Source organism: Lissotriton helveticus, chromosome 1_1, assembly GCF_964261635.1.
Source record: "Lissotriton helveticus chromosome 1_1, aLisHel1.1, whole genome shotgun sequence".
Lineage (NCBI taxonomy): Eukaryota > Metazoa > Chordata > Amphibia > Caudata > Salamandridae > Lissotriton > Lissotriton helveticus.
Genome location: NC_136057.1, coordinates 131720028 through 131846922, shown reverse-complemented (window position 1 = coordinate 131846922; position 126895 = coordinate 131720028). Strand labels below are relative to the sequence as shown.

Here is a 126895-nt window from a genome sequence, read left to right as displayed (position 1 = left end):
ACAGGCCCGGGAGTCCACAAGGAGTTGTTGCAGGCTGGCCATGCAGGGGGTCCGCCTGTTGCAGCAGCAACAATGTTCCGTTGTAGAAGTTAGTAGCTGAGAGCGAGCCAGCATTCATCCATCTTCATGTGAACTTGTGCCATATCTGTTATTTGCTTTTAAAAGACTATCCATACATAGCTACCAAGGTTTCAGATTGCTATGTGTGTCATTTTCCTATTTTCAGTGTAATTATGTGTGACATGTCAATGACTATGAGTGACACTATCTCTGTCACGCAGGTAGGTCGCCCCCCAGCCGCCGCACGGTCCTCCTGTGGCGCTAGTAAGTCCTTTGTGCTCCTGATCTCGTTTTGCCTCGTTGTGTGCCCTGTGCCCCTCTCTCCCCGTTTTCCTCTGTGCCCTGATCTTGTTTTTGCTTCGTTTTCTGTGCCCTGTGCCACTCTCTCCCCGTTTTTCCTCTGTGCCCTGATCTTGTTTTTGCTTCGTTTTCTGTGCCCTGTGCCCCTCTCTCCGTTTTTCCTCTGTGCCCTGATCTTATTTTTGCTTCGTTTTCTGTGCCCTGTGCCCCTCTCTCCCCGGTTTTCCTCTGTGCCCTGATCTTGTTTTTGCTTCATTTTCTGTGCCCTGTGCCCCGCTCCCCGTTTTTCCTCTGTGCCCAGATCTTGTTTTTGCTTCGTTTTCTGTGCCATGTGCCCCCATCCCCCGCCACCCTCCGCACCGCCTTCTCCCGCCGCTGCTTCCCTGCGGCCCGCCCCCCGCTGTCCCCATTCGCCACCCCGCTCCCGCCTCCCAGCTGCACCTCCCTCCCACAGTCCTTCTGATGGAGGCCGCACAGCGCTGAAGGGAGCGACCTCTGACCCTGCCAGCAGGTAGGTCGCCCCCCAGCCGCCGCACGGTCCTCCTGTGGCGCTAGTAAGTCCTTTGGGACACCATTTTTACTCCACTGAAGCGCATAGTTGGGTCGCGCTTACCTGGACACTGCGTGGACTGCACGGGCTTCACTCACGCCTCGCCGCACCCGCTTCGCGGGTGCCGCTTCGCGGGTGCCGCTTCGCGGGTGCCGCTTCGTTAGCCCACTGAGGAGGAGCAGTTTGGGAGACCGTCGGCGGAGGGCTGCAGGGCAGCAGGGCTGCGAGCGTGACAGGGACTCCAATTCCCAGGAGTCCCTGACAGACCGTCGACGACATCCGGTCCGCTCTCCCTGCCGGCCCGCCCCCGCCCACTGGAGTGCATCTTAAAACCCCTTGTTGCCTAGCCCTCACCGGGACACCATTTTTACTCCACTGAAGCGCATAGTTGGGTCGCGCTTACCTGGACACTGCGTGGACTGCACGGGCTTCACTCACGCCTCGCCGCACCCGCTTCGCGGGTGCCGCTTCGTTAGCCCACTGAGGAGGAGCAGTTTGGGAGACCGTCGGCGGTGGGCTGCAGGGCAGCAGGGCTGCGAGCTTGACAGGGACTCCAATTCCCAGGAGTCCCTGACAGACCGTCGACGACATCCGGTCCGCTCTCCCTGCCTGCCCGCCCCCGCCCACTGGAGTGCATCTTAAAACCCCTTGTTGCCTAGCCCTCACCGGGACACCATTTTTACTCCACTGAAGCGCATAGTTGGGTCGCGCTTACCTGGACACTGCGTGGACTGCACGGGCTTCACTCACGCCTCGCCGCACCCGCTTCGTTAGCCCACTGAGGAGGAGCAGTTTGGGAGACCGTCGGCGGAGGGCTGCAGGGCAGCAGGGCTGCGAGCGTGACAGGGACTCCAATTCCCAGGAGTCCCTGACAGACCGTCGACGACATCCGGTCCGCTCTCCCTGCCGGCCCGCCCCCGCCCACTGGAGTGCATCTTAAAACCCCTTGTTGCCTAGCCCTCACCGGGACACCATTTTTACTCCACTGAAGCGCATAGTTGGGTCGCGCTTACCTGGACACTGCGTGGACTGCACGGGCTTCACTCACGCCTCGCCGCACCTGCTTCGCGGGTGCCGCTTCGTTAGCCCACTGAGGAGGAGCAGTTTGGGAGACCGTCGGCGGAGGGCTGCAGGGCAGCAGGGCTGCGAGCGTGACAGGGACTCCAATTCCCAGGAGTCCCTGACAGACCGTCGACGACATCCGGTCCGCTCTCCCTGCCGGCCCGCCCACCGCCCTCTAACCTTCCTATAACTGGGGGCACTTCTCCCGCAGCGCGGGACGCAGCCCGGGAGAAGACCGGGCCGTTTGAGGCCGTTCGAGGACGGCAGAGGACGGCCACGGCCCTTAATCCCTATATTGGTTTTCTGCCACACCCAAGGTAGGCGGAACAATTAACCGCTATTCACTTATTTTAAATACCCCAAGCGCTTGGACTGAAGAAACATTGTATTGCCCGTGAGGACTTTTATGTTAGCATAACCATCCTGTGTAAATAGCGTGTCTAGTTGCCATCTCTTTTACCTGTGCCACTTATTAAACATGTCATTACGTTCAGGCAAAACACGAATAGTCCAAGTTCAGACTCCCAAAGGTGTGGTTTCGGGACCATTGGATGCCTTTATTTCTCGTGCCACAGGAATACTTGAAAAAGAAATTGCCATGGTAGAAAAACGACTCTCACTTGACTTACTTAGTGGAAAACGCTCTTCATTGGGTAGGCTGGCCACGATCCCTAGCCCCGTGGCACCTGCCCATGCAGCTTTTAACTGTATTCACTCAGTTACCACCGAGGCTTTAGTGCATATAGATAGTGAGGGGGTTGATTCTTCTGCACATACACCAGTCAAAGTCGAATATCACCAGGATGATCTTGAGGCAAGTAGAGAAACCGCATCTCAGGTTAGCTTTGAGTCAGATTACACCTCAGAAACGCCCCACTCATCTTCCGAGTCCTCAAAAATGTTCCCCACCAGAGCGATACAAATGGACTCAGTAGGTGCCGATACGGTAACAAGGAAGAGAAAGCACGACACGAGCTATCTTGGGGGGAGAGAACGCAAAATGCCCAAATTAAAAGTAAAAGATACCACCGGCAATCCCCACGGCAATCCCACATCACTAGTTATGGGTAATCTTAATGATAAAAAACAATGTCCCAGTACTTTTCCTAATGTTCTATGTCCCTCCCTTAACTCGCTAGGATGCTCTGACCCATGCCCTACCTGTCAAAATAGCGATGAATCACTGTTGGTTAAAATTGAGGCCCTAATGAAAAATCTTTTATTGCCTGTTCTAGAGCGGACCAGGTTAATGACCTTAAAAATAGACTCGCTGGAGGCAGTAGTAAATACTAACTCAGCCCTACTAGTATCCCTAACCGGCTCGAGCCAAGGGGGGGCTAATCCAACACAATCAGCCCCTAAGCAAATAAATACTTCTACCTCTATTAATAATAAACTCTCTGGGGCAGTAACTAACAGATCAACGAGGGGAGGAAATCTTAAGGTAGCATCAAACAACACACCTGTGGCCTCATCCCAACCCACGCACAAGAAGCAGCCTGCGGCCAAACCTGATAGCCTAAACCCCGCTAGACCCCACTCAACCAGACCACCTTCCCTGGCTCAACGCAGTTTGAATACTTCTCGGCCTCCCCCCCAAGGGCCTTTAGCTAATCAAAACTGTAACACCTTAAATCCTTTGGTAGAAAAACATTGTAGACATACCAAGCCGCGGGCCGACCTCCCTACCGAGGCTGCACTATACACAATAGTTTTGACCGGTGTAGCCCCTCTTCCACCTGGTAAGAGGGAGACTTTTGGCGACCTGCGCAATAAGGTGACCTATTGGCTAAACAAAAACCGACCGTTACCCCCCTCTCAGCCAACTGAAATCTTGTTTGTGAGAAGGGTGGACTGGGTAGGTCATGGCATAAAAGATCTGGAGGGTGACTGCATCTTAATCTCGTTTAAGGATCCCTGGGTGGTGGAAATGATTAGTAGAAAAGCGAGGTTTGCCAGACAGGGGGATGTTCAGACTCTGAGCCTATCATATTTTTATCCACATAGGCAGAGTAGTATCCTAATGGGATCCAGATATGGCCAACCTAACATCAGGAGCTACCCCACCATGAGGACTCCCCAACCCTCGCACTACCCATTTCTTTTCAACCAATTTGGCCCATTATCTGATCTTGAGGCCAATGATTGACTCCAATCTCGGCCCTGCGTAAATGACCACATAGTAAATTCTGGGTCTCTGTCAGCTAGGCCGAGCAACAAGCCCCCACAGCTTGCAATTGTAGAGGAAGAGCGAATGGGGGCCTCAATAATAGCAAGAACTCCCATATTACCTTTAAGGGAAGTAGAAGTCTCCCTGAAGACAGGGAAATATCAGAGCACCTTTGGGCGCACCAAAAATGGGTTGGAAGCTGAGAACAGTCAGGGTACTTTAGTAGTTCAGGACTCGGTGGTACCCCCTGTGGCCCATGCCCCAGAATTACTCACCTTTGTGTCTTGGAATGTTGCGGGGGTTAAAAGTCGTATCCATTCTGACGACTGGCTGGAGTTTATGGATAAATACGATATTATCCTACTCCAGGAAACCTGGGCAACCGAACCAACATTTAGGCAGGGATATATAAACTTTTTTAAACCTGCAATTAGAAGTCCCAAAGGGAGAGCTTCAGGGGGCTTACTGATTTGGGTGAAACAATCCCTGGGATTCTATTCCACAGAAATGACAGTACACGACCCTGACCTCCTTATCATTAAGCTGAGTAAGACTGGTTGTCGGGATATGATCTTGATTAACATATATGCCCGAGGCTTGCCAGGAGGCCGTTCCACCCCCCTGATGGAAACATTGGATTCCATCCTAGTTGATCTAGATAGTGATCATGTCACCCTCCTAGCTGGAGACCTAAACTGCACCTTCGAGCCATTGCTTGACTCAGGGGACAGTTGGGCCTACGCGGAGGATGCAGTATGGGGTATTCCTGAACTGATGCCCATCAAACTAGTAACTGCAACTGAGGCAGCAGTGAATTGGACGGCCCTATGCCTCAATAGGGGCTTTCGGGCTGTAAATGGCCGTGCAAAATCAGACCAGGAAGCGAGCGCTACATTCGATAATGGGTTAAGAAAAAGCCGTATCGATTATATCCTGTTAAAATTAGGAGACTGGCCCCTGCTGGTGGACATGGTAGTTCTCCCCCGCCCAGAAAGTGACCATAACCCCCTGTCCTTAAAACTAAAGATACCAGGCTTAGTGAGATTCGAGAAGTCTGGTACCTCACAGATTGGGGATGCCTTCCTAACCAATGATAGGAAGAGACTAAAATGGTCCAAAATTGTGGAGGATATTACATTAAGGGATAAGGTAAATGTAAAGGTCAGCAACACATATAGTGAGATGTTGGCATTAGAACATCTGGGGGACAATCCAAAAATGGCCAACAACATTATAAACCTCCACAACTGTTGTTTTGCTGACCTCAAATCATTGCTCTCAAAACCACGGCCCCAGACAAACCCTAAAATACCGATCTGTCCCAAGAAATGGTATAACAACAAATGTAGGGAAGCTCATACCCAACTTATTAGGGCAGTTAAGTCCAAAGTTATGATTTCAGTGAAAGAGGCTAGAGTAAACTACAAGAAAACGCAGTGGGAAGCTAAGCGGGAGTGGGAGGACAAGCATTGGTCGGATTTACTGGAGGCTACCACTTCAAATAACCCCATCAAGTTCTGGGAAATAGTTAAGTGGGGGAAGGATCCGGATGCACGCATCCCTGTAAACCATGTGTCCCCTATGGAATGGGTAACATTTTATTCGACCCAGTTTTGTGCCGAGAACCCCAACCCCCCCAGCATCCCGGCGACGGTACCACAGCCACCCCTGCAAACCAAGATCATTACTTTCTCGGAAAAAGAGGTCGAGCTGGCTATAAGTCTTACCATGCGAGGGAAAGCACCGGGCATGGATCTTATACCAGCTGACCTGTTCAAAACCAAGCCCGCTTTGTGGACACCCTACCTCACTAAAGTGGCCAATTCCATAGCCGCTGGTGCAAGTATACCCAAATCTTGGAAGGGGGCTGAGATATTACCTATCTACAAAAAGGGCAGTAGGTCAATTCCTGGTAACTATCGCCCGATTAGCCTCATCGACACAACTCAGAAACTCATTGCACGTATGATCCTAGGTAGGGTCCAGGGATGGATCGAACTAGAGGACATACTATCTCCAATGCAGGCGGGCTTCAGATCGGGAACGAGCACCATTGACCAGGTGTTCAGATTTTGTCTGATCTACTGGAAGGTGGTCCAGCTTGGCGGTGGCACCATCTACGCAGCGTTTCTCGATCTGAAGTGCGCGTTCGATCTAGTCCCGAGGGACAAATTGTGGGGAGTCTTGAGGAGCTTGGGAATGCCCGAGGAGTTACTAGTCTTAATAATTAAATTGCATGAGGACAATTTTGCGAGGATGAGATGGGGAGGCCAGGGGCAAGTGACAGAACACTTTCCAGTAACCCGAGGTGCCCGCCAGGGGTGTGTTCTTGCACCTACCCTTTTTTTACTGTTTATTGACCAAGTGGTCAAATTTTTTAAGGATACCCCAACTGACGCCCCGATGCTAGCAGGACAGCGATTCCCGATGCTCATCTTCGCTGATGACACCCTTCTCCTTTCCCGGACACGCTGCGGCTTACAGCGGGCGTTGGACCGCTTTGAGGAGTTCTGTGTCATCAGCGACCTCAAGGTGAACGTTGGGAAAACCAAGCTTATGGTACTAACAAAGAACCGATCTAATTTCCAAAACACTGGACAGGAAACTCTACCATCAGTTTCGGGTGGGTGCTTTGCCACTGAATGTATTTACGAAAAGCTGGATAACGAGTACTACGGATTATTGTAGATGGTGCCCTGGCCACAAAGAAACAGTAGGACACTTCTTGTTTGCTTGCCCTAGATATTTGGCACCTAGAGCCAAATGGTTAAAGCCACTGTTCCAGCGCCTGCCCATAAGAAAATCTGAAGAGGCCATTTGTGTATTAACAACTAACACCTCTGAGCTTATTTCAGTGTGTCTGGCTAAATACCTGGGGTGGGCCTGGATAATAAGGTCAAAACCTTAGTTTAACCGCTGTATTGACCATGTAAATGCTCCTCCATGATGTATCTCGCACCACAAAAATAGGCTGTCTATCTCTGCTTATGCTATTGAAAACTGTTTGGAATTTAACTGTAAACTCTTAGGTTTTTTATTGTTGTGTTTAATCTTAGTAATCTTTTCTCAGGTTTGTCTTCTATGTTATTTAATACTAGTTCTATGAATCTAAAGATTATGTATTTTTAATTAAGCAATGTTTGTCAATATTTGTCTTTTATGATTTTTTATGAATCGAAATAAAGACTTTAAAACCTGAAGTCCTTTGTGCTCCTGATCTCGTTTTGTGCCCTGTGCCCCTCTCTCCCCGTTTTCCTCTGTGGCCTGATCTTGTTTTTGCTTCGTTTTCTGTGCCCTGTGTCCCCCTCTCCTGCCTCCCTCTGCACCACCTTCTCCCGCCGCTGCTTCCCTGCAGCCCTGCCCCCCGCTGTCCCCATTCGCCACCACGCTCCCGCCTCCCAGCTGCTCCTCCCTCCCACAACCCTTTTTATGGAGGCCGCCGAAGGCGTGCCTAAGGCAAGCCCGTCTGCGCCCGTCCGCGCCTGGACCGCGCCCAGCGCCAGAACCCCTGGCCCCCGCCGCACCCAGAGCCCCCGACTGAGATACGACTCTGCTGCCCTCACCGCACTCAACACCGGACGAACACCCGCCTGCTACCGAGCCACCCCGAAGCGAACCCACGGACCCTTCACCTGCAAGCCTGCAAATACACCTGCCTCCGAACTTGCAGACCGCCCACCGGACCTCGCAACAACAACAACCACCTCAAATGCATCCTCCTCAACACACGCTCCATCCACAAGCACGCCGTCGAACTCTGGGACCTTCTCGACACAACAGCACCAGACGTCGCCTTCCTCACGGAAATCTGGATGAACACCTCCTCGGCCCCCGACATCGCCATAGCCATCCCGGACGGCTACTAAATCACCCGAAAGGACCGCGTCAACCAAACCGGGGGAGGAATCGCCATTGTCTACTGGAACACCATCAATATCACAACCATCACCGAAGACTCACTCTCTGCCGCCGAACACTACACTTCCAGATTCACACCGACCCTTAGAGGAACACTCATCTACAGACCCCCGGGCCCACGCACGCAATTCAGTGAAACCATCGGCGACTTCATCAGCCCGCACGCCCTAGCCTCACCAGAATACATACTCCTAGGAGACCTTAACTTCCACCTGGAGAAAAACAGCGACAACAACACCACCACCCTACTCAACAACCTCAGACTCAAACAACTGGTGAACACCCCAACCCACATCGCTGGCCACACGCTCGACCCCATCTTCTCCGCCAGCAACCACGTCTCCTTCAGCCACTCCTCCGGACTACACTGGACCAACCACGGATGCATCCACTTCACCTTCAAAAAGAATACATCCCACCACCGCACGCAACAAATCCCCCGCAGACACTGGAGCAAAATCACCACAGACCAGCTCCTCTTATCACTGAGCCAGAACCCCCCAACAAACACCGCTGAAACCAACGACACGGCCCACAACCTCGCACAGTGGATCACCAACTTTGCCGACGACCTCGCACCTCTGAAGAGCCCCCAGGCATGACCGGCTACAGGAAAACTCCATGGTTCACAGACGCCCTCAAAGAGTCAAAGAAGTACTGCCGAATCCTCGAAAAAACCTGGCGCCACGAACAAACTACAGAAAACATGACAGCCCTCAAGACCGCCACCCGCAAACACCACCAGCTGATCCGCACCACCAAAAGGACATCATTCAAAGAGCGACTAGACAAAAACATCCACAACAGCAAGGAACTCTTCACCATCGTCAAAGAACTCTCCAACCCCAGCGCCAGCAACAACGACTTCACACCATCGCAAGAACTCTGCAACTCCCTCGCCACGTTCCTCCACCGAAAGATCGCAGATATACACGACGGCTTCGGACCCCAGACTCCGCCTCCAGTCACCGAACCAATGACCCCCACCACCCTCAGTGCCTGGACCCCCATCAGCACTGAAGAAACCATCAACGTCATGAACTCCAGCCACTGCGGCTTCCCCTCGGACCCATGCCCCATCGTATCTTCAACAAAGCCGACACCATCATCGCACCCCATCTCAGGAACGTCATAAACATCTCGTTCGCGTCAGCCACCTTCCCCGAGAGCTGGAAGCACGCAGAAATCAACGCCCTTCTGAAGAAACCCACAGCAGACCCCAAAGACCTCAAGAACTTCCGCCCCATCTCTTCTTCCCTTTCCAGCCAAGGTCATCGACAAGACCGTCAATAAACAGCTGACTGCTTTTTTCGACACAAACAACTCGCTCGACCCTTCCCAGGCCAGTTTTCGAGCCAACCACAGCACCGAGACCGCCCTCATCACAGCCACCGACGACATCAGGACCCTGATAGACAACGGAGAAACAACCGCACTCATCCTCATGGACCTCTCGGCAGCCTTCGACACCGTATGCCATCACACCCTAATAACACGCCTCTTCAACACTGGGATCCAAGGAAAGGCCCTGGACTGGATCACGTTGTTCCTCTCCGACAGAACCCAGAGAGTCCGCCTCCCTCCCTTCCGCTCAGAAGCCACCACAATCATCTGCGGCGTACCCCAAAGATCCTCGCTCAGCCAAACGCTCTTCAATAACTACATGAGCCCCCTCGCCGCCATCGCATGCAAACACAACATCAACATCATCTCCTACGCCGACGACACCCAGCTGATACTCTCCCTCACCAAAGACCAAGCCATCGCCAAAACCAACCTACAGGAAGGAATGAAAGACGTCGCAGAATGGATGCAGCTCAGCCACCTGAAGCTGAACTCAGACAAGACGGAGGTCCTCATCCTCGGACAATCCCCCTCCGCCTGGGATGACTCCTGGTGGCCCTCAGCACTGGGCTCCACACCAATACCTTCGGACCACGCACGCAACCTGGGATTCATCCTGGACTCCACCCTCACGATGACCAAGCAAGTCAACGCCGTCTCGTCATCACGCTTCAACACCCTGCGCATGCTCCGAAAAATATTCCGGTGGATCCCCACCGAAACCAGAAAGACGGTCACCCAGGCCCTCGTCACTAGCCGACTGGACTACGGAAACGCCCTGTATGCAGGTACCACCGCAAAAAAAATACAGAAACGACTACAACGCATACAGAACGCCCCGCATGACTCATCCTCGACATCCCACGTCATAGCCACATATCTGCCCACCTGAGAGACCTGCAGTGGCTCCCCGTCAACAAGAGAATCACATTCAGGCTCCTCACCCACGCACACAAAGCTCTCCACGACATGGGCCCCGAAAACCTCAACAACCGCCTCACATTCTACACTCCTACCCGCTGGCTCCACCAGCCTCGCCCTCGCCATCATCCCACGGATCCGCAGAGCCACAGCCGGAGGAAGATCGTTCTCCTACCTGGCCGCCAAGACATGGAACTCCCTCCCCGCACACCTACGACTGATCCAGGACCATCTCACCTTCAGGAGGCACCTCAGAATCAGGTCTGACGATATGTATGTTTCTGTTCATTGGTCAGCGCATTCTGCCATGTTGTCTGTTAATTTCGACCTTCTCTGAAGCATGCTATAAAACTTGTGCGTCCTTCCACTGTTTGGGTTGTAGGATCTACTTATCCCTGCTCCCTTGATGTCTGCTTACACTTTTAGCCTCACAGGCATACTCTATGTGAACGTATGTCGTTACCGGAGGCTTTTTTTTCTCTTTTTAATACTTCACTCAATATTTTTTTTTAATGATATTTACGTATTTATTTTAAACTTGCCTTGTAACTATGCCCTTAGCAGAGGCACATCCAGACCGCATACTTTAAATACTTTGCTCAACATTCTTTGCTTATTTCTAAATTTCAATTGCACGTACACTTTAAACTCTCCCTGTGAATGTCATTGACTGATGCACATCCTGGACACATACTTTTCTTTCAACCATTTAAATCCAATTTCCATATTATATATTTTTGCCGCCTTGAATGGCAACAGATTTTTACTTTTAAATATCTCTATTTACATAGCTAACTAGACTTATAATGCTACATCTTACCCCAACACCTGTACTACCAACCTGCCATAAGAAAATAAAGAGCTATGACACAGCCAGTGCTTGCCACGTCAGAGCACTTTTTTCCTAACTGTACTATTTAGTTTCATTTTTCGAGAAATCGGTTGATGTTTGCACACATTCGAGACAACAGTGTTGAGGAACAAAAGTGGGTTTCATAAACGGATATGTGGTTTCTTTGGCTGCTATACGCTAACTCACATTTATTTGACAAACTAAATATATTTTCAAAAGCTCACAAAGTATTGCAATATGTGCTCTCACAATCTTTTCATTTCATTATCTTAACTGATCTTACTGCTGCAAAGAACCAGAAATATAAGTAAGGGCATTTGTGAGAGGCCCCTGCGGTGAGCAGACCTGAGCCAGTTTTATGAAACTGAACAGAACTCAACTTGTTGTGGAGACAGTCAGTGACTGCAGAGCTCTGAGCTGTGTCACTTTCACAATTGCTTTAGGGGCTCCGAGCTCTGAAGTTACTTTGTGCAGCTGCCTGCATACAGGGAAATGCAGAGCAGCCTCTCAGCTAAACTAACAGTTACAGGCTTAATGAAGACGTGCGCTTGGCGTCCTGTGCTGCAGGAGACAGTACGGGCTACAAAGCAGGTTGAAGATGTGATCCTTCCTCCTGCCCCAGCAGACAAAAGGTCTCCTGAGACTTCTAGTCCCTTTAACAGGCAGTTCAGTTCAGTTCGATAAAAACTTTATTTGGCTACGTTTTGGCCATAAAAGTACATTTCACCGTAAAGGACACAAACAGATAAAATGTATAACTGCGGTACGAATGTGGTTAAGAGCACAAATAAAATTCATCCATATAATAAAAACATTTCCAAACAGAGCAAAGTCATTGGTATTGTCAACCCATGTTTTTTCTTTTACGTATAGCCCCTGATAAAAAACTTGTGACCCCTTTACAAATAAGTGGGGAGTAGAACACTTGCAGGTAAATCAGTGCTGGTCTTACTTGTGCAAAATAGCAATTTTTTTTTTTTTTAACTTTATTTTTTCAGCAAGATAAACAACATAGTCCCCCCCAGAATTGGCATCAGTAGAGATAAATACAGGTGTACACAGTTCACAGTCCTAGTATGGCTCCAACAGTTGCAGATATAACAGGAGATACAAGAGTCAATTCCTCAGGAAAAATAGCAATTTCTTAAAAGTGGTAGAATATATTTTGCTCGCAGCTCAGTACAAAAGCAACAGAAGAACATAAAGTGCAACAGATCTTGGTCAGAAAGTGTCACATGCACATGGCTGTAAGGTTCCTTGCTTTGAGAAACCTTTAGGTACAGTAAGGAACCAATGGATACAATTAAATCTAAATCTAGATAAAAGAAAACGATGATGCAAATTATTAACAAAATACCAAAAAAGTTCATCTAAAATCCCAGGACTTATAATCATAAAATGTCTGCATGTAGGTTTCTTAAGTTCATTTACTTTCCTATCCAGATTTATCCTAGTTAAGAATTGCGTTTTCTGTTAATTCTGACAGGAGGATACCTGCAAAGATTTTGGCTTTCCATATCTTGCAACATTATTAATCGATAGTTTGTTGTTCCCACTCTTCGCTTGCAATGCTTGGTTAAAAACACTTGTTGGGTAATCTGCCCAGATAGGCACATTTTCTTTATAGAGTGCGGCTGAGATCCCATTGGGACCAGGGGCTCCATCAAATCTCTGTTAACACATAAGCTTATGCTTGGTCTTCAGTTGTATGCAATTCATTTTCCTTATTATCCGTCACTAATATTGTATTATCTGGACCTGGGTTGAACTCCATATCTGGATTGTAATTCAAATGAAGTTGTAAGAACTTAATCCAACCAGATTCAGTTAATATAGAGGATGTTGTTGTCCTACTAACTCTATTCAAGTTGTTAATCATTTTTGAAAATTCTCTTCTATTGTTCTTTTTGCTAATATATAGGGCTTTTGCTCAAAGAGCCTCATTTGCTTATGATTTCTTTTCCCAAATTAGTTTTCTCACATCTGTACTACATTTTCTTTAATTATCCACTATAATCTTGATTGTCTGGCCACTTCTTTACCATTCTTGATATTCTATTATGCTCACTTTTTAGTAGACAACCTTGAAAGGAAAGTTATAAGAGTACCTGTGACATTTTATCTTGTTTTTTTCTTTTTGAGTGTAGTTTGTCATTAATTATTTGTAAAAAGGGTCCACTTTTCAATTGCACGGAGAGTGACATCTTCAAAACAATGTTCAACCATCTCTTCTAGTTTATTGTAGTTATGTCACCTTGAATAATCACATAATTTTCATGTTGTAAACAGTTTAGTTTTAGCTCAATTATATGTTGACTATGGTCACTCCCATTTGCTTCTGCAATCCGGAAAGATTACATCTTCTAAAATAGATTGAGGGATACTACTGAATAATCGATCCCTGATTTATTACCAAATGAATGGTAAGGCCACGCAGGGGGTGAATCTTGTGGGAATCGTCCATTTAGAATCCTTAGACCCAATAATTACAGATCTTTTAATAAGTTCTCTACAATTACCCCTTTTGGTCCCTTAGAGTCTTGAATTGGTGGATGGTTAGGGATCACCCGTAGATAATCTTGTTGTTGTATTAATTCAACTCAAATATATGACCACAGCAAATTCATATTGTAGACACCTGAAATAATAATCTCAGGTTGCATATCTTTATTCAATTGCTGTTGTAATATAGCCATTAAATTACTAGCCAATGTTTTCCTCAAATTAGGATCAGGGTGAATATATATGTTTATTAATAAAAGCAATTTTGCCCTGTTTTTAACTTGACTATTAGACAGTTACAAATATTTAGAACTACTAACTCACTTTCAACTTTTAATTCTACTGAAATAAAGGTTGCCATACCCCGCAGGCCGTACCATATTTATTTACTTTCTTAGCAGGTTTATAATATCCCATAAAGCCTTCTTATTTAAAAGGATAGGAGGCCCAGGTCTCCTGGAGAAGAAGAATTTTAAAATTGCACGATGTTGTAGTCAGATGCTCATTTTGAGACTCTGATTGTGTACCTTTTATATTCCAATTGCATATATTTTGCCTTTCTCTTCAATTAGATACCTCTTCCTGGACACCGTTAGATTGATTTTGTAAATCTTGGTTTGCTCCATGTAGGTCTGCTGTCCCACCCAAATTGTAGTTCCTCCACTACTTCTCTTTTATTTTCCGTAGTGAATATAGAACCTTAGCCAATAGTTTTACCAATAGGATTTTTCAGTACTCAATATACCTGCTTGTTGTCTGACGCTTTACATTGACCCACTAATTTTTGGGGGGAAATAAATGGGCTTCGATAGGAGGGTTGAAGTGGCCATGTGATTTTTATTCCCCAGGTAAGAAAGACAATATATTGTAGGATTAGGTCTACTAAGCCAGTAGAATTCCAGGATACCAATGTCAGCTCTTGGTTATCGACTTCATTGGGTAAAAATTCAATTGCTTCTATATCTTAACTTCTAATTCGTTCAAATGAGGGAATTACCTTACAAAGTTTAAGGATATTAACCCTGTTCAAGACATCATGCTTGCTCCTGGACTGGTATTTTGGTTTAAAAATTAATTGTATCCCTCCTTTATGTATCTCGTTTTTACTTTCGAGTTCTTGATTTGTACCAAATTTGTTTTGCAGATTAGGAAAATGAGTCAATACCAGGTCTTGGGATTTTCCGGTTTGGTTTTCTAACATTTGGTCCCAAGTCCTTAGTATGGTTGGTTGTTGACTCTTAATTAAACTTTCCAACGTCTAATGATTCTTGCTTCCATCAATAACCTGCTTCTGCGGTACCTCGATTTTCCACTTATTTTCCGGTGCGCCCAAATGATCTTGATCAGTCATAGTACCCTTAATATTTGCTCTATTCTTTCCTTTTTGCAATAATTCCAGTTTTGCCATCATTTTATTTCCCTCAACTTCTAACTTGACAATTTGGTATTGTTCTTCAATTTTTTTTTTATTTTATGTCGGTCTATTAGATCATTAATGGCGTTACTTCCCTCTACGATGTTATCTTCAGGCTTTTTTTATTGAACAAAGGGAAAAGTGGTTTCTTACTTCTGTAACTTTATCAGGCTGGTTCTGAGTTGCTTTAATATCTTTGTTTAAATTCTGTAATCTATTTCCTATTACTGCTTTTACAGGAGATAAAGAAATTATACTGGTTTTAACCTTATTCCTCGCTCTCCGTTGTTTTTTTCTCTGTCTTTTTGACATTTGGGACACTGGGGATGTTACGAGAGATGCTGATTTCTCTACTTCCAGCTCCTCCTTCTTTTTGTCCATTAAAACCATGTTATTTTGAGGGATTAAATTGTTTTTTTTCCTGCTACATCCTCAATCGAATAATCTTTATTTCCATTAATTTGTAAATGTCCTCTTGAATCTTGGATTATTGTATTTAATACTTTTGGAATTGTAGCCCATTTATTAATCAACAGTGCACAATTACAATCTGGATATGGTGCTAATGGTTGTGCCTGAGCCCATATTAGTAGGTTCTTTAATCTGGCTAGCTTCTGGTGAATTCCCGCTACTAAAGATGCCGTGACATTGAGAAGATCTATTTCCACCTCCATTTCATTCGATTGGTACTTTAGTGCCTCTAATGTCAGTTGCAAAGTTTTAAAAAGAAGGTCCCAGATTGCCCCGGAGTCCCAATTTCCAGAGGGTAGTGTTCCTGGGACTTGTCTGCTTTCCATAGGGTGCTGTTTAATATTCTCACAAAAGGGGCTTAGTTGTTCTTCCTCTTTTCTATTTAATTGTGCATGTTGCGACCTGCTGTTATGATCATTATTTTGGTAGGGTGTTCTCCAACACTGCAGATTGTCTGATTTCAAAATATAATTGTGCCTATTATCTTGATTTCCATTACCCTGCTTAAGACTCTCCGGTCTCCTTTTTTATTTCATATTGTTCAAAATTATATTAGTATTTATTTGAAGAGATTGTGATAAGGTATTGGTTCCAATTGTTTTATGCGGATCAACTCCTATAACGGGGCTACATTGATATACCTGGTTTGTTTGAGTTAAGGGCATAGGTTCCACTCCAGAGTTTAACATTTTTTATTTTTACTGATGCTTCAATTGGAAGTGGTGCTCCCGATGACAATAACTGTTGAGCAACTCCAGACAATAATTCAGATGAACTTAAGTCCCCAGGCTGCAAATGTGAGGTTAAGGGGACAGTTAACAGTTCCAAATCAGTTATTTGCCCCATTGATTAGCCGATTCTTCCTTTATTGTAGGTATTTGATCCACTTCATATTGGTCAGGCGCACCTAATACTCGATTTGATCTTGTTATTCTTGCCTCATTCAGCGGTTTCATTGGAGTTTGCAGTTTACATACATCTGGTTGTATAGTTAACATGGCTCCCATTAGGTCCTTCATGAAGTCAAACTTATTTGGAGTTTCTTTGGTTTCCCAAATATACGTACCATTGGAGATATTAACAGCTGATTTTCCCCTGCTAGTTTTACTTCCATTTTATTTAGAGATGTTGAGGGTTGGAGTCGTTACTTATCCTTATTCCATTTTTAATAGTCAAATTACGGGATGCTCCCCACAGGTTTCCCATCAACAAAGTGTGGTGTATACAATAGTCAATCTACGTGTGTTCACCATTCTTTAAGACTTACATGAAGACGCTTGGTGGTTTAATATTAGCTACAATATTGACAGCCGCCAGCTGATAATAGATAGGATCTGCAGTCGGCAATAAACAGATAGGATCTCAGGTATGTCACCTAGTTCGTTCCCCTTCACACCGGAGGGGAACCAACCAGGTGACATACCACGCAGAGAACTCCCGCCAAAATAAGGAACACGAGAACCCTCACCCCCCCCAAGACCATGGGGCACAATTTTGCTACCTTATTAATACTACATGACAATGCTTGATCATATGTATTAACGCATGCTTATTAGTTGCAGCGCACTTTCATTTTTCATTTCCTTTGATTACCTGAACGTAGGTCATTTAGGAGTGGCGTACACAGGGCTGGTCCCTGTGTAGTCCTGACGAAGAGCTATGGGGAATACTCGAAACATGTTGACGTATACTAGGGATTCCTAACCCATTATAGCTAGGTTTTTCCAGTATCTTACCCCGTTTTTAAACATACCAACTAGGAGCAAGAATAAAATGATTTCGCCCACTAGCCAGGTATTTTTAACTCACCTCTGTCCACTCCACTACATTTTGCACCACACATAGTCTTCACTAAAGTGCTCCTACGTAATTCTGCAAGACGCACCACGCCTCAGTTCGTAGAGGACTGAGATAGCCCCTATGATGAGGCATGTCACCAAGGGAAAACCCTGGTGAGTGAGGGGAATCAAGAAAGAAAGTTTTTTTTCCTGCTGATTTTCTGACTCGCATTGAGTGAGAATCTCTTCCACCTTTGGCTAGGTTCTTCACCCGGTATCTCGGGTTTTCAGGTTTACCATTGCATTAGGAGGGTGGACCTAGCATATACCTCTACCTCCCCTTTATTTTTCTGATTCAAAGTAGAGAAGAGCCTGCCGTGGGTGTAAAACTGTCAGTAGACTGCAGTGATAGGGGAATTGAGATTGAGAGAGGCTGTTGCACAAAGAAAAGGAGACAGCAACAGAAGAAAAAGTGCCAGGAAAGTAGCAGTGAAACAGAGGAAACAAGAGCTGAGATAGCTGTAATTATGGGACACAGTTGTGCAAAGAAGAAAACGCTGCTCAGAGTTGGTGACCAGGAAAGACAGCAGTAGATAGAAAAATAACTGTATTGAAACTGTATTTATTGAAAGAGACTGCTGTACAGACGAATAATAATAGTATCTTCCCAGCTTAGCAGTTTAAAAATTTCCCCACAACAGTTGTAATGCCTTTGTGATTACAATTCATGCACTGCTTGAAAGATTGCTTGAATTCATTCAAAGAGAGCAGGCAAAGCAGTGAGCCTCGGTTTGTTAACACTGGCGTTCCTTATCTTTTTAAAAACAAAAATAATTCTAAATTGTACTGTAAAGAAATAGGTGCTTTGAATTACTAATGTGGCTTCTCGGAGTAGTGTTGCAGATTTGGCTAACATTTGTTTTGGTATAAAACAATTTAGGACTCCTTCTAGGACCTCCTTTCTGGCAACCCTCTGAATTTGTCAAGCTGAAGCTAGCCCATCCTCTTCTCATTTTTTGACATAATTGGAAATGTACCCCCTTACATCATGACTTATGCACATCGTCACTTTAGTCCAGTGCAGAATCCCATTCCTAGACAAACTTAGCTCTGCAACCCAGATGCCCTAGGGCATAATGTGGTGCTGTCTGCATCAAGCATGGTATTCTCCGTTAAGTGGGAGAAGCAGAGAAATGAGAACAAAGAAGGAATGGGCAGAATGCAGATTCCAAGCATATCAGTTTGTATGTCAATGTTGGGAGAAAATGTGTACCATATAGGGAATCATACATGTATTTGTGAAACACACACTCATCCAAGGGTTTTTGGGCGCTGTATTACAAATGCACAGTACCCAACTCAGTGGTACACATACTCTGGTTACTTTAATTTCCTTAGGGGTCTTATTTTTAATAACAGCTTAGATTTACTTCTGCTCCCATTCAGAAATCCTGGTATTGCTAACTTTCTTTTGAGTATTCGGTTTATGTGATTGGTGTTTACGAAGTGCTGGTAGTAACTACTGCTGCATGCCTGCCAGATAGGAACTGTAATTATTAAGAGCAATTTGGAGAAATCACATATGTGTGTAAAAGAACAGGAGATCAGCTTTCAAAAGTGCACACAAAGAAGAATGCAATATCTTAAATTTTTCAACAAATTCGGTTTATTCAATTTAATTTAACAATGTGGCGTGGCCAGGCGCCTGCGAAGATGGTCGCCTGACTAAGGAGCTCCGCGGAGCCGAGTCCTTACCCCACGCAATCCAGCTGAAATCAGTGTGTGCCTGCACTCCTCATGCAGCGCTGAACCGGCGCTGAGTAGGGGAGCCAATAGACCCGACTCCGGTGCCTCTACCTGTCTCCTGTGTCTGGCTACAATCCTGCCAACTGGGCCCGGGCGCCAGCTGGGAGCACTGGAGCGCAGCGAACGGGCCGGAACATCACGGGAGGCCCCGGCTTGACGGCCTAGATGGGAAGGAGCGGCGCGCATCTGGGCCTACATCGGAGCCCACGCCCCGCCTCTCGGGCGGAAAAGGTAGAGCGCTGGCCTAGGGGGACCGCAGAAACAGCCCAGTACTGACGCTGGCTCCCAGCACCAACGGAGGGTGCTAGCAAGTGGACCGGCGCGGTGTGCACTGGGGGGCACGGTCCGGAGCGTGTGTGGCCCGGCGGTGGGCCTGGGAGTTTGGCGGCGACCTCGGCCAGGGACGAGGTTGGGGAGAGAGTGAAGGGGCCAAGCAGGAGGCGACACCTACGTGCCTGGAGGGGGCCCAATACAGCGCAGGAGCCATTAGGGCGAAAGCAGGGGTGCTTAAGGTGATGAGGCGGGCACAGTGACAACCATGCATAGCAGCTTCTGCAGCCTCTCAGGGCACATGTGGGCCTCTTAGCTGCATGACCTGGTGACATTGGCAGCAGTCAGACATAGTGGCAGGGACCTCGGGGGAGCCCAAAAAGGGTAGGAGGTCGGCTGGGGAGTATTGCTGCAAGTGGACCGCGCATCTCCTAAGGGACTGCTGCCTGGAGGACGGTGCCACGGTCAGAAGCTGAGCGCGACATCAGCCCTGACACAGCGGAGGGCGTCTTGGGTGGAAGACAATCGCCTAGGGCCCAGACCGGTGGTGCGGTGCCCTGCCTGGAAGTCAAGTGGCCTGCATAACAGCACGGGGGGAGAGTGTGAGACCCCTGCAGTGTGCCACGTGCCCAATGGTGGAAATAGAAGGATCTCCCAGACGGGCCTATACGCGCTACGTGACTATGGCGGACTGCGTGAGAGCGTAGACACCATGAGGCCCAAGCAAAATACAACCACACAGTCTAACAAACTGGATAAATATACGGTCCAGATGGGGACACCCCAAGCGGAGGGTGCAACAGGTGACCAGTCCGCCCCGAAAGAACCGTAGCTGGCTTCCATCATGGCGGCCATACAGACACTTGGCACTAACTTAGAGACGAAAATCGACAAGGTCTCCATCGAGGTCAATCTTCTCCGCACTGACCTCAGTAAAACCTCAGAAAAGGCCAAGGTTAATGAAGCTGATATCCGGGAGCTCTAGACATTTGATATTTGATATTTATGGGTATTTGTAGAGCGCAGACTTACGCTCCGGAAGGAGCATCTTGGCGCTGAGTTAGCATGCAGCGAGTACATAAGAGATGGTACATAGTGAGGAGACTAACACTAGATAGCTGCCAATACTGAGATATCTGATTGTTGGTAGACCCATGTCTTTAGGAGTTTTCTGAAAGTGCTCTCCTTGTCAGTTAATCTAAGAGTGACAGGTAGATTGTTCCATGCCCTAGCTGCCAGGACGGTGAAGGTTTTCCCACCCCTGGTTTTGTACTTAAATCTTTGAATGGTAATAAGATTTGTGCCAGAGGATCTCAGACATCGCGAGGGGTTGTAGCGTATGAAGCGCTTTGCAAAGTAATGGGGTCCTGAGTTTTTCATAGTTTTGAAAACAGTGAGGAGAAGTTTAAAAAGAATCCTTTTGTGTAACGGTAGCCAATGGAGAATGTTCAACGCCGTTGAAGCTGATGACCTTCTAGGAAGTCCCAACACCAATCTGGCAGCTGCATGTTGTATGCTCTGCAGCTTTTTAAGGGTGGACTTTTTCACTCCCGCCATTAAACCATTACAGTAATCAAGTCGGGAGAGTATTAAAGCTACCGCGACTGATTTTCGGGCTGCAATGGGGAGGAAGTCAAAGAATTTTTTCAAAGACTTAATGAGTCCGAAACAACGTCCAGCAGTGATCCTGACGTGGTCATCGAAAGAGAGGGATGAATCGAATTGCACGCCCAGGTTCCGTGCTGAATGTACAGCGCTGGGTGGAGCCTCAGATCCTGTGGGCCACCAGTCCTTTGGGCAGAAGGATAGATCTTTACTCAGCGGTATGATTTCGGTCTTGGCACTATTGCATCTTAAATGATTATTGTTAAGCCACTGGAAGACATCGGAAAGACAATTTTGGAAACGCAGATCTGCGCTCGTACACTTTTTGTCGATCATAACGACAAGTTGTGTGTCGTCAGCGTATGACGTGACGAGGATCCCATGGGATTCTATCACAGCAAGGAGGGGGGCCATATAGATGTTAAAAAAGAGAGGACTTAATATGGACCCCTGGGGCACTCCTGATGTTATAGGTTTTTCGCTGGATAGGTAGGGACCCAAGGACACAGTTTGGGACCTATTAGATAGGAAAGATTTAACCCACGCCAAAACTGTGTCTGTCACGCCGATCTCTCGCAGTCGGTTGATCAGGATGACATGCGAGATAGTGTCGAACGCTGCTGTTAGGTCAAGCAGGATGAGGACGGCCTGCCTGCCCTCATCCTGCAGGAACTTGATAGAATCAGCTAGTTCGATCAAAGCTGTTTCTGTGGAGTGACCAGAACGAAATCCCGACTGCTGCGGATGTAGGATGTTACCAGTCTCTACAAAGGATTTCAGCTCTTCATATACAAGCTGTTCCGTGATTTTACCAAGGACAGGTAGTAATGAGATGGGACGCATATTGGTAAGATCAGTAGGGGATTTGTTTCTTCATCAGAGGCTTCACAATAGCTTTCTTCCAGTCATTAGGCACCATCCCGGACTCGAGAGATTCATTGATGATGGTGTTAATATAGGGATTCACTGTATCAATCAAATGGTGCAGGATGCTAGGTGGACAGGAGTCGGTGGGGGCTCCTGATTTACATGCCAGAATTGCCTTACGTGTTTGTTGGATGGAAACAGGTTTGAAACTGGAGAGCAGAAAGTGGTTATCTGCAGCCTTGTAAGAGGTGGTCAAGGGAGGAGGGAAGTCTTTCTGAATATTAACAATTTTGACCACAAAAAAATCAGCGATTTGATTGCACAAGGTTGCAGATGGTGGAATTTCCGGCACACGAGTTTTGGGATGGGTGAAGGACTTAACTATAGTGAAAATAGTTTTTTGTTTTTGATGGGCATCGTTTATGGCTTTAGTGAAATATTCCTTTTTTGCCTTTTTTATGTTGGAGAGGTATAATTTCCTTTGTTGGACATAAAGCGTCCTTGCAGCCTCATCATATGTTTTTCTCCATTTTCTTTCTAGTCTACGACAGAGAAGATGGCTATCGGATAGGGCCTGGGTGAACCAAGGTGCGTTAGATTTTCTTTTATGTTGATTCCCATGTTGATTTTTAGGTGCGGAGTTCTCCAAAACAATTTGGTCAATCCAAGCCTGGAAATTATGGGAGTCGGCAGTTGCGTCTCCAGTTGGTTTCGGGGGTTTAGGTGGAGGTTGAGAGGCCAATTTAATATGTTCCAACACTTTCCTCCAATTAACTGTGAAGGAGGGGCGGGGTGTTTCTTGTTGAGCAAGGTGGAGGCTTGTGTCTTGATGTTAAAAGGAATAAAAGAATGGTCCGTCCAGATTTGAGGTATCGGGAGGGACGTGGTCAGAGTAGTAAGATTAGAACAAATACCGTCAAGGGTATGACCCGCGATATGAGTGGCCGCAGTAACAAGTTGGGACAATCCAAAGATATTTAATGAATGTTGGAAAGAGATGGCATGGGGGTCTACACAAGACTCCAAATGCAAGTTCATGTCTCCTAATAAGGTAAAATTGGGATAGTCCAGTGTAAGTGCTCCCAAGACCTCATCTAGTGACTCAAGAAAAGGGGTGGCATTCCCAGGAGGGCGATATATGAGTCCCCCCGAAAAGGAGGTAGCAGCATTAATTTTAATTGAAAAGCCTATGCCCTCACTTTCTTTGAGGTGGCCTAGATCAAATGTATGGCAGGGGAAGGTTTTTTTAATAGCTAAAGCTACCCCTCCGCCACGCCCACGAGGTCTGTCCCGCCTAAAAATAGTGAAATCAGGGGGAAGGGCAGTAGCCAGGTCGGGATTTGACGAATCGTTGAGCCAAGTTTCGGTAATAAAAAGAGCGTCTAAATCGTGGCCTGATATTAAATCAAGTATGTCTTGGCTATGACAGTTTAGGGATCTAGCATTAATGAGACCTCCCTTAAAATAAGTGGGATTTGTCTTTAAAGGGGAAGGTGAGTCAAGTACTTCAGAGGTTAAAACGGGGGGTACCCAATTGCAGTGTGAACATAGGAAGGGGCTGGAAAGGGGATCAATGGGGGGGCAATCAGCGCAGTGATTGACTGTTTTAGAACGTAGGGCGAGTAAGTTTCTGCTGTCGTACCTGATTATAGGGGCTAGTTGGGCAGCATGCCCTGCGCCCGGCAGCCAGGACATCAACTAGGGGACTGGAACAACACGTCAACGACCTGGTGCACCAACATCGTCAAGTGGCCCTAAGACTGGAGGACCTAGAAGGGAGAGCCCGCAGGAGTAATATCCGCGTGGTAGGCGTACCGGAGGATTCGGAGGGGCCTAGCATGGAACTTTTTCAGGAGGTCCTGATCCTCAACCACCTCAAGCCTAAATGCCTGTCCAACATCTTCACCATAGAACGTGCCCATCGTGCACCTATCCCTAAGCCCAAGCCAGGGGCGCCGCCCAGGAAGCACCCAAGTGAAACATGGCAGCCACTCAGCAAACTTTAGGTGCTTTTAGAGGAGCTCCTGTTGCTCCTCTGAAGTCACAGGGATAGCCAGGTTGGTGGAGGGCACTAAATACGGTGGACGGTAGTCCAACAGGGTAGTGGAAGTTGTTACGCCTGCTCCTCTGGCAGACCGGGACCACCTGTCAAATTATAAAGGTAATGGGAAGTCTTCTAATGTAACCCAAAATAGAAAAATCACTAAAGAAAAACGTGCGGGATTCAGGGTGTGGCAGAAAGAGCACTCTATCAAAAATGCAACACTGCGTTATACCAGTCAAACCAACGGTCTACCCACCAGCCCTGTTACCAAGAATACCAAGCTGCCTGTGCTGATCTCCGCCGGTACAATTTTAGGACGTATGCAACCCAGATGCATAGGGATAAAATGGGCACACTACTGGCATGGTTAGCCAAACAGGACACAGACGTGAAACCCATAACGGAAGTAATTGACCCCCACGGTAATCTAGTACGATCCCAGGACGAGATCCTCCTAGCGTTCCACCGCTACTATGCAGAGGTTTACAGTAGCACAGCTCCGACCAAACAGGCCATACTCGACCGTTTCCTCGACCCCTTGACAATCCCCAAAGTTACGAAGGCAGATAGGACGGCACTAGATACTGATATATAATCCACCAACATCACCCAAGCCCTGCATGCCCTAGCTCGCAACAAGGCACCGGGACTAGACGGGCTCCACCTGGAGTATTACACAAGCAACTCCCCCTAAGGGTCCCTCGACTAGTAGCGATGTTTGCGACGGCACTAGAACAGGGAGAGTTGCAGAGATCCCTCCGGGAATCTATAATCGTGACCTTCCTAAAGCCAAATCGCGACCCGAAACAGATGGCCTCCAATCACCCCATCACGCTCCTCTCCACCGAAAAATATTAGCGGACAGATACACACAAATTATACGACCCCATGTCCACTCAGATCAATGTGGTTTCGTCCCAGGTAGAAACACGTCCCAGAATATACGCCAAATATTCCACGTCCAAGACCCGGTGAGAGACGCACATCCCCGGTCAGCCTGTCTTATCCTAGACCTCGAGAAGGCCTTTGATACCCTCACTTAGCAGTACTTCTTCTCAGTCCTGCAATGAGCAGGACCCGGTCCCATCCTCTTAGCGTACACACAACTCTTATACACCAAACTCACCTTGCCTGTCCGCATAGGGCGGTACATCTCGCTGGAGTTTGCAGTACAGAGAGGCACGAGGCAAGGCTGCCCACTATCGCCTCTACTCTTTGCCTTCGCGGTGGAACCCCTAGCTATACGGTTGCGACAAAGAGGAAAACACTGGGGCATTCCCATAGCAGACACCATACAAAGCGTTTCCATGTATGCCGATGACCTTTTACTATACATACAAGACATCACCGAAGATCTAACACCCATTTGGGTAACACTAACAGAATTCTCAGAAGCCTCCCGGCTAAAGGTGAATTGGAACAAATCCACAGAGTACCCACTGCATCCGAACCCCCCCCCCCCGGACATATGGTTAGGCAACCAGAAGGTCGCCTGGAACGCAGAAGCCCCCCCGCTACCTCGGGATCCGTCTCTACCATTCCCAGACCGATATATTTGAGGGTAATCACAGGAGGCACTAGCCAGCATCAGATCGGCACTCGGATTCTGGAGGAGCCTCTCATTAGCCCCGATCGGCCGGGTGGCTTCAGCTAAAATAATGGTTCTGCGGTTGCTATACCACTTCACGAACTTACCAGTAATCCCACCCAGAATCTTCTTTCGTGACTTAGACTCACTTCTCAGTGCGCTAATCTGGGTATCTAACAGACATAGAATAGCACTGAAGAAACTACAATTACCCACCACACAGGGAGGACTGGGTGCTCCATGCTTTGAATCCTATTTCCTAGCGGCACAACTACAGTGGTTATCCTACTGGACGGCAGGCAGGCACACAGACGAGACGCACACCATGACTGATCGGGTGCCCATTCCGGAACACCACCACCTATTTCTACCTTGCACTAAACCAAGACGTACGCAACCCTTACAAGTAGCAGTGGCACGCAAATGTATGCAAAGAATACACAGCATGTCTCCGGGGACACCCCCATACGGCCCTTTGATCCCGCTAGTCGGGTGGTCCAAACACAAAAACAATTACACAACTAACATGCTTACCACATGGACGGACTGTGGCATTACCGAGATGGAGCCCCTATTGAGGACGTACAGTTCAGACCGTTCCAACGCCTTATGGACGACTACGGTCTCCCCACTGGCCAGTTCCTACTTCACCGCCAACTCCTCGAGAAACCGACCATAGCATGACCTCTCGACAGGAGAAGCAAACACACACCCGGTCATCCACACAGTCGTACATAAGGGAGTATGCCGACACTTAACCACATGGCTCTAAAAAGCCATACGAGAACTCACGAACAAACCCTTAGTGACCTTGCGAACCACTTGGGAGGAAGAAAGTGGACATCCACTACATGAGAAAGAATGGGAGAGAGCTCTGAACTACCCCAAGAAGGTGTCTGGAAATGCACGCTTTAAAAATATACAATTGTACATCATCTATAGAGGGTATCTGACGCCGGCATGCCTTCAAAAATATTATCCAGACACACAGTTCCTTTACCCTAGATGCCAATCACAGCAGATTTTCCTCATATGTTCTGGAGTTGCCCCACAATTCGATCCTATTGGCAAAACATTCATGACTCCCTTAGAGACCTCACAGGGCTTACATACTTGAACACCTGGGAAGCCAGCGCGCTAGGTATTTTACAGAAACTAAAAAGAATACGAAGTGTATCTTCGATTTATTTCACTAGCCGTTTTACTAGCTAAGCAGAGTGTAGCCATGCATTGGCAATCCCCCACAGGTCCCCCGCTTGCGGCATGGGTGGGAGCAATACACAAATGGGCTGTAGTGGGCCCTATTACTACACCACTTTAAGCAATCATCACCTGGTGAGGATCCAGGTGGCAGCACACCCACAGCGACGGACCCACAATCACAAGTTCAAACCACAAATGCACACACCGGATCTCCCCCGGTAGCACAATCATAATGCGGACTGTCAATAGCACACCACGTCACTCTGGACGGCCAGATGCTGGAGCCAGACTGACCTCAATCTCCCCCACATCTCCAACAGCACACAGATGCATCGATTAGTGAGACACATTACGCCCTGATACCACACCTGATGTCTGTACGCAGAAATTCCATGAACCATTCCCCAGTTTCTATATCCGTGTTCTATATGGCAACAACTTAGACATCTTGTCAACATTGGGATCTGGGCTATCGACAAAACTAATTTATAGATAGCGCTATACTATGATATAAGAGACTAACGTGCAGTGCAACTGAATGTATCCTTTTGCTATTTGTCATTGTAAACTATAAATGCCAATAAAAATGTTTTTTTTAAAAAGTACTCAGCATTCTGTAGCCTTTTATGGATTATTAACAAGGAGTGCCACAATACACGCATATTTTTTGTTTTCCAAAATAAATCTGGTATTTATTGGGTAAAAACGACTGACTTAAATTCCCAACACAGGAGTGAAGCCCAGATCTCAGTATTACAGGTAGCACTTCTCTCTCCATTAACGCAGATGCAGAGGTGGTAATATCGCAAGCAAAGAACCGCCTCCCACTCGGAGAGAAGGCACACTGGGGAGAATAGTCCCCTCTGATACCACCTACAACAGACTCCCTGCTGAAAGCAGTCATGCTATCGAGATTTGACCCCTCCATTGTCAAATGAACTAGGCTCCTTGCACAAATTATCTTTATAGTTTAGGGAAGAAATCACATTTAACATCTCTTTCCATACAATCAGCAGTCAAATACCATGAATGCAAATACAATTTTTTATTACGTATTAAAAAACATACATTTGTTAGTAATATGTCAAATCTAGTCATCATTGTGTAGATTTCATAGCATCAGGACTGTTCTTGCTGTTTTATAATTTAGTTCATGTTAACGTTAAAGTAAATTGAATTTGATCCTGGTATACACCTCTGTATTGTGGTTTTTAAAGGCTCTTGGATGTCCATACATAGGTGGTGTTTGGATGTTTGGTTATGTATCATTAATACAGATTTATAAAGTTTGGGGTCTCAAATGTATTATGCCACTAATGTCCGTACAAACCACTTCTTCCTAAATATAATTTGTTCAGATTAGAACTTGTTGCTGTTAACTTTAAAGTAAAGTGATTTGACCCTGGAGCAAATCCCTGTAGTGTGTTATGTATAAGGATGGGTGTGCTGAAAAGCAATCTCGTTGCTGTTCCTCACTGGCTGTGTGGTAGTGGTGATGATGGTTGGGAGCAGGAAGAACTTCCCGGACTCAGCACTTGACCTCGGTGGAAGGCAGTATTATCTTTTGTGATCCTTTACTTCTGAATCCAGATTTATTTTCCAGTGCCATGGTACAAGAAATGTAAAGCAGGGAGTCGATAGTTCTGGACTCTAAGAGCTGGAATTTTTTACTGCTCAAGATTCAATCTTTACCTAACCCTTAAGCTTTCAGAAACCTATTCAGAACTAAACTTGTCAACAGCTCTCTCCGATCAATAATCTTGCCATCATGAACGGATTCTGTCCTTTCACCAATTAGGAGTTGGTTGGGTGATTCTCTGTAAATAAGAAACATCCAAAATATATTCATATACAATTAATCTCACCATAAATCATTTACATAGTCAGTGGTGAGCCAGCAAAATTCCCATGGGTCCAGCTTGATATTGGACACCTCTGGGGATGTGCCGCTATGGTGGGTGCTTTTACATATGCATGATGATGATTCAAATGAGCATCATTTTTTCCCGCATCAGGGCATTGAAGATAAATATTATGCACTGCAAGCATTAACTCTAAGAGTTATAGGTCACATTTTCCTACTTTGTCTTCTTGTGCCTTTGGACATTGTTCTCTAGCAGCTGTCATTGAACCAGTTGTACAAAATGGCCGGACACCAAAACCAGCTACAAATATTCTCCAGTCTGTGCTTGTTAAACTTATTCAAGTGTGTTGTGTTTATAGGTTTAATCACTAATCCCTGTAGTTAGCTGAAAACCCTTTCCACAACTACTTCAAAATCCACTGCAATGGTATGGTTTCTATCCTGTATGTTTTTGCTGATGTCTTCGTAGAATTGATAATAGACTAAAGCTCTTTGCACATTCAGTGCACTTGAATGGCTTTTCCCCTAAATGTGTTTTCTGATGATTTCTTAATGTTGAAGGGTCACTAAAACTACTTCCACATTTAGTGCAGTGGTAGGGTTTTTCACCTGTGTGTGTTTGTTGATGTCTTTGTAGGTCTGATAATTGACTAAAGCACTTCACACACTCACTGCACTTGAATGGCTTTTCTCCAGTGTGTATTCGCTGATGATTCCTAAATTTTGAAGATTCCTTAAAACTACATTCACATTCGCTACAATGGAATGGTTTCTCCCCTGTGTGTGATCGCTGATGTATTTTGAGCTGTGATAAAAGACTGAAGTTCTTCACACATTCACTGGTTTCTCTACTGTGTGTGTTCGCTGATGTCTTTGTAGGTTTGATAATTGACTGAAGCTCTTGACACATTCACTGCAATGGTATGGTTTTTCCCCAGTATGTGCTTTCTGGTGTATTTTGAGGTGTGATAATTGACTGAATCTCTTGACACATTCATTGCAATGGTATGGTTGTTCCCCAGTGTGTGTTCGCTGATGTCTTTTGAGGTGTGATAAATGACTGAAGCTCTTGACACATTCACTGCAATGGTATGGTTTTTCCCCAGTATGTGTTCGCTGATGTAGTTGGAGGTATGATAACCGACAGAAGCTCTTCACACATTCAGTGCAATGGTATGGTTTTTCCCCTGTGTGTGTTCGCTGATGTTTTTGGAGACACGATAACTGACTGAATCTCATCACACATTCACTGCATTGGAATGGCTTTTCTCCTGTGTGTGTTCGGTGATGAATCCTGAGAGATGAAGAATCACTAAAACTACTTCCACATTCATTGCAATGGTATGGTTTTTCCCCAGTGTGTGTTCGCAAATGTTTTTGTAGATTTGATAAGAGACTGAATTTCTTCAAACATTCACTGCAATTGTATGGTTTGTCCCCAGTATGTGTTCGCAAATGTGTTTGTAGATTTGATAACTGACTGAATTTCTTCACACATTCATTGCAATGGTAAGGTTTTTCCCCTGTGTGTGTTCGCTGATGAACTTGGAGTTGTGATAAATGACTGAAGCTCTTTACACATTCAGTGCAATGGTATGGTTTTTCCGCCATGTGTGTCCGCTGATGACCTTTTAGGAGTGCTAATTGACAAAAGTTCTTCACACATTCATTGCAATTGCACGTTGCTTCTCCTGTGTGTGTTTGCTGATGGCTCTTTAGTAGTGATGACAAACTAAAGCTCTTGCTCCTTGTGTATGATTTTTCTTTCTTGGTTAGTGTCTCTGGGTCGAGTTTATATTTGTCTGCATTCCATGACTGTTTCCTGAAGAGCTAACATGGTTGATAAATCACTTGTGTTATTCTCACATTCCCTGTATGTGGGTGGTATTTTGGATGCTTGATTTCACAACGAAATACAAGACACACCTACTACACATTTCATAATTGTGGCAAGTAAAGCTTCTTTGTATGTGGTTATTTCTTTAGATTGCGGAATGGTTTTGCATATTTACAAGTGAATATTAGTCTTCCTTCAGGTCGATGCAAATTGGGACAGTCTTGTAGCTCATAGACCCTCTTTTTCCTTTACCCTGCAGTTGTCTGGCTCCACTCCATTGTGCTTTTCTATTGCTCCTGTGGTTTAGCCAGTAATAGTATACAATATACCTAGCGCACTGAATGGTGGTCTGCCATCGTCACAGGAAACAGAGCAATGATGTATCCACCTCAAACCGATTGAATGATCAAAGCTTGGAGACTTGTTTATACAGGCAGTGGTTAGTTATTGTTGTTGCGTTAATTTTCTAGAGGTCATTTCTTCGTCTTGTGGTGAGGAGGTGCACAGCTGAGACTCTTACATCCACTGAATTGCTCTGGACTGCTTCTTGCAGGATCTATCACTTTATGTTCAGGTTTCTCAGTCTCGGACTGTTTACATATGCATGATGATGATTCAAATGAGCATCATTTTTTCCCGCATCAGGGCATTGAAGATAAATATTATGCACTGCAAGCATTAACTCTAAGAGTTATAGGTCACATTTTCCTACTTTGTCTTCTTGTGCCTTTGGACATTGTTCTCTAGCAGCTGTCATTGAACCAGTTGTACAAAATGGCCGGACACCAAAACCAGCTACAAATATTCTCCAGTCTGTGCTTGTTAAACTTATTCAAGTGTGTTGTGTTTATAGGTTTAATCACTAATCCCTGTAGTTAGCTGAAAACCCTTTCCACAACTACTTCAAAATCCACTGCAATGGTATGGTTTCTATCCTGTATGTTTTTGCTGATGTCTTCGAAGAATTGATAATCGACTAAAGCTCTTTGCACATTCAGTGCACTTGAATGGCTTTTCCCCTAAATGTGTTTTCTGATGATTTCTTAATGTTGAAGGGTCACTAAAACTACTTCCACATTTAGTGCAGTGGTAGGGTTTTTCACCTGTGTGTGTTTGTTGATGTCTTTGTAGGTCTGATAATTGACTAAAGCACTTCACACACTCACTGCACTTGAATGGCTTTTCCCCTAAATGTGTTTTCTGATGATTTCTTAATGTTGAAGGGTCACTAAAACTACTTCCACATTTAGTGCAGTGGTAGGGTTTTTCACCTGTGTGTGTTTGTTGATGTCTTTGTAGGTCTGATAATTGACTAAAGCACTTCACACACTCACTGCACTTGAATGGCTTTTCTCCAGTGTGTATTCGCTGATGATTCCTAAATTTTGAAGATTCCTTAAAACTACATTCACATTCGCTACAATGGAATGGTTTCTCCCCTGTGTGTGATCGCTGATGTATTTTGAGCTGTGATAAAAGACTGAAGTTCTTCACACATTCACTGGTTTCTCTACTGTGTGTGTTCGCTGATGTCTTTGTAGGTTTGATAATTGACTGAAGCTCTTGACACATTCACTGCAATGGTATGGTTTTTCCCCAGTATGTGCTTTCTGGTGTATTTTGAGGTGTGATAATTGACTGAATCTCTTGACACATTCATTGCAATGGTATGGTTGTTCCCCAGTGTGTGTTCGCTGATGTCTTTTGAGGTGTGATAAATGACTGAAGCTCTTGACACATTCACTGCAATGGTATGGTTTTTCCCCAGTATGTGTTCGCTGATGTAGTTGGAGGTATGATAACCGACAGAAGCTCTTCACACATTCAGTGCAATGGTATGGTTTTTCCCCTGTGTGTGTTCGCTGATGTTTTTGGAGACACGATAACTGACTGAATCTCATCACACATTCACTGCATTGGAATGGCTTTTCTCCTGTGTGTGTTCGGTGATGAATCCTGAGAGATGAAGAATCACTAAAACTACTTCCACATTCATTGCAATGGTATGGTTTTTCCCCAGTGTGTGTTCGCAAATGTTTTTGTAGATTTGATAAGAGACTGAATTTCTTCAAACATTCACTGCAATTGTATGGTTTGTCCCCAGTATGTGTTCGCAAATGTGTTTGTAGATTTGATAACTGACTGAATTTCTTCACACATTCATTGCAATGGTAAGGTTTTTCCCCTGTGTGTGTTCGCTGATGAACTTGGAGTTGTGATAAATGACTGAAGCTCTTTACACATTCAGTGCAATGGTATGGTTTTTCCGCCATGTGTGTCCGCTGATGACCTTTTAGGAGTGCTAATTGACAAAAGTTCTTCACACATTCATTGCAATTGCACGTTGCTTCTCCTGTGTGTGTTTGCTGATGGCTCTTTAGTAGTGATGACAAACTAAAGCTCTTGCTCCTTGTGTATGATTTTTCTTTCTTGGTTAGTGTCTCTGGGTCGAGTTTATATTTGTCTGCATTCCATGACTGTTTCCTGAAGAGCTAACATGGTTGATAAATCACTTGTGTTATTCTCACATTCCCTGTATGTGGGTGGTATTTTGGATGCTTGATTTCACAACGAAATACAAGACACACCTACTACACATTTCATAATTGTGGCAAGTAAAGCTTCTTTGTATGTGGTTATTTCTTTAGATTGCGGAATGGTTTTGCATATTTACAAGTGAATATTAGTCTTCCTTCAGGTCGATGCAAATTGGGACAGTCTTGTAGCTCATAGACCCTCTTTTTCCTTTACCCTGCAGTTGTCTGGCTCCACTCCATTGTGCTTTTCTATTGCTCCTGTGGTTTAGCCAGTAATAGTATACAATATACCTAGCGCACTGAATGGTGGTCTGCCATCGTCACAGGAAACAGAGCAATGATGTATCCACCTCAAACCGATTGAATGATCAAAGCTTGGAGACTTGTTTATACAGGCAGTGGTTAGTTATTGTTGTTGCGTTAATTTTCTAGAGGTCATTTCTTCGTCTTGTGGTGAGGAGGTGCACAGCTGAGACTCTTACATCCACTGAATTGCTCTGGACTGCTTCTTGCAGGATCTATCACTTTATGTTCAGGTTTCTCAGTCTCGGACTGTTCAGCTCTTTACCCGAATATTGGAGCTCATTTTTTCCTGATTTTTTTTTTGCAGATTTACACGATTATGGTCATTATTCATAATCATTTGTGCATTCAAGGCTGGATCCTGTTAGATGTAAAGAGATTTATCACTAAACAGAAATGTAAGAGAATGTAAATACACAATATTTAACTATTTGTAAAAGACATCTCTTCTTTACCATTTTTTAAAGTATCCAGAGATATTTCACCATACACAGATATGTAACTAAATGTTCCATTGAACATGCCTCATCTTAATTCAGAAAGGAGGTGATAACTTAGTTAAGAAAGTGCACTCACGGGGCACCCATTTGCTAGAGGTATAGATTTAGGAAGACGAACATTGTCAAGATTTCATTTAAACATGAAAACATTGTGGAAAAAGAGATGGATCAGGATATGCTACAGTCACTTCAGTTTTACGAAGGGTAACTCTTCAGGAAGTATATAACAAAGGAAACTCTTCAAGATGTATGTAATAAAGGTAACACTTCAGGAAGTATATAACAAATGCAACTCCATTCACACTCTTCTTGACAATACTTTCCTGTTCACACTGGATCAGCTAAAGTTCTAACTCCTGTCTTTACTTTGCTGTTTGTTAAGTTATCTTTGCCGCATTCCTAGGGATGGTTCAAGCATTTGTTGGAAGATTGCTGCATTTATAATAGTGATTTCATCACAGCCAGTGATATACCTTCGATATCCCTGCTGCCAAGAAGTGTGTGCATTTTGTCTTTTTCTACCTTACCATGGTACCTGACTTAATGTCTTACGTTTGCTTTAACTCCGCTAAGAAGCTGTCAGACGGACGTGCTGCTCCCGGAAGACATACGACTATTTTGTCATCACTGAATATTTAGTGAAGGCTCCCAACACGTGACTCCAACCGGCTGGTGGATGTCAATCGAGCCCATAGATGAGACTTGTTAGAAATGGGATTTCTGGTTAGCTAGGGCTTGAGCCTTATCTAGGAAATAACTACCACTCTAGTCAGGGCAAGGGAGTTACACGCCAAAGATAACCCCTGCTGGTAGCTTGGAAAGAGCAGTCAGGCTTATTCCGGAGGCCATGTGTAAAGCATTTGCGCAACCCACACAGCAACAACATACTACGCACTACGCACATCACAAAAGGATCTCCACACAAGGTGATATCAAAAATAGCCTTTGTATTATCATAATACACATTAGAATAGTAATCATACAATATACACTGTGCCAATTGGCACTGGGCAATATTTACAGGAGATTATATACACATGACAGGGCCACCTGGACCACTGTCAGAACCATCACTTAGTATAGATAGTAAATGGAGAACATATAATAAGCATAGAACACAACCAGCAATTACTGGCAAACACTGGACTCAGCATCATCCTGCAACATAAATCTTATTATGCACAGAATCACATTAGACGTGAAATATATTCTGCGCCAACCTCATTAGCCTAAACATATTAGACCATAACCTTCTAAGCATAACTCACCTTAGGAAAAAAATATCACAAGCATAAACCACAGTAGAGGAGAACTCAAACATAAATACAGTATGCAAAACCTCATAATCATAAACCACATTTAGAGGCTTAAAAGAGGGTGCATAAATCATACTACATAAATCACATTTCCTAGCACCACATGTATCACATTAGGGCCTGGCGCCCTACAAACCTAACCGTGCCCCTGGCCAACCGGCCTTCTCAAAGGGGCTCAAAATGCCCTATGTCCAAAGTGTCAGGGTGGCTGCCAATGCAGCAGAATCCATGTGAACAATTGCCCAGACCTAAACGTTGCAGCTGTCACTAAGTGCTGCACAGCTGTGAAAGTACGTGGCTTAAAGGCGGGCACTCAGCGGCACAGCTCCTCAGCTGCAGCGGCCCACAACAGCGATAGCAAGGATTTTTGTAGTACTGCAAATGCAGGCAATCAGGGGCACAGCTCCTCAGCTGCAGCTGCCCACAATAGTGGTAGCGATGGTTCTCGTAGGATGGGAAATGCAGGCACTCAGCGGCACAGCACCTCGGCAAGCGGCCCACAATAGCGATAGCAATGATTCTTGTAGGATGGCAAAGGCGGGCACACAGGGGCCACAGCTCCTCAGCTGCAGTGGCCCACAATAGCAATAGCGATGATTCTCGTAGGATGGCAAAGGCGGGCACTCAGCGCCACAGCTCCCTATCTACGGCGGCCCACAATAGCGATAGCGATGACTTTGGTAACACAGGCAAATGCGGGCTCTCAGAGGCAACTGCTCCTCAGCTGCGGCAGCCCAAAATAGCGATAACGATGACTTTGGTAACACAGGCAAAAGCGGGCTCTCAGCCGCCAACAGCTCCCCAGCTGCGGCAGCCCACAATAGCGATAACGATTACTTTCAGTCCGCGTTCACCGCAGTAGAACCAGAGGATCTGGAATTCTCAACAGAGGCCTCACCTGAGAGGAGAATTCCCCTAATGTAGGAATCAGGACGGCTGATGGGTGAAGTCTAATGTCCCTGAGACTTCAGCAGGAGGTAAGCTCAATTCAGGCCCTTGGGTAGTTGCTTCAGCAAGATGGATGAAAGTTTCAAAGTCCTTTCCCTCTAGTTACACGAAGAGAGGTTCGTCTTCGCATCCAGAAGTAACAACCTTCTTCATCCAGAAAAGAAATAAAATATAGCGCTCACAGAGCGCAGGGAGCCATAGCTCCAAAAGCAAAAGTCCTCAGCAATCAAGGGGTAATGCAGGGCCCAGGGAGGCAAGCCCTCATGGCAGTTTCTCCTGGGCAGCAGCTTGCCCCAGCAGGATCAGGAACAGCACATCATTAGAAGAGCACCATGGAACTGAAAAATGTCATGGTGTCACAGCCCCTTTACTTATACCACCAAAAGACTTTGTTTTCAAAAGTCACAAGTCACTGAACCCAGCCAGAACCAGTTTTGTGTGGTCCTGGAGCACTTTGTTTACAAGGCTGCATCCTGCCTTTGAGGAAGAGGGGGTCTGCCATCAGCCGGACAATGGGAGGTGGAGCCATCATTCACCTTGCCAGGCACAGCCCTGCTCAGATCAAAGGGTCATCCCTCCCCATACTCCAACTGCAGATCTCTCTTTTCAACCCCCGTCAGGCTCAGCCTGCTCTGTCCCACCAAAACCAGACATGCAATTCACATCAGGCAGGAAGACACATAGCACAAATAAATGCCAACTTCTAAAAGTGGAATTTTTCACATAGTCCTAATAAATCTGCGCACACCATTGCGCAGCATTTATTCTCACAATTTCATACATACCATGCTTGACCATACTGCTACTCTCATAACAGGAATTACCACGGACACACACTGAGCAGGGAATCCCCCATGCATTTCTATGGGAGGGCAGGCCACTCTCACTCCCACTAAATGTAACAGAGAGTGCACACATTTTACACTGGACCACAGGGCTAAGGTGCCCAGCGGCCTAAAACCACACAGAGAAAAAGTCTGGGAGAAAAGCAAAAAGTTTTGGGGTGGTCCAACACAACCTCCTTCCAGCCAAAACGCAGGGTAGACCAATCACTATCTTGATGGGCTTCCCTGCTTCGCGTGATAGAACACCGACGCAGGCCAGGAATGCAGGGATACCCTCCAGTTCTACGCCACTCTGAACCCACGTAGTTCCCTTTGAAAAAAACACTCTCAGGCCCTACTAGACTACCCCACTGGTACTCCCTAGTTGTCCAGGACCAGACCCTAGGCCATCATGATGTCATTGGTCCTTGCCAAAGCACAGAGGGGGGGGGCAGTACCCCTGGCACATGATAGCCATTCTCCACTCTCCCTATCAGTGTAGTTCTAAACTACCACCGATCTTTCAACCTAGGGTCCGCTCCCTCAGGCTGACCAGAGGTCACAGGCGAAGAGTTTCCTCACCCTACCTCTACTTCTGGGGTTCCGCACTCTCCCAGGAGAAGCACCCACCAGAACACAACTCTCCCACCAGTTCAGGACCTCTCTCCATCAAACGGTCTACCACCTAGGATCCACATTTACCGGCTGCACCGGGATCAGAGGCTTGGACTCCCTCCCTCTGTACCCCCTTCCAGAGCCCTATACCCTCCATTCTGAAGAGCAGGGTCCCTTCACTTAAGATGTGCCCACCTATTCTCAGAGTAGTACTACCACACTCAGCCAGGGACCCTAAAGATCCCGACTAGGCCTGCACCACCCCTCTGGAGTGATACCCCTAGAAGGCAAACCGGACAGGACACTGATTACAGTTGCCCTGCCGTCCAGGTCAGAAAACACCTGCTCCTGGCTCCTCAACCCAGGGATGGTACCCTTTGGTCAGATGCCCGGTGAACCAGGAGTTCATAGGGAGTACACCTACCCCTCCCCCCCAAGGGTGACACATACCTAATATGTCGTGTGACAGTCTGCTTGGTGCAGAGCTCACGACCTCCTGTCCCTCCGACAGTGCGCGAAGATGCCCCAGGACAGAAGGGGCGTCACCATGGCCAATCCTTGGTGACTCAGCCCTACTGGCTGGCCCCTGACCCAATGGTTCTTCCACTGCGGACTCTTTCCCCATAAACCCATCAATCTGGACTTCCGCACCCTCCACTTAGGAGTGGCACTGCCAGACACCAGAACTGATGGAGGCCTGATTACAGACACTCCCAGCTTACCCAACACAGGGAGATCCCCCTCGAAGAACAGTCCGACAGGACAGACTAGGCTCCCTACCTGGTGTTCCCTCTATGAACCATCCAGTACTGGAGACTGAGGTTGAGGCTCGGAATACAGCCCAGTCTCACACCTTCCCCTGCGGGACACGATGTGAGGCCTTGCAACCTCCTCACGTACAAGGTCACCTAGCTGGGCTACTCTGAACCACTTCCACCACTCTGGGTTGGAAGACACTTGCACCATTGTTCTAGTATCCCTCCCCAATATAAACTCCCTATAACCACAGAACTTTCACACTCCGGAGTGTTGGTGCGACTCCGGAAAACAATTACGGGGCCTGTTCGGTCTGACAAAACATTTTGAACAGCTCTTTAACACCATTTACCGTGCTAACCAATCACTCAAACGTCCAGTGCATCACAACATTCATCTACACTCCCCTCCTAAGACTGCTGAGACAGCATCTTACTGCCACTGAATTTCAACATGTCCCCTTCTTAACCGAGAACCAGGTACCATACTCTGGGAACTGGGAATGGGACTTCCTGCTGTGGAAAATTGGCAGAGACTACTGTTAGCATGAGCTGAAACCATTTTGTTTTTAGCATCCATTTTAGTTAAGCCATGTGTTTGACATGTGATTCCCAGTCTTTGCTGTTGCCCGCTCCTCTATTTCGCCTGAGTCATCATCTATAATTAGCTCCTGCAGCACTGAGACTGAGTACTGCACATGCGCAGAGAGGCCTTAGCTGTTAGGATGCATCTGTCATTATTTAAATGTCAGGCTATTTTAACTGATGTCCGCAGCATTGTAGCTGCTCCCTTTCTGTTGATTAAGCAATTCTGATGTATCCTTGTATGTAACCGACTATTTGTGTGTACACTTGTACCGCCTCTTTTTGAGCCGCCATTCTTACTCTGCAGTAAAAGGTGTATATATAAGGCCCATGGTTTTTGTACTCCATGTGCTGCCTCATATTGCCTGAGGGTTCTGTATCGATGTAGTTCCACTCATGAGTCCTAATAAAATACTTTCTTGTAATTACAGCTTCCATGCCAATCTCTACTTTGACAGTGTAAAGACCAGTGCGCAAAAGGGAGAACCCCTGCACCAGGTGGGCTCCTGAAAAGGCTCACCCCCACAAATTGGCGCCCGTTACCTGGGGCTCAATTGGCGACTCGGATGCCAGGCGGAGTGGTCTTGATGGAGGTTAGGAATCTCGCTAAGGATGTACACTGCATGAGGAGGCCCTTGTCTTTGCAGGCTGAAGTGCTTTTCCGATTTTCCCGATTCTACCCTCCAGGTGGTGCCAGTCTTCGACTGGGATCCCTTTTGGCGTTCGTCTTACAGTGACCATTTGGTCGATTAAGAGTTTGGCAATTGGAGGCTGGAAACTTTTGCCTGGTAAAATCACTAAATGTGACGCTTTTTGTTTGGATTTGCCTGGCCAAGATTCTGGTTTGGTTTGTGTATATATAAATTGCAATTTATGTAGGCAAGTAATGTAGAGATTTTTCTCAAATCTTTTGAATTCTTGAACAGTACAATATTCGTGTTAAGTACCACTTCATCATAATATTATATATACTATAATATTTTTGGCATGCCTGTTTCAAGCACGCTTCGAAGGATGTGTTGCTTTCTTGGAGGTACCAATATGGATTTAGAACAAAATCAGCCGGCTCCCCCCGAGGGGACACCAAATAGGGATATGTACATTAAAAATGGTATTTCTTCCACAATGTATATAGTGCACTATGTAATAAATATACTAAGCAGGATCCGGATTTATGATGGCCAATACATGGGTCATTCAATATTAGAAAAATTCAGTATGTGGAATATGGATGAAGGAAGCGCACGAGAGAGTGAGGCAAAAGCAAGTTTTAGCAGACAAATAACAGCGCAAAAACATCTATCTGAAAGCGCAGCAAAGTAAAAATAAAGAAACTAGGGCAATAAAAGAAAAAGAGGATAGGGAGCACAATTTACAGGTAAATAGCCAATACCCTGTTGGGCGTCCTCTCTATCCTCTACTTAATAAACCACAGGATGATTCAATTTTGTTTGATCGATCTCTGCCACCATATACTTTTCCTTCTGCCCCCGAAGATGGTTCTGATGATGAAAATTCTTTCCCAGATCACACAGAGACAGAGTTAGACCCTAAATGACAGGCTCGTTTTTTTTTTACTGCTGACTGTGCAGCCACTCTCAGATCTGCTGCTCGTAAGGCAGCTCGTGGTGATGCCTCTGCTCCAGACATTGTAGCAGATATGCAACAATGGACGAACTCAGAGCAGGTATATTTTACAGAGTCGTTTACTGGAGATGTAATTGCAAATTTTTATTAAACATTCCACAGACTTAGAGCCTGTTGATATAAAACGTCATCATAAACAATTGAGAGATGGTCTTTTTCTCCCTTCCCATGTGGCCGATTTAATTAGACGTGTGGTTAAACTACGAACTGATGCGTTCCGTTTGCGAGAGGAGAAAAAAGGTAGCTGCTGCAGCTGAAAAAACAGCTCAGACACCCATGCCGCAGGAGGAAGTTCCAGGAACAGATAAGGATACTGTATTTCAGGGGAAACCAATGTTTGAAGTTTCGCCTTAATATGTCCCTCCTAGGTGTGCAGGTACAAGTGATAATAAAGATGCAGCAGATGAAACATGATATTTTGTTTACAATTGGGTTTATACTCCTTGGAGTAGAGCGGATGTCATGACGCTTAAAGCTGCCTTGTGCAAAAACAACAGTTGATGGGACAGAATGCTGAACAATGTCATACATTCACCCCAGTACGGAGATCTGGGCCTAAATCCATCATTTATTTGCTCACTATGCCATTCCAGTTTGAACCCAGCCCTTTGCAAATCAGTCTTGACCCGATGCCTCATGGAAACAGTCCAGCCCGAACTGCCAAGCCAGGTCCTCCCTGGACTGGAAACAAGCATTCTAGGACCGGTTTTGAGGTTTCACCCCTCTTCAACCAGGATATCTTGATTCCAGTGGCATGGAGAGCACGGGACCCACGTCTGGGCATAGCTGTACCACTCGGGGTGACAAATGCAAAAACAACAGCTGATGGACAGAATGCAGGAAAATGTCATACATTCACCCCAGTACAGAGATCTGGGCCTGCAGGACACCACCGAAGATGCCCTCAACGGAAAGAAAAAATGCGCACCATCAGCCTCCTGGTGATGCAGCACTGGTATTTGTTGGACTTAATGAGCACAATGGAAGGGTGTGTATGCGCCAAGACAGGTACAGCGTGCTGTACTTTCATCCCCATTAAAGACCTATACAATGGCACACTGTCAATCGCCAGCCAAACACTGCACAACCTACAGCAGGTCATGATTAAAGAAGGAGGTGCCCCAAACATAGAATTGTTCACAGGTTTGTTTACCTGGGCACCAAGGTGGATTGCAGACTTATGCAAAGCCTTGTTACCAGTGGTTGTAATCCTGCTCTTGCTGGGATGCAACCTTCAACTAATATGTGCATGTGTGAAGAAGGCTACCCAGAAAACAGGGGGAATACACCCGATTAGGACAGCCAATGCCAGGGGAAACGCTTGTACCACAAGCCAGACAGAGCAACCGTCCATGCTCAAGACACTCAATTAGATGGGGGAATGTTAGCTTTGGATTAATTTATAGAAAGATCCCGCTCTTAGGAGTCCAGCACACCACAGAGCAACTGTTGCCTGTGGTACCTAAATTCACCATAAACACTTGTTACGGTTTCAGAGTGACACTTTATTCGATCAACATAAAACAGTGGCCCTCTGATCACCCCTAGCACTTCATGTGATGGAGACACAAGGGGCCAGATGTATGACCATGACAATTTGTGACTCGTGAATTGCTCTTGATTGCGAATTGCAATTTGAGAGTTGGAAAATGCCATGTACAACAGTGTCTGAGACACTGTTAGCGATTCCCAATGGGGCCGCAAATTGCATGCCTCATGAATATTAAAGGCACTCACAATTTGCAAACCCATTGGGAATGGCTGGCCCTCCCAGGGATGGTGGCCTGCTGGATTCAGCAGACCTCCATGTCTGGTACTGCTTTTAAATAAAGCAGTTTTTTTTTAAGCAGCCTGTTTTCCTTAAAGGAAAAGGGAATGCATTTCAGAAAAAGAAAAATGAAACGTTTGTGTTTCTTTTTTAAGGGCAGGTGGTGTTCCCTGGGACCCCTAAAAATATTTACCCCTGCATTTGCCAACGGGACCCCTTCCCTTCATTTTTTAAAGGCAGGGAGTGGCCCCTGACACCCTTAAAAAGTATTTTCCCCTGCATTTGCAATGGGGAACCCGTTTGCGAATGGGTTACCACCCTCGTGACGAGGGTGGTACATTACAAGTGTTTTGCGAAAGCAATTGTGGATGCAATACATTCTTACATAGGATAACGAGTAGCTATTAGGAAGGGACGCCCTTGGGTCAGCCCTTCCTAATAGCGAGTTGCAAATCCTATCTAGCGAGTCGCAAAAAAATTACGACTTGCTACATAGGGTTTGTACATGGCCCTATAGTATTTTGCATGCGGAGAACGGGTCGCGTTTGCGCATGCAAAATAGGGACGCCCATCTGGCCCCAGATATGGAACAAGTCTCAACACACCTGGAAGATTGCAGCAGTAAATCTCATATGGCCCCAGGAAGTAATACCTAAAGGTACAAGTCTGATGCACACACTCATAAACAAAATTAAATGCACAGCAGAGAGCCTTCATTCTCACTAAAGACGATGCCAGAGCAGCCGGTCAGTTGCACTCATCAGATTAAGCCCAAACAATGCCTAGCAATAAGCGAGATAATACACACAACACACCCAGCCACCTGGACCACCTCAGAATGTGACTTTCAGTTGCTATTCATGGTCCCTTCTATCAGAGGGGGATCAAACATGTAAAGACAATTTATGACCCACTGTGCCAGTATTTCCTGCCCAAAGGTGGACAAGCTTCACTTTATTGCACCGGGTGCACAGTATAAAGCATGCCATGTACCTAATGCAAAGGGAATTTCAGCACGCAGAGATGTGGCTGCTGTCCATGACCATTATTGTTTAATTAAATTTAAACTGTTCCTGATTACCAAGCCTTGCTGTTCCCCTTTTTGATAATGTGAAACTGCTTCAACACAGCAATGGTTACAATATTCCACATTATCTGCAGTTAAGGAACATCTATATTTCCTTTCTGATGACATGGATTTACAAGATTTCTTGTTGGGTCCTAGGTCACCACATTCTAAAAGATTCATATACACTACTTACAATGAACTGTGGAAGCTGCTGAACGCTTAAGATAAATTGACAGGATTATTTTGGAAAATTCATTGGCTGTTGTGGACAATGGCATGACAGCATGGCCAAATCATATATAATCTTTAAATAATATTCTATCTTATGCATTCTATGTTACACTGAATGACACATCTCTCTTACAGGATGGACAAAGTCAACTGAGAACGATTATGGAATTGAGTGGAAATTGCAGGTTTTAAAATCAAACCGTGTGCCTTAGAAATGTCTAAACACAACAGAATTGTTTTTGTCTTAAAATTTAACACACACACAAAGACTGATGCAAAAAAAACAAGCATTTGCAATGCAATAGGGCTCGCATTAGTAAAGTTAGAGGTATTAGTATTGTAAATAACACATTTTTTATTTATGTTTTTGTTTTGAAAATAGCGAAATTAATAACTTTGTCATTTACAATGCCAATATTGTTAACTTTTGCAAACGTGACACCTATAGCATTTGTAATGCAATATGTGTTGTATTTACATGACTTAGATGTATTAATATTACAAGTACTCTCCACTAAAGTAAGGCAGTCTAGCGCCAAGTGTTGGTATTTTGTGGATGAACATTCAGCAGGCACGCTGAGAAGTGCTGGTAATGTCCCATTTAAGGTATGTAGGAGAGTAGGGTCTGCTATCCTATGGTCACCCCAAATTTTTGCTTTTTGCTTCACTGGTTTTCGACTACTGAGGCTGTGGGCCTGCTGATCAGACCCCCAGCCTGCTGTTCTCTCACTAAATTAATGATACATGTGCTATAGGCACATACCACAATTGGAAATGGACTCCTTGTCAGCCCCTGTATAATGCACTATAGGTGCCCAGGGCATAGGGGCCACCAAGGCCTACCAGGGGCTGCAGCATATCTTTTGCCACCCCTGGCTGGTTCTTAAATTGACACAACTGGCTGATCACTCAGCTGGGGTAAGGTGGTGTAATCACCCCTTACTTAGATATAGTATACCTATATCTAAACCTATATCTGGACACATATAAACCTGTGAGCCACTCCTATGGAAGGCCTCATCAATCCTGGAGGCAGAGTGCGTGGTTTAATGTGAGATGGAGCTCTAGCATGAGCTGAGCCTGTCTGCAGCTGTCGGGAACAACTCCCTAAGCTGTTTCAGGATAATGCCATACCATATACTCTTAAGTGCCTTATAATCCTCGCGGTTATATAGCAACTCTGGTTTGGCTTTATCAAAACATGTCGTGTAAGGTGTCATACGATTTGGAATACTATCCCCTCGCCAGTTCTGGCGACGGGGATAGCATTCCACCCCTCTAGAGGGGTAAGACATGTTCCTTTACTTTAATGCGGTTAATTTCTAAAAGGGCCTTAGATCCACAAATGGATGCCTCTGCCACAGACAAGAGTCTGGACCCCTGCAGCTGACCGAAACTCAGCCAAATGGGGCCTGGACAAAGGGTTTCCTGCCACAGGAGGGTGTCACCACCCTCCAGACAGGAGATAGTGGATTGTAGCAGGGAGGTCTGAAAGAAACCAGACACTGCCTGGGGCGCACAAGGCTGCCCCTTGCATAATCCAGCCAAACCGGTTCTGGGGCACTCCAGCCCTCGTGCCAGGGCGGCCTGGATCAAAGGAAAGGGGTGTATCCACCCCCTTCCTGGGTCCCACCCATAGGGGGGGACCTAGCAGGTAATCACGCCCCCCAGATTCGAATAAGAGTGGGAGCAGTGCCAATGCACTTCAGATTTCCTGGAAGAAACATAAGAAACGAAATTCTGGACCCTTCGACATCCTACTCAACGTGGAAGCCCGAAGAATCTCCCTTGTGGTCAAGGAGTGACCACCCTGCACCAGCAGGCACCATCCAGCCCTCGACGTCTACTTTGTTGCAGTTCCCGCCGGAACTCGAGCAACAGAGATCGACGAGATCAAGCTTGCCTGCCTTCCAACAGCCCGATCCACAGTCCCTGCAGAGCTGAGACCCGTGGAGGCGACCGGAAGTGTGGGGCACGCCATCTTGAATTGACCACGAGACGCTGACCGTGCAGCCCACGAGTGACCCTAGAAGCTGTGCACCGGGGTTTGAGAAGCCCCAACCCTGAGCCACTCTTGCACCGAAGCTCACCCCTCTACACTCATCGAGTGCTGCGTGGGGCCCTTCTGCTACTTTTGGCTCAACGCGTTGGCCCGGTCACTTGCCAGCCGGCTAGTGGCCCCTGTGCCGACGAAAACTTGAAACCGACTTGTGAATCTGGTTGCTCCAGATCTGCACCAGCTCCCCTGAAAAGGAGCCCCCACTCTGACCTTCCTGGTTCGAGTGAGAAGCAATCTCCCGGTTCCGCGTGGATTGCTTTTGCCAAGTGTTGTTTGCTCCAATCTTGAAGCCGACAGCGCCGACGGCGAGAGCCTGCGTGGGACAGATCGTGACCTGCTCCTGGACGTCGTAGATGCCCCAGAGCCCACGTGACAGCGGAGAGAAGCACCTCGACAGCGACCTGATTGCGCCCGACATTGCCTGGTTCCGTCCTGGTTCCACCCTGGTCACTGCTGAGTGACCCAGACTCTGTCCCCTCTGCTTTCAGGTACTTTTCGACTCGAGTCCACCCTTGGACTCCACCGGACACTTTTCTTTCACCCCGCCTGCAGCCCTTTCAGCTTCAAGCACCAAGAGCCTGCGTGACGAAACCCGACTCAACTTCGACCCTGTGCACCCGCTTCCTGTGGGTGAGGTAACTTTGCTCCGCCGGTGTTCCCACACTGGTACACATCTCTAGGGTCTGTGTCTTAAGTTTTGTTCCTCTAGGTTCAGCGGAAGTGTCCTTAAACTTTAACTTTGTAACTTTTACGCACCATTGGTTAACATTGGTGCATGCGTGCGCTTTCCGCACTGCTCCCGAATCCCGTGGGCCTCTACCGACTTCAGCACTGCTTGTCCTGACTGCTCCCAGCGATTCCCTAGGCCCTAGGCCTAACCACTGTTCGATTGGTATCTCTTATACCACTTGTTTAGTATATGGTTTGAGTGGCCACCCGCCCTCATCCATAATTGTGCAACTTTGTATGTTTAAACTGTGCTTTTGATTTAACGCTTGTGCCCCTTTGTTCATAAAGAATACTGGGGATTGTTTTTAGTAATAAACACATATATTTTTATAATATATACTTGTGTGGTGTCCTTTCATTTGATATTACAGGATTGTATGTGGTAAAACAGCTCGCTTAACACGACCTCTTAAGTTAAGCCTTTAGGCTGCTTAGTCCATGCTATCCCTAGGATAGCTTGTCTAACAAGGTTGACTTACAACCTGACACCATAAGGGATTGTTTGGTCTGATAATAGGTGGTTCCAGAATTGGAAACATCACCTATCAGGCCAACTTCTCACATTGGTGAGCAGCGGTGCGGATTTGAGCTTGCTGTTGTTTTACCATTGCAATCTTTTTATCAAATTGAAAGATCACATCAAGTACCTCTAGGTACATATAAATCAAAAGCTTAGCATATTAAGTTCTACTGAACTTAGTAGTTGTAGATTAAAGGGATTAGCACACCCTGACTACAACTCACTAGTAAGGTACAGTAGGAAAACACTTAGTGTAGGTAGGTGCATCACTTACACCACACTAGAGTCATGTCTGACACAGGAAAAGCCTCAGGGTCTACTCCTGTGACAGTTGACCTTACCCAGGCAACTTCCAGCTATGACAAACTAACCCGAAAGGACTTGATTGCCTTGTGCAAATCAAGGGGGTTAAAAAGGGGCAGAAGCCCCACCTGTCCAATCCTGATAGCCATTCTAGAACAGGATGACTTAGAAAGGGCGAAGGGAATTCCCCTAGGGTCAGGAAATGGAGAGAACCCACCTGTAACTGGTACCCCTCAGGAGGAAGAAGGAGAAGAGGGGGATGAGGACTCAGAGGTTGAGGACACAGAAGACCAGGATCAGGAGGGTAGCCAGGTTGGAGTTGCCAGGCTTAGCCAGGCCAACTTAAACCTACTGGGGAATGGAGAGGGCCAGCACCTCCCCAGACCCTATAGCATTCTCCCAGGCAACAGAAGAGTGAGATCCCCCTCAGGGGACTCCCATATTTCTAGTGCCTCCAGAGAATCACAGAGAGGCATGACTGCTTCTCAAAAGCTAGAGCATAGGGCCAGAATGAGGGCTGTCAAACTCCAGATAGAGAGGGAGGAGGTAGCCTTGGCTCAAGCTAGACTTGCCTTGGCAAGAGAGCAGAAATTGAGTGGCTTAGATGCCACTGGTGGCAGCAATATTCCTAAAGAAAAAGACAGGGGCTATGATAATAGAAACCTGACAAAAATTGTGCCCCCCTACAAGGAAGGGGATGACATCCACAAATGGATGACTGCTCTGGAGAGAGCCTGCATGGTACAGCAGGTTCCTCAGGATCAGTGGGCTGCAATTTTATGGTACTCCTTTTCTGAGAAAGGGAGGGACAGGCTCCTCACAGTTAGACCTGAGGATGCCAAAAACTACACTGTCTTGAAGAGTGCTCTTATTGAAGGGTTTGGCCTAACCACTGAGCAATACAGGTTGTTGTTCAGAGACACCCAAAAAGCACAGACTCAAGACTGGACTGATTTCGTTGAGTGTGCCACTAAGGCTTTGGAGGGTTGGTTGCAGGGAAGTAAAGTTTCAGACTATACAGGATTGTACAATCTTATAATGAGAGAACAGATCCTTAATAACTGTACAAACCAGCTGTTGCATCAATACCTTATTGACTCTGATCTGACCTCTCCCCAAGAATTGGGAAAGAAGGCAGACAAATGGGTCAGAACAAGGATTAAGCAGAAACCCCAGAACCAAGGTGGTGACCAGAAGAAAACAGACCAGAAGGGTGGAAATCAGAAAGATAAAGATAAAGAAAAAGACCAGAAGTCTTCAGGCCCCCAAACTAATAGTAAGGAGGGTGGTTCCCAAAATGGAAACAAGAAGAAGAATAATAAAGGTCCAAAGACACCTTGGTGTAATACCTGCAAATCAGTTTCACACTGGGGCAGTGAATGCACTAAGGCAAATCCAGTCTCCACCACTCCAGCTCCTAAAGCAACTGCAACCCCTAGTACAGTAAGCAGTGGTGGAACACAGTCCAAGGGTGTAGCTGGGTTGACCCTGGGTATTGAAGTAGGATCTGGCCTAGTCAGAATCCCTACACAGGCAGTTCTCTTATATGATGTGGACATAGATTTGCCCACTGCAGTAAGTCCCAGTAACCTGGGCAAATATAGGCAGACTCCCTTAATTAATGAGAAACTGGCTCAAGCCTACAGGGACACATGTGCCAGTGTCACAATGGTGACACCTGACTTTGTGGACCCTGGACAGATTGTACTAGGTGAGAGTTACCTAGTGACCAATGCAAGCAACTCCACTACTTCCCATAGTGTGGCAGTTGTGAACTTCTCCTGGGGAGGGGTAGATGGCCTAAAGAAAGTTGTTGTGAGTGCAGACCTACCAGTAGACTGTCTGTTAGGCAATGATCTTGAAAGCTCAGCTTGGTCAGAAGTAGAGTACAGGACTCATGCAGAAATGCTAGGGATTTCAGAGCATGTCCTTGCCATGACAAGGGCTCAGGCTAAGAAGTGCCTTCCTGAACCAGTGGTGGATCTTGGAACAATAGACCAACCACAACCCAAGAGAAGGAGCAAGAGAGGAAAGGCTGAGCCTTCCACCTTGCCCCAGGTTGAGGATCAAGTTTCAGAGGAAACTGATTCTGCAGTCCAAGAGGAGACTGTCTCTGAGGAACTTGAACCTGACCAGGTTGAGTTTCTGGGGACAGGGGGACCCTCAAGGGCAGACCTGAGGCAGGCTCAATTAGATTGCCCTTCCCTTGAACCCCTCAGACAGCAGGCTGCTGCTGAGGCTGCTGGGGATGCCCAAGGTACCCATACTGTGTATTGGGATGATGGACTCCTTTACTCAGAGGCTAGAGACCCCAAGCCTGGCATGACTAGGAGGTTGGTTATACCTCTGCAATTTAGGGGGTTCCTCCTTACCTTGGCCCATGATATTCCCCTTGCAGGACACTTAGGCCAGAACAAGACGTGGGACAGGCTTGTTTCACACTTTCACTGGCCTCATATGTCAGAAAATGTCAAGGAGTTTTGTCGCTCCTGTGTCACTTGCCAAGCCAGTGGTAAGTCAGGTGGCACAACAAAGGCCCCCCTAATACCACTACCTGTGGTGGGGGTCCCCTTTGAAAGAGTTGGAATTGATATTGTGGGTCCCATGGACCCCCAAACAGCATCTGGGAACAGATTTATACTGGTGGTAGTGGATCATGCCACCAGGTATCCAGAGGCTATTCCCCTGAGGACCACCACAGCACCTGTGGTGGCAAAAGCCCTCATTGCAGTTTTCTCAAGAGTGGGCTTCCCAAAGGAGGTGTTATCAGATAGGGGCACCAATTTTATGTCCAGCTATCTGAAAGCAATGTGGAAGGAGTGTGGGGTAAACTACAAGTTTACCACCCCCTACCATCCCCAGTGCAATGGGCTTGTGGAGAGATTTAACAAGACCCTTAAAGGCATGATAAAAGGATTACCAGAGAAGCTCAGGCGGAAATGGGACATTCTTTTACCTTGCCTGCTCTTTGCTTACAGAGAGGTCCCACAGAAGGGGGTTGGCTACAGCCCTTTTGAACTTTTGTTTGGCCACCCTGTGAGGGGTCCATTGTGTTTGGTGAAGGAAGGATGGGAGTTACCTCTCAAAAAGCCTAAGCTAGACATAGTGGACTATGTACTTGGTCTCCGCTCCAGGATGGCTGAATACATGGAAAGAGCATCCAAAAACCTGGAGGCCAGCCAAGAATTACAAAAAGCTTGGCATGACCAAAAGGCTGTACTGGTAGAGTTCCAACCAGGACAGAAGGTGTGGGTACTGGAGCCAGTGGCCCCAGCAGCACTCCAGGACAAATGGAGTGGACCCTATCCTATCATTGAGAAGAAGGGAGAAGTCACTTACTTGGTTGACTTTGGAACACCCAGGAGCCCTCACAGGGTAATCCATGTGAATCGTTTGAAAGCATTTGTGGACAGGGAGGACATGAGCTTGCTCATGGCCACAGATGGGGATCAGGAGGAAGAGAGTGACCCTCTCCCAGACCTGCTTTCTCAGAACCCTGATGATGGGTCAGTTGATGGAGTAGCCTTGGCAGGCAGCCTCACTGACCAGCAACAGGTGGACTGCAGACAAGTTTTGCAGGCCCACAGGCATTTGTTTTCACTCACACCCAGGCAGACTGACTGGTGTACCCATGTGGTGGACACTGGTGACAGTCTGCCTGTGAAGAATAAGATCTACAGGCAACCTGACCATGTCAGGGATTGCATCAAGGCTGAGGTGCAAAAGATGTTAGAGCTTGGAGTGATTGAGCAATCAGAGAGCCCATGGGCCAGCCCAGTAGTCCTTGTGCCAAAACCTCATACCCAAGATGGAAAGAGAGAAATGAGATTTTGTGTGGACTACAGGGGTCTCAATGCTGTCACTAGGACAGATGCTCACCCCATTCCAAGAGCAGATGAGCTCATTGACAGATTGGCTTCTGCCAAGTTTCTGAGCACATTTGATCTGACAGCTGGCTACTGGCAAATCAGACTAGCTGAGGAGTCAAAAGCCAAAACAGCATTCTCTACCCCTAGTGGACATTATCAGTTTGTGGTAATGCCCTTTGGTTTGAAGAATGCACCTGCCACTTTTCAAAGGTTGGTGAACCAAGTCCTTACTGGGTTGGATGACTTTTGTGCAGCATATATAGATGATATTGCTGTCTTTAGCTCCACCTGGGAGGATCACCTGATCCACCTGAAAAAAGTTCTGGAGGCCCTGCAAAAGGCAGGCCTGACTATCAAGGCCACCAAGTGCCAGATAGGGCAGAGTAAGGTTGTATACCTGGGCCACCTAGTAGGTGGAGGTCAGGTTCAGCCACTGGAGAGCAAAATCCAGGCCATACAGGACTGGGCTCCTCCAGTTACCCAGACACAAGTCAGAGCCTTCTTGGGCCTGACTGGGTATTACAGAAAGTTTGTGAAAAACTATGGGTCTATAGTGACACCATTAAATGACTTGACATCCAAGAAGATGCCAAAAAAGGTTCAGTGGACAGTTAGCTGTCAAAAGGCATTTGATGACCTGAAGAAGGCCATGTGCTCTGCACCTATCCTGAAGAGTCCTGACTACTCCAAACAGTTCATTGTACAGACAGATGCTTCTGAGTTGGGGGTGGGAGCTGTGCTCTCACAACTTAATCAAGATGGTCAAGACCAGCCCATTGCTTTCATTAGCAGAAGGCTGACCCCTAGAGAGAAACGTTGGTCAGCCATTGAGAGGGAGGTCTTTGCTGTGGTTTGGGCCGTGAAGAGGTTGAGGTCCTACTTGTTTGGAACTCACTTCCTAGTTCAGACAGACCATAAGCCCCTCTTATGGCTCAATCAGATGAAGGGTGAAAATCCCAAACTGCTCAGGTGGTCCATTTCCCTACAGGGGATGGACTTTACAGTGGAGCACCGCCCAGGGACTGACCATGGTAATGCAGATGGTCTCTCCAGGTACTTCCACTTAGAACATGAAGACTTATCTGGTCAAGGTTAGTTTAATGTCCCTGCGTTTGGGGGGGGGGGGGGTTGTGTAGGAGAGTAGGGTCTGCTATCCTATGGTCACCCCAAATTTTTGCTTTTTGCTTCACTGGTTTTCGACTACTGAGGCTGTGGGCCTGCTGATCAGACCCCCAGCCTGCTGTTCTCTCACTAAATTAATGATACATGTGCTATAGGCACATACCACAATTGGAAATGGACTCCTTGTCAGCCGCTGTATAATGCACTATAGGTGCCCAGGGCATAGGGGCCACCAAGGCCTACCAGGGGCTGCAGCATATCTTTTGCCACCCCTGGCTGGTTCTTAAATTGACACAACTGGCTGATCACTCAGCTGGGGTAAGGTGGTGTAATCACCCCTTACTTAGATATAGTATACCTATATCTAAACCTATATCTGGACACATATAAACCTGTGAGCCACTCCTATGGAAGGCCTCATCAATCCTGGAGGCAGAGTGCGTGGTTTAATGTGAGATGGAGCTCTAGCATGAGCTGAGCCTGTCTGCAGCTGTCGGGAACAACTCCCTAAGCTGTTTCAGGATAATGCCATACCATATACTCGTAAGTGCCTTATAATCCTCGCGGTTATACAGCAACTCTGGTTTGGCTTTATCAAAACATGTCGTGTAAGGTGTCATACGATTTGGAATACTATCCCCTCGCCAGTTCTGGCGACGGGGATAGCATTCCACCCCTCTAGAGGGGTAAGACATGTTCCTTTACTTCAATGCGGTTAATTTCTAAAAGGGCCTTAGATCCACAAATGGATGCCTCTGCCACAGACAAGAGTCTGGACCCCTGCAGCTGACCGAAACTCAGCCAAATGGGGCCTGGACAAAGGGTTTCCTGCCACAGGAGGGTGTCACCACCCTCCAGACAGGAGATAGTGGATTGTAGCAGGGAGGTCTGAAAGAAACCAGACACTGCCTGGGGCGCACAAGGCTGCCCCTTGCATAATCCGGCCAAACCGGTTCTGGGGCACTCCAGCCCTCGTGCCAGGGCGGCCTGGATCAAAGGAAAGGGGTGTATCCACCCCCTTCCTGGGTCCCACCCATAGGGGGGGACCTAGCAGGTAATCACGCCCCCCAGATTCGAATAAGAGTGGGAGCAGTGCCAATGCACTTCAGATTTCCTGGAAGAAACATAAGAAACGAAATTCTGGACCCTTCGACATCCTACTCAACGTGGAAGCCCGAAGAATCTCCCTTGTGGTCAAGGAGTGACCACCCTGCACCAGCAGGCACCATCCAGCCCTCGACGTCTACTTTGTTGCAGTTCCCGCCGGAACTCGAGCAACAGAGATCGACGAGATCAAGCTTGCCTGCCTTCCAACAGCCCGATCCACAGTCCCTGCAGAGCTGAGACCCGTGGAGGCGACCGGAAGTGTGGGGCACGCCATCTTGAATTGACCACGAGACGCTGACCGTGCAGCCCACGAGTGACCCTCGAAGCTGTGCACCGGGGTTTGAGAAGCCCCAACCCTGAGCCACTCTTGCACCGAAGCTCACCCCTCTACACTCATCGAGTGCTGCGTGGGGCCCTTCTGCTACTTTTGGCTCAACGCGTTGGCCCGGTCACTTGCCAGCCGGCTAGTGGCCCCTGTGCCGACGAAAACTTGAAACCGACTTGTGAATCTGGTTGCTCCATATCTGCACCAGCTCCCCTGAAAAGGAGCCCCCACTCTGACCTTCCTGGTTCGAGTGAGAAGCAATCTCCCGGTTCCGCGTGGATTGCTTTTGCCAAGTGTTGTTTGCTCCAATCTTGAAGCCGACAGCGCCGACGGCGAGAGCCTGCGTGGGACAGATCGTGACCTGCTCCTGGACGTCGTAGATGCCCCAGAGCCCACGTGACAGCGGAGAGAAGCACCTCGACAGCGACCTGATTGCGCCCGACATTGCCTGGTTCCGTCCTGGTTCCACCCTGGTCACTGCTGAGTGACCCAGACTCTGTCCCCTCTGCTTTCAGGTACTTTTCGACTCGAGTCCACCCTTGGACTCCACCGGACACTTTTCTTTCACCCCGCCTGCAGCCCTTTCAGCTTCAAGCACCAAGAGCCTGCGTGACGAAACCCGACTCAACTTCGACCCTGTGCACCCGCTTCCTGTGGGTGAGGTAACTTTGCTCCGCCGGTGTTCCCACACTGGTACACATCTCTAGGGTCTGTGTCTTAAGTTTTGTTCCTCTAGGTTCAGCGGAAGTGTCCTTAAACTTTAACTTTGTAACTTTTACGCACCATTGGTTAACATTGGTGCATGCGTGCGCTTTCCGCACTGCTCCCGAATCCCGTGGGCCTCTCCCGACTTCAGCACTGCTTGTCCTGACTGCTCCCAGCGATTCCCTAGGCCCTAGGCCTAACCACTGTTCGATTGGTATCTCTTATACCACTTGTTTAGTATATGGTTTGAGTGGCCACCCGCCCTCATCCATAATTGTGCAACTTTGTATGTTTAAACTGTGCTTTTGATTTAACGCTTGTGCCCCTTTGTTCATAAAGAATACTGGGGATTGTTTTTAGTAATAAACACATATATTTTTATAATATATACTTGTGTGGTGTCCTTTCATTTGATATTACAGGATTGTATGTGGTAAAACAGCTCGCTTAACACGACCTCTTAAGTTAAGCCTTTAGGCTGCTTAGTCCATGCTACCCCTAGGATAGCTTGTCTAACAAGGTTGACTTACAACCTGACACCATAAGGGATTGTTTGGTCTGATAATAGGTGGTTCCAGAATTGGAAACATCACCTATCAGGCCAACTTCTCACAAGGTAGATTGGGCATATTGTACTAAAAATAATTTTCTTTTAAAGGTTGAGCAAACTTGCTTTGAAGTACTCCTAAAACCACATCACATGTGTATGTGGCACTACTCGAGCCTGGTCTGTGGTGTTGAAAGAGAGAAAGAAAGTGAAAGAAAAAAAGAGAGAAAGAAAGAGAGAAAGAGAAAGCAAGAGAACGCAGGGGAAAGCGAGAGAAAGAAAGAAAGTGACAGAAAGAAAGAGAAAGGAGAAAGAAAGAAAAAGAAAGAAAGGAGAAAGAAAGAGAAAAGGAAAGAGAAAGAAAGAAAGAAAGAAAGAGAAAGCAAGAGAGAGAACGAAAAAAGAGAGAAAGAAACAGAGAAAGAGAGAAAGAAAGAGAAAGAGAGGAAGGAAGAAAAAAGGAAGGAAGGAAGGAAGACAGACATTGGTGTGGTAGCTAGTATGTGCTGAGTGATTGAGAACTGAGCTGGTGTCTGGTAAGATGGACACCCACGTGGGCTGCTGGGCCAACTTGTTGTTACAGGCTCAGAGGGACAGCCTCAGCAGACTCCAGGTTTCACTGTGGGCATTTCGAAGTGCCAGGCTGCATTTTAACTCGGGCTAACGTCATTTCAATTGAAAGGCAGACATTCAGGAAGCAGCTCATCTCCTCGCTCTACAAATTACTAAATGACTCTACCAACAAGTCAAAAAAACATTATCGAAGTAAGCGCCGTAAAAGAACAAAATAGAAGTCGACCTGCCCTGGAATTTGAAGCCCTGTTGATGAATTAAAATTCCAACCGCTTCGCTCGAGGCTTAGTTAAAACCGACAATATTTGTAGGTGACCCCCGTTAGCTATCACCAACAAGCTCTCGGCATTGCTGTCAGAGACGCGCGTGCGCTGGGGAGGGCTATTAAATGAAGTGGACGGAGAGGAGCTGAAGCAAAAAAGCCAGATGCCAGCTCGCGGCTCCTTTGATGTTGTCAGTGGCCGCACGGCTCACTGAGAACATCAAAGGAGCCGCGAAAGTGTGGCAAATGGTGTGCGATGTGCCCGTGATGTGCCCCAAATTATGCCCAGAACTTTAAGTTTAATTCACAGATAAGGCACGTATAAGGCACAACTGCCCATCAAATCTGGCACAAGGTTAGCCAACTCACCCCCACACACACACACAAAGCTTCTCTGCAAAGCCCATGAGCAATGGTAGTGCTATGCTACTCAGCCACCAAAAGTTCAAGAGCTCTACTGAGAGGTAAAAGTACTCTCCACTAAAGTAAGGCAGTCTAGCGCAAAGTGTTGGTATTTTGTGGATGAACATTCAGCAGGCACGCTGAGAAGTGCTGGTAATGTCCCATTAAACGTAGATTGGGTATATTGTACTAAAAATAATTTTCTTTTAAAGGTTGAGCAAACTTGCTTTGAAGTACTCCTAAAACCACATCACATGTGTATGTGGCACTACTCGAGCCTGGTCTGTGGTGTTGAAAGAGAGAAAGAAAGTGAAAGAAAGAAAGAGAAAAAAGAAAGAAAGAGAGAAAGGGAAAGAAAGAAAGAGAAAGCAAGAGAACGCAGGGGAAAGCGAGAGAAAGAAAGAAAGTGAAAGAAAGAGAAAGAGAGAGAGAAAGAAAAAGAAAGAAAGAGAAAAGGAAAGAGACAGAGAGAAAGAAAGAGAAAGCAAGAGAGAGAACGAAAAAAGAGAGCAAGAAACAAAGAGAAAGAGAGAAAGAAAGAGAAAGAGAGGAAGGAAGAAAAAAAGGAAGGAAGGAAGAAAGAAAGACATTGGTGTGGTAGCTAGTATGTGCTGAGTGATTGAAAACTGAGCTGGTGTCTGGTAAGACGGACACCCACGTGGGCTGCTGGGCCAACTTGTTGTTACAGGCTCAGAGGGACAGCCTCAGCAGACTCCAGGTTTCACTGTGGGCATTTCGAAGTGCCAGGCTGCATTTTAACTCGGGCTAACGTCATTTCAATTGAAAGGCAGACATTCAGGAAGCAGCTCATCTCCTCGCTCTACAAATTATTAAATGACTCTACCAACAAGTCAAAAAAACATTATCGAAGTAAGCGCCGTAAAAGAACAAAATAGAAGTAGACCTGCCCTGGAATTTGAAGCCCTGTTGATGAATTAAAATTCCAACCGCTTCGCTCGAGGCTTAGTTAGTGAGTGGTAGAACAAGCCACAAACAAGCTCCTGGCATTGCTGTGGGGAGGGGGGGAAGAGAAATGCACGGCCGTGAAAGTGGCTCTCGGGGCGCATTCCTTTGAAGTGTCGGGTCTGATGCAATTATGCGAGGCAGGCTGGTTAGGAAGCAAATGGCAAGGGAGGGAGGCTGAGGCTTTGATGTGGGGAGTCACAAGTGAAGTGAATAATTAGGGGAGGAGAACTGGCAGGCTGATAGGCAGAAGGCTCAGGCAAGCTCGTGCACGAGGCGGCGTGCACTTCCCAAAATCCTCTGAGAGCCCTTGGCCTTAAGAAATGGTTTGACTGCATAAGGGCTCTTTTCCTATTCCTGCGGAATAGGAAAGGACGAGCCCTAAAAAGATGGAGGCTAACCATTCTACATAAGGTGGCTTTGTGATACATCTTAGTCAGGTATGGCAGTGTAGGCTAACCCAAGGTATCTGGCAAAGGGTACTCCCACTATGCTAGCAATCGTATAGATCGTGTTAGGTAGGAGTGGAATAATTTAATCATATAACCACACAGTAATGTTATAATGGTGAACTTGTTGCACTGATTCCGTTGGTAAAGCAGAACTGTTTGTTAGGACGACAGGACATCGGAGTTTAGGGACTGAGTCTCTCTACAACGTCAGTACTTGTCGGCCCAATCCTGGGAGCTCACAGTGCCTCACCTGATGCCTAATCTTTCCAGAGTAACAGGTGATTTCAGCAAGCCCAAAGGCACTGTGGGAACAGATCCTCCCCTTTTATTACTCACTTACTCACTCATGCATGACCATTCTAAACAGAAGAAAGACACAAAGAATGTTTACAATACATTTATTGAAACTATCATATTCTATTATTAAGCAAATGTGCTGCGATAATTAGACAGATGCAACTAAAAGTTATTACATTTACTAACTGATTGTATAGGACCAACATCCCAAGCATGGCAAATTACATATGTATCTAGTTCTACCCTTACAATGTGAGCATAGGGATACATTTGCGATCTCTGGGATTGGCCTAAGACCCCATACCTAGTGTAAGTAGTAAGATGGTCCGCATCATGAGTGTAAACTTAGTTTATGCAGGGCTGCATGTCGGGCACTGCTGTCATTCTAGAACAGTCCCCTCTGCCAGAATTCTCCTCTTTGCCCCCAAGGGGACGGAACACCATTTATATCATAAACCTATTGTGCTGGAGTTGCAGTTGTGCGACTGTGTGATGTCTAAATGTAAGGAGCTGTTGCTGGACGAGCAAAGAAAATAGTACACTATGTTATCTATCCCAAGCACCTTGTGTGAAATGTGTAGATGAAATCCCAAGAATAGTCTTTGAATAACAAACACATACAGCGTATTCTCAAAATAATATCACACACACAAATGTCTTATATGTGGTTATGCAGAGTGAGCTGAGACAGCCTAAAATGCAAAACTAAGGGAGAACCAAAGTGGACCCAAAAGGGAAAGCATTACATCTTTGTCTTTTATACCATTCTTTTAATGCTGGTTACACTGCTTTGTTTGTTTTGCCTGATAATTGCAGCACAACCTAACAGAAGACATCAAGAACTTCAACAACTGGATCACCACCTGTACCAACACCCTGCCCACCCTCAAGCATACCAGCAACCTAACGGAAGACATCAAGAGCTTCAATGAATGGATCACCACCTGCATCAAGAACATGGCCCCTCTCAAGCATACCAGCAGCCTAACGGATTACATCAAGAACTTCAATGAATGGATCACGGCCTGCACCAACACCCTGGACCCCTCAAGCATATCAGCAGCAATCTAACAGAAGACATCAAGAACTTCAATGAATGGATCACCACCTCCACCAACAACCTCGTCCCTGTCAAGCATACTAGCAACCTAATGGAAGATATCAAGAACATCAATGACTGGATCACCACCTGCACCAACACCCTGGCCCCCTTCAAGCATACCAGCAACTTAACAGAAGACCTCAAGAACTTCAACGAATGGATCACCACCAACACCCTGGACCTCCTCAAGCATACCAGCAACCGAACAGAAGACATCAAGAACTTCAATGAATGGATCACTACCTGCACCCTCTCAAGTATAGCAACAACAACAAAAAATCAAGATCACAAAAGCGAGCCAGCTGGTACACAGAAGAACTCAGGGTGGTGATGCAGCACTATTAGCAACTCTAAAGCAAGTTGAGAATGAGCAAAGACACTGCAGACAACAACGTCTTCAAATGTGCCCTAACATGTGTCCACCAGCATGTCTGAAATGCCAAGTGAACAGCCAATACCAACCGCATCGAAGCCAGCAACATTGGCACCAAATAAATCTTCTCCATAATCTGAGAATTTACAGTGCTGTAGCCACCACCAGCAACACCCCCCCTTACAAAACCCATTGAAACAATCACTAACTTCTTTTGAAGGAAGATCGCATTCACATACTGCAATGCAACTTCAACCTTCAACCTGGCTCCAGCAACCTCGCAACCTTCAACCTGGCTCCAGCAACCTCGCACCCAGTCTTCAAATCACAGCTGAAGAATGGACCTTGACCATGTAGAACGGCATCACCACAAACGAGACTGCCGCAACCATGAAGACCATCCACTGTGGGGCCCCATGAGACTCATGCCCCCACCATACTTTCAACAAAGGTCTAACCACCATCAGTGAAGTCCTCACTCCCATCCTGAATGACTCCATCAATGCGGAGTCCCAGAAACCTGGAGGCAGGCAGCTGTCACAGCCCTGCAGAGGAAACCCTCTGAGGATCTCACCAAACTCTCCAACTACTGAACAATCTCCCTCCAATCATACATGGCCAAAGTCCTAGAGAAAACCATCAAGAAGTGTCTGACCAGCTACCTCATCAACCACCAGTTCCTCAAGGGCACCCTATCTCGATGCAGGCCCAACCAGAGGAAGGAAACAGAGCTCATTGAACCTACCTACGCCATTTGCATGATCCTAAACAGAGGAGAGAGTAAGGCGGTCATCCTATTGAACCTCATGTCAGTGTGTCACATGGTACCACATCCCATCCTCATCAGGGGCCTTCACAAGATCGAGATTCAAGAACCTGCACTTAATTGATCTACTACTTCCAGATTAATAGAACTCTGACAGTCAACCGGAAGTCATACTCCTTGAAAACCAAACATTTCATCTGCGGAGCACCTCAAGGTTCACTTCTCAGCAGAACACTATTTAACACTTAATAACCCCACTGGCTAACGTCATCCATAGCCACTACATCAACATCCTTTCCTACAGTGAGAACACACAACTAATAGTGTCACTCTTGGGCAAAATCTACAACACAAGAAACAAGTTCACTACCTGCAAGACGGAAGTAGCAACCAACACTGACAAGACAGAAGTGTTGATCTTTGGAAACAACACCTGCCCATGGGACTCCTCCTGACTGCCATCCAACCTAGGACGTACTTCCACCCCCAACTCCCAGCCAGCAGCCTAGGGATCATCATCTACAAAAAGCTTAACTTGTTCGCCCAGGTCCATGACGTCACTGCTTCCACACCCTGTAGAAAAATGTATAATGGCTCACGAGAATCTTCAGAAGACCGCCAGCCACGCACACTCACCAGTAGTTTCAACTACGTGAACACTCTCCATGTAGGAACTATCAAACAGCTCACCAGACAGCTGCAAACCACCCAAAATGCAGCAACCAGACGTATCCTCAACCTCCCACTCAGAACACATATCAGAGCTGCTTAGCTCCAGATGTGTAAGCGCCCACATTTCAAGGCACTAACCAACAAATCCCTGCTCACATTAACAACTGCATCTCCTTCCATCAACCCCCTATGCACCTATGGTCAGTCGGACTCATACTCAGACACAACCCACGCATACACAGAAACGGATCCGGAGGCCAACTCTTCTCATACATCACTCCTAAAGCGTAGAACGACTTCCCTCAACACATCAGAGCCCTCCTCACTCCTTCCTCACTTCTTGAGCTAACCAAGAAGCTGACGCCCTGGCTCTTTGAATGACTCCTCCTTCTAGGCTAAACTTCCACACCTGCACAGCACCAGGATACCTTCTTGGTGATAATGTGTTCTACAAATACACTTAACAAAATGATTTTGCATATCCTAACTTATTTTCCCCAGTCAAGGTAAAAAGCAGTTCCAGGTGCACAGATTAAGTCTTCAGTGAAGGTCTCTCCAAAGTGAAGTGCAGTATATTGGTTTCCTCTTCTGTTAGCACTGCATACAGCGTGAGTACAATGCAGTGCAATGGTCACAGACACCCGCATTTATTTAAACCCCCTCAGAGTGCCAGACATAAAAGATACAGTGTGTGAAAGTTTCCACAAAAAGTAAACACCTCTCAGTGTGGGCAATAATTAGTACACAGCACACATATTTCTTAAACTCTAAACACCCTCTTACTGCGAGTGATAATCAGTGTACCTTACAGATTTGTACATACCCCTTACAGGGGTGTGGAATTATTTTAAAAATCTGCTTGTCCAAAGGGCAGATTGAAACATGAATCACCTTGCCCTTTAGAGAAATCCGCTTGTCCAACTTACTACCAAAATATTAGTTGTTCCATAACAGACACCTTCATAGCTCCTCCTTTTTAACAGCAAAAACATGTCTAGAGTTGTGGTAGCTTGAGATGATCTTGGGTGCAAAATCCGTGCAATTTAGGAGTACGTTTCCATTTACTTTTAGGTCGAGCTTGGGCAGTGCATGCGCTGCCCTGCGAGGCACGCAGTAATGTACACTGTGGCTTGAAGACCCTCCTCTTTTTTTTCCATTCGTTCCCATTTGTGCCTTTTATAAATGCATGTTTCTGTTTGGTCAGGATGTCTAATTACTCTCACCTTTTGTTATTTTAGATCCTCCCTGCGTACTGCCCCTGCTACGTGTGGTCTTGCACTTTTTAGGTCTCGCAGCGAGACCTATTGTTACCGTCTTGCCTGCCAAGTGATACAGACCGGGGCACACGCCGATTGGGGTCTGTGTACGCACCCGTGAACACGCGCAAGCTCCACTTTCGTTTTTGTAATGCGCAACAGGCTCTGTCTTGTTTCATCACCAAGCTTTACTTGTTACACCGGATCTCCCCTCTTTCTGGGCCTCATAGTAACCCTCCTTTTTGGGTGAGCTCCCTCCTTCTCCGCCCCTAATCTCCTCCATTCTGTGCCCCTAATGTACCCTCCTTCGCTTTGCCCCTGATCTATCTTTATTTTCTTTGCCCCAGCTCTACCCGCCTTCTTTGGCAGAGCTTCATTCTTGGCTCCTGGTCACTTCCCAATTTACTCTCCCCTACCTCGCGCCTGCATCGCTCCTCAGAATTCTCTCCTCCTCCCGTCAAGATTTCCCCCTGAGCGCTTTCCTCGATCTCCCCCTTTGATCTCTCATGATTCCCAGTCAATTATTGACAGTGAAATGCCCAGTCTCCCCATCCCATGCCGCGGCTTCGCACTCACCAGGCTGCAGTCAGGGGGCCCCCGGGGGCACCCCGGGCTGGCTGCATGGCCCCCTTCCAGCTGCTCCTACTCTGGCCGCGCGTAGCTCCTTCTGCAGTTCCAGGGGCCGGAGACACGCCACCACCAGTGTGCACGCCTACCGTGGGGCGGGAGCGGCCGCCTGAGGACCACGCCCCTCGCGTTGAAGCCCCGCCTACAACCGAAGCTCTGAAAGCGACAGCAACCTGTGTTGCCTAACAGAAATCACAGATCAGAGGTTGTCACAGGAAGCACAAAACTCATACCCATGTCATAAACTAACCAGCGCTCTTGAGTTTCCCAGATCCATGCGTGATCAGCGAATCCGGTCAAGATTTTTTCTTTCCATTCAGGGATTTTGTAGTCTTGTTGCTATAATGGCATGACTAACTGTATTGAACAAGCATTTGCAATGCAATAGGTCTCGCATTTACGCGATTTTGAGATTTTGGCATTGTAAATGACAATGCTTTTTATTTATGTTTTGGGTTTTAAAACATAAATAAAAGGCAATGCCAAAAGTTTAAACTCGCGTAAATGCGAGACCTATTGCATTGGAAATGCTTGTGTTTCTCTGCTATGTAATGTAATGTAATGTATTGCGACTTATAAAGCGCACGTATCACCCGAAGGCATCAAGGCGCTTGCCTTGGGAACCCGTCCTGGTTTTTCCCTGTGAGATAACCCCTACTGGGTATCCCCAGGGTGAAAGCCAGGCATCCCGCAGCGGGTGGGCCGCCGTAGTGGAGATTAAGCAACTATTGCCCAGAGTTGCAGCGTGGGACCCCATGATTAGAATAGGCACGAGGCGAGAATTATCGAGTCCGTGGACATTTTTGGGGTCAAGACCCTGCCGCGTCGGGAATTGAACCCTGGTCCCGGGCCAGACCTCTGAATCAGGGTCTGCCGCTCTAATCAGTGAGCCACCTCCTCCACTGCTATCTGTGGTGGCTTTGAAAAACTGTTCCAAATTAGTTTTTTTGGTCCGACTATCAAAAGCCAGTATCTTCCCCCATGGTGTTTGTGACGAAAAGATCCCATCTGTAGCAGGTAATCTGGTAGGAGGAGACTAGAATCATTCTTCTGTTGCTTCAGGGACACCACAGGGCAACGGATCTCTGAGGGTTTAGTCTTAGCTAGAGATATGCTGATGCATAGGTTTTCAATTGCAGCAATTCAGGCTCAGGCTTTCATCCTTCCAAGGTTCAGAAACCTGGCTCTTCGAATGACCCCAGCACTTAGACTGATCTGCTCCCCTCCTCCCCCCAGCACCATGGGACCCTCATGGGTGAGTAGTTGCGCTTTACTAACCCTTGATTGATCAATAAACTTACGGCCATTGCAGGACTTTGGTTATTTAAGGGCTACGGACATTTACCATTTTCAAGGATTGGTATACCTATGGTACTACATTCACACAAGTGAAAGTGTCACACAAGTGACAGTACTCTAATGACAAAAGTCATCAACAAAGCAGCTAATTTTTTTTATCATCTTAGGAGGGATTCAAGGCAGAGCGATCAGACTGAAGTCGAACAAGCATCTCACAGGTTCAACACAGATCTCTGCAGCAGGTGCATCTACTCACCAAACACCATGTACTAGCTTCCTTTTTAGGTCGAGCTTGCTCGACATTTTGTACAGGGGCTTTTCAAAGAGCTACCCCTGTTTTCCCTGGCAGCAAACTTGCGTGCATGTGCGCGTGAACGTGCACAGCGCAAGCTTGCTCCATGTCACCGTGTTGCGCCCCTTACCCCAAGCATTCCCAGCCCTTTGATACTTCCGCAGCACTCCAATTGCTCACCTTCTGCTGTGGCGTTTGTAATCCTGCCCCCTCACCTTCTAACTGTGCTCGCGTCTTTGTTTGACTAATAAACGCCAATGCTTGTTGTTCTTCGCCACATTGGCGGTTGATTATAACTTGCTTTTAAGATAGTGCCAAATGCCATAGTTTGATTTTTCTCAGCGCTAACCAGTAAGTAACTTGATTTGCTTTGTCAAAATTCACCCGTGCTCAGTTTGTTGTCATTTGTAAGACGTGAAAAGCTGAGGTGCCATTCTTTGTCTTACCCACATCGACTCTTTGTGCACTCGTGGCAAAGTCGTCAGGGCGGGAGGCATGAATGTGTTCACAATCATGTAAATAAAAATCACTTTAAAAAAATGCCCAAAACACTGCAAAGATTTACAACTGTTGTACCAGGGTGAACATCTGCATTTAAACCTCTCTTCACCTCTCTCCCTCTACCTCTCTCCCTCTACCTCTCCCTCTCTCACTACCTCCCTCTCTCTCTACCCCTCTCTACCTCTACCCCTCTCTACCTCTACCCCTCTCTACCTCTACCCCTCTCTACCTCTACCCCTCTCTACCTCTACCCCTCTCTACCTCTACCCCTCTCTACCTCTACCCCTCTCTACCTCTACCTACCTCTACCTCTCTCTCTACACCTCTCTCTCTACCTCTGCACAACTTACACTGCTGCACGCCTCAGTGCTGCACACCTCACACTGCTGCACGCCTCACACTGCTGCACGCCTCACACTGCTGCACAGTGCTGCACGCCTCACACTGCTGCACGCCTCACACTGCTGCACGCTGCTGCATTACTCACAGTGCTGCATGCTGCACACTGCTGCACGCCTCACACTGCTGCACACTGCTGCATTACTCACACAGCTGCACACCTCACACAGCTGCCCGCCTCACACTGCTGCCCGCCTCACACTGCTGCCCGCCTCACACTGCTGCACGCCTCACACTGCTGCACGCCTCACACTGCTGCACGCCTCACACTGCTGCACGCCTCACACTGCTGCACGCCTCACACTGCTGCACGCCTCACACTGCTGCACGCCTCACACTGCTGCACGCCTCACACTGCTGCACGCCTCACACTGCTGCACGCCTCACACTGCTGCACACTGCTGCATTACTCACAGTGCTGCATGCTGCACACTGCTGCACGCCTCACACTGCTGCACACTGCTGCATTACTCATACAGCTGTACGCCGCACACTGCTGCATGCCACACACTGCTGCATGCCACACTGCTGCCCGCCACACACTGCTGCCCGCCACACACTGCTGCCCGCCACACACTGCTACCCGCCACTGCTGTCCGCCACACGCTGCTGCCCGCCACACGCTGCTGCACGCCTCCCGCTGCTGCACGCCTCACGCTGCTGCACGTCTCACGCTGCTGCATGCCTCACGCTGCTGCACGCCTCACGCTGCTGCACGCTGCTGCATTACTCACACTGCTGCACGACACACTGCTGCACGCCACACACTGCTGCACGCCACACTGCTGCACGCCTCACACTGCTGCACGCCTCACACTGCTGCACGCCTCACACTGCTGCACGCCTCACACTGCTGCACGCCTCACACTGCTGCACGCCTCACACTGCTGCACGCCTCACACTGCTGCACGCCTCACACTGCTGCACGCCTCACACTGCTGCATGCCTCACACTGCTGCATGCCTCACACTGCTGCACGACTCTGCTGCATGATGCACACGCGGACCCGACGAGTGAGCGCGCCAGGAGGTGCATAAAGCTGCGACAGGTCCCTCGTCCCGCGAGGACGCGCGCGGGACACGCCGGGCTAAGGCCTGGCAAAGGGCAGACCCTCAGCGGCCCTAAGAGGCTGAGCTGGGCATACCCTTTCATCTCCCATCTTTTAAAATACAGGTCATACGGGACTCTACATGTTAAGGTATTTGACCTGTAGATCACTTAATTGACTGACCCTTTGTTACATCACTAAAGGTCTGGTTCCACTACCATCTACCATCGACCATACCTTTGCTGATATAGTGAACGAGCGTAAAGGTACTAGTGATTATGCCTACAAGAGGGACTAAGGGAAGAAAATCCCTAGTGGGTGGCTCGGTAAGGGGGACCCTTGATCAGTTCATTACGAGGGCGACCTCAGTGCTGGAACACGAAATAGCCATCACTGACGCCACCTTTCTACTGAACTTCAGAACAGACGCTCTTCGTTGGGACCCCTTCAATTAGTGACCAGTCCGATTTCAAATCTAGGGAAGGAAAAATCTCTACATGATGACATTAGCATTCCCTCTCTACTCCGAGACAATACAACATCATTTGAGCCCAGTAGGTCTTCTAGTAACAAGGAACTAAGTATAGATTCAGTTCTAGAAATAATATCAGAGGAATCCTTGCTACCTAATCCCGAAAAGTCTAATCTGAGAAATACAGCTCAAACACAATCTAAAGGGCATACAACTAAAGAGAAAGAGGTGGGGGAAGTAGACAGAAGGGTAGGCAGGCGAAATTACTCAAAACATCTAGACACCCTCCAACTAACTGCACTACAGATACTGATATAGCTCCAGTTCACATACCAATTCCCTTGTCCCTAAATGAAGAGTTAATGGGGAAAATCGAAGTTTTGGTGAAGTCTTTACTACTTCCTTTGCTGGAAAGAGTTAAAAGGTTAGCTAATCATTTGGTGGTAGTTGAAACAGCGATTACCTAAAATACAGCCCTATTAAAGGATCTAATAAACAGGAAAACAACCCAGATAGTGAAATCAGGGATGTGTGATCCAAGTAAGGCGGAAAAAATTCTAGAAACCCCAAATTCACTGCCCGATAAAACAACAGCTTTAAAGAAGAATAGCAGTGAGTTAAAAACATCTAAGACAAGAGGGTCGGTTGTCAAAGCAAATAAGCTAGTGGATAACAATGCAAACAGTGCTAGAGAGAAGTTAAACCCCAGGAATTCCAAGGGCCCCAACTTACAAATAGATTTGCCGCCAGAAGGTGCTCCCTATGTTGCGGTATTGTCGGGAGTTCCAGAATTTATGTCAGGGAAAATCGAAGGATATGCCGAACTTAAAAATAAAGCCATTTATTGGCTAAGGAATAACAGGCCACTACCCCCCCAATATAAACGGGGGAATACTCCATGTGAGAAGGCTTAGTTGGGTAGGACAGAGACCTAAAGACATTCAGGGTGACGTCATAATCATTAATTTTAGGGACCGCAGAGTTATCCCATATCTCAATGACTGGTACCATGAGGGTGGAGGGGTGGGAATCAGGGTACATGATTTGAGCTACTTTCATCCTAGGTCTGTATTACTCCAGCAACCAAGACCACTGTACCCACATCAGAACAGTCTGAGGGGCTCAAACTTCAACATCCATACCTCAAATAGATTTGCAGCATTCACGGGTTTGGATGGGGTAGATTGACTCAACAACATATTGCCCACTGACCCATGTGTACCCAACCCTGTAGTCTCATCAGGTGTCATTAAAGGCCCTTCACCTTGTATGCATACCCTAACGAGCCTGAGACCTATGGGAGATACGGTAGCAGTACTCGAGAAGAGAGACATTGAACAGTCTTACTCACCTGTAACGCCTCAGACAGTATATTCTCCGCTAAATTCTAATCCCCTTTTGGGAACAGTTCAAAATAAATTAATGTTAGACATTATTTTTTGGAATGTGGGGGGTTTACGGAATAAATTTACAAATACTAATTGGAGAGCACAAGTAACATCACACAATATTATTGGACTACAGGAAACTTGGCTATGTACCCCATTACATCTGTTGGGATACAAAACGTATTTCACGGAAGCCGTTCCATCCCCCTATGGGAGAGCAAAGGGGGGTTTGATAACATATATATCTAATGCCATGCCTGTTGACAAAATAGAAGTCATAAGGCTAGAAACAAACTTTCAGGCCCTAATGATAGTCCATAATATGGCGACTCTTTCGATTATTATACATTTTTATAATAATTTGAATACATCGGATTTAACTGATGTTTTAAATAAAGTTTCTATTTTAATTCAGGATCTGTCTCAAAAATACAATAAAGTCTGTGACATTAGTATGGGGCGGTGATTGTAATTTGACATTGTGTAAAGAAAGCGGCACTAAAAATTGTGGATGTGAGGATGAGGGCGGAAACAATTTGACTCACTTTTCACACACGATCAATGGAGACCACATGAATGAAATAATGGCCGCCACGAATTTAGGTTTTGCTAATGAAATAGTTTGTCCCCCCGCCCCCTTTTCTACAACCTTTAATGGGAGAGGTTTTAATACAATAATTGATTTTGTTCTCACCTTAAATAGTAGTGCACTAAGAGTGGGCAATTTTGAGACAGTTGTGAACGTAGTCACGTAGTGACCACTTTTCGAATAGAGTTCTAATAAGTATCCCCTCTGTTATCACCAAGAAAAATTATTGGAGCATTTTAGATCAGCAATCTCTAACCTTAGGTAGACTTAATGGTGTTTCTTTAAAAAGGGGTAAGGTAGACAAAGAATTGTTACAGAGGAATATACTAAAGAAAGCCTTGCCCTCTGTGTTTTCCTGTTTAGATCTGTCTGCCACCCCTGAGATGATTCTATCTAGTTTTGATATTATCACAAAAACCATTAGAGATGAACTATTATGCAAGAAGAAAACAAAAGGAGCTGCTACGAGGGGTTGGTTTAACACAGCGTGCACAAAAGCCTACAAACAATTAAAGGTAGCCTTAACTAAGGAAAATAGGGACAGAGTTCAAATAGCGGATTTAAGGAAAACCTATAAGTTAGCACAAAAAAACTGTAAAAACCAGATAAAGGATACTTTATGGAAACAGCTACATGAGAGCTGCACCATAAAAGATGACATTACCTTCTGGAGGATAGTTAAATATCCTTTCCTCTGTGACGGTAACGACCATCCGATGTTGGAGGTGGCGGTAGATCCGGCTGCCTGGATTGAACATTTCTCAAACATCTTTAGAAAATATGATGATAGTTTATGTAGCTCATTAGGGCCCATTGGAGCCTTTGAAGCAAACTAACTATCCTACATGGTTAAAATTCACACACCAGGAAGTCATCACTGCCCTTAAAAAGACGAAATCTGGTAAAGCGCCAGGCCCTGATGGGGTCCCAGTAGACCTTTTTAAATTTAATTTAGATTTGTGGTCCCCTATTTTATTGAGAGTGCTGGAAGCAGCTAGTAGCATAGGTTTAGTTGAGTCATGGTCCATGTCAATTCTGGTACCAATTTTTAAAAAAGGCGATCATCATAGTCCGGCCTGCTATCTGCCCATATCGCTTTTGGATTCCCTTGGTAAAACTGCTGGACGTATATTGTTAGACCGTCTCCAGGTCTGGGCCTCTGATAATAGACTATACAAACTTCATTTTCAATCCAGCCATATTTGAAATATAGCCCGAGTCACTTTGAGAAAGTTGTACTTATTCGACTGAGATTTAACACCTTCTATAGGCTGATTACGTTTCCAAAACAGAATGACTGGACTAAGAACCTATCACCATGCTCGTGTGACTGTAATTCTCCGCAATCCACGTCTTACTGTTCTGCAAGTTCTATGAGGCTCCACGTAGACGATGGATCGTTCCAATATTGAGACAAATGGGTCTTCGAACTTGCCGTCCAGCTTTCCTAGCACTACAGATGTTAGAAAATGAATTATATACAAAATCTATTGTCTGTTTTTTAAAATTTTGTGTAAACCACCGCCCAAATCTTAATTAATCAATATTTTACTTTCTAGTCAAAATCATGTATTTTCTTTTTTTTTTAAACTGTAAATATGTAAAATTTGTACTTTTATGGTTTTCCTCGAATAATGAGAATCGAATAAAGATTTTGACTGACTGGCACGATGCACACTGCTGCACGCCTCACACTGCTGCACGCCTCACACTGCTGCACGCCTCACACTGCTGCACGCCTCACACTGCTGCACGCCTCACACTGCTGCACGCCTCACACTGCTGCACGCCACACACTGCTGCACGCCACACACTGCTGCACGCCACACACTGCTGCACGCCACACACTGCTGCACGCCACACACTGCTGCACGCCACACACTGCTGCACGCCACACACTGCTGCACGCCTCAAAACACCGCCACATCACTCCAGGACACCACCACATCACTCTAGGACACCACCACATCACTCAGGGGCACCACCACATCACCCAGGGGCACCACCACACCACTCAGGGGCACCACCACATCACTCAGGGGCACCACCACATCACTCAGGGGCACCACCACATCACTCAGGGGCACCACCACATCACTCAGGGGCACCACTCTGGGGCACTACCCCATCACTCAGGGGCACCACCACATCACTTTGGGACACCACCACATCACTCGGGGACACCACCACTTCACTCGGAGACACCACCACTTTACTCGGGGACACCACCACTTCACTCGGGGACACCACCACATCACACGGGGACACCACCACTTCACAAGCATTGCCATAGCCAATAGGACTAGCATTAGGAAAGTGTAAGCTATTGACTTTGTGAATAACAATGCTATTAATTTATGTATTTTCAAAGCTAACACATATTAAAAAAAAATTAATTTACAATACCAATAGCTCACACTTTCCTAATGCGAGACCTATTGCATTGCAAATGCTTGTTTTAATTTGCATTCCTTGGTAGACTACTTTTCATTTGGGTGTGCCTCGGGGGTTCTATATCAGCACATGCAAAAATAGCAATTGATGGACAGAATGCAGAACAATGTCATACATTCACCCCAGTACAGAGATCTGGTCTTAGAAACCATCTTTTTTTTGCTAACCATGCCATTCCAGTTTGAACCCAGCCATATGCAAATCAGTCTTGACCCTGTGCCCAATGGGAACAGTCCAGAATGAACTGCCAGGCCAGGTCATCTCTGGACAGTAAACCAGCATCCTAGGACCTGTTTTGGGGTTTCACCCCTCATCAGCCAGGATAGCATGACTCCAGTGGTATGGAGAGCATGGGACCCACGTCTAGGCATACTCTACCCACTCGGGGTGACAAATGCAAAAACAACAAGGGTCAAGACTGATTTGCATACAGCTGGATCTGAACTGAGGTGGCGAAGTGAGCTAAAGAATAATGATGGATTCAACCCAGATCTGTGACTGAGTGAGCGTCTGAAAAGTTGCAGCGCTCTGTCCATCATCTCCATGTGTTTGCTTTGTTCGCCCTAAGTTGGCAGGATATGCCAAGACGTGGGTCCCTTGCTCACTTTGCCACTAGATTTAAGCTAGGTTGGCTGATGAAGGGTGTTACCCAGAAACCGGTCCCAGGATGCTTGTTTCCGGTTCAGGGAAGACCTGGCTTGGCAGTTCGGGCTGAACTGTTCCCATGAGACCCATGGTCAAGACTGTTTGCATATAGCTGGGTCTGAGGTGGCAAAGTGAGCTAAAGAATGATGATGGATTACACCCAGATCTGTGACTGGGGGTGAGTGCCTGAAAAGTTTCAGCGCTCCGTCCATCATCTCCTTGTGTTTGCTTAGTTCGTCCTCTCTATCAGCACGGAGCCTGCTTCACAGAAGCCGCACATGCATTTTCAAAGGAGTATATTTTTATTATAAGCAGCATGAAGGCCTCAGCGCGGGGTCATGTTTGTATTCTGTTGGCCATGAGCTCCCTGATCGTGCTTTCCCGTTCATGTCGGCCCTCCCTCCCCCACCTCCCGTACGTCTGTCTATTTCAGCCTTCTTTCTGATTTTCGAATAGCATGCGAATGTCGGCCGAGACAGGTGCACAGCGGAACGGAAGTTCTTCAAGGTGGTGTGGGCGTCTGCGCTCAGCTGCTGGCACTGGCTTAAGCCTGGCTTTTCAAAAGCCCTCTCACACTGGGACTGCAAATTTGAAGCTTTCAGTATGGGCTGTTGCTCTGTCTGGCTTACAAGGAGTGGCACCGGAGAGCTGGGGCTGCATGCCCCCTCTGCCTCACAGAGCACCTGTCGGTGATGGGCGTTTTGTTTATTTTGCACGCTCAAATCAGTGCTTAGGTGCGGTTCATGCTCGTCTCTTGAAAATATATACCTTTACCCACATTCAAATTTCTTTTGCGGGTGATGCGTGTGTATTTGATTGTGTGCTGGTGTATATTTCAAGTAATAAAGGTATTGCCTCTTGTTACTGATTCAGCCCTGTTCACACTGGGACTCTATCTGAAGCTATCTGGCTAGCCCTCCGGTCACAGCAGAGTCAATTGGCGCTGCAGTTCATTATATTCAGGGAGGGGGAGGGGAAGCTTAACAGGCGTGTACTGCAGAAGCCATGCACAATCGTCAGTAGCCCAGCAACTTTCCCAGCAGGCTTCCACAACCGAAAGAAGTATTCTTTTTTTTGCCATAATGTGGCTTTGCCAGCCAGCGGCCTTTCACTCTCATTAGGTTTTTATTTTGCTTAGAAACCCATGCCTCCGCCATCAAATATACATGGTAGGGACACATACTAACAACTTCAGAGCTTGACTAAAAGGTTTATTATCCCTATTGTAGACTTCCGGAGCCCTTAACCCCTTCCATGCTCATGATGAGCTCAGATCGTCATGAGGCACAGTAGAGCTGTGCTCATGACGAGTCCAGCTCGTCATAACTGCTGCGGCCCTCCAAAGCGCGGCTAATTCCCGGCCTGTGCGGGTGTTCGAAAGGAGTGGGCGGAGATGTGACGAGCCTCGTCATGACCACAGACCCACTGTGCAGCATGATGAGCTGGGCTCGTCACGAGCACCGTGGTACTGCACGTGGCACCTTCTCCCCCCGCAACTCAAGACAGAGCCAGGTTAGACTAATTAGGGCCTAAACTGGTCTGGTACCTGCAAGGTATTCAATTTGAGATAAAGGCAGTGCTGATTCCATGCCCTCTATGGAGTCTACTGGAATCGGATTCTGCTGCTGTGCCTTGAAAGCTTCCAGTTGCAGTCACTGTTTTTAGTGGTGTTGGAAGTTTAAGGACTGAGTTCAGTCTCTAAACAGCTTCAGAGACTGTCAAACACTTGCTTTTGGTTGAATATCCCTCGATGGAAGGCACTGCAGGCAGACTTTCCAATCATTCTGCTCCCATCACACATTCCTCTTCCGCTCAGCAACATAATTAAGCAACTCAAGGGCTATGCTACCTCACCCTTTCTCTTTAATCTGTTTGTGGCAACACTGAGGGGATAGTCCACTCCCTTGGTTTAAAAGTGTAAGCCTATGCCGATGACACACAGCTCTTCCTTACACTGAACTAGGATTCTGACAATTCCATCCGTCACCTGGGGTCTGCTTGACAGTCATTCATGTCCTTAGGACTACTAAATGTATTCAGATGAACAGAGATAAAACAGAAGTTCTTGTCGTTGGTGGAACGACCTCAGCTGGGATGTTGGACCACTCTCCCATGCCAGATGTAGCTGAAAAGATTAAGAACCTGGTCACCATATTTAACTTTCCATCCTTAAAATCAAATGTTTTGCTTTTCTTGCATTTTACAACAGTGGATCATTATATGATATTGCCATTGCACCACTGCCCTAAACAACTGGAGAGGGTAAGATCCTATATTTTCTACCTCGGCTTGCTGGAAACTGCGTTGGGAAGACTACAATGTAGTCACAATATACCAATAATGCTAGAGTTAGGGATGCAGAAATGTCATCAAGTTCTTTCAATGGTTTTCAGACAAAAAACTGATCCACTTTCAAATTCTCTGTCTTACTCATCAGGTCTTTTACAGAGTGCAAAAGCAGCCCAACCTCATTGGCTGAAGTGTTGGTTTCCCACACTCCTATGTCGCTTCTACAATCCAGCGCCCAGGCGCTACATCATATTATTTCCTTCCAGCGGGCTAGATTTGAGCGGAGACCTTTGGTTAACTTAGGCACGTATACAAATTGAGCTATCTTTGACCCCTCAACTCATTCCTTCCCATTGTAAAGTCATAATTGTTTCAGGAGAGCCTGGACTACCATGCAGTCCTGATGGCTTGTGCTTTGTCTGTTTCAGATCTATCAGTCTATTCTTGGATAACGAGTGTCAGGACACCTGTGGTCACAGAAAGACCAACAGAAAATTAGTTCCTACCGCACCATTGCCCTGGATGATGCTTGTTGTTGCTCTGAGGCCAGCCGGGCTGGAATGAGCCTGTGGTTTGTAGGAGGTTCACCGGTTTGCAGCCACCTTCAGGCAGGAGGTGCATCGTGCAGATCTTCCAGAGCTTTCTTCCATTCAAGTGTTGTTCCTTTCCGGGCTGAGCAGTTCAAAGGTCAGTTAAGTCAGAACTGCTCTAGGTCACCTTCTTCTTAACTGGTGTTTGACTGATAAAGTCACAGAGCTCAAATTGTAAGAAAATGGAGCAAGCTGGATGTCACTGAGCTCAGAGGAAAACAGCTCTTACAATGGCTCTTGCATATGGCTCCCTCCCGTCCTGTCAGAGCAGATCCCCAAAACTGCCAACTCTCAACACTTGAATTCTTTGTCCGGTTGAGATACTGGTGTGTAGTGGATGAGCAACTTCATCATCCTTTGTAGACCAACCTCTACCTCATATTCTGTCTCTCTCTCTCTACCGAGTACCATCCTAAGGATTTAGTTACCCCATCCAAAATTGATATGGACATCATTCAATATATTTTGTAATCTTGCTGGCTTGAATGAGCAGAAAATGGGTAATGGAATTCAAAGTTATTCTAAAAAGGGAGCACCAAACTATTTACCCGCATCACATTTTTTTTAATTTATTTTTTATAAATCTTTTTATTGAATGCAAATAACAAAAAACATAGAAAAGAAAACAGAAAACAAGGCAATACATTACAGTCGTGTCATTTCGACGCTGGGGGGGGTACATAATCAAATCAGATGTCAGAAGTATGCTATGAGATTGGGGAGGGGGGAGGAGACCAGGAAGAAGCAAGATATCTACATTCCCGTGGAGGAAACATCAGGTTGGGAGAATGACAGGTCAGTATCCAATGCTGAATGGGGGGGGGGGGGGGGGGGGGGGTGTACAGATGTCACCACGGTATGCATTCCATTGATTCCAAATCTTCCCCCATTTGCGGGGCGTGCCACGGGAAACATATACTGTCTTTTCCCTAAACATGCACCAGTCCATGTTTTGTTGCCACACCAGAACTGTCGGCGGCCTCTGGGCACCCCACAACTGAGCAATGTCCCTCTTAGCGATCATATTACCCAAGGTCACCCATCGAAGCTGGGCCAGGTCATAATCATTCGGCTCCCAGACATTCAACAGACACCACCTCGCCTCAGGCATTGATTGCACACCCGTGACCTCACTCATAACTTCATGCACGCGAGTCCAATAGCGCATCACAGCAGGACATTCCCAAATGATATGGAGAAACGTACCCACCAGACCACAACCACGCTTGCACAGTCCATCCACAGAGAATCCCATTCGCACCAAACGGGGACCGGTCACGTAGACCCTATGAAGAATTTTAAGCTGGACAAACCGGAGGCGCGCCGGGATAGCCACTTCCTTCGGGGAAGAGATCGCAGCCTGCCAGTCCTCGTTATCAAGCTCCAGACCGTCACTAGTCCATGCCTCTCGAAGGGTACTCAGTAGGTCGGTTCTGGCATTGATCAACTTTTTATAGATGAGTGAGATCGTGCTATCAGGGATATGCCCGTCCAGTACCCGATCTTCGAGCGGGGACGCCTCCGGAATATCCGAGCCCAGGGGAAATACAGACAAAACCGCGTGTCGGATTTGCATATATCGAAAGGATTCTCTATCATTCAAGTCATACTCAACTTTCAGCTCCTCAAACGTCTTGACTCTACCCTTGATCCACACATCATTCACCCTGCTGATACCGATCACATCCCACTTATCGAATCCCTTCGACTTCCAGAGGGAGCCAAGTTTTTCCGATGCATAAAGCGGGGTAGCACGGGTCGGCTTGTCAGCCCAGCCCAGGGCCGCTGTGGCGCGATACCACACCTGCACCGCCGTTCTAGTGGGGCCCGTGAGAGACCTGCCAACAGATTTCGCATACAGAGCCCTGTTGTAGTCTCCACCAGGCAGTAGCCATCTATCCATCTCAAACGCCGGGCTCGGCAAAGGACCGTAAGTGCAGTGGTTGATGGCCCCCAGCTGAGAGGCCCAATAATAGCGGCGGATGTCCGGGAGCGCGATACCCCCGTCGTACCACGGGAGCGTCAGCTTCGCAAGAGCAATACGAGGACGGCCCCCCCATACCAATTGTCTCTGTAGACTATCAATCTCCCGGAAGTAGCGGGCAGGCACAACATCAAGTGTATTTTGCAGCGCATAAAGGAACCGAGGGAGCGACATCATCTTAAACAACGCCGCCCGTCCCAGAGGAGAGAGAGGGAGTCTGCCCCACGCAGTCACATCGGCAAGGAGGCGCTGGAGAGGGGGCAACAAATTGCATTCATAACGAAGCACAGGGTCCAAGGTGATAAAAATCCCCAAGTACTTGAATCCCTCCCGCACCACCGAGATAGGACATCCACGAGGCAGGAGAGGAGCCTCGCCGGAAAGAACATAGATGCAAGACTTCGACCAGTTGATGACCAGACCGGAGTTTCTACGGAAAGAAGTCAAAAAGGACAATCAACGATTTCCGAGGCGACGTAAGATATAGGAGTATATCGTCCGCATATAAGGATATTCGGTCTTCAAACTCCGGAGTCCATCTAATGCCCTTCAAGGACGGTTCCCATCTCAGCCATGCCACCAGTGGCTCCAAAGCAAGGGCAAACAAAAGAGGGGACAGAGGACAGCCCTGGCGCGTTCCCCTACCGAGAGCAAAGGAGGCCGAGACACGACCGTTTACCACCACTTGAGCTAAGGGGTCGGTGTAGAGCAGTTTCACCCAGTCAATGAAGGTAGGGCCAAAGCCAAATTTAGAGAGAACCGCCCAAAGATATGGCCACTCCAGCGTATCAAACGCCATGGTGGCGTCCAAAGACGCCAAGATGGCCGGTTCACGCAGTCTCCGCTCGCGCGAGGACTCCATGCAGGCGCCGGAGATTGAGTGCCGTGTTACGATGGGGTATGAATCCGGATTGGTCCGGGTGAACCAGATGGCCTATGACAGTGACCAAGCGGTTGGCAAGCACTTTGGCCAGAATCTTCGGTTCGGCGTTAATCAATGATATAGGCCTAAAGGAGGCGCAGCGGTCACGTGGCTTGCCATCCTTGTGGATCACCACTATGGAAGCCGATCTTTGGTCAGGAGGGAGGGAGCCTGCCTCCAACGATTCCAAGAACATCGACCGCAGATACGGTGCTAACACATCCGGACGGAGCTTGTAAAGCTCTACAGGGAGCCCATTAGGGCCCGAGGCCTTCCCCGAGCGAACCGAGCGGATGGCAGTTCCAACCTCATCAACCGTAGGCGGAGCCTCTAGAAGATCCCTTTCAGGGTCGGACAAACGTGGCAGCGAGATATCGCGCAGGAGCAAGTGAGAGTCCCGTTCAGGTCTATCAGAGACGGGGGAGTACACTTCCCGGAAGTAGTCAGCGAAACATTCAACAATATCAGCAGGGTCGGTGATACTCACGTCATTCACATCCACAATCACAGGGACCACTCGACTCGCACGTTCCCTCTTATCCAGCCAAGCAAGCAATTTCCCCGCCTTATCCCCCACATCATACAGACGTCCCTGCTGTTCCCTGCTCATCTCCTTTGCTGCATCATTCACCAACGCCCTATACTCGAGTTGTTTTAGACCCAAAAGGTGCAGCCTCTCCGGGGTGACCTCGGATTCCAACTCCCCCTCAAGAACAGTGATGTCATTTTCAACACGGACAACCTCCTCCCGCCTACGTCTCTTGACATTGCCAATCAAGGAGAGGGCGTGGCCCCGAATAACAGTTTTGTACGCTTCCCACAACGTGACAGAGGAGGACACGGAACCCACATTTTCAGCAAAGTATTGGTCAATCGTTTTAATTAGTTCCGCCCTAACTTTGGGACCGCGAAGATACCAGGGGTTTATCGGGGCCACTCTACCCTCCGGCCCCAAGTGAGCGTCCACTACCAACCACAGTGGGGAATGATCCGAGATACCCCTAGCTAGATTTTTCACCTCCCTTATGGAGGAGGCCTGGGAGGAGGGCATCAGCACATAATCAAGTCTCAAAAGACTGCCGTGGGCACCAGAGTGGAAAGTATATTGCAATTGCCCAGGATGAAGCAGGCGCCAGCAGTCGGTGAGCCCTAGAGCCTCCAAGAAGTCCCCCAACCAGGATTGTGACTTCGCGATTTCTCGGGGAGGGTAGCGATCACACAACCCCGACACTACAGAGTTGAAATCTCCACCCACTACAAGCAGACCCTCGGGGACTCCCAAGATCACTCTTCCCAGGTCCGCATAAGTGGTAGTTTGGAGACCCGGTGGCACGTAGACGGAGAGCAGGGTAACAACCCGTCCCTCCCAGTGCCCCACTATGGCAGCGTACCGTCCCCTGTCATCAAGGATGGTTTCGTCAACGGCAAGAGGGAGGGAGTTCCGAACCAGAATGCCCACCCCCCTAGAGCCAGAAGTGAAACCTGAGTGCGCGACGAGACGATAGCCACGCCTATTCATTGCATGGCACATATTGCCACGCAAATGCGTCTCCTGAAGCAAAACCACATCAGGGGACAACCGTCTCAACAGCTGCAACACCAAGCCCCGCTTGATCCTATCCCCCAACCCATTAACGTTCCAACACAGTACCTTGAGTCCCCTACCCCCCATCCCAGAGATCAACCCCATCCCCACCCCTCACCGGATGCGACACTGTACAAAAGGAGATCATCAATAATATGCCTTGAAGAAAACAATGAAACAGGAACCGTAACCCCCCAACCCCCCAAACAACCCTGTACATCATACCCCCCACCCCGCACCCCTGCGTAAGACTCAAAAGCCACCCCAACTTGCAGTGTGCCTGTCGCCCCAACATACAACTATTCTACGAAAAGTACCCCAGAGGAGGAAGACTCAAACACCCCCCCGCCCACACCCCAATAAGACAGTATAGTAGCAAGCAATAGTGGCATAGCACCAAACCACAGCCGAAAGTCAATACGATGAACCGGGAGCTGATTCCGCCCCCTATTCCTGCTCCACCGGGCCTCCCTCCGCACCACCGGAGTGTCTAGAGTGTCCAGAACGATCAGGCCCCGGAGGCAGCGTGTCGAGCCAATCACTCGCCGCCCCTGGATGATCAAAGAAAAATGTTCGGTCATTGTACACCACACGTAACCGGGCCGGGAAAAGCATGGCGTATTTCATGTCTCTAGTCCTCAGTCTCTTTTTCACCCCCTGGAAAACAAGTCGCTGTTTCTGAACCTGCTGGGTAAAGTCCGGGTAAAAGCTGACTGCAGTGTTCTCATAAGCCGTTGGACCAGATAGGCGTGACGCTTGCAGGATCGCATCCCTGTCCCGAAAGTTAAAGATCCGAGCAATGATGGGACGCAGAGTGGCTCCCTGCTTAGGCGGGCCACCCGGGATCCTGTGTGCACGTTCAACAGCAAAAAACTTGCTGAGGCCCTTGGGTGCTAGATAATTCAGGAGCAGGTCTTCCACCAGCAGGTCCACCGAGGATGCTTCCGAAGTTTCTGGGACACCAACCAGACGGACGTTGTTTCGTCTTGCACGGCCCTCAAAATCGTCCAGGCGTCGAGTGAGATAGTCACGGGCAGCTCGCAAGTTACCGACCTCTGCCTGTAAATCGGAGACGTCAGTAACAAGACTAGATGTCTGTAGATCGAGGGATTTGACCTTTTCATTGGTTTTCGGAAGGTCAGCCCTGATCAAGGTAACATCGATAGCGACCGTATCCAACTTGTGGGCTAAGGCCTCATACTGTTGACCCAACGTGGCCTTCATCCCGGCAATGGCGCCCATGACGTCCCTCAACGACAGGTCTTCATCCGTCGGGGATTCTTCTCCCACCGTGGCCGGAGATTTAGTCGATCCGCCCGGAGAGCCCTTGGCAAGGGTGTATCTGTCCATGACATTTGATTGCACGGAGCCCCCTCGTGTTGCCGGTCTGGTCTTGCGTTTCTCTACCTCAGGCTTGGTGGCCATCTTAGTTCGTGCGCCCCGAAGGGTAGTCTGAGACCTAGTAAAAATGGCTAAACTCGATGCGCCCGCAACAATGTAGAAACGAAGATGAGACCCAACCACCAGGTGATAAATAGCAGGAGGCCGGGTCGCCAGTTGGTGAATCGTGGTTAGGTTGAAAGCAGCAAGCCAGGGCGATCGAGACAAAGTCAAGTAGGTCTAAGAGCGAGAAACGAAACTGAAAGTAGACAACCAGGCAAAGGAGGCTTGCGTGATCTGTTGTTGTTCAATTACTGTCCGGCTGGCAGAGAAACCGAGCCCGGGGGCAGTACCATGGAGCAGGCCGGAAAAGTGCCAAAGTCCATATCTTCGGCTCCCGATGTCCAAATCGAAGTCCGAAAACGGATAAACGATCAGCAGGGCCGTGCCAGTAATAACCCGTCGTCCAAGTCAGGATAGGGTTCAGGATAGTCGGTGGAGGTGGCGAAGGTCCGGGAGCCCTAAGCTCACGCGACCATCTTGGGTGCGAGCTAAGCTCCTCCTCCCACATCACATTTTTTTTAGCTAACACTGGTCACCCGAAGTGCTCCCACCCCAAACTTCTCAACAATGATTGCCCCAATCTTTTGAAGTGATTCTGTTGCGGGTCAACTGAGACTTCTCAAGGCACGTGCTTGGCAGGAGTCCCCGTGTGTTCCTGTGGACCCATCAGTCTCTTCCTGCCAAGCCAAGAAGCTGTCTTACAGCATCCTTTCCTAGCGCTCCGCACACAGTACTGTAGTATCGATGTCAGTCCAATCCAGTAATCAAACAGCAGAGTTAGTATCACACACCCAGCACACTGGGGATCCACTTACGACAGGAGGAGAGTCTATTATTCACTCCTCGAAGGCAGCGGGACGCCTGCCAACTCTGCAATGCTAAATTGTAATTATCCGTGGCTTGTCAATGTGTATGTGAAGCTTGGCCATAGCAGTAGTTCATTTGTAAAGAAAAAATAAGCGCAGGGCTCTCGTCAGGAGGGAGCTTGCACCAGCCCATTTCTCCTGTTAGTGTCGCCAAAAACAGAACCAACTACTAACCATGAAAGCTAGGAGAGGATGTGGTGTAATAGCCGGAGCTACCGACTTCAGAGCTGGGGAACCAAGTTTGAGTCTGTGTGTCGGCTGTGATTCTGGGCAAATCACTTAATCTCCCAGTGCCTACCATGAATGTGTCCTCAACTGGTGCTCACACATTAGAAGTAGCCATGGTTCTTCCCCAAAGAGCTGGCTCCTCAGGGTGGAATTTGAAGATAGAGGCTGTGATGAAAGGCTGGTGGTTGAGGAGGGCTCAAAATGCACCAAGTAGGAAGAATGAAGACATCTGAAACAGACTTGGGTCTCTGGTATTTATTATGTCTAGAGTTCTTCTCTTCCCCCTGTGGCAGAAGCAATTGGAGGCTGGGGTTAGGACTGCAGCTGAGCCAGCACCCACTCCCTCCTCCTTGTGGTAGACCCAGTACAGTTACCACCTGTCCCCTAGCAGCAGTGCAGCTGGCAGGCCTCTTTCCCCTCTCGGATGTGGCAAGGATAGCATGAGGGTAGCGGGACAAATGCCTCCACAATCCATTGCGACTCCACAAGCCAGGAGCAGTGACAGGGCAGAAAAGTCACATGAAGACTGCTTCCAAGTCTCCTTCATGAACGCCTTAATGAACGTGGCTACCCTAAACGTTTGACCAAGAAGGCTAGGAAAAGAGCGTGGTTCAATCCCAGAGAAATATTGCTACAACCCAATGAACGAACTAAGAGTGAAGAACAACGCCTAATTTGTGTAACTACTTTCTCTTTAAAAAGAAATGCTATTAAGAAAGCTATAAATAAGCATTGGACTATGATCTCGGAGGACCTCAAAAGCAATAGCCTACCATTGCATTCTTTCAAGAAGGCCAAAAATATCCGTGACCATGTAGTGTGTTCATTCCTGGACAGCATGTCAGCACCAACGATCACTTCATTATGGAATTTTCCGCCTATTGTGGGCCATTTTAAGTGTGGCAATTGTAAGGCCTGTCCATCGACAATTCAAACCAAAGAATTTCTTCACAAGCAGCAACGCATCAAACTTAAATCACATACGAATTGCAACACCACAAATGTGATATACTGTATAACCTGCCCCTGCGATCTAATTTATGTTGGACAAACGAAACAACGTGTAAAAATGCGTTTTTTGCAACATTGCAGTCGTGTCAGATGTAAAGTAAATGGGGCCCCTTTGGTTGAGCACTGTATCAAAGAGGACCACTCACCAGAAACCCTCAAGTGGATTGTACTAGAACAAGTGCAACTTGGCCCTAGAGGTGGTAACATAGCTCCCATTCTCAGTGTTAGGGAACTCAAATGGATTGACTTTTTTGACTCTGCACGAAATGGCTTAAATGAATCAGAGAACAGTTTTGCACAATTGGCTTTTCTCTAAATCCTTTAATCTGTCTAATACATGGCCTGTGCCAATTCTAATTCTACGACTGTCTGTGAAAGAGCTATGTTGGGGAGGTACTTGCACGCATTCTGATTTAAACATCTGTCACTGTTATTCAAAAAATCCAACTCTTCATTGTCATGCGTTTGACCACCTTGCCAGGTAGGTTCACGCAAATGTAGTGGTGTGTTTTGATCTACTCGATCACCATTTAATTAATTCTGAATATCGTGCGTACACACCACGCATCCTGACCTACATGCATGTCACTGTTTTCCAAAAATCCAATTTCCATTGTCATGCGTTTAACCACCTTGTTAGGTAGGTTCACGCAATTGTGTTTTGACCCACTCATTCACCTTTAATAATTAATTTTCAGTATCGTGCTTTTACATTTGTTTTGAATAGTAAATATATGCACATGTGTTTATTATGGTGCGCACAATGTAAGTCATTATCGAGCTGTCCTGCACATTTTCTTGGGGTCTGATGGCACACGTTACCTAGCAACCTCCAGCGTCAGGTAGTAGTCCTTTCTCACTCCTTATTAGAAACGTAACCACGCCCCTTTTCTTGCGATACTTCCTGGTTGTGGGAGACCCGAACGCTCAGTTTCTCGAGACGACGCTAATGCCTCAGAGTTTCTGAAAAGCGGGTAAGCTACTTCCATGAAGCCCCCCCCTCTGGTATATCTGGGTAAGATAGGACTCGATAACCCATGACTTAATATAGTACTCATTAGTCCTTCTAATCATTCCCTTCTAGATACGGGCGCTGCAAGTACTTACTAATTAAAGCATCGAAACGACCTCAATGCCTACAAACCTTTTCTGAAAGGGTAAGCTCCCTCCTGTTTGGAATATTCTTTATAAGAAAGGACTCACTAACCCACGAATTAACCCGATAATCATCAGCCCCTCCATTCATTTTTTCTAGATACGGGCACTGAATTAACTTACCAATTTGGATTTTGAACATTGGAAACAAGGTAAATCGCTGCAAACCCCACTTGGTGGTGTTGGCTTTAATCTCTTTTTAGCGATGAACTTACCCCTAATAGAGTTTTTTCGCATCTCTAGATCCTTTACGAAGTGACTGGAAGTACACCTCACGCCACCCTACTTGCCGGTCTGGCAAGGTAACTATTCAATTATTTAACTGTTTTTCTTGTAAATAAGCACAGGTAGCCCTTCTGGCTCCTTTTTCCTGTAGTCCTCTCAGTGTATGTATTTTAATAATTTTGCCGAGTGGGTTCTCCACTATGGCTTAATAGGGAATCTCTTTAGATCCTTGAGCCTAAATAGTTTTTCCTATTCTTCTTTACCCTAGGAGGCAAGCCCACCGCCCCCCAATGTCCTGATGAAGACCCGTGTTGTAAGGGCGATTAATCCTACATGTCCTAAGGGTCGAAACGTAGACTACTCTCGCCTACCCTATCAACTCCTTTCCCTAGCAAGATATGTACAGCTATCTAGGAGTCTGATTGTAAAAAATGTATTGACATATGCATTGTGTTTTGTGTAGCTCTGATATATGGGGACCACTCCAGAAATATATACATGAATATTGACTTTGGCTGTATATTGTTGATTTTTGGTTCTATTACCTCATTTTCTCACCAATTCCTACACAGCACTCCCCTTCCCTTCTTCCCATGTGGGCGTGTAATATTGTGATAAAATACAAAAATTGTCGTGATAAATTCTTTTTAACCATAAATAAGCTTCAGTGCTTTGTGAATAAAAACATCGCATGTTTGGATTCGTTCTCTCTCTTCTTTATCTATATTGAGTATCTATATTGTATATAATTTGCTCTTTCAAGTCTGGGACCCCTCTGTCCATAACAACACTCCTTCATGAGATGGCAACAGAGCCAGGAGGCGAGCAAGCCTCTGCTGTATACCACCCTGCCTCTTTCCCGTACCAGCGGTGCCACAGTGGTAGACTCCTGTGCAGCTTGCAGGCCTCCCTATAGTAGGAGAAGTGCTTGGGTGACAAAGCCAGGGCAGCGAGCACCCGTCCATCATCCTTGGTACAGGAGTCGTACTGAAAAAATCTTCCCTTCCCTCTGAAGAAAAAAAAGTGCCAGCATCGCAGCGCCTGTGGTGCCAGTAACCAATTCTCGCCCTCTTTCGTGTAGCAGGAGCAGTGCCAGGGCCAAGGGGCCTTTGCAGTTAGCACTCATCCCTTCTCCTCGTTGCAGAACCTGCCCAGCCCCGTCCCTCTAGCAGGAGCAATGCCAGGGTGGCACAGCCTATACAGTTAGCACCCCCCCTCTTTCCTATAGTAGGAAAGCTTAGCGCCAGAGTAACATATACTGAGCACGCATCTCTGCTCTCCGTAGCAAAGGGAGTGTAGGAATGGCACTAGTCCCCATCCTTCCTCCGTGTAGCCCGAGCAGTGCCAGGGCGGCAGTCTGCCCAGCCTGCACCCACCCTTCTCTCACCTCCCTGTGGCTGGAGCAGTGACAAGTAGGAACGAATGAATTGAACACTTACTAAGAGCATCCTGGCGATCTAGGTAGGCAGAGCCTGTGCGTCCCTCACCACCACCCATTACTTCGCCCATCTCCATGTAGCGGTGGCAGTGCCAGCGTTTGGGGGGCTTGTGCTGATAGCGACCACCCCTTTCCCTTTAATAGGACCAGTGCCAGGGCGGCACAGCCTGTGCAGCGACCACCATCGCTCCTCCTCTTAACGGACGTGAGGGGTGAGATGCGTAGCTAACACCTCTAGCTACTCACTGTGGTACGAACACTGCCAGGGAGGCAGGGGAGCATGTGCACCCTACGCCCACCCACCTCCCCTTCCTGTGGCAAGAGCGTGGTGATGGCAGCAGAGCCGGCGCTACCCCTGCCTCGTGTAGCAAGAGCAGTGCCGGGGTGGGGAGGCCCAGAGGGAGCAGTGCAGGGTAGAGAGGCCCACAAGGACCTGTGCCGGGGTAGAGAGGCCCAGAGGGAGCAGTGCCAGGGTAGAGAGGCCCAGAGGGAGCAGTGCCAGGGTAGAGAGGCCCAGAGGGAGCAGTGCCCGGGTAGAGAGGCCCAGAGGGAGCAGTGCCCAGGTAGAGAGGCCCAGAGGGAGCAGTGCCCGGGTAGAGAGGCCCAGAGGGAGCAGTGCCCGGGTAGAGAGGCCCAGAGGGAGCAGTGCCCGGGTAGAGCGGCCCAGAGGGAGCAGTGCCAGGGTAGAGCGGCCCAGAGGGAGCAGTGCCAGGGTAGAGCGGCCCAGAGGGAGCAGTGCCAGGGTAGAGCGGCCCAGAGGGAGCAGTGCCAGGGTAGAGCGGCCCAGAGGGAGCAGTGCCAGGGTAGAGCGGCCCAGAGGGAGCAGTGCCAGGGTAGAGCGGCCCAGAGGGAGTAGTGCCAGGGTAGAGCGGCCCAGAGGGAGCAGTGCCAAGGTACAGAGGCCCAGAGGGAGCAGTGCCAAGGTACAGAGGCCCAGAGGGAGCAGTGCCAGGGCAGAGAGGCCCAGAGGGAGCATTGCCAGGGTAGAGAAGCCCAGAGGGAGCAGTGCCAGGGTAGAGAAGCCCAGAGGGAGGAGTGCCAGAGTAGAGAGGCCCAGAGGGAGCAGTGCCAGAGTAGAGAGGCCCAGAGGGAGCAGTGCCAGAGTAGAGAGGCCCAGAGGGAGCAGTGCCAGGATAGAGAGACCCAGAGGGAGCAGTGCCAGGGTAGAGAGGCCCAGAGGGAGCAGTGCCAGAATAGAGAGGCCCAGGAGCAATGCCAGGGTAGAGAGGCTCTGAGGGTAAGGTAAATTTATTATGTATAGTTAATTAAAACCAGTACAAAACATTTGCATTTAAAAAGATGTCTTAAAATGTAATAAAGATATGTATAGTCATTATGATCGTCATTATTGCAGTAAAAGACCAAATTTAGTTATCTGGCCGTCTTTCCCAGAGCCAGGGCGGCGTAGGCACTTGGGGCCCAATGGCCGTCTGCTAGGTGCCTGAGTCAATGGTCGCCAATGATTGTAGGTTTGGCAGTCCTTGCTCTATTATTGCCAAGAACTTGACGTATCTGCAGTTTAATTTGGTGTTAGCAGGGTTCAAGCAGGCAAGCACCGCTTGCCTTCGCAAATGGACCCTATTTGCTTGAACTGATCGTGTAAGAGCTGTCGGCGAGCTTGTCGAAGTTCTTCACAGAGACAGGTCATGTGGAGTATGTCTCCCTTTGCTAGATTGCAGAGTGGACAGGCTTCGTGACTGTTGCTCCTGAGCCATGGTGGTAGGTGCTCTCTGCTGGGCAGGATCCCTAATCTATATTTCAAGAACTTCAATTTTATAGTTTTTGAGTAGCCCTGATCGAAGTAAGCTTGTGATTTCAGGGATTTGTACGTGTTTAATGTCAGGCATGCACGATTTCTTTTTGCAAAGGTGGCCTTGTCCTCTGGTAGGGAAAGGGATTTGACATTTTTCCAAACTGCTTTTTTGAACGGGTTATTCCCCAGTTGCATGTCCCAGAGAGCTGATACTTTGATGGCCCCCAATGCTGCCTTCAGGTAGCAGCGTGCCTGGGATGCATCCCTGCTATGTATGTCTTGCCACAGCATCGAATTTAAAGTGTCGTTAGAGGCAGAACGGAGTTTGTGGCAGCAAATTATGTAAGCTCCCTGTCTGGCACGGTTTTGTTTTTGCAAACCAAACTCCAGCCTTATTTGTGCGGGCGAGGTGTGAGGCGGAAGTGAAAACAGAGTTCTGTATGCTTTTACCTGGGTGGTTTCTAGGTTCCTGGAGTCTCTTCCTCGTAGTGCCTCGCTGCCGTAGGAGATTGAGGGGAGCATCTTGGCCTGAATAACTTTCAGATATGGTGACAGAGTTGGCCCCGACTATTGATTGGCTAGGTTTTTCAATGCAATGGCGATCAAAGCCCCTTTTCTTTTTGTATCCTGCATCTGCTGGACAAATAAACCATCGCTGTCAAAAATGACCCCCAGGTATTTGTATTCGCGTGATGACTATTTTTTGGCCACCCAGAGTCCAGGACTTCTGTTGTTTGTTCCTGGCGTTGATTGTCATCGTGCGTGTTTTGCTCAGATTGATTTTTAAGTTGTTTTCCGTTGCATAGCTGTGCATTTCAATCAGCAGTTTCTGGAGGCCAGTATGTGTATGACTAAGAAGTACAACATCATCCGCGTAAAGTAAGTTACTTCGCTTTTTTTCCTCCCAGCCTCGGGGAATGGGAGTTGCATGTGTTGAGACGCACGCACCCTTGTTTTAGCCCTTTAGTGGTGCGGACTTTGGAAGACAGATGGGTGCCGCTTCCCAGCTTCACCTGCACTCATGTGTCGGAGTGGAGTAGCATCAGCATATTTAAAATCGGTTGCGGTATGCCCCATTGTGCTAGTTTCCACCAAAGCCTGCCTCTCTCGATATTGTCAAATGCTGCACTGAAATCGATGTAACACAGGTGCAGTGGCAGTTTTTTTGTTTTTGCTGCATCAATAATCAGAGCAATAGCCAGGATGTAGGTTGCTGTTCCAGAATTGTTTCGGAAACCAGTCTGGTTCAATGGTATAATGTGTTTTGAATCCGCCCATGACACAGTCTCCTCTAAAATGGTTCCCGTGAAGTATTTAGCCTCGTTGTCGAGGAGGGCTACTAGGCGATAGTTATTGGGGACCATTTTATCGCCTTTTTTGTGTATGGGGACAATTGTTGACCCTCTCCAAGAATCTGGGATTCTGTTTAGGAGTCTTATTTCCGTGAATAGAGGTTGCATTATGGTCACCCATTCTGTATTTTTTTCCTTGAACAGGGCTGGCGGGATGCCATTAGGACCTGGATCTCCTTCTTTCCTGCCCTTGCAGATCTGCTTTGTAATTAGGGCTATTTGCTGGGCCGCTGATGGTGCTGAAATTTCTTTGGGTTGGAGTTGTTCTCCCATGATGGGTAACGCTGGCCTAGTCATTGCGGGTGCTTGCTCTGAGGTGATGCTTCTTTGTGCTCCTGCCTGTCCCAGGGGATCATTAAAATGGCTGCTGAGATAGTTGATCCATTGATCTTCCCCAATGTGAGATCCTAGGTCCTTGTGCTCTGGGCGTAGGATCTTGTTCACTGTTTGCCAAAATCGTGAGCTGTTATTGCTTTTAGAGTCATATAATAGTTTCGCCCAAGCCTCGTTTTCTGTGTCTTTTTTATTTTCCATTTTGTGGGTTGAGTTCAGCCCTCTGATTTTTCAGTGTGGCTCGTAGTTGTTCGTTTTGGAGCGCTGATCTTAGCCTCCGTAGGGTCTGGTTTACAACTCTTTTTTGTGACCGTAGTTGTGTTCTTTGTCCTTTCTTTAGGCTGGGTCTGCTGTTCTCTATGCAGTGGTTGCCTTTAGGGGCGGTCTTGGTTGCCAGTTTGTTTAGCAGTGATTCTGTGTATTGCTCCCAGTGAAGGATGTGCCCAGCTGCATCTGGTTTTTGTGTGTTATATATTTGGGGGGCAGTTTCGGCCAAGGTGGTTGAATTGAGTGGCTAACATTTAATTCTTCTTTGATTGATTGAATAAATCCCTCCCAGTGTTTTGTCTGGCCTGATTGTTGTTGGCATCATTGCTGTCATATGGCATTCCTGAGGGCGATGGTCGCTTTCCCCATTCTGAACCCCTGGATGTGTGGAAATAGTGCCAAACTGGCAAAAGTATAGTCCAGGATGGAGCTAGCTGTTCGTGAGTAGAATGTATCTACTGGAGGGGAGTCAGTCAAAAATCTGCCGTTTAATGCCTGGAGATTTTGATGTTTTACGTCTTGGAGGAAAGCTTTGTGTTGAGGCTTTCGCCTGTTTGGAGGGAAACTTTGTGCTGGTATGCTGTAGATTTTGTTAAGAGCCAGTGTCTCTTTTTGTGATGATGAGCCGAGTAAGTTTTGATTGAAGTCCCCTGACAAGATAAGGAGTGGGTTCTCAATTTGAGTGACGTGCTCCGCCAGTTGGTTTATGATGTTCTTCGAGTCTTTGACTCTGTGTTTGGGGTGAACATATGCGTTGACAAAGCATACTTCTTCTTTAATACCCAGCTGTAGTTTGATCTTTACTGAAAAGGTTGAAGATGTGGATGAGTCCATTAGGACCGCCGAGAATATTGTTGTAGTAGATACATATGTTGCTAAACCTCCTGATTGATGTCCAAATCTGTTGGTTCTGACCGCTGCTGTTGAGAAGCAGGTGAAGCCCGGGATGTGTTTTATACCTGAGAGCCAGGTTTCTTGTAACATTACAATATCAAATAGGGAAATATACTTTAGAAAATCCGGGTCGTCCATTTTTTGAGTTTAGGCCATTTATATTCCAAAAGCAAATGGCTAGTGCCCTTCCTCTGATGTTTTCTCCACTTTGTTGATGGCGTCATACCTCTTCGGGGCATGTAAAGATCGTTCGGGACACGGTTTCTCTTGTTAGTGCATGGTTTAAGTGAGATGCCTCCCTTGCGCTGGATTCTATCCGATCCCCAATACTGCGTGTGTTCTTGTTTGGCGGGCTACCTCGCAGGGACTTAGTGATGGAGAATGTGCGGATCTGGAGATCCTTTGAGGATGGGTTGCGCCTGCCTATTGTGGGCACTGGCTCGGAGCCAGTTGTCAACAGAGGTCTGTCCATTGGTCGCTGCCACGGGCTGTTCTCCCTTTTTTTCGGTGAGCTTCCCAGGGCACCCCTGAGAACACTGGAGGTGTTAGTCTGTTGCATCTCTGATTCTGGACTGACTCTCCTCAGGAGTGGAGAGGGATAGGCTGGTCTTTGTAAAGGGACCAGCTTAATGCCCCAGGTCTTAAATTGCTCTGCTTCTGATGAAATTAGATCTGCAATGCTGCTGGAGGACCAAGTCGTCCTAGTCGCCTCCTGGCTTTTTGGAATTGAAGCGGGCAAGAATTCAACAGAAATTAAATCCTTGGAGCTTATGCCCTCCAGGATTGGGATGCATTTAATCAGTTTAAGAATGTTTCCTCGATTCAGTACGTCCTGCCGCCCTTGTGATCTGTATTCCGGGTAGAAAACCAGGCTCTCTGTTGGTTGTTTTTGGCTTCCTTTTGCTTGTTGTTTTGTAGATGTATGGTGAGCATGAACTCCTGAGCCAAGGTCAGGCAGAGCTATGTGTGATGCTGAGTTTCTGCCGACACTTGGCGTGTTAGAGCTGTGGATTATTGCTTTAGTTGCTGTTGGATGCTTGAGTATTGTTTGCGTCTCTCGTGGCCAATTTGCCTTTGGGTGCTCTGTTTGGCTAGGGGCAGAATGAATAGTCGTGGTCGTAGTCAGTGTGACTCTAGTTTGTGCATCATGAGATTGGCTTGACGTTAGGCCGGTGGTTCTTGCCCTGGCCTCCTGCTTGGCATTTGGCGCGGATGGTTTCTTATTTGCGGCTATTTTTAGAGCATCTTGGTTGATGGACTCGGCGGAAATGTCCCTTTGATGGGGGGGCCTCCCTGTTTGGCGATGTTAGGACTGCCATTTGGCATTCGGGGGCCAGCTCTTGGTGTGCTAAGGTCCTGGTGGGTTGTGTGTGCTGGCTGGTATTTATCGCCGCTATTCTGTGTACGTCTGATTGACCGATTAAATCATCGGCCGATAGAATTTGGGGCCCGTGACCTTCTCGAAACGTCGGGCTGCCGTTTGGCTTTTGCTGCTGGATTTGGCTGGTGGAAGCTAGAATTTCACCTTCTGTGGGATGGGCGTTGTTTGTGCTCTCCATGCGTATTCTGGTAGTGCCAGAAAAAATGGGAAAGAAATTTGCTGTAGTTGTAAGAGATTTTTGCTTACGTCCTTTTCTTTTTTGTTGACGCCGTTGTTTTGCGTTGAGTTTTTTTGGCGACTCCAATCCCTTCTGGATAGCTTCCTCGTTTGCGTGGGCATTCTGGACAGTTGAATTTGTGGCAGGTGGTTTACTGGTGATGTTTTCTTCTTCAAGTGTAATAGGGCCCATTTCTTTAATTTCTTTACCTCTGTGTAGGGTCTTTATGTCACCTATTAGATCGGTTAGCATTGAAGGCAGTGTAGCTAATTTGTCTACTGCCTGGCTGCAATTGCAACTTAGGTAAGTATTTGTTTGTGCTCTTAGTATCAGGTTATTTAGATTGCCCAGCTTGTCGTCAATGCCCGCTGTGAAGACTGCCAGTGTGTTAAGGAGGTTGAGTTGAATCTCCATTTTGTCTGATTGATATTGCAGAGCATCTACTGCTAGCTGGATTGTGTTTAGAAGTGAGCTCCAAGTTCCGGTATTGTGGTCTTTTCCCCGCTCTTTCTCGTTGGCGATGTGAAGGATTGAGGTATGGACAGTGTTGTTGTTGACTGCCAAAGGTGAGTTAGGGGAAAGCGGATCTGTGTAATCTGGTTTGTCGGTAGCTAGCCTGTATTCCCATTCTTGTTTATTGGGGTGAGGCAGTGTAGCCCTGCCTTCGGTTTCCCGGCTGGGGTTGTGTCGGCTGGATACCACCCTGCACGAGGAGCTTGGAGTTGAGCCGCGGTTTCCCAGATCTATAAGTGGTAAGGCGCCTGTGCCTGCCGAATGAGAATTGATTGGAGGACTGTGATTAAGACTCCTTGAGTGTATGCCCTGCACCAGTTGTGTTTCCTTGGGAGTAGCCGATGAGGTTATCTTTATCGATCTCGGTGTCTGTGGGCCAGCTCTGGATTCCCCTGTATTTAGACGGGTATCTAGGGGATCCAGTTTGTCTAGTTTGTCTGGTTTGTCTACTACTTTCGCTTCTGGAGAAGATTTTGGGTTGGCTATAATCTCGATCGGTGAGGGCCATGGGATGCAGCCGGCTGAATGAGCGGGTGATGACTGCTGTGTGGAGGTTGAGTCGAAGGGTTTTCCTATTGCAGGTGAGGTCTCCAGGGACTCGAAAGATGCACTTACGCTTGTGGTCCTGTGCTTTAAGGTGCCACGTTGGTGAAGGTCGGCCATGACAGTAGCCGTGGAGGCTCCTGGGGCCAGGGTACTTGTATTCGTTTCGCGCAGAGGTGGACATGTTGGCCCCAATGGCGAGGGGAGCACTGGGGATTGCAGCCCTTGGAGATGTTTGTTGCTCGAGCATATGGCTGAACCTGCATCCTTTAGGAATTCGAACTTTGTGTAAATTTTGGGTTGATGAATCTTTTTTACAGTATGCAGCTTGTTGGCCGGTGTCCCTCGGAGCAATGCCATTGGTGATCCCTGCTTTTTTTTGGTGTTGATCGGCCCCGATGCTGTCTCGGTTACGGAGAGAGTCGGCTCCATACCGGTAGAGGAAATGGAATTGTCTATGTCCGTTTTCTCGTTTCCCTTTTTTGTCTTTGTTTTTTGCCCTGGCTTGTGCTCCGGTGACCCCCTAGTCCTTCCAGACCTCATTCCATATGTGGGCCCCAAGTCTCTGGATGGGCTCAGTATTTCTTCTGCGTCTTCTTCGTGTAGAGTTCTTGTTCTTCTTCCGCACTCCAGCGCTACCCTGTTGCTCGGTTCTCTTGATCTCCTCCGCAGCTCCCCACTGTTGGTCTGTTAGTAAAGTGGTGGTTGAAGCAATTGGGGAGTAATCGGGTACCTTTACCCTATTCCTTGCTCCCCCTTGTGCTACTATTGCTGCCGGTGGTAAGAAAGAGATAGAAGGGGTGGAGGGGGGGTCGCAAAGGGGGAGCTGGCTGGTTAATTGTGAGCGGAGCACGCCGGGGGGGCGCGCTGGTCAGCCGAACCTAGTCGGACTGCCTGTCGGTCAAACCCCCGGGGCTCTTACTTTGCGGCAGCCTCTAGCGGCTGCCGCGCTCGCGTCTCGCTCTCGCCCTCCCCCCGAAGCCTTGATTCTTGTGAGAGTCCTGTGAGAGCACGTTGTTGGATCTCACCGCCTCACCTTTCCTCTTCCTCCTCCTTTCTGCCAGGTAGGCGGGGCAGAGCGTGTTTCGGCGGCGTGTTTTCGGCAGTGGCGGCGTCTGTAGCTAGGGTCCCAAATTGCAGGTTACAGGTCGCAGAGAGGGAGCTTAGTGATCCGCCAGTGGGCTCTCGACCCCCGGTAGTCTCCCAGTGGCGGGCGTCAGCGTCAGCTTTCCGCCGCGGCTCCCCCCGCTTCACCTTCACCTTGCCCAGCACTCGCCACCACGCCTGCTCGCTCCTTGCTCGTTGCTCGCTCCTCGCCGGTTGCTCCTTGCTCCTCCCACAGGAAAGTGAGATAGAGACTGGAGAGGCTCTGAGGGAGCTGTGCCAGGGTAGAGACCCCCAGAAGGAGCAGTGCCAGGGTAGAGAGGCCCAGAGGTAGCAGTGCCAGGGTAGAGAGGTCCAGAAGGAGCTGTGCCAGGGAAGAGAGACCCAGAAGAAGAAGGGCCAGGGTAGAGAGGCCATGAGCTGCTCGCGTCTCTCCCTCCGCCCCGTAGAAGGAGAAGTGCCAGGGTCGGACAGCCACTACAGCTAGAGCAAAGCCCTCCCTTCTTTAGCTGGAACAGTGTCAGCTAGCATATAAAGCTAGTAGGTGCCATCACTCCTCCTTTAAGGATATGGGGGATGGAAGAAAGGGCAGCAGACAAACCAACCTACTCCCGGTGGCAGGAGCACTGCCAGGGCAGCTGAGCCTGTGAAATTAGCGCCCACCCTCCTCCCTGTGTGAGCATGGCAGCGTCAGTGCAGCCAGGCCCCATTCCTCGCCCATGTGGCGCAGGCAGTGCCAGGATTGTGGGTCTTAAGCCGCTAGTGTGATCAGTGCACGTCCAGGGTGGCAGATCATGCACAGCTCCCTCCCTGAGAAGAGAGACAGTGCCAAGGTGGCAGTGCGTACATCACTAGCACCCAACCCTCCTCGCAGTAGCAGGAACAGTGCCAGGGCAGAGGTTCATGGGACTGATGTCACCAGTTCCGGGAGTCTCTCCCACCACAGATGGCCCAGACCCCGGCACAGCAGCAGCTGCTCGAGCCAGCCTTGGCAGAGGAAGAGCTAGAAGAGGAGGCTATTGGGAGGGGGGAGAGCGGGTGAGATCTGTGAAAACAGGGCACAGACCAGAGTCCCCTCAACGCACGTGCTCATCACAAGGCACAAACAAGGCAGACATGGGGACGGGCGGGGCAACCCTCCAGGTATTATTGTTATTGCCCACCTCCGCCACAAGGGGCGCAAAAGAAAGCGATAAACAAGAGCTCCCTTTAAATGACAACACCCAAGCGAAGCAGCCAATGAACAGGGAGCAGATCAGCACCTGGAAGAGCAGTTCAACAGCAGGAAACACTTTGGGCCTGTAGTGCCTGGGAAAGTCAACAGTAGTTTGCTGCTTTCTCAGGGGGGAGATATGGTTGAGTAGCTACATTTTAAGTTGTCAGAACAAGTTGTGATAACAGCTGTCTCAAATTGTGTGATCTTGGACAAAGCAATGTTGGCTTCATCACCCAAAATATATATATATTTTGTTTTGCAGTTTTATATAGTGCGAACTTGACCTGCACCAAATCAGGTATCAGAGCGCTTTACATAGCACTAGTTACGTTACACGAGGACACACATTCATTTTTGTTAGGCATGGGGAGATTAAGTGATTTGCCCAGAATCACAGGATGTTTGGCTTGAACCCAGGTCCGAGGTCGAGCGCCCTAGCCGTTAGGCCAATTCCTCTCCTCTTTTAAACACGCAATACTGCGAAGTTTTAACAATCTTTGGATGTATACCTGCGGGGTGCATCCAGCTCCCCAGGGGCGCGCTTCAGGTCTGCGTCCCTCTGCTTCTTTGGCAGGCCTCACATGCCGCGAACCTCGCAGGCCAGGGCCGGGCGCAGGGTTTCCTTGGGGAGAGTCATCAAGGTAGGCTGCCGAGAGTGAGCATGAGGAGCGCACATGTGAGGAAGGGGTCTGCCTCCTGACTTTCACCCTAGCAGATCTCCTCTGGGAGGAGTGGCGCCCTCCAGCCCTTTCTCCGTCCGAGACATCACAAGTTATGAAAAGCTTAACAAATCCTTTGTTTGGGCTCATTAAAGATGGATTTTAGCAGGGTCAAGCAATGTAACGCATGCACTTCTTTGCTGCAAAAGCTCTGCCGGTGGAATTAGGTCTCCTCCTGTGTAGCGCATGCGCGTTGCATAGGACGAGACCTAACAAGCATTGGAATAGCCAATAGGTCTCACCTTTGGGACTTTATAAGTGTTTAGCCATACAACGGTTGATGTTGTTCCACCAAGGATATTGTGTTGCATAACTAAATACTTATAAGGTTCCAAAAGCGAGAGAGAAGGGCTGGGGCAAGAGAGAAAGAAAGAGGAAGAAAGAGAAAGAAAGAGAAAGAAAGAGAAAGAAAGAGAAAGAAAGAGAAAGAAAGAGAAAGAAAGAGAAAGAAAGAGAAAGAAAGAGAAAGAAAGAGAAAGAAAGAGAAAGAAAGAGAAAGAAAGAGAAAGAAAGAGAAAGAAAGAGAAAGAAAGAGAAGGGCTGAGGCAGGGAAGGGACAGATAGGAAAGGGGGCTGAAGTAGTGGAAGGAGAAGAGTAATGAGGCAGAGAAAGGAGGGAAGGAGAGAGAAGGGCTGAGGCAGGTAAGAGAGAGAGAGAGAGAGAGAGAGAGAGAGAGAGAAGCACTGGGGAAGAGAGAGAGAAGGGCTGAGGCAGGGAAGAGAGAGACAGAAGGGCTCAAGTAGGGAAGAGAGAAGGGCTGAGGCAGGGCAGAGAGCGAGAGAAGGGCTGCAACAGGCAAACAAACCACCACAATGGTAGCAGTGAACACAAAATACCCGCAATATCTCCAAATGAAGATGGTCAGTATTGGAATAAGGTGAGGTCCGGACTGATGGTGCAACAGAGGACACTCCTGCAACCATAAAGTGTCTACAGGGGGAATTGAGAAAACAATCCCCAATATAAAATATCACACATGTTTGGAGCATGCAGCAATGTTGTACAGACAGTATATCACATCATGTGGTAAAAAAAAAGTTATAAAATATATTCACAAAACTAAAATGTACAGTAAACCACAGCAATGTATGTACGAATCTCATATATGAAAATACAGCTATCCCATCCCCTTTCAAGTTCTGGCCAGATAACTTGAAGTCATTAAAAAAAAAGAGTATTTGTAAAGCACATACTACTCACCCAGGGGTCTCAAGGCGCTGGGGGCTGTTTTGGAAATTAAGTGAACTATTGCTCAGAGTCACATTGTGCTGAGCTGAGCTACCACCGAAGCCGGGGATCTAACCGGGAGCCCTGTGCTCTGAAGTCAGCTGCCCTGGCTGCTACACCACATCTCTCAAAGGGTTCTGTTGTTTTCATTGCACGAATACAGTCAGGGAGACAGGATGATTATCATCTTGCGCAGTGTGATAATGATGGACACAACTGCTGGTGAGTGTGGCATTACCACCTTCCAACACAAACTTACAGAACTCGTCGCTCTTTACACATTCATGTAACCTACAGGACACCTGTCCGCCACATGCCCTTTCCCAACTCTACCATTGCCCATCACCAACACATTCAGTTGACCAACAGGCATCTGGGAGGGTTGAATCTAACAGGTGAAGTAGAAGCGACAAACAGCACCGAGGCAGACTAGAGGCGAGTGAACACAGGAAGTACAACAAGCCCACAGACCAAAATCATGGATCAGACAACGCAGGCATGGCAGGTGCGTTGTTTAAGTCTGGGACAAGACTCATTGTAAACACGAGGGCAAGGGTCCACTATCCATTAACTTAATCTCGCCATCGCCAGACTAAAGTCCCATTTGTCTGGGGCCTCTGCACTGCAGGTGTTCACATACCTCGTTATTAACATCACCAATGATGTGTTACTGGGGCTGTTTATAGAGAACACCTTCTCCTTCCTAAGTGCTGCCACATCGAGGATCGCGGGCACCTTTGCAATGCAAGAGTGCATGCGGCGCTCAAGGCTTACCAGTCCCCCCCCAGCGGCAGCCTTGATCTAGGATGGCGACTGCCACAGAGGATTTACCTTGGGTAGGACGGGGGATTGATGCACTCGTTAGCATGTCAGATGGTGTCTGTCAGTGTATAAGCATATTTTCCGAAACCGAGACTCCAAATTTTCCGATGAAAAGCACAAAAAAAAATGAAAACTTCACTTCGAAACTCAAACGGACCCGTTCCTCTCGGCAGACATTTTAAATAATATACGCGCCCCGCTCTCTGATAACGTAGTAGTCTGACAAAAATAAAAAAAATAAACTCAATGTATGGCCTGTTTTTCCCTCAGTCAGGTAGATGGCTGTAAACATCGTGAGATGGTCGAAACCGCATTTCATGGTAATCGTGGAACCACTATTTTGTGTCATCATAAACTGACAACTTGGGCTGCAGTAGGTACTGCAGTGTAATATGAGAACGCGGTAGTCGATCACGCTGTGAATAATGCACTCAGTGACATACTAACACGGGTATCCTAACAGGAAGCGCGTCACTTGAGCGGGTCCGACACTGGGTGTCCTCCTAGCGAATTGTTATAGCGCCTGGAAGGAGAGAGGACGCAAGGCCGCAAAAGCACTGGCGACAGCTGCATGAGGAGGGGGAAGGAGCACCAGAGGGAGTCGATAAATTAAATGGGACTGAGCAGCTGCAGAGGATTACGGGGAGGCAGGGTCGGAGAGGTCCAGTGAAATAGGCGTGCTCAAGCTATTTAATTTCCCACCAGGTGGTCTTTTCCCTCCAGATGTCCGCCGGTGACCAGACTGAACGCCCATAGGCTTCGCTGAACACCTGGCATCCCCACTTTTCTCGTCACACACAGAAGTATCTCACCTCACAACAGCCCCCTCCCTTGTTTCACCAGCCGCCCACACCTCGGCTAATAATGACCTTTCTCTCCTTTACATGATCGATTCATATCCCTCCATCCCTCTCACCTCTGGCTCAAGCTCTCCGTCTTTCCTCCCTGTGTCCCCTCCATCCCTCTCACCTCCGGATTCCAGCTCTCCGTCTTTCCTCCCTGTGTGTAGACTCCGCAGCCCGCTCTGTTGTTTCTCCGTCCCTTCCAGGCAGTTCGTGCGTTTCACGCCTCTCCTTTCTCCCGCCTGGAAATCCGTTTTGCGTGCCAGGCCTGGCTCTCGTCATGCATTGCTGTTTTAGGTGGCGTGCGTGGCATGTTTAGATTTATTTTTGCGTGCCAGGCCTCTGTTTCGGGTTAGATGTGCGTACCAGGCCTCGCTCTCGCTGTCCACTGCTCTGCTCAGTGGAGTGTGCGCCATGTCGCCATCTTTAGGGTTAGTGATTCTAATTGACAATAATCGAGGCGAACAAAGGAATTGGATTTTCTCTAAAATGTTGTATTGGTGCCGAAACGATAACGTGTGATGATGTAAACACTGAGTCTTGTGTGGGAGTTCCTTTGTTCGCCTCGATTATTTGTCAATTAAGTTCACTAACCCTAAACATGCCACACACGCCACCTAGAACAGCAATGCATAGCGAGAGCGAGGCCTGGCACGCAAAACGGATTTCCGGGCGGGCGAAAGGAGAGGCGTGAAACGCACGAACTGTCTGGAAGGGACGGAGAAACAAACAACAGAGCGGGCTGAGGAGTCTGGATACATACAGGGAGGAAAGACGAGAGCTTGAGCCGGAGGTGAGAGGGATGGAGGGATGGAGGGATATGAATAGATCATGTAAAGGAAATAAAGGTCATGATTAGCCGAGGTGTGGGCGGCTGGTGAAACAAGGGAGGTTGAAGTGTGTGACGACGAGAAAGTGGGGCTGGAGGAGAGAATGGAGCCTGAAGGGGTTTGGGACACAGGCATTAAAATGCACAGTGAGCGAGGTGGTGCTTTTCAGCGACGAAGCGGCCGAGAGCTTAGGAAGGTTTGGAGTTGCAGGTATAACAATATATATATATGTATATATTTTTCACATTTGTAAAGTGCAAACAATCACCCGTAAGGGTCTCCATAGCTGCCAAGGTTGTGGATCTCTATGTGTGACATTTTCATAATTTCAGTGTAATTAAGAGTGACATTTCAGTGACAATGAGTGACACTTTCTCGCAAGCAAAGTCAAGCAATGAAGACAAGGGAAACATATAAATATCAGAAATGATACCCATTTGAGCAACAAGAAACTCCAAGATCTTAAAACTGCTCCAAAGCACCAGACATGGAGGTAGTAATCTAGTGCCCTTGTAACCTAAGAGGCGACCACCCAACATCATCATCCATGAACAGTGAGTTACATCATAAATGCTGGTCTCCTTAGTGAGCACCCACTCTGAAATGCAGCTGCCTAATCGCGCCACTCTGCCATTAATGCGTCTGACACACATTCAGGGTGGCTGCTACTTACTTGTTCAACACTTTGCAGCAGGCGCCGTGACTGTGTCTGCAACTGCCTTCCTAATATTACCAAATGTTTGTCCCCGATGTAGCTCGATTGGTCAGTGTGTATTATTTACGTATGGAACAATGTAAGTCTATCAGCCAGGAATTTCACATATATATTTTGATGTCAAGGTATAATAATGTTATTTGTCTGTTAGATCATCTTTTCACAGGAAATCTCTATCTGGTTTAGGCAGGACTGTAATATCTGGACCATACATGGTTTGAGTCACTATTCCCATATTGGCATGTTTTAAAAAACCTGTGAGTGGTAATGTATAAAATGATTCGGCATGGTGTCAAAGTCGATGGCTCTCGATATGGCAACACACTGTGCACATAAACGTATGTGAGAAGAATGAGTTAAAATTTAAAATAATAGTAACATTACTTTGGCTAGGGCAAAACTGCATTCTTAAAAAAGAAATCTATCGTAGCAGTTCGTGAAACAAAAAACAATGAACTGTTTCATGCATTTTTTCCTAGGAAGCACGGCTCCATAAAATATACAGGATCTAAGTTTTTCATACCATAAAACTTGTAAAACTTGTCAAAATTCGATTCCGAATACCTTAACCAGGTGCTCCAGTTCCCCAAATCAGTTCTCCGTTTCTTGCAGCCTGCACACATTTTACTTACAAAGTGTACTCTTGTTACTTACCATGTCAGGCTTGGTTTCCTTTTCAAGAAATAACCATTCAAGGCAGGAGCCAGACTCCTCAGGCCCCGAGCAACTGACTCCCACGGGCAACAAACATTTCTGTTTGGCGCCCTCCTCCTCGGTCCACTGCAGGATAGTCCGCTCTCGGTTGGCGGCCTGGTCAGTGTGACAAGTCTGTCCAGTGCTGGCAGCCCCTGGCTGCTGCACAGCTGGGTGACGCTCAGGCACAGAGTGCGCTAGAGAGGGAGACTTGGACCCCAGGCTCGGCAATTTCGGATTTGCAGCAGGTGACGGCCATATGACGGGGCCACAGTGCGGGCGGCCAGGTTGATGCAAGCAGCAGCAGCGTTGCTTAAAGAGAACCATGATTATGATTGTGGTCTGGTCTGTGCACAAACCCAGCAGCTCAAAATCTCCTCGGCAACAGGACATGACGTCACCCCGCAGCGACACGGCCGGGCGGCCAGATTAATTACAACCTGACTGGCAGAGTGGCGCCGGGGATTAATATACATTGTAGCAGAACAGTGAGCTGCCTGCCAGCGTCCCGTAGTTTAACTGCGGGCACACCAAGCCAGCACAAGCTGTGTGTGCAGGCCAGGGGCGACGTGCTGATAGCTGCCACACACTTCAGTTTAAGGCAGCACTTCAGCAGACACATAATGTGGAATGCATCGTATGCGTGACAACGCATTTCAGTGCGGTGATGCGGACCACCACACTGAAATGCGTTGGTGTCACACCTGTTGCGTGATACTTGGCAGGACTGGGTCTCCAAGCGCTGGGGGCCGTCAGGAAGATTAAGCAAGCTATTGCCCAGAGTCACATGGTGCTGGGCTAATCTGGCGCCGGGGATCGAACCGTGATCCCCAGATTCCAGCGTCAGTCGCAAAGGCACACACGTGCGCGCCCCTGCTCGCTCCATCGTGCGCGCCCCTGCGTCGCTGCTCGTGCCCGAGCCAATACTCCACAAAGTAATACAACAGATCGCCTACAGCGCAAGCGCTGTTTAGGCTTGACCTAAAAATTAAAGAGCAGAAAAGTGATGTTACAAATCTATCTATACGATTTTGTTTAAAGTCTTCACTGTGGCGCGAATTCCGCCGCCGTGCTGGACATACCAGTCGCGGTCGTTGCTCGGACGGCCAGCGGGCGTCGTGCGCACACGCCCACCGTGACTCCAGCCGTCACGAGCATGGAATAGGTTAAAGCAACAACTGGTCGGTATTTTTAGGTCTCGCCGCACTTTGCGAGGCATGCAATATACAGTATAGTGGGGGAAGCTCTGCCCACATTGGGGCAATCATTGTTGAGAAGTTTTGGGTGGGGAACACTTCAGGTGACCAGTGTTAGCGAAAAAAAATGGATTTGGGTAAATAGTTTGGTGCTCCCTTTTCAGAATAGCTTTGAATTTTATTACCCATTTTCTGCTCATTCAAGCCAGCAAGATTACAAAATATATTTAATGATGTCAATATCAATTTTGGATGGGGTAACAAAATCCTTAGGATGGTACTCGGTAGAGAAAGAGAGGCAGAATCTGAGGTAGAGGTTGGTCTACAAAGGATGATGAAGTAGCTCATCCACTACACACCAGTTTCTCAACCGGACGAAGAATTCAAGTGTTGAGAGTTGGCAGTCTTGGGGATCTGCTCTGACAGCACGGGAGGGAGCCATATGCAAGGAGTACCAGTAATTGGGGCTGGGTGAGCTATAAGATAGGAAAAAGAGTTTGAGTAGGATGTAAGGCAGAACAGAGGTTTAAAAACATGTTGAACTATTTAAGATATTTATACAAGAACGTTATGCCAGGTGGCAGATTGTGCCCACCTCCACAATTTCTCCAGTATATTTCATATTTGTCCACAACCCACATTCTACACCAGCAAGCAAAGGGGCATTCCACAGTGCCTGTTAATTATTGTTGCAGATGCATGGTTTTGTGAAGATTAATGTATTTCTTCTTATTGTAATTCTCCTTGAAAAGGATCGTGTTACCCGAATAACTTGATAAGCATGATCTTTTTCATCATAAATCTGACCTAGACTTACTTAGGTTGCAATCCAAACTACCACATATAACACTTTTAGGTACATTTTTTTTTTTACAGAAAACACATCCGCTACAATACTCTACAACATAGCACCAACTTCTAAATAAACACTTACTGTCCTAAAAAGGAGAGCTATTGGCTATGCCAATGCTTGTTTTTTTGTTTGTTGTGCTTGCAGGGGGCCAGGATGTTGGTGCAGGTGGTGACCCATTCATTGAAGTTTTTGATGTCTTCCACTAGGATGTTGGTGTGCTTGGGGAAGCGTTTGGAGAGTGCAGCAGCCCAGTCCTTCTCTGAGATGTTCTTCCAGCAGCAGCGGCCTTTCCAGAGGTGGTGGACCTCAAAAGGGTGCTGTCTGTTCAGGAGATAGGGTTTGGTCCCTCTGAAGATCACCTTCTTCAGATAGCAACCGTTGTATCCCCTCCGGTTAATTACTTGATGTCTGGAATACTACGTGTAATACACATCCAGTCTCCTGTGATCCCATACGCTTTACCAAGAGACTCAAAAAGGCCAAAGTGTACTCAAATCACACAGAGAGTGGATAGTTCCAATGCTTTGATGTGACTGGCTGTGATGGCAGCAGATTATTCTTCTGGATACCACTGTGTTCACTTGCACCCCTAAGGGGAGTGCTGCTGGATGAGGGTGAGGAGGACCTGTGTGTCTGTCTGTTTGTTTGCTGTTACCTGCTGGCTGTCCTGGGTCCCTGGTGTACCTGACAACATGACCATTTCTATTGCTTTGCTCCCCTACCTGATACTGGAAGAAGGTGGTGGAGGTGGCGGTTGGGGAGGGGGTGGGTCTTGGCATCACTTCCATTGTAAGAGCTGTTTTCCTCTGAGTTCAGTGACATCCAGCTTGCTCCATTTTCTTACAATTTGAGCTCTGTGACTTTATCAGTCAAACGCCAGTTGAGAAGAAGGTGACCTAGAGCAGTTCTGACTTAACTGACCTTTGAACTGCTCAGCCCGGAAAGGAGCAACACTTGAATGGAAGAAAGCTCTGGAAGATCTGCACGATGCACCTCCTGCCTGAAGGTGGCTGCAAACCGGTGAACCTCCAACAAACCACAGGCTCCTTCCAACCCAGCTGGCCTCAGTGCAACAACAAGCATCATCCAGGGCAGTGGTGCTGTAGGAACACATTTTCTGTTTGTGTTTCTGTGACCACAGGTGTCCTGACACTCGTGATCCAAGAATAGACTGATAGATCTGAAACAGACAAAGCACAAGCCATCAGGACTGCATGGTAGTCCAGGCTGTCCTGAAACAATTATGACTTTACAATGGGAAGGAATGAGTTGAGGGGCCAAAGATAGCTCAATTTGTATACGCTGCCTAAGTTAACAAAAGGCCCCCCGCTCACATCTAGCCCGCTGGAAGGAAATAATATGATGCAGGGCCTGGGCGCTGGATTGCGGAAGCGACATAGGAGTGTGGGGCACCAACACGTCAGCCAATGAGGTTGGGCTGCCTTTGCACTCTGTAATAGACCTGATGAGTAAGACAGAGAATTTGAAAGTGGATCCGTTTTTTGTCTGGAAACCATTGAAGGAACTTGACATTTCTGCATCCCTAACTCTAGCATTATTGGTATATTGTGACTACATTGTAGTCTTCCCAATGCAGTTTCCAGCAAGCCGAGGTAGAAAATAAAGGCTCTTACCCTCTCCAGTTGTTTAGGGCAGTGGTGCAATGGCAATATCATATCATGATCCACTGTTGTAAAATGCAAGAAGAGCAAACCTTTTGATTTTAAGGATGGAAAGTTAAATGTGGTGACCAGGTTCTTAATCTTTTCAGCTACATCTGGCATGGGACAGTGGTCCAACATCCCAGCTGAGGTAGTTCCACCAACGACAAGAACTTCTGTTTTATCTCTGTTCATCTGAATACATTTAGTAGTCCTCAGGACATGAATGACTGTCAAGCAGACCCCAGGTGACGGATGGAATTGTCAGAATCCTGGTCCAGTGTAAGGAAGAGCTGTGTGTCATCGGCATAGGCTTACACTTTTAAACCAAAGGAGTGGACTAACCACTCAGTGCTACTACAAACAGATGAAAAAGAGAGGGTGAGGTAGCATAGCCCCTGAGTTGCTTAATTATATTGCTGAGCGGAAGAGGAATGTTCTAAGAACCCCTACACTGATAGGAGCAGAATGATTGGAAAGTCTGCCTGCAGTGCCTTCCATTGAGGGCTATTAAACCAAAAGCAAGTGTTTGACAGTCTCTGAAGCAGTTTAGAGACTGAACTCCGTCCTTAAACTACCTACACCACTTAAAACAGTGACTGCAACTGGAAGCTTTCAAGGCACAGCAGCAGAATCTGATTCCAGTGGACTCCGTAGAGTGCACATACTCAGCACTGCCTTTATCTCAAATTGAGTACCTTGCAGGTACCAGAGCAGTTGAGGCCCTAATTAGTCTAACCTGGCTCTGTCTTGAGTTAATATCAAGCACTAGGCCTTGATAAACTGCAAACAGCAGAACAGAGGGCAGAGGCTAATAGAATCCGCACCCAACACATGAATATTGTCCCCTTATTTGGTTATAAGTGCACAAAACCAGGGAGCACTTCCCTCTATGCTCCCCACAATATTGGAACTAGTCCTACACACTTAACACTGCAACAACGGTTTCAGCACTCTATGCAAAAATTAGGTGTTTCTTGTCACAATCCACAGTCAATGAGTATCACTAATATTTGCACATAAGGAAAAAAGGAACAGCTTCTTCTTTCACAAACTGATTCATCATAGCCAACGCATTTCGTCTCTTTGAGAGACTTCACGGCTCTCAGTATATGGCATATGGTATATTCTTCAAGCAAAACACAGTATTTCAAAGGCAGTGTGAATAAAGCACTCTGTACAGTGTTCTAACAATCTTCAAACTGCCTAATAACCGCACGCAGTCTGGTCAGTATATCAGAATCTGGTTGAAAAATAAAGAGAACATTGGAATAAGAAAAACATCTATTGAATTTGGCTACTGTTTTTCTTATGTGCCAATATTAGTGATACTCATTGACTGTGGATTGTGACAAGAAACACTGTTAATTTTTGCGTAGAGTGCTGAAACCGTTGTTGAAGCCTTTATAAACTGAATACAGAGTGCCCAATCTGTAACAAAAACAACAAGCATTTACAATGCAATGGTTTTGCCTTTGTTAAAGTTAGAGCTATTGGCATTGCTCTTGACATTATTTTTATTTATGTTTTTTTAACATAAATAAATGGCATTGTCATTTACAATGCCAATAGCTTAATCTCTCGCAAATGACAAACACCCACACAGAGCCCCCCCACACACACCCACACAGAGCCCCCCACACACACACCCACACAGAGCCCCCCACACACACAGCCACACAGAGCCCCCCACACACTGCGAGCCCCCCCACACACACTGCGAGCCCCCACACACACTGCGAGCCCCCACACATTGCAGGCAACAGAGGCACGTAAACATCTCTTAGGCGTAAGGCATTCTGAATCATAATTTGAGTAAGCTGAGGTGGGTTGCTTTTGGAGAATTGTATGCTAGGAATGTCATTCTATTGTAGAAGACCAAGGCAAAAAAAAGTAGAAATAATATTTCAACAACAATAGAAAATGTAAGGGAAATATATTTGGAGTTTCAAGATCATAGTTCTGACCTATAGAGAGAATATTTCAACTAGGAAGTTAAGCTACTTTGTTTAAGGATATCCAATTCCCTAAATTAACACTTTAGAAAATACTGGAATAAATAAAGGAAAATCTGCAGAGCCAGTTGGTTTTCCGGAAAAGATATGCTAGTTATTAGAGGAATAATGAGTTACTGTAGTTCAAAAATTATAAACACAATTTGTCTCTCTCTATGTGTATCTATCTATATATATTTTTTTTTTGAGAGAGATATATATATTTTGTATTACTAGCATCATAAAAGTATGTTTGGCATTGACTTACTAAAATGTGGAGAAGCGTACAGTCAAGTACACAAAATCGTAGGTTTACACTGATACAAATGACACAAGTCGAGTTGTGCACGTGAAGTGCAGTGTTTTCAAAAGTGTGCTTTGCGACATTCCTAACAAAAAGATAAAGATCTGCCTCAGCAAGAGGGTGGGTGTTGCCCAGGATCCTACATAGAGGTGCCTGTTGCCTACAAAGCCTGGATCATTTCTTGCCTCCTACATGCATTATTTTTATGATTTTTCAGTGATTCCAAGTTTTCCATACATGCTATGAAGCATAGACTGCATAAAATGCGGAACATGGAATTGTTTAGGAAAGGGGTAGAGGATCAAACAATGGAATGGAATTCCTATAAACGACCCTTCGCTTGGGTAAGTAATGCCATAGGCTGGCAGATAAAGTCTCTGTAAATTTTAACCTTTATGAATGTGCAATCCTACAAGTTTAGAAAGTGCACACGTTCTATTGGCTAAAATATGTAATTTGTGAACAAGTAATAATCTCAGCTTTGACATAATTCATGTGAAGTGTGGGTCAGGAAACCAGTGCCATTTGCCCAATATATAGGTCGTAGCTATTGCTTTGCCGAGTTTTCCCTTGTAATCTGCGCTTCGAAATAGTGACTCAGAGAAAGTGAAAGTCAGCTGCCATATTAAACTTGTACATCTCAAAATAGCACTACAGAATACTCACCGGTCTGAGGACTCGCACCACCTCCTTGAGGACCCCCTCCACGTTCCGCACCGAACACCGCACCAGCGTGCAGACCACAGCATCCGCGGAGCCGCTGGCCACCGCCGACATGTCTTCCCCAGACGCCACGAGGAAGCGCGTGAACCGGACGTGGTCATTTTCTGCAACGCTCTTGCCCAGGAAGCGCTCGAAGTCTGGGTTCGGATCCGTGCACGTGACTCGGCATCCTGGCGGGAAAAACTGGAAATTTGTTCCCGTTCCGCTTCCGACCTCCAAAATGTTGAGCTTCCCCCCGGGGCCGGCGAAGTCTAGCATATTGGTGAAAAGAGTCTTCTTGAAGGAATGCATCTTCCGGTTCTAGACGTGGCTAAATGTGGCCAACACGTACGGAAACATCTTATTGGCTAGTGGCTGCCATACTCCTAAGAGAGCCAAGAGGTGCACTGGCAGGGTCAGCAGCATGATGCCCCCCTGAAGGGTGGCTATGAGAAGGCCCATGTTCGGAGGCGAGGGCGCCGCCGCCTCTGAGGTCTGCGCTCTCGAGCTGATGCGTGTCTGAGCTGCGCTGGATTTACTTTGTAGGAATAATGCACACCATATGCACAGATGAGTCCACATTCAGGTTACCGGTATGTTTTTTCGTTACAAACAAGGGTGTTCCATAGCACACAAAGCTGGAATTAATAGTATATATTTTGTACACGATAAATAGATTGCCAGTCATGTCCAGAATTATTCCTTTATGCAAGGAAATGTAATTAATTAATTTGTTTTTTTATAAAGAAGTAACGAATAAATAAATATTTGCTACAAGTCGATGCTCTAGAGTTTGTACAAGTTTCGCCTGGTGTGCTCGAAAATTAATCTAAAACGAATTCTTTCAAAGGCTGTGTCCTGAATGGATACACTTGCAATAATGTTTAGATCTACATAAGTAATTCTTCATTTTGCACAGTGACGCGTTTGTTTTTTCTGAGAGTGGAAATATTCAGAGTAACAGCTAAACCTCCTGGATTTTGTATAGTACTGACCTGTAAGGATGTGAGTTTGGAAGCTGAGCTGTCACGTACGGTCACTTTACCCCTGAAAAAGGGCAACTGCTCATCAAATAGGGTAGTCTGGGGCTCCAAGAATGGCCACTTTCAAAGTCAAGAATCACAAAGGATTAGCCGGGACAAAGGGAACACGTGGATGCTTTATTCAGCCTGGTTCAGGGGGTGACAGGTCTCAAAGAGAAGCAAAACAGGAACCGGGCTCGGAAGGGCACAACATTCCAAGACGACATTTCAAACACTCTTGAAGGAAGCATGGGGTGCAAAGGGTGGGGCTCCAGCAGACAGATGCAGCGTTCACCGGGCTGTCCCTATACTGCATTATCTTTTGGCATTGTTAAAGGGCTGAAACTTTGCAGCCAGGATTAGATTTCTCCCGGGTTGACCGTATAAATACATTGCCACTTTTGGGCTTATGATGGTTTCGGATGGGGGAGGGGCGTTGCAGCCAGGCCCCATATAATACACTAGTACGTTTTTGGGGCGGTTTAAAGGGTTGGATGATTCAACAGGATGTGCCGAGAATTCACTGGGCTCTAATGTTTGGGGTTTCTGCACTGAGATAACAGCCATGCCTCGGGTGACTTTAGAACATACTATTTTTTACCTTAAACACAAAGGCCCAAGAAACACACTGATGCAAACCCACACCAAGCGTCCTTACCACGGTATATCTTTCTGATAAGCCCATGTTACCCAATGTCCACCTTCTAGAAACTACAGACTTGCAAAAGTGCAAAGATAATTTCATTTTTATGAGAAAGTGTAGCACTCGAGGCATGTTCTGTGGAAGAAAATGTGTATTTAAATGTAAGTTTCCAGATCCTAATACAAGAAATGAACTAGATGTTGCCCTAAAGTAAAATGAAAACTCTGCGAATTAGAAAAAAGTTTGTTCTAGCCAATGTTCTTCTTATCCCTGTGACCATCTGCCCTTAACAACCTCATGCAAATTACGTGCTGGCTGACACCACTGAGGCTCCTGGGTGAGCTGCTGCCATTTCAAAGGGTTCAGGGTTTGACACATTTACAATGACCTCCGGTAGTGCCCGAGTGCCTTTGATATGACAACTCCGCCCTCCTTCGATAAGCATCAACACCGACAACTACCCCATTGTCTGTTAGGGGGGTGCGCTCTTCCAGTCCACCAAGAAAGTCTCCCTTCTGTGCCTCACAGGAAAACATGCGTTAAAACAGTACATTCAATCTCTTCTGCATGCAGTATTGTACAACATGAAAAGTATTTCCACAGGTTTGAATAGTATGCCCCTATATTGTACCCCATGTGGCCTATGTCCAGATGATTATATAGGAGAAGCCCGTCCCCCCTTAAGTTGTTCTGTGTGACCCTCAAGTGCGTAGACCTGTGCAGGGGCCTTCGCGCGCACTCCTTGTCACTGTATAATCCTCCCGGGCATGCTGGTACAGTGTGAGCTGCTTCTGGCTTGCAGGATTCTACGGAGCTGGCCTCGTTTTCTCATGACTGTGCCAGGGGAGCCTCACGTCACTAGATTGGTACAGTATGAACCTCACAGTCCTGGAATCTCACAGCGTGAGCCTTCTCCGCGGGACTGGACAGAGTGTACAATGTGAGTGCCTAGACATAAAACGTGTACTGTGTGAGCCCGCTGTCCTTACCATCGTCCGGCAAGAGGCCCACGTCTTTAAGAATGGACGTTAAGAGCGAGTAGCGAGGCCGTGTCTAAGGGTGTTCCGTACGAGCCTCACATCCACGGGTGGGTGCACTAAGGTGTGTCCAGGGTGCCAGAAAAAGGAATCCGCTTAATATCGTGCACTGTAGTACATTTACTTTTCGAGGTGAGATGACAACTAGATGTTGTTTAGCTGCGTCTGCAGGAGGGTCCCCGTCCCTCTGCAGGCCTCGGAGGAAGGAAGGGTCACTGGGAGTTCATAGCAGACAAAAGAGCGGCCGGATCACAGCGCGTCCCCACATTAGCATTCTGGCCTTTGATTCCAACTGGCCCAACAAGCGCCCGTACAAAACACCAAAGCCTCAGTGAGCGCTCAGCCCCCGGATTAAGATGTCGCGATGTGTGCCTGGCATGAAGATGCATGTCAAACAAGGAACAATGGCTGACCTGTGCCTACAGTACCGTGCCCGCCCTGCCCACGTCAGGTCTGCAGCAGGTTTGCGCTCTCAGGGGGAGTGTCAGACAGACTCTTAGTGATTTGCGCCCACAAACCGAAAGCACTAATGACGTCATTTCTGCTCCTGCTAATATTGGAAACCAATACCAAGATATTAACTTATTGTTATATCTTGGAGAGCGCTCCGTACCTGGCCAGCAGAACGGTTCCAATCCAAAGCACTCAAACCTCATTGAAACAGTACGTTCCCAGAGACGGCATTTTAGGTCAAACTAGAGATAACTCCCAGTTTTATCATCCTCATAAAAACGTGGTTAGGGCTAAAGGTATTTAAAAGCACTGGGCTGCGTGTGGCCATGGCAGAGCTGTAAAGCTTGGTGGTGGTGGTGTGGAGTTAGCAAAGATGCAAAAAAGCCATCGGAGTAAGAAATAAGCCTTTCCCTTCGGGGGAAAGATGTTCGGAAAGTTTTGTTTCCGTGTATACGGAGCACAACCCCAGGACCATTATTTTCCTTCACTATAGCTATGTGTGGTCCTGGGCACCCCATACATTGCGCTGGTGCCCCTGTTTACTGCGATGGTCGTGCCTACTGAGAACCGCCGTGACGAGTGTCTATAGAGGAGTCCTGGACTACAGTGTTCCGCTTGTTGTAAGGCTGGCGATGCGAGCAAGCGTGCTGTATTGTTGTGGTATCACCCTGCGCCGGCAGCAGCAGGGCCGGGTTTTCAGGTCATTGTTTTCTCGTCTCGCCCTCTGTGCCGCTCGCATTAGCAGCATAGAGTGCTGCACGGTGACAGCAGAGGCGGCAGCGCCAGTACTAGACGGCTATTTAAACCCTGCTAGGCGAGCACTCTCCCATCACATGACCCGCCGTTGGCTGTTTGGACCTCCACTGCAAACCGGAGCAGTCAGCAGCGCCCGAAGCACCGCGAGTACACAGGGCACCTGGGCAGGGGGCGGGGTGGCTGCTGGAAAGCTCGCAGCGCTGCTGCTGGCTGCCTAGCGACGCCGAAGGTGAGCCGCTGTGCAGTGGCCGCTTCATGGTGTTAACAGGAGGCGGCCGCTTCTCACTGTCCCTGCCAGGGCAGAGCGATCTCAGGCTGAGCCCCTGAGCTCTGCGGCAGGGGAAAGGACGCCTCTAACCATTAGTACCTGTGCATCAGGGAGAGAGCAGCGCCACTTGGAATACCCTCGCGGCGCTACGTCTAAGGATGTCAGCCAGGCTCTTGTTTCTGAACGCGGACGGAGCTCCCACCCACCGCGTTTTTCGCCAGGAGTGGAATGGTGTATATTATCATGCCAGTCGTTCTTAGGTGGCTTGCTTTCTGCATCTTCGGCCGGTGCCGCCACTGCTGAAACAAGCGGGAGGGGGCGGGAAAGGGGGAGGAGAGACGCTGACGACGGCCGGAGCAGGAAGGCGGGTGCCGGCTCAATGCCGGACCAGATTCGGGGGCGTTCTCGGCTTTTGGCTGACGTAGCGTGACGTCGCCAAAAGCCAAAAATTCTCGGGAACGCCCCCGAATCTGGTCCGAGATTGACGGACGGAGCCCTCTCCCAATGGCTAGCCTCCATTTATGGAGCTAGCCAATGGGAGGAGGGGAATGGAGGGGGCGTAGACCCGACCCCACACACAAAACATAACGTTTTTTGGCGCATGCGCAAAGCGCATGGCCAGTCAAAACCTAAAAAGTGAAAACGCCTATAGTGGAAATGTATCACATTTTGGTGACATGCCATTTTCCCAGAGCAAATTGGCATTTCCTCCGTTTCCCTTTGAGACATCCTTGTACACACCACAGTGTTCGGTAGGTGATCCATTTGCCTTCCACCATGGAAGGAGAGTTACCCCAGCATTCTGCTGAAGTAAAATCTAACATTTTCCAGGTTGTGAAAAGTTCAAATTGAAGTACTACACAAGCAAACTGACAAAGCTAACCATGCATGTGTAATTATGTGCATATATGACTGGAAATTATACGGTGTCAAAAAATGTACAACTGGCAGGTATTCTTATGTGGGTCGCTGTTGGGCATCAGTAGATCCATCAATGACTTTCTGACTGGACACTGGGATGCTTGGTGCCATAAAACTAACTTTGATTGGTCCTTTTGTGTCTTAAATGTTTTTGTGGAGAAGGAGGGATTTTTTGAATTTTTATAGCTTAAAACACAGTAGCAAGGACTCAGGCTCAATGAGTTGTCCAGTTTCTATTTGGCATCAATTTCCAAGTGGCAAGTTTTGTTTACAAATGTAGGAAGAGCCACTGAGTCCTGAAGACTTCTGAGAACATCCAAGCGCTATCCCCGAGGTTAATATTGGATATGGGACTCTGTTATTTGAGATCCCAATTTGTGCTCCTAAACTCAGTACATGTTTTTGACTTTTTATCTCCCCAAGAGGGTCCCAGCACCTTCTGTATATTTTTAGCTGCTCCTTTTGGTACCTCTTGGTGACAGTCAAATTCTTCTTTCACTTTGTAGCTGGTGTTGGACATTTGCCTTATTGTGTGTGGTTTACTATGTTGTGCTGTGTCTGATTTGTAGCCTGTGCCAGAGCATGCCTTGACTGCTTGACCGTACTACTACGAGAGTCATTTACTCAAAGAAAGTAACCTAGTTATTTAGTTGAAGTGCTGTAGCTTTGGTGTCCCTGAAAACACAGTGCCTGCCTGCAATACTGCCATGTCACCACAGACTTATCACAAGACCCCAGGAAATGCTTCTCCAACTCCTGCACATGACAGCTCCTGCCTGAGCGTACCCAGGTGGAGTGTTCTGCTGGGTGTGATCAGCTGTTCTGGTCAGGACGTCTTCCTGCTCAGGATTTCTTCCCGCTTCTGTTTCTTTGCACTGCACTTGGTTCCTTTGCAGGTTTATTTTCACAAAGATGACCTCTCTGATTCCAGCAGGTCACAGGACCGGCCTTTCTTACCATGCTGTAGTCTCATCTCGCACTTCTTCTACTGTCCTTACCAGAGCTTTTATTGTAGTTTGTAACTTTTCAAGCCTCCAGGCTCACTGGCTCCTTTATACTTTTTATGTGCCCATTGGTGTCCAGAATTCAACTGCTCTCCACACACACAGGTTTCTTGATCATTTCCAGAAGTCTAAGTATTTCAACTCTCACCAAATGTCTCAACACCTCAAATGACACTATTATGGAAATATTTCGTAGCTGGCCATTATTTCCTCCAGCTCTTGATCTGAAGTCACTGCAGGGACATTATTCCAACTCTAGAAAGGGTCACGGTGTCAGCAGGATAACTACTAAGAATGAAATCTGTCATACTATATATTGTAAAGTCATATCTAACCTACACACTTGGCATTTATAGCTATTGCTGTGAAATGGATACCACAAAGTCTTAAGCGGGGTTGATCTTCTTAAGAGAACTCTAATCCATGAGAATAATATCCCTATTGATGTGGTCTATCTCAGAAGTGCATATGTTGCTGCATGTGCTCTCTATCAGTAATCCAGATATTCCTCCTCGTGTCTTGAGCTGTTTCTTTGCTTTTGTGGTTGTCGATCTCCTTTTTGGAGTCAGACTAGTGGGTGGAAGGTTTATCTTACAGTGCACTTGTGAGGCTGCAGGACTCATACTTCAACATTATGGACATTTGTAGAGATTCTATCATAAAAACAATCTCAGTCTAATTTAATGACAGAAACATGAAGCTTGATCTGTCTGTCCAAGCAACAGTAGATGTATTCATGAGAAGTCTTCTGGTCATGGTACTTAACCAGGGTCAATCACACCATTACACCTTGTTTCTCGCTCAACCCTTCATTGGCCGTGGTAGATTTGCCATTAATTTCTACCTCCTCTCGGGCAACGGGCACTTCATGTCATCCCCACCGCATAGCCAGCCTGTGCCAAACGGCACCAGGGAGATTCTCCCCATGCTTGGTATACTCCCTCCCAATCAATTGTCCTGTCAGCACCTGCATTCTTCAGGGTAATGAGCTTCTTCCCTTGGAGGATAACTAACAACACAGACCCCATGATATTTGGATAGATGCACCTAGGGACATCTGTGTCCCCTTCCAAAATAGTGATTGCTGCTAGATTGTGTCCAACAGGGGCTCATTACCCAAGTCAACACACTCATTATAAGGGGTGCTGCGTCTTGCGTGCTATGTCTTTCATCTGGCAGTTCTTTACTGAATGCCCCCTCAGTGTGACCCCTGTAGCAAGCTCTCCCTTTGAGCTTGAAAGAATGTTCTTTTTATTTTGTACTGACTTGAAACCCAATTCCTTTTTTGTCTGCGTCCTACCCATGGGAAATGTTCCACTGTTCTTACGAATTAAGTAGGACTGTGTATTCTGTACTGCATAAACGTCAAAATATGGGAACTTGGTTCACACGTATCATCAGGAATTGTTGGCCTAGTTCCTAACTAGCTCACAGTGCCCCATCTGAACCCCCTAAACTTACTAGGATACCAGATGGTATCAGCAACCACGAACAGGACCCCTCTTTTACTCCACAAGGGAAACATAGAGACAGAACTGCCCCTTTGTTGTTTACTTTTGTGTGCCCAAGGTAAAACCTAGAAAGACACGAATTGACTTTCAAGCATTTATTGAAACAATCTATTTCTTTATTGAAATAATCTTGTATACGAGTGCAATTAGGCAAAGAAAAACAAAGCAGTGTAACCAGCATTACAAGAATGGTGATAACGATAAACAGTTTCTAGTGCTGTCCCTTTTATGCCCACGTTGGTTCTCCCTTAGTTTTGCGTTTTAGAGGTTTTAGGCTGCCCCTGTGTTTGCGATAATATTTTGAGAATACTCTGTACATGTTGTCTGTTATTCACAGACTCTTCTTGGGACTTTGTCTACAAATTTTATACAAGGTTGTTTGTAATACATAACAACATGGTTTACTGTTTTCTTTGCTTGTCCAGCAACAGCTCCTTACATTTAGACATAACACACATGCACAGCTGCATCTTCCGCACAATAGTTTTACGATATCAATGGTGTTCTTTCCCCTTGGCGGCAGAGAGGAGAATACCAACAGAGAGGACTTTTCTGGAATTACTGCAGTGCCTGACATGCAACCCTGCGTAAACAAAGTGTACACTCATGATGCGGACCACCTAAATACATACACAAGGAATGGGGTCTTGGGCCAATCCCAGAGATTGCAAATTCCCTGTGCTTATTTTTGCCATAGTTGGGATGTTTGTCCCATACAGTCTGGTATTTATTCTAATTACTTTGTTTAGTTGCATCTGCCTAATGATCGCAGCATATTTGCTTCATAATAGACTACGATAGCTTTAATACATGTATTGTAAACTTTCTGTGTGTCTTTCTTTTGTTTAGAATGGGCATGCATGAGTGAGCAAGTGAGTAACAAAGTGGAGGATCTGTTTCCACAGTGCCCTTGGGGATAGAGGGTCGTGTTTGAGGTTGCCGAAATCACTTGTTACTCTGGGAAGATTAGGAGTTCAGGTGAGGCACTGTGAGCTAGCAGGATTGAGCCGACTGGTGAGGTTCCGAGATTCTGAACCCGTTCAATAAAGGTTGTCGTATCGTGACGAATCTGGTGTCAGCAGACCGAGAATGGTGAGTATATTATGTACAAGTGTTTTCGTCATGTTCGAGTGATGGATTCGTTACGAAATAAGGGATTCCGTTCTGAACCCTTGGGTTCCATTTTGTGTACGGCAGCCATTTTGTGGTTGCCCTCACATAGGCCGATGACTACGGCCGAACGAGTTCTTGCGACACGTACACCTTTAGCTGACTCTTGTGTGACCTGGGCAAGCTGATTTCGTTGCCCGAAGCCAAACTTGTTAGGCCAGTTCTTTTCCCAGCAGCTGATCAAGATTAGCGATCAAGGCACAGGACATTGTTAACTTTTATTACACACAACTATGTCTTATCTTACTTACACCTGTCTCTGCTCCTTTCTTCATGGCCCGTTTACGATGGGGGAGGTGACCGATTTTATGATGGGTTTCGATCGACTTGTCTGATGAAGAATGTTGGGTTCGACCAATAATTGATGGTGGGCTGGACAATGAAATGTGGGTTTGTCACACAATGCTTTTTTGTCGTATACACATGGGATTGGTTGATTGTAAATAAGGAATGTTTGCCTGAAGCACAATATTTTGTAATAAAAGGGTTGACTGGCTTTGTAAAGTTGAGCAGTCTCCTACGAATATACGTCATTGTACTTCGTGGACTTCTGTTACTGGTTGCAGCCAATAAATTTGATGTTTGACGCCACCTAGAAGAGTCCCGTATCTCTGTATGCCGAGACAGGGGAATCCGAAGACTTCGGGCGTTATCCCTGGCGCCGCTGGGTTCTAAAAACCCCGTTCTTCACTTGGCGCCCAACGTGGGGCGACTTCAGTGGTACCGGTCCAAGCCTGAAGATCGTGAGGAGCTTCGTGTGAAAATTCTGGAGGAAGGCCAACCACTTCATCGACCCCTGCATGTCGTCGTAGTCTGAAAGTCTTTGCTGCGAGGTTCCCGGCTTTCCGACTGCTGCCCTGACTGTCGCCCTGTCTTGAGCCCTTAGACGATTTGTAGAGCGAGATGATAGACGGGTCTTCTGGTGACGTCATCGGTACCTCAGTTAAGTATGAGTGGAGTGTCTCCCAGTCCTTAGTTTTGGGTATCCCCTTGGGATCTTTGATTTGGAACTTGCAAGTACCAAAGCCGAGGGACTTGTGTATTCACGAGACCATCGTATTCGATAATCCTTTGAAGTTTGAAGCTAGACTAGTGAGTGAAGATGCCTGGTCTTAGCAGACTTGGACATTTGTTTTGTTGTGGTCGAAATAGGGACTCCCGATTGGAAGATTCGTGTCCGGTTCCTCCAATCGGAACTCCAACATATGAGCTTTACGTAAAACATGGCGTGGGTCCTATCACGTATAATGAAGTATGGATCCGCTACACTAGGAAGGACGGTGTCTTAAAGTGGCCCCAATATGGTAGCTACGACACCGAGATTTTAGATAATGTAGAAGTTAGACTCTTCAGGAAGAAAGCCCGGCCGGCGATGTTTGACTCTTTCCGCCTATGGCGAAAGGAAGCCAAACAGAGAGAAATTAAATTAGCGAAGATGAATAAAAGAGAAAAAGGTGTTTCGATAATGCAGGCTGCTATACAATTTAAAGATAACGAAGAGGAACAAGCGAGTGAGCAGTTGCACAGGCAACGTAAACTGGTGATTGATAAGTGTTATCCAGCTTTGCCGCTTCTTCAGCAAGATGCAGCGAAGGAACTTGAGAAAGATCCTTTAATGTCACAGTTGTTGAGTTCGCCACCCCCTTATATGCAGAGTGCTACAGCACCTCCGCAACATTTAGTTGCGCAACCTCCGGTTGTTTTGCCCCCTGTTATTCCACAGCCGCCAGCTCCTCTTCAGTTGTCTCCTACTCCTCTGGTGCAGCCTCCTCAAGGCCTGCCACCGACTTTGATACCTGCTCCGCCTATACTTCCTACGACTTTTTCGCCTGTTCTCGCTGCCTCCTCTGTTTCTGCTCCTACATTAACCTTTTCTCAGTGCGCTTTATCTCCTGTCCTGTCGACTTCTCCTTCTGTTCGACGGAGAATGACTGATACTGTAACCAGTCTTTTATCTCCTTTCTTTGGGTCATTAAGTATGACCCCTGTTTCAGAGCGTAAACAGTTGCGTAGTCAACTGCCTGATTCTAGAGAGCGGGAAGTATTGGGTCATTTGGCACGTAAATGGGTTACTCGCCCTTTAAGATATGATGTAGATTCTGTCATGGATGTCTTCCGTCAATGGGAAGCACCGAAGCAGAGATATGTTTTTGATAAGATATGTACTTTCCTTCGTGAGGAATGGGAAGATGGTGATTTGGGACAGACTCCGTCTGAGTTGTCCCGTGTACAATCCGAGTTTGCGAAGGGAACTATAGTGGGTTCCGATGTTGAGAGAGCGGTTGCGACATTGTTGTCGTTTAGAAGTGAGGATCCTTCTCAGTCGTTGTTTGAGCCTGATCCTTCTGTTAGGAGAAAGGTGCGACAATATCCAATGAGAGAGGTTCCTCCAGTATGGAAGGAAGCAGTTCAGGCTGATGTAGGTCGTAATATTGATGCCGTACCGGCTCATTTTCAGCGTGTTTGGGTACATGTTCCACGGAAGCGAGCTGAAGTTCTGGCTCTTAAACAGACCTTACCTGACCCCCGTAAAAATCCTGCAGGGTATTATAAGGAATTATCACAGACTGCAGACTCCTGTATTATGAATTTAGCTGATATAGACATGTTGTTTGGGAATGTTGTCCCACAGCCTTTATGGCGATTGATTCGTCATACGGATCATGCACAAGAGCTAGGTGATACTTGGGTTAATCTTGCTGCTGCGGACGCGCGACAAGTTGGTGGTGCTAAACCTGAGCCTTTAGTAGCATAACTCCCTGGTAAGATTGTTACTTATATGAAGACTTTAATGCCGGCTATGCGAGTAAACTGGGATAAATTGTCTGCGTGTAAGCAGAAAAAGGACGAAAATGTGTCTGATTTCTTTACCAGGTTTGAAGAGACATTTATTGACCATAGTGGTCAAGATATGAGTACTGAAGGTGGCCAACTGTTATTTGTTGATACATTTGTGCATAATTTGCTTCCCGAGTTGTGTAAGAAGTTGAAGGATTCAGAGAGTTCTTGGGCCGTTTCCTCATCAGCACAGATCTTGGCTACTGCACAATATTATGAAAATAGAGATAAGGATGAGAAGGATAGAGAAGAAGACTAAAGAGTTGAAGACGAAGGTGCTTTTACAGCAGGCGTATCCGCCTCGCAGTGGCCAGCGTGATTATCAGCAACCTCAGCAGTTTCAGAGGAACTCGCAAAGGTTCGAGTCTCCTCAATCGCGTTTCCCTGTAGGACCTAATTAGTGTGCATATTGTAAGGAAGAGGGTCATTTTAAAAGTAGTTGCCCGGTTTTGTTACAGCGCGGGAATGGTGTTTTTGGTGTGAGAGGTCGAGGTGTTCAGCAAGCTCCTAGAGGTAGGGGACGTGGAGGTTTCCCCCAGAATGCACGTTCCTTTCCTCAACAGAATAAGATGAATTGCTTTGATCAGCAGAATGGTGCGGCTGGTAGGACGACTCAGTACTATGCTGACGACTACTACGTCGAAGGTGAGAATGTGGACGACAATGATTGCTAGGACAGCCATAGACAAAGAGAGGGAGTTGTTTCAGTTCCAGTAGATCAGAGTGGACCTTATGTTGAGGTGATAACATCAAGTGTGTCAGAGCCTTTTCTGTTGGATACTGGTGCTACGAAGAGTTCTATTATGCACTCTAAACTCCCTGGTGCACCTTTGTCTGGCAAAATGAATGTTTCAGTAGGTTTTTCTGGCGCCCCGGTAAGGAATCCGATTTCTAGTCCTTTGTCTCTTTCTGTTGGACCTTGTGAATTGGAAGCACCCCTCATTTTGACGACAGGTTGTGGTGAGAATTTGTTGGGATTGGATTTGTTAAAGAGATTGTATGCAACGCTACAGTGTTCTCCTTCGGGAGTACAACTTACATTAGGTAAGAGAGTGATCTCTCCGATATATTTGTCGAGAGACCGACTCCCAGTTGAATTGTCCTCCCTGCCTAATATTCTTTGGGCTACTGGTCCTAATGATGTGGGTCTCCTGGAGATTCCGCCATATGTTGTGACGCTGAAAGCGAATGTTAGACTGCCACGTATTCCACAGTACAGGATTTCTAGTGATGGTGAAAGAGCGTTGCTAGCGATCATTTATGATCTGATTGAGAAAGATGTGATTGAGGAAACGAGAGGTAATGTGTGCAATAGTCCGGTTTTGCCCGTCTTGAAACGCACTGACTGTTCTCAGCCACCTGTATATAGGTTTGTGATTGATCTTCGAGAGGTGAACAAGATTGTAGTGCCACAATTTCCTGTTGTTCCGGATATTACTACTTTACTGACAATGATTCCAGCTTCGGCTGCCTGGTTTTCGGTGATTGATTTGAAGAATGCTTTCTTCAGCATCCCGATTGCCGAGGAGAGTATGGATATTTTCGGCTTCTCTTTAGGAGGTGGAAGCTTCTGGTTTAAGAGAGCTCCTCAAGGCTATTGTGAAAGCCCATCGATCTATAGTCAGGCTTTGAAAACACAACTTGATTCGATTGTCTTACCTGATGGTGCTGCTCTTGTTCAGTACGTCGATGATTTGTTAGTGGCTACGGATACTGAGGAGATTTGTAAAGAAGCTACTTTGTCGTTGTTGCGTCATTTGTCTGATTTCCATCATAAAGTGTCCCTTTCGAAGTTGCAATATTGTCGACAAGAAGTGACCTACTTAAGTCATCTCTTATCGAAGAAGGGAAGAAGATTGACCCCAGAGCGAATCCAAGCGATTGCGAGAATGAGTGTGCCAACCACACAGAGAGAAGTGCGTGCTTTCTTGGGTATTACGTCATACTGTAGACAGTGGATCCCGAATTTTTCGCTTCTTGCGAAACCTTTGATAGCTCTTACTGTTAAGGATACCCCGAATCCTATTCCTTGGACTGATGAATGCCAAAAGAGCTTTTCTGAATTGCGTGATGCATTGTGTTCGGCTCCTGTGTTGGGTACCCCCGACTACAGCAAGCCTTTTACACTCTATGTCCACGAGAGAGAGGGATGTGATGTCAGTATTGACACAGTCTTTTGGGGACAAGCAACGTCCATGTGCGTATTTCTCGTCGACTTTGGATCCGGTAGCTAGAGCGTTGCCGAGTTGTTTGAGCGCAACAGCGGCAGCGGCTGTTTCCATTCGACAGTCTGCTGGTTTGGTGATGGATAATACATTGATTGTGATGGTTCCACATGCAGTGGATACGTTGTTAAATAGAACCAAGACACAGCATTTAACTAGTGCTCGATTGTCAGGTTATGAGTTGACACTCTTAGCGAATCATGTGCATATAAAGAGATGCAACACGTTGAATCCAGCTACGTTGTTGCCGACTTCAGTGGAGACAGATGTTTCTGAGCAGCATGATTTGCTTTCTGAGGACAGAGGAAGAAACGAAAGGGAGAATAGACCTTAGGGATACTCCTCTTGTGGAATGTGATAGTACCTTATGGGTGGATGGTTCGTGTTTCAAGCTTCCGAATGGTGATACGACTGCGGCATCTGCTGTTACGACTTTGCATACGATTGTTGAAGCTGCACGTATCCCACATAATTCAGCCCAAGCAGCGGAGTTGATTGCTTTAACGAGAGCGTGTGTGTTGTCAAAAGGGAAGCGAGTGACTGTATATACTGACAGCCAGTATGCATTTGGTGTGGTTCACAGTTTTGGACGATTGTGGAAGGAACGTGGGTTCCTCACGTCTCATGAAACTAAGATACAGCATGGCCAGTTGGTGAATGAGCTTCTTGAGTCACTGACCCTGCCGTTGCAAGTTGCGGTTGTGAAGTGCAGTGCACATAAGAAGGTTACTGATGATGTTGGTCGTGGTAATGCGTTTGCGGATGAAGTTGCGAAAGAAACGGCGAAAGATGTGATGGGTCGAATGTATGTTATGGGTCCGGCGAGATGGGTTTCGGATAGAGGAATGTTTGAAGATACAATAGAGAGTGTGAAGTCAATTCAAGCTGAAGCTGAAGCTACAGAGAAAGAGTTGAGCGTATGGAGAGAGAGAGTACGGGTAGATTGGATTCGAATGGTTGTTGGGTTGAGTTGTCAGAGCATCAGCGAGGGTTGTTACCCGATGCGTACGTGCTTGCAGTGGTTACGATGGCGCATGGGATGGCTCATATCTGTGTGAAAGGGATTTGTAAGTTGTTGGCTCCAGTATGGCAAAACGCTGGAATTCCTAAGTGTGCAGAGAATGTGGTCAAGAATTGTATGGTTTGTTTGAAATACAATCCTGGTAAGGGAACTTAACTCCAGCTGGTCATTTTGCTCCTCCGACGTATCCGTTTGAGGTTTTGCAGCTAGATTTCATCCACATGGAGAGATGCAACAACCTGAAATATGTGCTCGTGGTTGTTTGTGCCTTTTCGAGATGGGTTGAAGCATATCCCCTGAAAGATAATACTGCCTTGTCCACAGCTAAAAGACTAGTCAAAGAATTTTTCCCTAGGTTTGGTTTGCCGAGAATGGTCTGGAGTGATAATGGGAGTGAATTTGTGGGTCAAGTGATGAAGAGAGTGTGTGAAGGGTTAGGAATCCCCCAGAAGTTCCATGCTGCAAATCATCCCCAATCAGCTGGACTAGTAGAATGCTATAATGGCACTCTTAAGTTAAAACTTGCCAAGATACAGGCGAGCTCTGGTCTTAAATGGCCTGATGCTTTGCCATTAGCACTTTTGTCAACTAGGATTCACGAGTGGGACTTAGTCCCTACGAAATAGTTTTCGGTCGCCCGGCAAACATATGGGGAGTGCAGAGGCCGACAAAATTTAGCGAGATTGAACATCCTATACTGCTTGACTATCTGTATGATTTGACTGCTAAATTGCGTGTCTTACACCAACAGGTTCACGATACTCTGCCTCAGGTTTCTGAAGATCCAGGACATGTCATCGATCCTGGCTCATGGGTGTTAATCAAGAATTTCCAGTGAACCAAGAACGATCAGCCCCGCTGGATTGGCCCATTCTTGGTCCTGTTATCGACACGATCTGCAGTACGAGTGCAAGGAAAGAAACACTGGATCCACAGCGTACACTGTAAGAGGGTGCCTTTGCCTCTGCCGTACGACCGGTGGGTCCAGGAGGGTATTCCTGATTCGGAAACTGAGACTGTGCCTCGTTTTCTGCCTTTTAGCGATGCACGTTTAATGGGGACAAGTTCTGAGCGTGAAAGTGACGATCTTCTGCAAGGAGCTGTGCCATCGTCGGTTCGATTGGACACTACTGAGCCTGACCTTTTGTTTCGTGATGAGACATTGCCTGAGAAAAGTCGTTATAATTTGAGATCGAGAACTATGGACAAATAAAAGTGAACATTCTTTTCTTTGATATTTTTGAAAGTTCAGCTCTCCCATCTGAGAAACTGTTTTGACCGATTTTTGTTTTTCGAGCCGCCATCCGGCTTCAGCTGTTGGGTCGCGGTGTCAAGTCTTTGGAGTGCAAGCCGAAGACACAAGGTCGACGGTTCTGGTTGGTCCTTGGGCGTTTCCCTGGACTGACAGGCGCATTCCTTAGCACGGAACACCCTAACTCCGCGAGCAGCAAGGTTAGAGGATGGAGTTTTTCGAGATGGAGAGACCTGTTGAAGAAGAAAGTTTCAAAAGCAGAATGTGTAAAATAATGAGCAGAAAATGTTTTTTAATATTGTGTCTTTTCATGATGCTTAGCCTAATGATGGTTTTAATGGGATATGTTATATTCTCTTTTCAAGTGACGTTTGCACCCACCACACAACCCATGCCTCCTTCTACTGTTTCTTCGCATTCTTTTCACCCTCTGCCTGAACATGAGTCCATTAGGAGATTAGAGTTCGTTAATAACTCTTTTGTTCAGCTTTTACACCAGCACCAATTAGTAGTGAACACGACTAACTGTTGGGTATGTGATCTTATGCCCCATACTGCTGATAAAGGTATTCCTTACCTGGTCTTGCCGTTTAGCTATAATGGTTCTGTGTGGGCATACAGAACGATGTTTATTTACGCCTGTGAAGCCTACCCCCTACGTTCTGTGAAGGACAATCCGAAGAATAGTGCTCTAGTTAAGGGAATAGTGGATATGATTAGAGGAATAGATTCCTATGAGACTATCCCGAAAGATGAGACACTAGCATACATTGGATGGAACGTGGCTGGATATGGAGCGAGTCTGAGTGAGAAACAGCAAGCTAAAAGATCTTCTCCGATTTGGATTGTACCCCATCAGGGTCATCTATGTCTGCAAGGTAATGGCAAGAATCCGAGAGCTCATTTGGGGAAGAGTATCTGCACTGAGACGTATGTCTTTGCGTCCCAGACTTCCCCATTGTTTCTAGCAGCTAGGGGTACCTACTTCGTCTGTCACGATAGAGCGTACACATGGTTGCCCCCTGATTTTTCGGGCACATGTTTTGTCTCGTTCCTGTTGCCTCCTACCTATACAGCTGCGGCAGATTACCACAAGACGAGAGTTGTTAGAGGTGTCTTCAGTAAGGAAGATACTGCAGGACAAGAATTAGGTGATTTCCTGAAGGGTTTTCTGCCGTTCTGGGGACCGATGGTTAACAGCAGGAACATACGGAAATTGACGAGGGTGGTTGAGTCCACCATAGTAGAAACTGCCGGTGCCCTTAGTAACTTGACTGCTGAGCTCTAGTCGGATCGCCTTATGACTCTGCAGAACAGAGTTGCGTTAGATGTCATACTCGCAGATAGAGGAGGGGTATGTAAATTGATCCAATCGAGTTGCTGTGTTTTCATTCCAGACAATGCTCCGACAGTGTACCAAGCCATTTCAAAGCTACACAAGATCTCTGAGTCTATACATGTGGACGAAGGAGATTGGTCGCTAATGGGATGGTTTTAGGGATTGTTATCCAGATGGGGATGGAAGATTCTGATGCTCATTGGGATGATCTTAGCCATCCTTTTCCTGTTCTGTCTGTGTGTACAGTGTGCTCCTGCTATATGTGGCCTCTGTGCTACTTCGTGTGCAAGGAGCCCTGTATCAAAAGACGTGCTAAGTAATAGGATGATGCTACAGCAACATCTTGATGATCTGATGAGTATAGACCTGGATTCAGACTAACGTGAGTTTAGGTGATTGCCTATGTAAGGGCAAAAGGAGGGGCTGAGGTTCCGAGATTCTGAACCCGTTCAATAAAGTTTGTCGTATCGTGACGAATCTGGTGTCAGCAGACCGAGAATGGCGAGTATATTATGTACGAGTGTTTTCGTCATGTTCGAGTGATGGATACGCTACGAAATAAGGGATTCTGTTCTGAACCCTTGGGTTCCATTTTGTGTACGGCAGCCATTTTGTGGTTGCCCTCACATAGGCCGATGACTACGGCCGAACGAGTTCTTGAGACACGTACACCTTTAGCTGACTCTTGTGTGACCTGGGCAAGCTGATTTCGTTGCCCGAAGCCAAACTTGTTAGGCCAGTTCCCTTCCCAGCAGCTGATCAAGATTAGCGATCAAGGCACAGGACATTGTTAACTTTTATTACACACAACTATATCTTATCTTACTTACACCTGTCTCTACTCCTTTCTTCATGGCCTGTTTACGATGGGGAGGTGACCGATTTTATGATGGGTTTCGATCGACCCTTTCTGAAGGTGCTAGAGGGCGCCAGAGAGTAGAGCAAAGAGGTACTCAACGTTGCAGGAGAAGGAGCAGGAGCTGGAAAGCAGCGCGGCGTGGTTGCCGCCTTAGCCGCCCAGCCAGCCGCATCTCCGAAAAAAAGACGCGGCATTCCACCGCAGAGACCCCGCAGAGACCCGCAGTAAACAGAGCCCGTGCCCCGCAGCAGTAGTGGGGCTGCGGCACCAAAGCAGTATTCTCCGCCTAAGAAGCGCCGCGGCAGCCAGCGGTTAGCCAGCGGCTGGCACGCCTGCAAGGGAAGCGAGGGAGCACCAATACCGGCGGGGGAGAGAACAAGCTGCTACACGCTTCCTGCCGCTGAGAATCCCGCAGTGTCTCCCGCAGCGAATCCCCCATCCCAGCCTGGGGTGGGGAGGAGAGGAGAGATCAACTGCCACCGCAGTGTTTCGCACAAGGAACAGGGAGCCACAAGGAGCCACAGGTGGGCGCCGAGATACCAAATTTAGCCCCCGTTGCTGATGCGCTGTAGGCAGGTGTGAGCGCTGACTCTCTAGCGCTGCGATAACAACACCGCCACAGAGGAGGGGGAGCCTGCTTTGTTGTCTGGCTTTGCTTTGCTCCTTTTGGCTTGGCTTTGTTCTACCTTAGAGCGGCTCGGTCACTAACAAACTGAGCCAGAAGCCAAAGCTGAGAAACTGAGGAAGGGTCCCTGGGAGAGTGAGAGAGAGAATTGGTGGTGGCGCTGGAGCAGGAGCCGGAGGACAAGAGGACTCGTCCAGTTGTCCACCGGTGAGTCAAAACCAAGGCAGCCAGACAGTAAGCACCAGCTGGGGGCTGTGGGGGGAGCACATGCAGAGCACACAGAGTGAGATTAAGAGCAAAGCAGCAACTCCCCACACACTGCTGTGCTGACCCGTACTGACCCTTATTGGACCACGCCTAGACGCCGAGCCCAAAGTACCCCTCACTAAGGAACAGGGGTGCAGGGGGGCAAGGAGCAGAAGGAAGAGGGCCTCGAGCCC

The 126895-nt window shown here is 47.3% G+C and overlaps 1 protein-coding gene and 1 pseudogene across 1 annotated transcript; both read right to left on the bottom strand.

Moving 5' to 3' along the window:
• Positions 1-27756: 27756 nt before the first annotated feature.
• LOC144759934 (uncharacterized) lies at positions 27757-98879 on the bottom strand. Its single transcript, XM_078646509.1, has 3 exons — positions 98691-98879; positions 31924-33628; positions 27757-30420 (listed from the first exon to the last, which is right to left on the bottom strand). The coding sequence occupies exons 2-3, from the start codon at positions 32698-32700 to the stop codon at positions 29419-29421; spliced, it is 1779 nt and encodes a 592-aa protein (XP_078502635.1). The 5' UTR covers positions 32701-33628; positions 98691-98879; the 3' UTR covers positions 27757-29418.
• Positions 98880-107198: 8319 nt separating this feature from the next.
• Positions 107199-108183, bottom strand: LOC144768266 (thiol S-methyltransferase TMT1B pseudogene; annotated as a pseudogene).
• Positions 108184-126895: the final 18712 nt, after the last annotated feature.

Excerpts from the sequence above, each read along its gene's own strand:
- LOC144759934 (XM_078646509.1), bottom strand. The coding sequence starts at position 32,700 with ATGGCGGAAAAACCATACCATTGCACTGAATGTGTAAAGAGCTTCAGT. Across the intron at positions 30,421-31,923 it reads CAGTAGAGAAACCAGTGAAT|CTCTTCAGGAAACAGTCATG; the intron begins GTGTGAAGAACT and ends CAACCATGTTAG.